General features: G+C 36.7%; 1 pseudogene; it reads right to left on the reverse strand.

Moving 5' to 3' along the window:
* Window positions 1–35,725: 35,725 nt before the first annotated feature.
* LOC122739110 lies at window positions 35,726–36,175 on the reverse strand (annotated as a pseudogene).
* Between the last annotated feature and the right edge of the window lie 108,004 nt (window positions 36,176–144,179).

Consider the following 144,179-nt stretch of genomic DNA (forward strand, 5'->3'; position numbering starts at 1 on the left):
AAATTATTTCACCCTGTCTTTTTGTGAGTTCTGGTCCTCTAGGAATAATCTTACGGAATTCGTTGAAGGTATTTTTAAGGATCTTGGGGAGAACTCAGGCAAGTCACTGCCTTTCCTCTACCATCTTTTCTCCACCCCTCTACCTGTGGGTCTTTAGACAAGGCATTTAACTTCTCTTGGACTCCCTTTGCTCCTCTGTAATATGAGAGGATTAGTGATTCTTTTTAGGGCTCCTCTAACTCTATGGCCTTATAAACCTTCCTTAGTAAGGAACTCTGGGCCCCTTGTACAACTTTTAGTTTGGTACCATACCAAAACTCATTCAAGGAATTTTCTGGATATGAGGAACAAGATGAGTAACTAGACATTTCCTATAATTATTGGGAACCTTCATAACTTCACCAAGAAAGAATTTAGTATAGAAGTCAAGTCAATTGCAACTGTCTCTATAGGCCAAGACTCTAAGGATTCTAATGAGACAACAACGTGATGATTTAATAGTGTACAAAACTAGTCCTTGACACCATCATTCAGTATCCTTTCACCACAAGCTCCTATATTATTTCCTACAAGCTTTGGGAGGGCAACACGAGTAAACCCATGGCTTGTATTCAATATCTCTATGCACATATCCTGCCGCTTGCCTCACCCCACCATTCTGTGGCAACAATCAGCAGATCTCAATTTTGCCTATCCCAGTCTCACTTGTTGCAGGCAGGGGTGTAGGAAAACAGAAGCATTCTCCCACCATGGTGGCAGCTGAGCTACAGTAGCACTCAAACAGAGAACTGTCTAACAGAGGAAACTGGGGTAGGGCTATATACTCAGGTCTGAAAGAAAGGTTTCAACTTAGGCCAGTTCTGTCCCCCCTCCCACACATATCCTAAAGAAGTCAATTGGGGAAGGGACTGAGGCTGGTGAAAATTAATACCCCAACAGCGGAGAAAGTGAAGCAGTTTTAAGGTCCATTCATAGGGGATTTCACTCTTTCCCCTTCAAAGAGAAAGGAGTCATAAAGTGAGCCCAACTAAGGGGAGGGGGTTGAAATTAACATTTATGTATCTCAAAATTAAGAAAAGTCAGTTAAAGCCATGGGTACAATAATGGATAAACTAACAGGGAAATATTGATACAAAGGAACACAAAGGGAAAAAATAAATGAGTCCAAATATTTATGAATAAATAGTTTAAGAGATAAGAAATAACAGCTGATGAGACAGAGGACTCTGAATTCCCAAGAGAAGATGGAACCACAGCAGGGCATTTATAAATGGTTCAAAAGATAAATTAGAATTACAAAAGTACAATCAATGTTTTCTAAAGGAAAAATAGTTGGTAGAATAGAAAAACTTTGATCTACAGTGATGTCTCTCTGAATAAACAAAAAAAATTTTGTTGGAAATACAAATATACAAAAGAACAACATGAAAAAGAGAAGTAGGTAGATAGGTAGACTGATAGAGAAATGATCAATAGATAGATAGACAGATAGAATTTAAAACACATGATCTCTATTAAAGTAAAATATTTCTCTCAAAGATAGGATACTTAGAGACAAAATAGTCATCATAGTTCTCACAAAAGACTTTAGCAAACCACAAAATCAAAACACTAAAATGCAAGAAAACTGTCCCAGAAGAAGTGGTAAGAGAAAAAATTCATATATTTTATCCGAATTAACAAATAGGCAAATGAATGCAAGAATAAATAAAAGAATGAAATGAAATGAAATCTATACTGCAAACTCCAGGACACATACAGCTCAAATTCAATAATTCTAGTAATAAATTCTGTAGGAGATCAGGAGGAAAAGACCTTTAAATATAAGGGAAAGTAAATTTGAATAATACATGACTATCCTGTACCCACTATAAACTATAGGAAGGGATGAAATAATTCATTTTGGAGACTCTAAAGCATTTCAAGTTGCAACCCAAAGTGACTTGTTCTGCCAACCTGAGCTTAAATATCAAGAAAAAAAATGTGGATGTTCATTAAAAGAGACATTTGAAGTATTCCTATAAGAAACAAACACACAAAACAGATCCTAGCAGATCATTTGCTTTGAAAATACCCAAGACAACAGAAACACCAGAAAGTTTAATAAGTATATACAGCTACCAAGGAGAGTGAAAACAATTTATGGCCAAACAAGAGAGAATACGATGAAATGTAATATGGATGACTTTGATTGCATTAAATTAAAAAGGTTTTGTAGAAACAGAAGCAATGCAGCCAAAATTAGAAGGGAAGCAGAAAGCTGGGAAACATTTTTTTTTTTTTGGTGAGGCAATTGAGGTTAAGTGACATGCCCAGGGTCACACAGCTAGTAAGTGTTAAGTGTCTGGGGCCCAATTTGAACTCAGGTACTCCTGACTCCAGGGCCGGTACTCTATCCACTGTGCCATCTAGCTGCCCCTGGGAAACAATTTTTATAGCCAGTATTTCTGATAAAGGCTTCATTTCTAAAATATATAGGGAACTAAATAAATTCATAAGGCTGCAAGTCATTCCCCAGCTGAGAAATGGTCAAAGGATATGAACAGTTTTCAGATGAAGAAATCAAAGCTAACTATTGCCATTAGAAAAAATGCTATAAATCTCTATGATTAGAGAAATGCAAATTAAAACAACTCTGAGCTACCACTTCACACCTATCAGATTGGCTAATATCACAAAAAAAGAAAATAATAAATGTTGGAAAAGCTGTGGAAAAATTGGAACACTAATGCATTGTTGGCGGAGCTGTGAACTGATTCAACCATTCTGGAGAGCAATCTGTTGTTGGTTTCTTTCCTTCTTTTTCGAGGTTTTCCCCTTATGCTCTGATTCCTCTTTCACAATGTGACTAATGAAGAAATATGTTTCATGTGATTGTACATAAATATAACCTATATCAAGTTGCTTTCCATCATGGGGAGGGGGGAGAGAAGAGAGGGTGGAAGAAAAATTTGTAACTAAAAATCCTGTAGAAACAAATGTTGACAATTATCTCCTTACATGTAACTGGAAAATAATAAAATACTTTTATAAAATCAAAAAAGAGAGGGGGTGTCTTTTAAGGAATACTCCCAAATATGGGTAAGATGGCAAGGGGAAGGCATTGGTAAAGGAAAGGATACATGGAGAAATCAGTAATGGTAGGGGAACCTTTCTGAAGAACATTCCCATGAAGGGAGTGACATAATCCACAGTAAGAGATGAAGATGTTACAATCAGTATAAGCTATAGAGATATGGTGGTCAAAGAGACTACTTTCTTTGAAAGGTGACCTCTTAATGCAATCACACAGAGGTGGGAGAGGGAATATTGGGTACAGGAAATAATTACTAGACCAAAATACAGAGTATGTAGGGGAAAATGGGGCTGAAATAGTATATTTTGGGGAATCATACTATTTAGTAATTGCTAAATGGGATTAGTCCCATTTTGAAACAGGATTTGAAAGATACATAAGAGCTAGATTGTAAAGAGCTTTAAGTGAAAAACTGATTAGTTGTATTTTATCTTATGGCCAATAGGTAGCCACTGAAGACTTTTGAGTTAGGGAATAATATTGTCTTCCCTGTGCTTTAGGAAAATCAAGATAAATGAGCAGCAATAATACCGAAGAGAAGAGATACTGGTAGCACCACCCCATTGGACACTATCATGGATGAGAGAGCAGTGATCTCAGTGCTCTCCAATCAAAGGCACAGAGTCAATGTTTACTCAGGCCCAGTTTACATAGGGTTTTTTGAAAAAAGTTCTGCTGTTTCAGGTTTCCTACCTTTGCTAGGGTTACAAGTTCAAGGAACCCAGATGGCCAAGCAGCAAAAGGGAGATTTCTAACAATTTAACCAGGAGGCCCTAAGTCAGATTAAAGAAGGTAAAATCATAACTATACCCTATAAAAAACTTTTCTGATAAGTTTCAGCTGCCTATTCTAACTGGAAATGTTAAACCTTAATTGTGTCAGAATTATATAGCATACACAGCTATCAGGGAAATCACAAATAAAGAAATTATTTTAAGAAAAAAAGCAAGGAAAAACCCCTCAGAAATAAATAGATAGATAAACAAACAAACAAATAAATAAATGATTTAATGAATAAAAGAATGGAAACATATATAAATAAAAAGATAAGTATATATAAATGAATGAATGAATAAATAAAGGAAGAAAAGAGGGAATAAAAATAATAAATAGATAGGTAGATAAATAAATATGTGAATGAATGAATGAATGAATGAATGAATGAATAACAAATAAAAACAGAGCTACCATTAAAAGACTTTTTGGTAAAATTGCACAAGGATATCAAGCTGAAAGTTGAATTTCAATAGAAGTGAAAGTGGAGGAAAGGGCTGGAAACAGCATGGACTAAACCACAACACTTCCAGGATAGTGGGCACCATAGTCTCCTCTAGCTAGTCAGAAACTTTTTGACTGTCTAAGGGAGCCCTGAAATTGGAATCAGAAAACCTGGGCTCTAGTCCCAGCTCTCCTAGACCTGGGATGGGAGAGCACTTGATAGCCCTCAAAGCATTACATAAATTGGACTTATTTATATTATCAGCATATTTCCTAAAACCTTAAAAAATATGAAGGGGCGAGATAAAAACTCGAGCTATGAGAGAAAGTGGTGTGAATGATGAAGGATTAGAAACTGTTCATTTTTTAACAGAAAAGGTAGTTGCCACTTGTAACCCCCATGATTCTGATCTCAATTTTGGCTTTATCAGTGTGAATTCTTTCATGCTATTGACTTGCATCTCCTTCAATTTTCTTCTTGTAAAACAGGGAGGCTTTAAGTGCGTACTCTACACAGTTTCTCCAGAAGCTTTCAAAAGGGAGGCTGGTGATAATTAGCAAGCCTCTTTTCTTTTTCAGTCAAAAAAGCCCCACCAATTTGTACACATTTGCAGCCTACACATCTGAAGCATTTAACACCTTGTGGAAATACCTGCAAACATCCACCTCTGCTTTGACACAGGATACCCCATCTTTCTACAAGAAAGAATTTCCATTGATTCAGCCATTCAGTGAATGACAGAACTGTACAAAGCATGTAAAATTTAAGGTTTGAGATAATTAGCTCAAGCTGAAACATCTTCTTAAGTGATATTGGAGTTGGGCTTCAAACCCTTCCTAATGTGTTTGCAAACACTTTCACAAAAACTACACAGCTAAAAAAGAGTAATAAGGAAATTGAATCATGGGTCACAATGGCAGATCTAAGGTTATTAACAGTGATTTTGGGGGCTCTTGGTGGGAAGTTCTGTGAGAGTTCCATTGCTCCTGAAAGCTGTGAAAGGGATTAGAGAATTCATGATTCTCAGACATCAAAATACAGGCGTTTCAATAAAATTTTGTAGAGGATAAAACAAACAACCAAGAAAAAAAAACATTGAAAATACCTTTTCTTGGAGAGTGAATGGACTCAGATTGGAGGGATTAATGAATTGTTTTTTAAATGGCTGAATTGTGCATCTCTTCCAGAGATGATATCATTTATCTTGGTTGCCAGACCTTCTAACCAGTCAATATGGCTCTCCTGATGACCTCTTCTATTCCCCTTGATCCCTGATTTCAAGAGAAAATTAGGGGCAGCTAGGTGGTGCAGTGGATAGAGCACCAGCCCTGGAATCAGGAGTACTTGAGTTCAAATCTGGCCTCAGACACTTGACACTAGCTGTGTGACCCTGGGCAAGTCACTTAATCCCAAATGCCTCACTAAAAAAAAAAATAATTAAAAACAAAGAGAAAATTAACAGTTCAACTAGCTACTTCTAAAAGAAGATTTTATTATTCACCTCCATTTTGACTAATACAATAGTGGTGGTGTGTGGGGGGGGGAAGGTTGGAGCATGTTTAAACACCAAAATGGTGTCATCTATATGGAAGACTTTGGGGACCATTCCTGCACCACCCTAGTACTCGGGAGAAAGTCAGGGAAAAGGTTCATGGTTTAGCTCAGTTTCTACATAGCATTAATTTCACCAAGTCCCAAACCAAAGTCAGCAGTGTCTATTTCTCCTGGGCTGACATCCTCTATACATGCTCCTCAAGGTCTCTTCAACAACCACCCTGGATTCCTGGACCCCTGCATCTCCATTGTTTGCTCTCCACCCTGAGCCAGTTCAGAGAAGTGGTCTAAGCCTCTACTAAAGTTCATTAAAGATCTTGCCCTCTAAAATGGAGAATTCCAGTTTAATGAATAAGGCAGCATTTATGTAACTTAAAGAAATCCTGGACCTAGAGTTAGAACAGCTGGGCTCCAGGTCCGGCTCTGCCATTTAATACTTGTATCACCTTGTATGAGTCTCAGTTTCTCCATCTGAAGAATGAAAGTTTTAGAAAAGATGATCTCTACAGTCCCTTCTCTTGTTTTTAGTCTGGGAGCAGGGACACTTCTGCTTCCTTGATGCTTAAATTCAGGCTCTGTCCTGCTAAAGAAACTAAGAGATCCTCAAATTTCTCATTGATATCCATGTACCCTTTGCTCACAGAGCTCTTCTACCAGCCCACAAAACACACATATTTTATTATCTTTCTTGGGTGAGGACTGAAAGCCAGAGAAAGAGAGAAAGATGGAGGGGTACCATAAACAAACAATAGCCCAGAGCACTTGGGTTGGGAGATGAGACTGTCAAGTGAAAAATAGGACACATAAAAAAAATCATCTTAGTGTCAGTATATAAGTGTTTGTGGGGAGCTTATACTGGGTATGGCCAGTATTTATATGAAAGTGTATAATGATGGTGAAAGTGCTTTTGGCATTAAATAATACCTTGGCATTCTCATTCAGCTTTTTCTGAATTCTGGACAAGTTGCTTGAATCTTGCTCTACTATTTGTATTACTTTATTCATCCTATTAGCTAAAAACAAAGAAACAAAAAAAATAGATTATAAGGCAAGCATACCTTCCTATAAGCTATTAAAAATAACCAATATTCAGAGATTTGACTGACCATCATTTTTATGATAATATCCATTCCAAAAGCAAAGTACACCTGAACTATATTATCATAACAGGGGTCATTCATTATGCATGTATAGTGACAACACGTGACAGTAAGAAACAGGATGAGAAAAGTCACTGTATCTTCAGGTTGTGTTTTGAGGTTACACTGACTTTAAATATTACATCATTTGCTTCTTAAAACCACCTTTGCTTCATACTGTCCATAGGAAAGTTCATTACCTAGAATCGAACTTTATAGATAGATACAGTGCATGCCAATTATTTCTACAGATATTCAGATCCCCTTAGTTGTATATTTGAGTATATATACTACACCCATCATTTTACTGGACTATTGTACAGATCCCAGTTAAAGCACTTTCCACAGCTAATTTATTTCTCCATTCAGAATAATTGCCTTTAGTGTGTTTTTGTCTCCCCCTGCTGTGGCCCAACTCAACTTGTTTACCACTAATAAGCCCTTTACAAAGTAGTTGGAAACGGTGATCTGAACTCATAGGAGAGCATCATCCTACTGCTATATAGAATGTAAGCAAGAGGTTTTAATGGAAACTAAATTACTTTGTAGGTGACCTACTTCATTAAGCCGTTTGGAGATTTTCCCCTTTTAATTGTAAGGGATTTGATTTTTTAAGTTTTGGGCGGTCGTGGGGTGGTCTGGACCTATGATTTAAGTTGTGTGTGAAATACCCATGAGGAAACTACCTCTACTAATGCAGATCAGTAGAGTCTCTGTAAATGACCAAACTTCTTAATGCTTCAGGCAATTCTCTGAAGAGTTTGATACCTTGCAAATTGTTTAAGCTTCTGTTAACAATATTTTATCAAATGCACCATTTTTTAAATTTAATTATAAGCATTTCTCACTTTTCTAGGCATTTATTGCTATAACTGAATACTGTATTTCATTTCTCAATGTTCATTTAGTAGCTATTGAATTTATAGCCTGATGGAACATTAACCATCATTCTAGACCAACAACTTCATTTTACAAATAAGGAAACTAAGTCTGAGAGGGGCAAGTTGTTTGCTGAAGGTCATATAGGCTAATTAATAAGCAGAGATGAGATTCAAATCAGGTCTTCTTACTCCAAATCCTCTTTATTCACTGCCCCATGCTGCTGATTGCCTCCTAATATTTCCAATACTCCACTTTTTGCACTCTTTTCCCAACTAATTCAGTTGTGCTTCTGAATACACAGATAAAGGTGACAGAGTTTAAGTAATGAGAATATAGCAAGATAGGTAGTCAGGATTTAAATTTTCCATGATACCTTTTAAGAGGCAATGTATGACTCTAGGCAAGTCAATCTCTAATTCTCAGTTCCAGAGTCTCCATTACTTGACATGTATAATGAAAGGGGTAGTATTTGATGACCTTTAAGGTCCCTTCCAACTCTAAATCTATGCTCCTATGTCTAGAAATACATATCTAATATAAGAAATTACATGTATTGGTTTTGAAATTGTGTGTGTGTGTGTGTGTGTGTGTTTGTTTAGTTGTTTGTTTGCTTGTTTTTTGGCAGGGCAACGAGGGTTGAGTGACTTGCCCAGGGTCACACAGCTAGTAAGTGTCAAGTGTCTGAAGCCAGAGTTGAACTCAGGTCCTCCTAAATCCAGGGCTGGTGCTTTGTCCATTCAGATTTGAAATTGTTGACTATACTTATTCATACACCACCAATAGAATATTGGCATTGAAATGATGTCTTTTTTCTTTTTTTTTTTTTTGGCGAGGCAATTGGGGTTAATGACTTGCCCAGGGTCACACAGCTAGTAAGTGTCAAGTGTCTGAGGCTGGATTTGAACTCAGGTCTTCCTAATTCCAGGGCAGGTGCTCTATCCACTGTACCAAATAGCTGCCCCATGATGTCTTTTTTTTTCAAGAAGAAGATTAGTGTTATCCCAGTATCATAGAAATTTCAATATTCCCCAAGGATAAATCAATTTATTATTCTCTCCTTTTTTAATCCTGGACCAAACTCATTGTCTAAATGAAGAGTTTTCCCAATCCACATGAATGAATGAAAAAAAATAATGTATTTTCACTATGTGTCATGCATTTGGTAAATATTTAACAAAATACATAAAAAGACACAAAATAGATATTAACTTGTGGCTTTAAAAATAATTTTACAGCCTGCAGGGATTCATTTCTATTTGAGTTTGACACAACACCCTTTCCAGAAGCAAAAATAGCATTTATTTGATTCTGTGAGAAATAATTATTAATGACCAATATCATGGGGAACTGATTTCCCCATTTTTATTAAATGTTGTAATTCAGACTTGCTGTCCCTCTCAAGACCACACCCAGATAAAAGCAAGCATGTTGGCTCAGTCTGGGTGGGATTTGAATTCTTCAAATTTATTACCTTATATAGAAATACTATCCCAAATAAAAAGGATTTTCAGTCCTTTAACCTGATGTAATCCACCTTTAATTTTGTGAACCAATTAGATTTAATTGATTTATAAATGTATAAAGGATTATAATATATAAAGGGTTCAAAACCTGAAAAAGTAGCCACGTGGTCTCTTCAGACTATAAGAGGATAAAGAGCCACTTTGTCAACCCCTTACTGTTAGTGACTGATAAATTGATAATAGCTTGCCCAAAATCATGCCTCATGATTATTTTCATTGTCACAATTCCTATAACCCAAAAGGAGAACTGGAGAGAGAGATGAAGTGTGTATGTGTGTGCGTGTTGGGGGGGGGTAGGTAAGGGAACCCACAGGGCCAATGGAAAGATAGCTATTGAAGATTACTGTATTGTACATAAAGCATGGACTGACTGGACAGAGTTAGCTAAGTATATACAATACTCTCCAATATTTATAACTCAGTTCCAAGGTGTGAATTCTGAAGTTGAGTGAATAACGGCCATAGAGAATGAGGGTCATAGTTTCTAGTGATCCAACATGGAAACAGTGTATTCTGCTTAACTTTCAGTAAATTGCATGATGTTAAAGATATAAACTATTTTAGAAAACATCTTATTAAAGTTTTCCCAATCCCTCATCACCGATGTCCTATATTTGTATGCATACTATTTTCATAATAACTGTATGAAAAAGAAAGTAAGTTTCTTGGTTGGAAGTTGTTAATAAACACAGGTAATAATCACTTCTGATTAGGGAAAGAATCATTCACTGCTTTTAGGTGGCACAGTGGATAAACCAATGGATTTGAAGTCAGGAAAAATCTATACCAAATCCTATATCAGATGACTTCTAACAGTATGACTCTGTACATATCATTTAATGTCTCTCTCAGGTTTTGTGATTTTTTCATTTAAAAAATGCAGATAATAATAGCACCTACTTCACAGGGTTGTTCTGAGGCTCAAAGGACACATATATAAAGCACTTTGCAAACCTTGAAACATTACAGAAATGCTAGCTATTTAGGCAGATTCCCTATTCAAGAGGAAAAGATCATTTACTCTTTCCATTGACAAATACCAAAGAATAGTTAAATTTCTATAAAATTTGGTCTTGCTCTAGGTTAACTTTAAATAAATAGTTTATTCCCACCCTCACTTTTTTAAGGACAAAAAATTCAGGCCACAAATGTAAGAATGACTAAAAGAAATCCAAAAATAGGGATAACCTAGGATCTAGCCCCAGATAAATATGCATTAGCCATAAATTTCACATGGATCAAAAATGTTTCCTTCCCCTACTCTCATTCACTGAGGCAGAAAATTGGTCACCTGTCTTGCCAAGCTACATTATGTCTTTCCTCTATAATTCATCAACAATCTTAATTGATGCAACAAAGCCTATCTCTGTTATTGGCCCACAAGCACAAGTCAACTTCTACAAAGTGTTTTCTCTTTAAGTGAAAAAGAGTAAAAACACTACAGATGTTTCACTCAGGAAAATGTATTTTTCTTTATGATTTCCCCATTCACCCTAGCCTGTTTAGTAGTTCGTAAGCTCATATGAAGTCCATTTCTTCAAAAAATATTCCTTAATTGTTTTTTAAGTACAACTCATTGCCAATGGTCCTGGGATAAATAAGAGCAATTTCTTGTCTCCACTGAGCTTACAATTTAGTAAAGATCTCAGGTTAATAGAATCATAAATAGAACTGTACCTTAAATGCCATTGATTTACACACATACATATGTGTGTTTCTACAAAATATATTGTATATTATTGTGTATATTATATACTTACAAATGAGGACACAGACTTCTCTAAAGCCAGAGCCAATGCTCTTTGTATAGACATATATATATATATATATATATATATATATATATATATATATATATATATATATATATATATATATATATACGTGTGTGTGTATAAATGTATATGTAGCTTTGTGTGTATATATACATACACACACACACATATATATGTATAAACTACAATACAAGGAACAAAAGAAAGGTTCAAAACTCTAAATGATCAAAGAAGAAATCAGGAATTCAACTTAATTCAGCAATTATTAACTAAGCATTTATGTTGTATTAGATATAAGAAGGTTTCAAGGAAAAGGTGGCATGAAAGCTATGCCTTGAAGAATGAGCAGGATTTCAAAAGGAATATAACACTGCCTATCACTGAATCCCTCTAGTGATCATAGTGATCAGGAATTGAAGAGAACTTGAAATAACATGGTTTTATATGCAATTGCTCACTTCCCTATTCTGGCAATTATAAAATGGAGGAAGAAAGGAAGGGAGGAAGGAAGGAAGGAAGGAAGGAAGGAAGGAAGGAAGGAAGGAAGGAAGGAACTAATAACTATGTCTTCTGAAGTTAGGAGACTTGGAAATAACGGGGTGACAAAATGCCCTGTCTGTCAGAGGTTTCTTCCCTCTAGCTCTGACATGTCTCCATCTGTATCTTTCTGACTCTCTCAGTACCTGGAATCCCCTCTTGAAGAGAGTCATATCTGATATTAATCACCCAAGTTAGATTACATGAACTGTCTAAGAGAAGAAAATGACTTGTGATAATAGTATATTGCAGCTGCACTAAATTTTTCTAAGGTGTGGAGGAAAAGAGGATTTGCAGAAATATTTTTAAAAGCATTTTAACCTGGAACTGAATATTGCCTAGGGAGATTTCTCACCTTATACTTATGAATACCAAAAAAAAGGTTATCTTCCTTCTGGTTTTTATTTTCTTAATATTCACCATGATTTCTTCTCTCATCTGGAAAACAGTGGGGCAGGAGTTAATTTCTAAGGGCTCTTCCAGCTCTGAAGTTCTGATTCTTTTTGTTAACTATGAGACCTTGGAGAGGTCACTGAAGTAGGATGTTATCCTCTGTCTCACAGAATACTAGAGTTAGAGAGGTAATTCAAGATCACTTAATTCAGCCCCATCATCTTAGAGTAGAAGCAGTTCAGTGATGCCATGTAATTTGCATGAAGTCATGCAGTGAGTTACTTAGAGGAAGGATTGGAAGTAGAACCCAGTTTGTTGTTATTATTGTTATTGTTTTTGTTCATTTGTTTTTACTCTAAGACTATGCCTCTTTCCATTATACTAGGTTCCTACCATCTATAATATTTGTTTTCTAAATTACTGAAATGTTGGTTTGTATCATGACCCCTTGTCACAACTACATTTTAGCCAGACAAATATCTAGGAAGTGACTGAGTTTGCTTCTCTGATGTGAACTCATGCTACATAACATTTCCAAATTCCTTTTTTACTTCTGGGGAAAGTATTCTAGATCACACCTGGAGACATTTTTTTTCTCAAAGACACTAACAAGTTTTAGTATGATAGGAAGCTTCTTTCATAGCAAAGTGATGTTGCCAGCTATAAGGTTTTGGTAAAAAGAAAGGAAAAAATAAACATTTATTTAACATCTACTATGTTCCAGACATTGTGCTAAATGCTTTTCAAATATCTCATTTGATAGTCACAACAACCACCTAGGAAGTAGGTGATATTATTTTCCCCATTTTATAGAGAGGAAACTGAGAAAGAGGTTAAAGTAACTTGTCTGGGGTCAGAAAGCTAGTAAATGTCTGAGGTCAAATTTGAACTCTGATCTTTCTGAATCTAGTCCCAGTGCTATGATCACTATAGTGACACTTAGTGCCTCTAACTGGTATGAGGGTCAGCAGCCTATAGATTCTTAGATGTAAAGAAGATATCTAAGGATGTCCCCCTGCCACATGTCAACTTCCTAATTAACTTCAAAGGGAGCAATATTCCTGGAAAAGGAGCTAGTCTGGTTACTTGGGATTCTATTCTATTACTATACTAAGAATGGGTTCATAGGATCTTGAATTGGAAAGAACCTTAGATGTGTAGTTCATTTCCTTTATTGTACAGATGAAGCCACTAAATAAGGCTGAAAGTAGGGAAACAATTCACACAGAAGCAGGTAAGTGGTAGCTATGGAGTCTAGAAGACATGAATTTAAATTGGGCTTCAGACACTAATATGGAATATGCTTTAATAATTGCTTAATGCCCAAAACTGGTGCTATAGCCTCTTATTTATAAATAGCAATAAATTAGATAACCCAGTTAATTTTCCCTAAAACTTGGGACATAGATAGGCACCCCATATAATTTTAAATACCACATGACTTAGAAACAAAGGGTGATACCATAGGCAAATTAGGAGAGGAAGTAATAGTTTACCTCTCAGATGTATGGATAAGAAAAGCATTTATGACCAAACAAGTGATAGAGAATATTATGAAATGCAAAATGGATAATTTTGATTACATTAAATCAAAAATGGTTTGTACAGATATATTGCAACCAAGATTAGAAGGAAAGCAGAAAGCTGGGAAATAATTTTTATAGACAGTCTTTCTGATAAAGGCTTCATTTCTAAAATATATAGAGAACTGAATCAAACTTATAATAACACACATCATTCCCCAATTGAGAAATAGTCAAAGAGCATGAACAGGCAATTTCAGTTGAAGCAATCAAAGTATTGCCATATGAAAAAAATTCTAAATCACTATTGATTAGAGAAATGTTAATTCAAATAACTCTGAGGTACCACCACACACCTAGCAGATTGGTTAATATGACAAAAAAGGAAAATAATAAATGTTGGAAAAACTGTGGAAAAATTGGAACACTAATGCATTGTTGGTGGATTTGTGAACTGATCCAACCATTCTGGAGAACATTTTGGAACTATGCCCAAAGACCTATGGGGCTGTGCATAATCTTTGACCTAGTAATACCACTACTAGCTCTGTATCCCAAAGAGATTATAAAAAATGGAAAAGAATCCACATGTACAAAAATATTTATAGCAGCTCTCTTTATGGTGGCAAAGAAGTGGAAATTGAGGGGATGCCCATAAATTGAGGAATAAGGAATGGTGGCATATGAATGTAATAGAATACTATTGTGCTGTAAGAAATGATGAGCAGGCCTGTTGTCTTGGGGAGGGGGGAGGGAAGGAGAAAAATTTGGAATTCAAAATCTATAAAAATTAATGTTGAAAACTATCCTTTCATATAACTAGAAAAAAATAAAATACTATTAAGGAAAAAAAATAAATCAATCCCTACTTATATACTTGTTATTGTATACTCCTTAATGGATCATACTCATTTTGATCATTCACTTCTGTGGGCTAGTTCCTCAGAAGACTTTGATTTAGGCACTCCATGCTGGGCAGTCCTGTGCCCATGTCTCCCATGTCTCACCACCATTTCCAGAGTTATTTAGAGAGATCTTGAGAGGGCTTAATGCAGTAGGAAATATAGGTGATGTAAAACATCCTATTTCAATTAAAATTATTTTTTAAAAGATTATTATACTACCTACCTTAAAAGGTTTGTAGAAAGCTACATATGTAAGGGACTTGTGACCATGACCATCAGTCAGTCAGTAAATCAATAAGCATTTATTAAGCATATTTTATATGTCAGGTGGTGTTCTGATCCTAGGGATATAAAAAATGGCAAAAGACAATCTCTTCCCTCAAAGGTCTCACAATCTAATTGGGGAAAGAACAGATTCACAAATATGTACCAACAAACTATACACAAGAAGAATAAGAACTAATTAAAAGAGGGAAGACAGTAGAAGTAAGAGGGGTGCAGAAAGGCTGCCTATGGAAGATGGGATTTTAATTGGGACTTAAAAGAAGCCAGTAGGCTTCACATATGTGAAAGGCTGACTCATTTGATGCAGCAGGGCTACTGATGCCTTCTTGTGAGTATGCTATGGGATGTTACTATTGCTTCTCTCACAGGATTACTTTAAGGTTTAGACAAAATAATGCATAAATATACACCATTCTATTATAGACACAGTGAGTAAGAATCATCCTTTCTGAGCAGAACTCAAATAAAGAATGTAGTGAGATCATTTTCTAACCAAAGATGGCTTAGAACAGCAGCAGGCAAGGTCTGTTGTACTCTGGTGGGAGTGGAGTCCAACCCAGTGGTCACACTGACACAGATGCAGCCCCAGGCTATGACAAAGAAAGAGACTTCCGGAGTCTCTGAATCAGCTATAGCTACAGCTAACTCAGCTCACAGTCTGGTGAGAGGGTCAAGCCATTGGCTGGGGGGAGATTACAGGGGTCTTTGCTGTCACTGAGGTGGAACTTTGATGTTTTGCCCAGGCTTATATACAGGACACAGTCATGGGTGGTGGTCCCAGGTAGGAAAGGGGTGCAGGCATGCCTGTGCTTGCAACCAAAGTGAACCAGATTTGTTTCCAAGTTAAAGAGTAAGCAGCCTGTGATTACTTACAGACCAGAACATGGGACAGATGACCTGAGAATGTGCCTCTCTTTAAATATTACCACCTGGCACCCCCTGAAGCTTGAGATAGTGCTTCCTGGAGGCAGCACCCCAATTTAAGAAGGAATCATACCACCTTGGACCCCCTGAAGCTCAGGATAGTGCATCCAGAAAGTAGAGCTCCACTTTAAGAAGGAGTTGAAAGTCAAGAAATAGGCTGGCAGAATGAGCAGGCAGAAAAAGATACCAAACATAGAAAGTTTATTTGGTGACAAGGAAGATTGTGTTATACCATCAGATAAGGATAGCAACATGAGAGCTCCTATATCCAAAGCTTCCAAGAAAAATATGAATTGGTCTCAGGCCAAAGAAACATTCAAAAAGGAATTTGAAGATAAAGAAGGAGAGGTAGAGGGAAAAAATGGAAAGAGAAATGAGAATGATGCAGAAAAGTCATGAAAAAAATAGTTAGCAGTTTGAAAAGCCAAATGGAAAAGCTCTCTGAAGAAAATGATTGTCTAAGAAAATGGAAGCTAGTGACTTTATGAGAAACCAAGACACAATAAAGCAAATCCAAATGAACAAAAAAATAAATAGAGGGCAATGTGAAATATCTTCTTGGAAAAACAGCTGAGCTGGAAAATAGAGCCAGGAGAGGTAACTTGAAAATTAGTGGACTACCTGAAAATCATGATCAAAATAAGAGATTAGACATCATCTTCCAAGATACTGTCAGAGAAAATTGCCCTGATATTCTAGAAGCTGAAGGTAAAATAGAAATTGAAAGAATCCACTGATCACCTCTTGAAAGAGATCCTAAAATGAAAGGTACCAGGAATATTTTGGCCAAATTCCAGAGCTCCCAGGTCAAGGGGAAAATATTGCAAGCAGCCAGAAAGAAATAATTCACATACTGTGGAGCCATGGTTAGGATAGCATAAGATCTATCAGCTTCTACATTAAAGGAATATGATATTCTGGAGGGCAAAGGAATTGAGATTACAACCAAGAATCACCTACCCAGAAAAACTGCATAATCTTTCAGGGGAAAAATGGGACTTCAATGAAAAAGAGGACTTTTAGTCATTCATGATGAAAAGATCTGAACTGAATAGAAAATTTGACTTTCAAATACAAGACCTTAGGGAAGCATAAAAAGGTAAACAGGAAAAAAAAATCATGAAGGATACTATAAGATTAAAATATTTACATTCCTACATGGGAAGATGATATGTCTTACTCACAAGAACTCTCTCAGTATCAGGGCAGATGATAGGAATAAATTTAGACAGAGGTTACAGGTGGGAATTGATTACAAAGGGATTCTATCTGTAAAGAATTTTTTTTATTTTTTTTTTTTGTGGGGCAGTCAGAGGTGGGTGGTATGCTTAGGGTCATGTAGCTCCAGAGTGTTTAATGTCTGAAGCCAGATTTGGGCTCCATTCCTCCTGGGTCCAGGGTGGGTGTTTTGTCCACTGTGTTAGCTAGCTGCCCCATGATGACATCTTTAAAATAAAATTAAGGGATTAAATGATTGCACAGGGAGAAAGGGAAAGGGAGAGGTGAAATGGGGTGAAATATCTCACATAAAGGAAGGAAGTAAAAGCTTGTGGAGTGGAGGAAAAGTTTGGGGAGAAGTGGGGGAATGAACGAGCCTCACACTCATCAGAATTGTCTCAAAGAGGGAATAACATACACACTCAAGTGGGTATAGCAATGCATCTTGCCCTGTAGGAAAGTAGGAGGGGAAGGGAACGAGAGGGGAAGGGATGAAGGAAGGTAGGGCAGATTGGGGGAGGGGCAATCAGAAGCAAATCACCTTTGAGGAGGGATAGGGTAAAAGAAGATAGAAAATGGAGTGAATGTCATGTGGAGTGAATAGGATGGATGGAAACTCAGTTAGCAATAGTAACTGGGGAAAAAATTTGAAGCATATGCAAGAACAATATAAGAGGAAGAGGAAGAGTATGGTACTCTGCTGGGCTATTGTGAAGAAAATTCTTTGTCAGGTATAAGGTAATATATAGATGTTGGCTATTATTATTGTCTCAATAATCAACTTCATCGGTGTTTTGTAAGGAAATCTCCCATTAAAGTACTACATAAATGTAGTTTACTATTTAAAAAATTAATAGGATGTTATTACAAAAACCTGGAAAGACTTACATGAGCTGAAGCAAAGTGAAATGTAGTGTATACAAAATAACAGCAATATTATAGGATGATCTACAAATGGCATGGTTATTTTAGATGGTGCAGTGATCCAAGACAACTCTGAAGGACTTATGAAAAAAATGCAATTCATCTACAAAGATCTAATAGTATCTGAATACAAATGGAAGTATATTTTCTTGTTGTTTTTAGTTACTATTTCTTTTCTTTCTTTCTTTCTTTCTTTCTTTCTTTCTTTCTTTCTTTCTTTCTTTCTTTTTTTAGTGAGGCAATTGGGGTTAAGTGACTTGCCCAGGGTCACACAGCTAGTAAGTGTCTGAGGCCGGATTTGAACTCAGGTACTCCTGACTCCAGGGCTGGTGTTTTATCCACTTTATCCAATGCACCACCTAGCTGCCCCTAGTTACTATTTCTAAAGGGGTATTTTTGTCTGATATGTTTTACATGACTGTACATGTATAGCTTATGTCGAATTGCTTAAGTTATTAGGGGGGGTAGGAAGAGAGGAAGAGAATTTGGAACATGAAGTTATAAAAATTGATGTTACAACTTGTTTTTACATATAAGATGGGGAAAATATTTTAAATAAATAAATATACAATTAATAACAAAGATTAACTCAAAAAACAAAAAAAAGAATCATCCTTTCATTGGATGCCATGTTTTGTACTCCAATGTTATTTGCTTGCTTAAAGTTTTCATTCTTTGGCCTCCTCTCATCTCTTAACAATGCAAGTTTGTTTAATAACTCAGCTAAAATGTGGGAAAGGACAAAGTATTAAGCACCTATGGCATGCTAATAACTTTATGAATGCTATCTAATTTAATCTTTACAACACTGGGAGGCATGTACTATTATTGTCCTCATTTTACTGTTGAGGAAACCGAGGCAGACAAAGGTAAAGTGACTTGCTTAGAGTCACATGGTTTATAAGTGTTTGAGGCCATATTTGAACTCCTGTCTTCTTAACTACAGGCCACTTAGCTGCCCTATTGTCTGCACTTGGATGATATCATACTGATAGTAATGTAATATTAAAAGAACCAGAAGAATGTCTCTAGCATGCTAGGTAGATCTTTTATGGAAAATTTATTAAAACATATAGATAAGAATGATACACAAAGAAAGACAAAGATGATTTGTTGATTTGCACCTTTGGAGAAAACTCATAGCAATAACAACATGGGTTAAACATTGAAATAGTCTTCAAGCTCAGACAAAAATTCCATCATGCTAAATCCAGAACTTCATTAATGACATCAATAGTGTCTGGTGGACTTACATAACTATAACATATCAGAACTAAGAAAGGATCATTCATTCATTCATCCATCCATTCACGCTTTCTTGAGGCCTTCTTTTATGTTAGGCACTGGAGATACAAAGAAGAAAAGAAAAATAATTCCTATCATAAAGGATCTTATATTATAGTGTGTAATTTAAAATTCTAAATGCGGGTTCTAATCATTTCCCCCAGTTTTGAGGGAAACTGACTAAAATCACTGATAAAACAAGTTTAGATTTTTAAGGCTTTATTGAAATATAGAAAGAGAAAGATTGAGAACAGAATTCCTACAACCTCACAATCCTATCTTTCCTCAGCTCCTCTCCATCGTTCTCTGCTGTCACCACAAAGTCAGGAACCAAAAAGACAGCGCTCTTCGCACAGGCTCTCCTTTCCTCCTTCTTGTCCCCTCCCAGAATGGGGAGGTTCTTCAAGCTGGTTGGTTGATTGGACGGGAAGTTCAAAGTTTTTTTAAGATTCTGAGAACCATGCTTTCTTAAGTACTCTCAAGTACCAGGCAGATGTGCTTAGAATCTAGTCAACCACTAATCCAGTCAAATCAGCCAATAATCCACTCAGGTCGGCTCCTGAGTATCTGCCAAATCTCATCTATCACATTCCATTATCTTGACAATGAAAGCTCCTACTCTATCCTCCTCATGTTACCAATGAGGAAAACATTTCCAGAGAATTTACTCAAAGCAACATAACTACTGAGTGACAGAATCAAGACTAGAACTCAGGTACCCCCATTTCTTGTCTAATTCTAATTCCATTACACGACACTCTGGCAAACTTTTCATGAGAATAAAAAAAAAAGTTTCATATCTTGTCCTCCTTCTACCCCCTCATTGAAATTCATTTCTACTAGTGGCTTTTTTTTTAATACAAATTTTCAGGATTTTATGTAAACTTCTTCATATTCAGAAAGCCCATCACAATTAACTCAAAGGAAAAAAAAAATCAAGGCAAAGGGTTTTGGTTTTGGTTTTGGTTTTTTAAGCAATTGGGGTTAAGTGACTTGCCCAGGTTCACAAAGCTAGTAAGTGTTAAGTATCTGAGGTCGGATTTGAACTCAAGTTCTCCTGACTCCAGGGCGTGTGCTCTATCTGCTGCACCACCTAGCTGCCACGAAGGCAAAGTGTTGATTGTCTTCAGAAGAATATGTTTTTAAGTAGTTTTTAGTATACAGCAACTGTAAATTCCAAATACTACACTTATTTATAAAAAGAATATGCAAGAATGAGAAAGTGTGAAGAGATGGAAGGTGGGTGTTTTTAAAACACATCTGGCAAATGAGCTTACAAAAACTGGCTCTGCATAAAAGATTTAGGAGGGATCCATTCTACTTGAGGCTTGTATTCTTAATACAACACCATTTTACCCTATTTCCCTAGAAAAAAGATAATAGAAATTTGATTCTATGAATACATGGTAGCTTTCTTTAAGGGACACAAAGACACTGAGTTTTAGAAGAAAAATCAAGTACTTAAAAATAATTCTAAGTTGTGGTGGAAAATCCTGACCCCTTAAAGTGAAAATCAAACTTGAATTCCATTGCTAAAATAGTACCATTAAAAATTTACTCCCTGAGACACACAAAGAAGTCTTTTACTTCAACTTAGAACACTGGGTGTTGCATGTTTAATAAGGTTTGTGCATATTTGGATAAGTGAGAAAATTATAAAATGTTATCCTACGCTGCCTTGCTTTTTCCTATTTAAATATGTATTAATAAATTATTGTATTCAGTTAAATTTAACACCAGTTTATGAAGTCCCAATTATCAGAGTAATTGTTTTGCAATAATCCCTTGATGTTTGGTAGTCTCAATGCCACTACACTTGTTGGGAAAGTCAGATGTATTCATTCCAGTGGAGTATTTTTTAATACCTAGATTTAATGAGAAATCATTATAAGATCATTTCTCTGTGTATCACTGCAGTGTCCTTTGGAGGAATTATTTTCATTTGGACCATTCTTGTTGACAGCCTTCTCCTAATTCAAAATACAAAGCATAATTTCTTCAGAAGCTCCATGTTTTCCATTCTATTATGGTTGGAAGTGGGTTTTGCTCTGCTAGAAATTAACTGGGCATCTCAGCACACAAAATCATGAGTCCATGGAGATTCAGAAGGGGCATGAGCTAAGTTTGAAAAATGAAGGATTTACTATATCTAGTATGACCCCTGCCAAAAGTTTCATTGAAAAAGCATGAGTTGCATTTTAAAAAACTAGAAGGGGAATGTTGATTATTCAGGGTTTGCTTTCTGACTTTGCTTCCACATCTCTTCCAGTGAAGGTATTTTTGTGGTCATTATCAGCTCACCAAAGGGCTGAGAGGAATAAAAGATGAATCTGAAACTATTCACTTATGCTATTTGTTAGTCACTTAGGAAAAGATGGAAACCATTAACTAAAGTGAGGCTTTTGAATTTGCTGTGAATTTCCATTATGTACAAACTTTGTGTCACCCCCCACACCAATTTCCTGAAATCAATGAAGAATAGTTTTTAAGCATTCTTAGATTTTCATTGAATAAAAACTGTATGTTGTAAGCCTCAGATCTCATATATAGTTTGACATTACTGGCAGGATTGAACCTAAGCATTCAAAGAACTTGAAACAACTCTGGAAGTGATTCTTTATCAAAAGAAATCTGGGTTTTTCAAAGTCTAATAAACTCTAGCATCTCTTTTCTTCAGCTGAAATCTGCTCAAGCACTTTTCAAATTCCTTTAGATGAAAATGGGTCCTTTCCAATAACTCATTCATCATTTAAAAGGATTTTCACAAAGATGATCAATCAATAATGTTCTAATGATCCAATGATCCTGAAAGTAGGGGATATCCTGAAAAGTGATCACTGATATATAATTTCACTTTTGTGAAACAGAAAACCTAGAGGGGAAAAAATGCCAAGAAGCAAAGGTCTCTGAACTGCCTGAGATAGAGAAAAACACTTTAGATTGCTCCACGCCATAACAAGCAGCCGAGTTTATTGTTTTGTTTGCAGACTGGAGTCTGCAGAAAATAAATATCTGGGGCTGAGGGCATCTGGAGATAATGAACATCCAGAGCTGAGAAGGCACCCCAAGGTATTTTGGGAATCATCTTACTGACAGAGGAAAAAGTAGATAAAGTAGGAGAGAAGAAAATTTTAGCAGTAGAGAAACAATGAAAGGGAGCTTTGGACCAGGGACAGGATTTGGGCTGGAAAAAAATAGAATTCTAGTCTATTCTATAACAAGCCATGTACAATCAGTGCTGGCTGAAGAATGGCATTTGCTTTAACAATACTCTCTGGCTTTGGGGCATTTTGTCTCCTAATCAACTAGAGGATCCATTACAACTCCATAAAGTTGAGATTCATCTTCTTTCTTATTCTATCCCAACAAGTACTTGCTGATTCCCTTTGAATGTGCCAAACTAAAGTCATCTCCAAAAGGGTTTATATTAAATTTAAGAATGGGTTTCAGTTCACTGATTTAAAAAAAAATGATGCTAGGAACACACAAGGAATCTCCTGCTATTTTAAAGCTAATTTTTGACAAATGTTGGCAAATGGTATGGTGGAACTATAGAAATTGATTAGAACATTTTTCTCCATTGTTTGGATATGATAATATCATCCTTTTTAAGGCTAGTTTATCTATGATAGTCTATCATATAGAAATCTCTACTCTCTAGCACTTTTTTCATGTATAAAACACATTAAAAATTTATGGTCATAATTATGAAACAGAGACATTGTGAGATCCTGATAACTCTTCTGTTTATATATTCTTTGATAGTTTAGTGTTGAGCATTTTTTTCTAATTCTCAAATAATTGACAAGCTAAGTATATCATTAGTGATAATTTTGTTACCCAGAATATTGGGTTAAAAAGAAGATCCCAGATCAATCAATTGACAGGAATTTATTAAGCATTTACTATAAGCTAGGTATGGTTCTAGGTGATACAGACACAAGAGCAGGGACACAATTCCTGTTCAGAAAGGTCTTATAATTCAATGGGGGAGACAACAAGTACATACTCAAATATATACTTCAGATAGTGAATAAATATAAATACATATGTATGTATGTATATATACATATATAAATACTTATACCTGTACCTATATCTATCTCTATATCCATATCCATATCCATATCCATATCCATATCCATATCCATATCCACATCTATATCTATGCCTATGTCTATGTCTCTCTCTCTCTCTCTCTCTCTCTCTCTCTCTCTCTCTCTCTATATATATATATATATATATATATATATATATATATATATTCAAAGTTGTTATGAACAAGATTATTTGGGTAGGAAGGCACTAGCAATTTAAGGGAGCCAATAAACACTTCATGCCAAAGATATTACTTGAAATATGTTTTTCAAAGAGAGAGGAAGGTAAGATAGAGATAAGGAAGAATGTATTCCAGTATGGCAAATGCAAAGTCATAGAGACAAGAGAAAGAATTCTGTATATAAAAAAGAGGAAGTCAGTTTGCTTAGACCACAGGGTTTGGAAGGAGAAATGGCCATTGAGATTCAAAAGATAGGTTGGGATCAGATCAGATAGAATTTTGAAAGGTAAACAAAGCAATTTATATTTTATCCTAGAGGTAAAAAGAACACAAAGAACTTGATTAAGGGAGTCACATAATGAGGTCTCTATTTAAGGAAAATTGCACTGGTAGCCATTTATTGAATGGACTTAAGTAATGAGATACTTGAAGCAGGGAGACAAATTAGAAAGTTTTTGCAGCAAAGGTGATTAAAGCCCAAAATAAAATGTTGGCTGTATGAATTAAGAGAAATGGTTGAATGTGAAAATTGTGAAGGTGGAAATGGCAAAAATTTGGCAACTGTTTGGATATGTAGGGTAAGAGAAAGTGAAGCGTACAGGATAAAGCTAACATTATGAACTTGACAGTCTGGAAGGATGGTGGTGAAAACTGGGTGGAACCAAGATCGTGGAGAGAAGCCAGGAAGTTCCCTGAGCTTTCCCATGTTTCCCTCAAAAAAAACATTGAATCAAACCTCTAAACAGATTCTGAAACTACAGAACCAACAAAAAGACAAAAAGACATGATCCTCCTACTTGAGACAATTTAGAAGACTTCAAGAAAGGTATGTCTCATCTGGGTGAAAGGTAAGGGCAGCTCATCACAGCTCTGCTTGGTTCATCTCAGCACTTCTCGGCTCAGCTCAGCACTGTTTGGCTCACTTGGCAGCTCAACAAAGCTGCAGCCCAACACAGCTGACAGTGGGGCAGCTCAGAGCTGTAAGAAGCAAGCAACAGTGACCCCTGTGCCTCAGGAAGAGACTGCAACTTTATAAGTTTAAAAATAGGCTACAATATGAGTAAGAAATTTTTAAAAAGGACCCTTACCATTAACAGCTTCTATGGTGAAAGGGAAGACCAAAACTCAAACTCAGATGAGTTTGTCAAAATGCCTACAAGTGAAGACTCAGGTAGGAAGAGGATCTTGTCTCAAAACCAAGGAGCTTTCTTTGAAGAGCTCAAAATGGCTTTTAAAAACCAAATGAGAGAAGTAGAAGAAAAAATGGAAAAAGAAACGAGAGAAAAATTAGAGTTATTCTGGAAAAAGCAGCACAAAAATTGACTGAGAAAAACGATTCCTTAAAAAATACAATTGACCAAATGAGAGAAAAAATTGGCCAAATAGGAGAAAAGAATGGCCAAATGGGAATAAAATTTGGTCAAATGGAAAAAGAGGTACAGAAGTTTACTGAAGAAAATAATGCCTTAAAAATTAAAATTGGGCAGATGGAAACTATTATTTCCATGAGACACCAAGAATCTGTAAAGGAGAATCAAAAGACTGAAACAATAGAAGAAAATGTGAAATACCTCATTGGAAAAACAACTGACCTGAAAATAGATCCAGAAGAGATAATCTAAGAATTATTGAACTACCTAAAACCATGATCAAGAAAAGAGTCTAGACACCATATTCCAGGAAAATATCAAGGAGAACTGCCCTGAAAGTATGGAATCAGAGGATAAAATCATCATTGAAAGAATGTACTGCACACCTCCTGAAAGAGACCCTAAAAGGAAAACTTCAAGGAATATTGTAGACAAACTCCAGAATTATTAGGTGAACAAGAAAATACTCCAAGCAGCCAGAAAGAAACAATTCAAATATCATGGAGCCACACTCAGGATTGGACAGGACCTGGAAGCTTCAACATTAATGGACTGCAGGGCTTAGGATATGATATTCTGGAAGGCAAAGGAGCTTGGATTACAACCAATAATCAACTACCCAGCAAAACTGGAAGAGTAGTGGGGACTTTGAAAGAAGTGGGTAAAATTGGAAGAAGGAAGGGTATAAGGAAATCATGAGTTCTATTTTGGACATGTTGAATGTAAGAGCTAGGATTTGGTAAAAATGACATTTTTTTTCTTGCCAGGTGGTAGGATTAACTATAAGTAATAATTTTTTCTTGGAAAACATATACAAAAACATTGGTTTTATACCACCAAAATTTTATCTTGGTTAGCACTGACATAGAAAATAAAGTGGAAAGTTGTTTTTTCTGAATTTAAGAGATTTAGAATTAAGGGTAGACTGTCCCTAAAATCTATAAAAACCTGAATCCTATGACTCTCCTCAACCTGTTAAAAAAACAGTAAGCAAATTTCTTTGTTTATCTAATCCCTATCAAGAACTTTTGAATCCTCTTGTGTTTTCCCCCTTTATGGTGTTATAGTGCTCTGTAGTCAGAGGCTAAATGAATTCTGTTGACACTCAGATCTCAATTACCTTTATGTGGAACTGTTAAAGTAGGGTGCTTTTTATTTTTTAATCCCAGCATGTCTATCCTACCAATCAATATATAGCTAGAATATTTTATACTTCGCACATAGTAGGCACTTAATGTGCACTGAATAGAATTGAATCTTCTCCAATTGCCAGCTGATAAACACTTAGGAAATATAAGATCTTTGCAGTATAAAGCTAAGTGAGATATAATTAGGCTGCATGTTACAAATATCTTTTCAAAAGCATAACTTTAAAATATGTTTTAAAGACAAGGCTAATTTATTGGGACATTAACTTAGTTTAGAGTCCTCTACATAATCCTTGATCAGAGAGAATTGACTTTATTTTATATAGCTTTTGTATACATTTCATTCTATTAGAAATAGATGGGTGAATAAAGAATCCCTTTTCTAACATCTTGTCCTACATTTCCATGCAAGGAAGATAATTTAGGAGATAATTTGCATATGTAGGAGAAAAATAGCTGTGACCATGATACTGATGAGGCTGACTTGACATTCTCACCTTTCTTTGCAGATTATAATGGGAAATCATGTCACCCCTGACTTCTATTCCTCTCAGTCTCTTCCTCATGGGAAATATCAGAATGAGAGAAAGAATCATACTGCACTGACAAATAGCTTGTTCATAGGTTAATCAGAAGTAGTCTTACCCATTCCAAGATTCTAATTGGCACTTTTAAGATAGCCTGGTATTGGAGAAATCATTAAGTTGGCCTCACTCCTCTCCCCCATCTTTCCACCAAGGGAGCTATGGTCCTTTACTCCACCAGTGGAATCCCTTACTTAGTAAACATTTGGGGGTTATGGGAGATGTAGAAAGCCTGAGTGTGCTCAGTAAGTTTTAGAAACAACTAAATCTTCCCTCTCATAAAGTCCAAATTAAATTTATTTTGCAACCTTTGCAAAATAGAGAATTAGCTAAAAATTATGGAGTGGCAGGAAGATAATGAGATAAATGCCAGAGAAAGAAAGTAGCTCAAAATCCCTAGGATTCTATGGGGATTTCTGTTGATTATCTAGAAGTTGATGCTTAATTTTGTTTACTTTTGTAATTTGTTTACCCAGAAAGAGGTTATCTCAAATTCAGTGTTGGTTTGTTGATGACATACTTGTTTTTATCAAAATTATTAATGGGATTGAATGAAGCATTATAAGGTCAATGACTATGAGTTAGTGACTCTGGCCCCTTTGGAAGCTAGGCTATACCTGCTCTTCAATGCCATCTGCTGTTCCACTAAGTGATATGAATATTTGTATGGCTTTATGGTAGGAAGGCTTAGAGTTAAGATATATCCGGCGCAGCTAGGTGGCCCAGTGGATAAAGCACTAGCCTTGCATTCAAGAGGACCTGAGTTCAAATCTGGCCTTAAACACTTGACAGCAGCTATGCGACCCTGGGCAAGTCACTTAACTCTCACTGCCTCACCAAAAAAAAAAAAAAAAGATGTATCCAATACCTATTTCATAGAGTTGTTATGAGGATCCAATAAGATATAGAATGTAAAAACTTTGTAAGTCTGGAAATAACAGGAATGTCAGTTGCAATTAGTAGCAATAATAATAAAGGTCTTTCTTGATATAGACATGTAAATGCAGAAGTATGCAGGTATTTTTTATTGTAATTTCAAATTTATTGTAAATTTTAAAAACCAAGTTGTACATAATGAGAATTCACGGTTTTATACATAACCTCCTTTTTTTGTTTTTCTTTGTATGCAAAAATGTTCACGGTTTTTGGTGTTTGTCAAGTTCAGAAAACTGATGTTTTTAAATACTGCTCTTATAGTATCGACTGGCCTCATAGTCTTGTCTAAAGTCATCAATTGATATGTGACTACATTAGATTTTAAGAGTCATACATGAGGGGGCAGAGCCAAGATGGCGGAGAGGAAGCAGCAAGCTGCCTGAGCTCTCCTTCTGTTCCCTCAATACAAACATTAAATCAAGCCTCTGGATGGATTCTGAAACTACAGAACCTGCAAAGAGACAGCGAGACACAGTCCTCCAACCAGAGATAATTTAGAAGACTTCAGGAAAAGGTCGGTCTGACTTGGGCAAAAGGGAGGCCCAGCGCAGGGCAGCAACCCAACGCCGAGGGGGTCGGGACAAGTCAGCAGGAGCTGCAAGCCACAGCTGAACAACTGAGGCCCCTGGAATCTGGTTCAAAAATCTGGTGGCCAAGAATGACAGTGGAAAAAGCTACCTTCACCGGCCGAGAGGGCCACGAATGGGTCAGGCAGGACGCCTGGCTGGCTGAGCACAATCAGACAGGAAGTGCAGGGCGGGGGATCTCCACACACCATAAAGGCCTCAGAGTAAAAACCCGGTCACACAGCACCTATACCCCTGCACAAAAAGCCTAAAACAGGGACCCTGGTGCCCCCAGAGCAGACCTCAACTTAAAAAATAAATAAATAAGCTGCAATGAGTAAGAAGCAAAAAAGAGCCCTCTCCATTGAGAGCTTCTGTATCAATAGGGAAGAAGGCAATGAAAACTCAGATGAGGACAATACCCTCAAACTGCCTACATCTGAAGCCTCAGGAGGGAAGGTGAATTGGTCTCAAGAACAAAAAGCCTTCCTGGAAGAGCTCAAAAAGGATTTTAAAAATCAATTGCAAGAGGTAGAAGAAAAAATGGGGAGAGAAATGAAAGCAACACAAAAAAACTATGAAAAAAGAATCAGCAGCTTAGGAAAAGGAAGCATAATTCTGAAGAAAACAAAGCCTTAAAAAATTCATTTGGCCAAATGGAAAAAAAGGTGCATAATCTCATTGAAGAAAACACTGCCTTAAAAAATTCACTTGGCCAAATGGAAAAAAAGGTGCATAATCTCACTGAAGAAAACAATGCCTTAAAAATTAAAGTGGGACAGTTGGAAGATAAGGAATCCATGAGACACCAGGAATCAGTCAAGCAGAATAAAAAAAATGAAAAAATAGAAGAAAATGTGAAATACCTCATTGGAAAGACAACTGATCTGGAAAACAGATCCAGGAGAGACAATTTGAGAATCATTGGACTGCCTGAAAGCCATGACCAGAAAAAGAATCTAGACACCATATTCCAGGAAATTATTAAGGAGAACTGCCCTGATATCATAGAATCAGAGGATAAAATCATCATTGAAAGAATCCACCGATCACCTCCAGAAAGAGACCCCAAAAGGAAAACTCCAAGGAATATTGTAGCCAAATTCCAGAATTATCAGGTGAAGGAGAAAATACTCCAAGCAGCCAGAAAGAAGCAATTTAAATATCATGGAGCCACAGTCAGGATTGCTCAGGACCTGGCAGCTTCAACATTAAAGGACCGCAAGGCTTGGAATATGATATTCTGGAAGGCAAAGGAGCTTGGATTGCAGCCAAGAATCTATTACCCAGCAAAAATTTGCATTTTCTTTCAGGGGAAAAGATGGACATTTAATGACATTGGGGAATTTCAATCTTTCCTGGTGAAAAGATCAGAACTGAATAGAAAATTCTATCTCAACATACAAGAATCAAGAGAAGTTTAAAAAGGTAAACAGAGGGGGAAAAAAAAAGGTTACCCTATTAGGTTAAACTGTTTATATCCCTAAACAGGAAGATAATACTCATAACTCTTAAGAACTGTAAATGTATTTGGGCAGAGAGAAGGACTTTACACAGAGGGTATAAATATAAATTGTCTTTGATGTGATGATACAAAAGAATTAAGGGGTTAAAAAGGGAGTCTATGGGGAGGAGAAGAAAGGGGGGGGTGGAATGGGATGAATTATATCACATAAAGAGGTGAAAAAAAAACTATTACAATAGAGGGAAAGAAAGGAGGGGGAAAATTGTTTCAACCCTATTCTCATTAGATTTGAATCAAAGAGGGAATAACATATACGTTCATTGGGATAAAGAAACTTAACTCATTCTTTAGGGAAGCAAAAGGGGAAGGGAAAGGGGGGGACTGATAGAAGGGAGGACAAAAGCAAGGGAGAAAAGGGTAAAGAAAAGAGAGGGGGTGATAAAAAGGGAGGGCAGATCGGGGGAGGCAGGGGTAAGAAGTAAAATGTCGGTGAGGAGGAATAGGGTGAAAGAAGGGGGAAAAGTACAAAGGGGGTAAATAGAATGGAGGGGAATAGACAGTCAGTAATAATAACTGTGAATGTGAATGGGATGAACTCTGCTATAAAACGGAAGCGAATTGCAGAGTGGATTAAAAACCAGAACCCTACAATATGCTGTTTACAAGAAACACATTTGAAGCAGAGAGATACACACAGAGTAAAGGTAAAAGGCTGGAGTAGAATATATTATGCCTCAGCTAAAGTAAAAAAGGCAGGGGTAGCAATCCTTATCTCAGACAAAGTGCAGGCAAAAATAGATCTCATTAAAAGAGATAAGGAAGGAAATTACATCTTACTTAAAGGTACTATAGATAATGAAGTAATATCAATATTAAATATGTATGCGCCAAGTGGTATAGCATCCAAGTTCTTAGAGGAGAAGTTAAATGAGTTACAAGAGGAATTAGATAGTAATACCATACTAGTGGGGGATCTGAATCTCCCCCTCTCAGAATTAGATAAATCTAGCCAAAAAATAAATAAGAAAGAAGTGAAAGAGGTGAATAGATTACTAGAAAAGTTAGACATGATAGATGTCTGGAGAAAATTGAATGGGGATATAAAGGAATATACCTTTTTCTTAGCAGTGCATGGCACATTTTCAAAAATTGACCATGTATTAGGGCACAAAAACATCATAGTTAAATGTAGAAAGGCAGAAATAATAAATGCATCCTTTTCAGATCATGATGCAATAAAAATTACATGTAATAAAGAGCCAGGGAAAAGTAGAATGAAAATCAATTGGAAACTAAATAATTTCATTCTAAAGAATGAATGGGCCAAACAAGAAATCATAGAAACAATCAATAACTCTATCCAAGAGAATGACAATAATGAGACAACATACCAAAATCTATGGGATGCAGCCAAAGCAGTGCTTAGGGGAAAATTTATAGCTATAGATGCTTACATGAATAAAAAAGAGAAAGAGGAGATTAATGAATTAGGCATGCAACTTAAAAAGCTAGAAAAAGAACAAATTAGAAATCCCCAATTAGACATTAAATTAGAGATCCTGAAAATTAAAAGAGAAATTAATAAGATTGAAAGCAAAAAAACTATAGAATTAATCAATAAAACTAAGAGCTGGTTTTATGAAAAAACCAATAAAATAGATAAATTATTGGTTAATTTGATTAAAAAAAAGAAAGAAGAAAACCAAATTACCTGTATCAAAAATGAAAAGGGTGATGTTTCCACCAATGAAGTAGAAATTAAATCAATAATTAGGAATTATTTTGCCCAACTGTATGCCAATAAATTTGACAATCTAAATGAAATGGATGCATATTTACAAAAATACAAACTGCCCAGGTTAACAGAAGAAGAAATAAAATCCTTAAATAAACCCATATTAGAAAAAGAAATTGAACAAGCCATTAATGAACTCCCTAAGAAAAAATCCCCAGGGCCAGATGGGTTTATGGGTGAATTTTACCAAACATTTAAAGAACAATTAATTCCAATATTATACAAATTATTTGGAAAAATAGGTGAAGAAGGAGTTCTACCAAATTCGTTTTATGACACAAATATGGTGGTGATACCAAAACCAGGCAAAGCAAAAACAGAGAAAGAAAATTATAGACCAATTTCCCTAATGAATATTGATGCTAAAATCTTAAATAAGATATTAGCAAGGAGGTTACAGCAAGTGATCACCAGGATAATACACTATGACCAGGTGGGATTTATACCAGGAATGCAGGGCTGGTTCAACATTAGAAAAACTATTAACATAATCAACCACATCAATAAGAAAACCAACCAAAATCATATGATTATCTCAATAGATGCAGAGAAAGCTTTTGACAAAGTACAACACCCATTCCTAATAAAAACACTTGAGAGTTTAGGAATAGGTGGAGCTTTCCTTAGAATAATAAACAGTATTTACCTAAAGCCATCAGCAAGTATTATATGCAATGGAGATAAATTAGAGGCCTTCCCAATAAGATCAGGGGTGAAACAGGGATGTCCATTATCACCCCTATTATTTAATATTGTCCTAGAAATGTTAGCTTTAGCAATCAGAGACAAGAAAGGAATGAAAGGAATTAGAATAGGCAAGGAGGAAACAAAACTATCACTCTTTGCAGATGATATGATGGTATACTCAAAGAATCCTAGAGAATCAACTCAAAAATTACTTGAAACAATTAACAACTTTAACAAAGTAGCAGGATATAAAATAAATCCACATAAATCATCAGCATTTCTATACATGACCAACAAAGTCCAGAAGCAAGAGATAGAAAGAGAAATTCCATTTAAAGTAATGGTAGATAATATAAAATACTTGGGAGTCTACTTGCCAAGACAAACCCACGAACTCTATGAACACAACTACCAAACACTCTTCACACAAATCAAATCAGATCTAAATAATTGGAAAGATATCAATTGCTCATGGATAGGCAGAGCTAATATAGTAAAAATGACAATACTGCCTAAATTAATTTATTTATTCAGTGCCATACCAATCAGACTACCTAAAAATTATTTTATACAGCTAGAAAAAATAATAACAAAATTCATCTGGAAAAACAAAGAATCAAGAATATCCAGGGAAATAATGAAAAAAAATTCACAGGAAGGTGGTTTAGCGGTACCAAACCAGGAGCTTTACTATAAAGCGGCAGTCATCAAAACTATCTGGTACTGGCTAAAAAATAGAGTGGTAGATCAATGGAATAGGCTAGGCTCAGGAAATGCAGTAGTAAATGACACTAGTAATGTAGTGTTTGATAAACCCAAAGACTCCAGCTTCTGGGATAGGAACTCAGTATTTGACAAAAACTGCTGGGAAAACTGGCAGATAGTATGGCAGAAATTAGGCATAGACCAACATCTTACACCTTATACTAAAATAAGGTCAAAATGGATACATGATTTAGACATAAGAGGTGATACCATAGGTAAATTAGGAGAGAAAGGAATAGTGTACCTATCAGATCTTTGGAAAGGAGAACAGTTTTTGACCAAACATGAGATAGAGTATATTATAAAATGCAAAGTGGATGATTTTGATTATATTAAATTAAAAAATTTTTGTACAAACAGAAGCAATGTATCCAAAATTGGAAGGGAGGCAGAAAGCTGGGAAACAATTTTTGAGGCCAGTGCTTCTGATAAAGGCCTCATCTCTAAAATATATAGGGAATTAAATCAAATTTATAAGAATCCAAGTCATTCCCCAATTGAGAAATGGTCAAAGGATATGAACAGGCAGTTTTCTGATGAAGAAACCAAAGCTAACTATTCCCATATGAAAAAATGCTCTAAATCTCTAATGATTAGAGAGATGCAAATTAAAACAACTCTGTGGTACCACCTGACACCTATCAGTTTGGCTAAATTGGTGAAAAAGGAAAATAATAAATGTTGGAGAAGCTGTGGGAAAATTGGAACACTAATGCATTGTTGGTTGAGCTGTGAACTGATCCAACTATTCTGGAGAGCAATTTGGAATTATGCCCAAAGGGCGATAAAGCTGTGCATACCCTTTGACCCAGCAATCCCACTTTTAGGTCTTTTGCCCAAAGAAATCATGGAAGGGGGAAAGGGACCCACATGTACAAAAATATTTATAGCTGCTCTTTACGTGGTAGCAAGGAATTGGAAGTTGAGGGGGTGCCCATCAATTGGGGAATGGCTGGACAAGTTGTGTTATATGAATACAATGGAATACTATTGTGCTGTAAGAAATGATGAGCAGGAAGAGTTCAGAGAAACCAGGAGGGTCTTATGTGAGCTGATGATGAGTGAGATGAGCAGAACCAGAAGAACATTGTCCACAGTGTCATCAACATTGAGTGTTGACCTACTGTGATGGACTATATTCTTCTCACCAATGCAATGGTACAGAAGAGTTCCAGGGAACTCATGATAGAAGAGGATCTCCAAATCCAAGAAAAAAAAAGAAAGAAAGAACTGTGGAGTATAGATGCTGATTGAACCATATTATTTCTTTTGTTTTGGGTGCTGTTGTTTTTTTTTTCTATTTTGAGGTTTTGCATCACTGCTCTGATTCTTTCTCTTGTAACAGGATTAATGCAGAAATAGGATTAATGTTATTATGTGTACATATATATATGTATATGTATAGAGATATATAGATATAACCTATATCAGATTACCTGCTGTCTAGGGGAGGGGGGGAGGGGAGGGAGGGAGAAAAATCTGAAATTGTAAAGCATGTATAAACAAAAGTTGAGAACTATCTTTACATGTAATGGAAAAAATAAAATATCTCATAAAAAAAATTTTAAAAAAAATTAAAAAAAAAAGACCCAAAGCTTTTTTGTTTTGTTTTTGTCAGTTCTCTGAATTTCAAATGTTTTCAAATCCATGGAACAAAAGGTTTTGCATGGTATCACTTGAAAACAGAATGATACAAACATGTTCCCTTTTTGAAAACATCAATAGATTTGAAATTTCAGTTCCTAGAAATGAATATGGCTTCTTTGCCTTCTCTATTACATGAAGTTTAAATTTAGAAAAACTATTCATTGACATAACAAGAGTAATTCAAGTTTTCCTGTGACTAGAAAATTTTAGAGGTAGAAGGGAACTTATAAATTTGGTCCTACCCTCTCATTTTATAAATAAAGAAAGATAACAGTGAGATTAAATGACAGCCTAAGAAGTAATTTAGTGGCATAATGGAAATTAGCATTCAGGTCTCTCAACTTTCCATGCACACACATTCCTGGCATATGGACCATGATAGTGTAGTCTAGTGGAAAGGAACCTGGACCCAGGTTCAAATTTTGACTCTCTCACTTACTATCAATGACTTTTTTTTTTTTAATCAATGACTCAGTATCAGTGACTGTGCAAATCACAAACTCTCTAGGCCTCAAATGGGGGGTGGAACTAGTTGACCTAAAAAGTTCCTTCCATTTTAAAATCTGTATTTTTATCATTAAGGCATACAGAAATATTTATGAACATTTTGAACACAAATATGCTTGCTCAGCAACACTTCCAAAACAATACTATTTTATCAACACTATATATTTTACTTAACTATGAAATCTTGCATAGATACTTCCTGAAATTTGCTAGAAAATTCACTGGCAGTTATTTCTGTTTAACTTCCCAACGCCATATCTTTTCTCAAATCACATTAGTCAGTAAGATAATGCATTAAAATATTTTTCTATTTCCAAGTAAAAGAAGAATTTAGCATGCTTTGCATTGATTGATCTGGATAGAGGAGTCCATCTTCTCTTTGCTTGTGCCAATATCCAAGGATAGCTCTGTCCAATATCTAATATGTTGATAGCTTCATGGATTTATATTTTGATCAAGCTACTTTTTGAAACTGAACTTCTCAAATGAGTTATTTTTTTCTACTCTCTCCTATATCATCAACTGTTTCACTAATCCTAAAAATTACTGCCTGTCCTTTTAGCTACCTTATTTAAGCTCCTTTGTTTTGTCAAGCTTATTTGTAATTGTCAATACAACACTTATTTAGATGATATGAAATTCTGGAACAGTCTAACACATGAATAAAGACTAAAATAATAGTACTATGAAAATGACAAAGGAATTATATCTTCATTTTACAAATAGCATTTAATCCTTATGTAATTGTATTTACATCAAATGACACACATTATCTTACAAAGGTTATAGAGACCTGGCAACAAAGCATGCAGTTCTTACACAGTTTCAATAACAACAGCCATTTCGTTGAACTGCTTGAAGAAATACTGAAATTGTGGAATTGTCATTTCAAAAGACTTGTTCATTTTCTGTCCTGACTGATCTGCCACTTTTAGTGTCACTGTAATGTAAGAAAATTCAAGATATCTGCAACTGTCTGAGCTCACCACCATACCCATTTTCCACTGAAGATCTACAAGCTGGTTAGTAACCTTGGATTTGGCCTCCTATAGAAGCTGACACAACCCTTCCTTAGCTAGCTCAAGAGGGCTCTGACAACCCTGTTGATAAATGTTCAATAAATGACTGAAAAAGATGTTTATACTTTTAGGTTTAATCTGCATTTTTAACATTTTCAACATCAATTTCTTACATCTAGATAATCGACAGAATGGTAGTTCTGGTTTGTAACTTCTGCCAATTTCCAAGGTGGAAATGTTCACCATGAAAATTTAATCAGCTTTCACAATCCCAGTATGAGCTAGCTCCAGCACTCCCCTGAATGTATATATCTTTGTACACTTTGAAATATCTGTGATATTGCTTACCTGGGCATTTTCTTCACCAGTACAGATGCAACTTCTCCATGCCTTAAAAAAATGTGTTTTTTTTTTTTAATTAATTGCTATGGCCAGAATATTCGACAGCTTCCCTCAAAACAGAACAAGATTTATTTTAACAAGAATGAACTTAAAAAAACACACAAATAGGATCAGTAGGATCAATGGAAAGGAAATAAAATGGGGAAAGGGAAATTATAATACCTGAAAAAATACCACCTCCCAGGAATCAGCTGAAAATACACAGCAGAACGCCTGTCACTTTCTAGCTTCCACCTAGAATGCCCAATTCTCCTCCCCCAAACCTAGAAATAACCCACACAGCCCCAGACAATGGGATGGTCGCTCTGACAGTCACGTGACTGCCCTCACTAGTCTTCCAATCATTATAATTTTGCCAGGCCCATGTAGGCGTCAGCAAGTGGTGATGAGGTGATGTGCCAGAGCCCTGGCAATGGCTACAACTAGTGGGTGGAGCACCATGCGCTTTGCGGAGCCCCAGGCCAGTGCGTGGAGGCATAAAAACCTCAAATAACAATTAATTCTTTACAATGTATTGGCTTATGCAGTTAAGCTTAAAAATAGTATTACTCTTTTGGGGATACTGTGTGTGTATACATGCATACATACATATTTGTGTATGCATGTATACATGTACATTGTTTTTATGTGTATGCATATGTGTATATGTTTATGTATATGTGCTTTGATGTATGTATTGACAGATTGACAGCATGGCACAGTTGAGGGAGGCAGCCTTGAAAAGCAGGAAGACCTGTATTCACGTCTTGTCCCTGATACATACTGTGTTCTTCTGAGCAAGTCATTTAACTTCTCAAGTACTTTAGGTGACTATAAGATCCTGAGATACAAAGAAGGTGCCAACAGTGGCACCTTCATCTATGGAGGGAGCTTTGTATACCAATGAAATCATATGTCCTGTCCCTAGTCTTATGTATATATTTGCAAAATTATTTCTAATACATGAAAAACAAAGGCCCTTGATTGAGATTATAATTAGATGTGTAAATACAAGGAATATTAGGGACACTATCATTCTAATATTACAAAGGCTTTATATAATACATACATATGTATATATGTAACACACATAAATAAATGTTTATAGATAGATAGAAATGTGTTCCATATCCATATAGATCTCTTTACATGTATAAGGGAAATAGAAAAATAATGAATATAGATGGAAAAGTAACGAATATAGATGCACATACACTAAACAGAACAATAGAACTGTACTGCAATAGGAATTGCATCCTAATTGCCTGAGAGACTACCTCATCAAGGGAACATAGAAATACCACTTCTTCAAAGCTTGAGTTACTAAGCCCAAAGGCTTAAAAATACTAAGTTTTCTACACTACATGGAGTTTAGTTCTCCTCTGAAAAAAAGATCTATTTTTTTATAAAGATGAAATAAAATGAGCTGCTTCCTCTTGGTCACCCAGGGAAAGGCTGCCTACTGAGAGGCAAGTGCACTGCCTAGCAAGAGAAATGGATGGTAACATCTGGAAGCAAAACTCTCTTAGGTGATGTTTCAAGATTAGAGGGGGAATCACAAATAAGAGAATGGTCAAATTGTGCACCTCAAAAATCTGGAATCAACCACCAGTTTTCAATCAATCTCAAATTTTAGGAGTCTTCTGATGCTCCAAGTCAAGAAGCAGGCAGGACATAGTTAAGGATGTTTAGGATGAGAAATTATAAAGATTAAATATTCAGAGTTCTCTCAAAGCAAATTAATCATGGGAGAATAGAAAATGCAATTAGCATTTCTCAATTTAAGGTTTGTTATGAATTATAGCATTACCTAAATTAAGAGAAAAAATGTTTTGTCTAATGAGTAATGGTATAGAAAGATTAAGCCTTTTGAGACTGAATCTGTGTCTACACAAGCAAACTGAAGTGGAAAATTGAGCAGTTTATCTAGTAAAGCCATTAACTGTAGACTTCTGATATGGATCTTTCAGGCTATAAACTTTCCTTTTATTTCTGTAACTTCCTTTGACTGAATTATCTAGAAAATTGCCCTATTTCTCTGCTTCCTTTTACCTCATATTTGTGTATGTATGATGAATTAAAGAAAAAAATTAATAGAGATAAATATAAAGTTTTCCACTTGGATTCAAAGCATCAGCCACAGCACTATATGGTATGAGAAGTATACTGAGATGCTAATTCATCTGAAAAAGATCCAATGATTTTAGTGGATGACCAGTCCAAAGGGAATCAATAATATAAAAGAGCAGCCCAAAATACTCATTTAAACTTGGGGTACATAGGGAAAGGCATAGCACCCAAAATTAGGGCAGTTGTCCTCCTGTTCTACAAGACCTTGATCAGAACATATGGAGAGTAGTTTATAAAGAGCATTTGTTAATGCCAGGAGTCTACAAACTATTAACCCAATTGAGGGCTAAATCTAAACCCACACCCATATTTTTAAGTCTTTGAGGTAAGAATGGTGTTTGTTTTTTACATTTTAAATAAAGTATTATAGTTATAAGTAAAAAATATATTTTTAGATTACAGACACTGTAGTTCATGTAATATGAAGTTCAGTAGAAGGAACTGAAGAAACAATCTTAATGGTAAATTAAAAGAAACACAAAAACAATGGAGGGAAAAAGAATATTTTCATAGTGTATACAGAAAGTGTTCATATTTTCACCAGTCCTTCTCTAGAATAAGATCACTCTACTGTATTAATTCTGAGGGCAGCGCCTCCTGAAAAAAAGTAGAAAGAAAACCTTTAGAATGATTCCATGAGCCACATAGTACTGCAAGAAAGGACATTAACATTGGAGAGATTTGACAGCTTTTGGAGACTAAGGAGACAGTATAAGGGGAAGAGCGATGGATTTAGAATCAGAAGACCTAGATTTCAATCCCAGTTTCGTTACTACTATCATAAGTGAGTTTCTTCTCTGTGCCTCAGTTTCTTCTCATGTACCGATGAGCGGTGTTGGATTAGGAGGTCCCTGAGGCCCTTCCAGTTCTAAATACTATTAGTTGTAATATGTCTGAAGTGCGTTATAGACCATTAAATACTACTAACAGTCCTGGAGGTTGTTCTTGTTGTTTGTTCTTCATTCCGGAAGAGGACCAATGACATAACAAGGGTGATGTCTTTACTAGCATGTGAATTAAAGCTCTACTATTAACTAGCTAGTAACCCTGGGGCTTATGGGGTGTTGAGGGAGAACCAGCACTTCTGGTTCAAGTGCTCATCAAGAACCCTTTTCAGGGTTTGGTGTCTACCTTTCACCAACTCTCACCTCTGGTTCCAAGAAGCTGTAGCATGCACAACAGATCCACACCAGTAAAACAATCTTAACAGATGGGCTAAATGAGGTTGGGGGTAAATAGCAGGCCTCAAACACATGAAGACATCCCCTGGTGGAATGGGCAGACAAGAACAATTTGTTCCAACAGACCTGAAGGAGGCTGAAGCAGGCATTGTAGAGCACATAGAGCTTTGTTAGACATCAAAGACAACAAGGTCATTCAATGCATCCAGGGACATCCATCCTGACTTTTGTCTTCATGCTGAACTTGGATGACTCACGAAGAGAGAGTGAGGCTGATAAATTTGTGCAAGCCTGCCTCATTTAGACCTAATTCATGTGCAAGTCAAGATATCACCCCCATGACCCTGGGTAAATCACTTAACAACTTTTCAATATTCTAGGCAACTAACACAATATAAGTTACAGAGAAGGTTGCTAGGGGATGCAGTGAATGACTTACTGGATCTGGAATCAGAAAGAACTATGTTTAAATGCTACCTCTGTATTTGTGATGATGAACAAGTCACATGATCTGTGTCTGCCTCGATTTCCTCATCTGTAAGATAGGGATAATTATAGTACCTACCTCTGACAGTTGCTGTGAAGATAAAAGGAGATCCTATTTTTAAACACTGCAAACCTTAAAGCACAATATAAATGCTAACTTTTATTATTATTTACAACAACAATAGAGGAACTTCCTTTACTCTGAGTATAAAATCATAGGTCCAGTCCCTATCTCTATCTTTAAAGTGCTTTATGAAGCCTAAAGTGCCATTTAAATGTCATACAATATTTTATTGTTTTCATTCAAAGCAAATGATGTTTTTTAAAATCTCACCCAGTCTTGTTATCACACCATTCTAAAGATAGCAAGGCAGCATCTCTCATTTCCATTGTTTCTCCTTCTCTCAACATATTCTAGGTCAAATGATCTCTGTCTTTAGCATACTGTAAACAATTTTTCCTTTTTAATTGCGATATTACCAAATTAGTATATTCTCCTGATCTTTTCAGAAAAGAAACAAGGAAGAAGTGAGGGGTAGCTGATTTTCTTTATAAAAAATCAAAGAAATACATCTGATAAAAAAACCAGGTAGCCAGTACCTTTGATGATGCTATTGAATGATAATGATGATATATTTTGTATCCTCTACAGATTTTACTCATCTCCAGATTGTGCTTTGAATGATTTTTCAAAAATATCAGAGCAGCATTCGAGATACATCACAGTCTTACAGATGTATAATGACATGAAATAATTCCCAATTGCAAATACTTTCATGGGTGTTGGTGACATTTAAGTTGTAGCTCTCTTAAGCACAAAATTAAACACATTCTGTTACTAAAGCTTATCATCTAAAAATAATCTTAAGAATCAAATTAGCAGGGGCAGCTAGGCAGCAGTGGATAAAGCTCCAGCCCTGGATTTAGGAGGACCTGAATTCAAATCCAGCCTTAGACACTTGATGCTTACTAGCTGTGTGACCCTGGGCAAATCACTTAATCCCCATTGCCCCACAAAAACAAAAAAACAAAGAATCAAGTTAGCAAATTATATAACTTAATATGCTCATACAGTTGTTTTATGAAGAATTTTCTAATGAGACTAGATCCTTAATTTGAATTATAGACATAGAGAGGATAGTAAGAGCTAACTATGTCAATTTGTCTATTCTTCAATAATAAAGACAATTCAGTCCATATCTAAATAAAACTAATATAACTGGTAGGATGATTAAAAATTCAGTTTAACTAAGTGATGTCCCTAAATAGTACGATTCTGTTTCCTATAACTTAGGATAATGACATCATTGCTTTGGAGTAAGAAGGTATTTTAGAGGTCATCCAGGCCTTCCCCTAACTTTGCAAATGAGGAGACTGAAACAGAACTGAAATGACTTAGCCTGGGTCACATAGCTAATAACAATATAAGAATAGCAAGCATTTTTGTAGCACTAAAGGTTTTCAAATTTCCTAACAAATGTCTAATTTTGTCCTTCAAATAACCCTGGAAGTTTGGTGTTATTATAGTCCCCATTTAAAACATGAAGGAGGTAAAGAAAATTTAGTGACTTGTCCAGGGTCATAAAGTTAATAAACTGCTTAGGATTTAAGGTTAAGTCTTCCTTACTCCATGTCTAGCACATTATCCACTGTACTACCTAGTTTACACCACAGCTGGTAAGTTTCTGAATCAGGATCAACCTCAGGTTTTCTTAACTTCAATCCCAGCACTAATTGAACGGATTTTTTTTTTAATCAGGTGGGCATAGATTTAATGTCTAAATACTTTTGTATTATAAGGATCCCTAACTCCATTTGTATGGTCACTCATGACTTAGTAAGTAGTTGTGGCAATTAGTGTAGCTGAAAAAGAAAATCAATAGCTGGCTAAACTTCCGACAATAAGATTTTCTGAATTTAGCTTGGATGACAGACATACAGATTTCATCAACAGACTGTAAGATATAATGGCCTTTTTGTCAATGCCCAAAGGCCCCAACCAGAGATCAATCTTGACTGATTGAATTAAGTGAGACTGAGAGTGATTGACTTTGCTGATTAACCTAAAGTTGATTAAACTGAAACCATATCTCGTCAGCGCTCAATAGGATATTGTTCTCAGAAGCTAAGGACTTTGAACTCAACAATGAGACCACCCTCAAGTCCAATGAACCAATCTTACCAATCAGCTTGAAAAATGGCTTCTTCCAGGAGAGGAAGGCAGGAAGTAGGAAGTACGGCTGGCTTGCTGGCTCTGTCTCTTTTTTGTGGCTGGAACCTCAAGGCGGCAGAAGGGAAGGAGAAGAAGGAGACCAGACTGAACTCTTATATCTCCTTCAGGGTAGATAGGCTGCTTCTTAACTTTATGAACTAACATGTATTCTCTCTTTACTATGCTTTAATAAATGCTTAATGACCAAAGACTGGGGCTAAAAGCTTCTAATTTAAGGTGACCACACATTTAGTTTTTATTGTCATAAGACCGATATCTAAAGGATTTCTTGTTTAGTAATAGCTATTGTATTCTACTACCATTGACTTTAAGGACCCAGAACAAACTCCATTTTATTAGGAAATATTGGAAGAACCAACTCCATTAGGAGCCATAGGATTTTTTTTTGTTGTTGTTGTTTTTGGTGAGGCAATTGGGGTTAAGTGACTTGCCCAGGGTCACACAGCTGGTAAGTGTCAAGGATCTGAGGCCAGATTTCAACTCAGGTCCTCCTGAATCCAGGCCCAGTGCTCTATCCACTGTGCCACCTAGCTGCCCACAGGAGCCATAGGATTTTAATGAGCAATGGGCAAATACTGTAATTAATATAACAAAAAGTTCAATGCAATGAAATACAAGGATGGGGGTGGATGGACTCAGCTCTTACCCTTACACTACTTCAGATTTTATTTTAAATATCTTTCCACAAATTTCCTTAGTTTTCAAGTATGATTCTGTGAGCTTAGGTATGAGATATAGATAGAGGTGATAGATAGATAGAAAATAGTTAACATTTTTCCCAAAATATATCCAAAAATATATCAAATGTCATAGGGTTATATCCTCATAACACCAACAAAATTGGGTGAAAAAAATAATTTGGCAAGTCATTTAGTTATTTGGTCTATGCAATATCCAACAAAAGTCTGATTCGTTTTCTTCCACTAAATCGAATATATTTAATTAACTGTTTCAATGTGTTGTTTTGAGTTTATACAGACAGTGAAGTAATTCCTGCTGGTTGCCTGAACTGTCTCAAAGCTTATTACTGGACCTCACAAAAATAAATCAGTATTATGATAGTCATTTGATCAAAGGAGATAGTTAAAATGAATAATCCTAACACCTTATTCACTCTAGAACAGACATGTCAAACACTCAGCCTGCAGCTACTTGGGGTCTTGCAAAACTCCTTAGTTCCTACTGACCCATATTAAAATGTAAATAGTCAATGTCTAAGAAAGTAAATAAAAATAAAATACTATATCAATAATGTATTTTGAGGTTTTCTAAGTCAAACATGGGGTCCTTTTGATCTTTTTCTATTTGATTTTAACAATATTGCTCTAGAACATAATTTTTTAAACCAAATAGCCTATGTATATTTTTTTACTTAATTACATAATGGTATAACATTCCTTTGTATTATCCTAGAACTGCAGCTTAGGATGAGGGGGTTGTTGCTGTTAAGTCATTTCAGTCCCCTTTGACCTTTCATGACTCCATTTGAGGTTTTCTTGGCAAAGATATTAGAGTGGTTTGCCATTTCCTTCTCCAGGTAATTTTACAGATGAGGAAACTGAGGCAAATTGGGTTAAATGACTTGCTCAGGCTCCCACAGCTAGTGTCTGGAGCCAGATTTGAATTCAGGTCTTTGTGATTCAAAGCCCCAGCTCTATTGCACCACCTAGCTGCCCCCAGGATAAGGAGAAAAGATATATAAACCAAGAAGATCGCAACCAGGAATCTGGTTGGGGGCATAAACAAAAGCTAAAGTAAAGTGGCATGGAGATAACCAAGTCAGGGCCTGAAATACAAGCCAGGATTCAATAGCTTAAGTGTGGTTAAAAGGCAAGAACAAGATGTAATAGTTTTCAGCCAGTCATCTCATCCAATAGTCTGCTCCCAGCTCCAATGGAGGGCACAGTTTCTGACAGTGAGCTTTTCAAATAAGTTCTCCAGGGAAGAGAGTACCAAATAGCTTTCAAAACAGCTCATTTCACTTTAAGATACCACCAATCATCAGGAAGGTTTCCCTTCCATAAAATCTAAATCTTCCATTTTGCCACTCCCATGAATTCTAATTTTTCCCACTGTGGTGAAGCAGAGCAAGTCTAATTTATCATCTCCAAGAGAATACTTCAAATACTTTAAGATGACTATTATATCCCTGCTGAACCCCTAAATCTTTACTTCTCGAGGCTAAATAGCCCCAGTTCCTTTATCCAGTCTTCATATAGCATTATCCCAAGCCCTTCACCAATCTGATCTCCTTCTCTGAATCCTTTTCATGTTAGGACGATTTAATTTATTTATCAAGTCTTAATGACAAATATTTATCAAGCATTCATCATGAGTAAACAGGCAGCAAGCATTTTAAGTCTTACTGTGTTCCAGGAATTGTACTAGGCAATAAGTAAGTATTATACTAACAGTTATAGATACAAACATGCACACACACACACACACACACACCAAAAACTATGAAAGTATTTCCTATAATTTCTCTTGTCATTCATGGCTCATTGTTATGGGTCACAGCAACCTATTTCCCATGTGACACTCATCGTTCATTTTTGTTGTTAAATCATTTCAGTTGTGTCCAACTTTTTCTGACTCTCATTTATGGTTTTCTTGGCAGAGATATTATACTGTTTTGCCATTTCCTTCCCCAGCTCATTTTACAGATGAGGAACTGAGGCCAACAGGACTAAGGGACTTGCCCAGGGTTTTACAGTTACCAGATTTCTGATGCCAAATCTTCAGGAAAGTGAATCTTTCTGACTCTGAACCAAGCAGTCAATCCATTGCACCACCTAGCTGCCCTTATTGTTCATAAATGTATCCAAAATCTTTCTGAATCTATTTTAAGTTCTGAATCATTTTGTAATTCTTGCTTTTACTGTAAAATGTCCATGCCCGGGAGGAGAGGAAATAAGAATTTGCTGATGATTAAGAGCAATCAACAGAGTCCAAGACAAGGATGTTTCAGGAGGAAGTGAGAATGGTACAAAAAGCAAAAATGTATTTAGGGCAAGCCAGACTTTTCCAGTATTTTTATTTCAAAGGGCAAGATGGGATTAGAAAGTTAATTTGAAGCCACATAGAAGAATGGTAGATGCTGGAAAAATGACACTTTGTCCCATGTAATATTCTTGTCCCAAGATAACATCCTTTCATAGTTGGGCCAAGTGTACTATGTCCCATTCTCACCCCACTGTTATGGTCTTTCCTCAAGCCCAAATATATCCCCATATATTTGGGATAATGAGGCCCTTATATGTACTACTAGCTATGTAAATTGGCCCTTTCTCTAAATTTTACTTAACTTGTAGAATTATTTACCATATCACTGAATCTCAGAAATGGAAAAGACCTCAAATGTCATCCAGTCTAACTTCTTTTCTGGACAGAAAATGCCTCAAAAATATTCCCAACAAATAGTCATACTCAAATTTCAATGAGGCAGCTAGGTGGTGCAGTGGATAAAGCACTGGCCCTGGATTCAGGAGTACCTGAGTTCAAATATGAACTCAGACACTTGATACTTACTTGCTGTGTGACCCTGGGCAAGTCACTTAACCCTCATTTCCCCACCAAAAAAAAAAAAAAGGGAAATTTCAATGAGACCTCCTCACTGACTGGTGAGTCTCTACCTAGGATGGCCATTTCTTCAAGGGTCCTAGACATGACCATCAAAGTACCCAACCCTCACTTTTCTGTTCCCCTTTATGTTTTGCCATCCCTATTTGAAATAGTAACTATGAAGATAGTACAGTTATCCTTTCCACATTGCAAGTTTAAGGGTATAGTGCCATCATGATCTGGAAAATTTATGTAAAATTGTTTTGGCCCTCCCTTCATGCCAGAAAAGAAGTCTGATTTTTTTTTTCTTTTATGGGATGTTTACAGTACCTTATTGTAAAATTTGAGTTGATATACAATATTATAGATATATTTTATGTATTTCAGAGTTTCTAAACCTTTTCTACATCATCTGCTGTCATTTGTGTGTCACCTGTGGCTTCTGCAAAATTTCCAAAAAATTGCCATTTATAGTAATTTCTTATGCTAACCTATGATATATTGAAACCATGATGGGGAGAGTTGTGATGTGGAAGGGATAGCTATAGTTGTGTCTCTATTGCTTAGTACAGTGCCTGGCATATGGTAAGTGCTTTATAAGTTATCTATTTATCTATTAATAGAAACATGCTTATTCCAATATTTTGGAATTGGGCTAACAAGCTTGGGTTCATTGTAACCAGATATTTTTAAAGATTCTAAAGGTTTGTTTTTTGTTTTGTTTTGCAGGGCAATGAGGGTTAAGTGATTTGCCCAGGGTCACACAGCTAATAAGTGTCAGGTGTCTGAGGCTGGATTTGAACTCAGGTCCTTCTGAATCCAAGACCAGTGCTTTATCGACTGCACCACCTCCTGCCCACAAGATTGTATTGGTTTTAATAATACATTTTTTTCATTCTTTGCCTTTTGCAGATTAGAGGTTTCATCTTTTCATTATTCTGCAAACTGTAACATTTCCTTTTCCTCAGGAAGTTTATTTGTCCTTCTTTGAACCTTCTTATGTCCCATAACAAGTAGTGCCAGCAGTCCATGAATTGAACAACTTCACAAAATGGTTTTCCCTTTCTCTTCTTGCAATGACTGAGGCTCTTGGATATAGTTGGATTAGTAGAATAGGGACCAGTTAGGGATTTATACCCATTATATGAGGTGAGGACAAGGAAGCATAGTGAAATGAGAAACACTGATAATAAGTCATTTTGCCTATTCAGATAAAGGACAAGTATCAACATTTGCTCTCAAGCTATCCAAAAGTAAAACCACAGAAATCATCTTAGACTAGAAGGACCTACCAAAAAAAAAAATAATGTTAAGGCATGTAACGACAATGATAGAGATGAATATTTTTATGATGGTAATGGAGGAAACAGACATTTATAAAGCATATTATGTTTTATAAATGAGGAGCCCAATATGCCACTATATCTCTAGGTATAGACTGCCCACACTCTATGCATGCCAATGACTGGAAATGATTTAAATGTTGTTTTATTCATGTTGAGAGAAAAAGGTGAGTAGATCTTTGATTCCATTGGTTTAGTGGAGTAGGAAAGATCAGCAATTGTTCTGAATATTTCTAAGAGAGTTACCTAGGATTCTGTAACTACCATATGTCAAAGGCAGAATTTGATTCCCAGACTCCCATCCTCTTCTTGAAACTGTCCCTTGTGCCAAACAACATACTTAATATTATATTTTCCATTATTATTCTAAAATCCTGATACAAGGTCCTTTGAGCATTATAATTTGTAATTTAGTGGCTTTACTCTTCAGAATATTCCCTGATGAATATGAAATGTTTGGTATATAAGATAAGGTTGTCTGGACAGAACCAATAATAATCCTTCAAGATATATCCTCTGGAAGTATTTCATTTGCCTTATCTCCCTCGAATGAGCTATTTGTTTGTTCTTCCAATATTGCTTTAAAACTAAATTCATTCCCCTGGTTTAGTCTACTGGCAGAGTTGAATATGTATCATGAATGTGAGGCTTCTTCTGCCTACACATAATATAAATATTAATACAATGTCCCTTGTAACCAATTTCTGCCATTTAATATTCATCTGTTTACAATTATTTAATCATGAGTGCCTTCTAAAAGGCTTGCTCTTATGTGGGAAATCATAAAAAAGAATAATTTTAATGGATCAAACCACAAATGAATAATAAGGATCATAGAATGATTCAATTTCTACCGGGAAAAAATGAAACACTATCTTATTAAGACCTAAGCATTATATTTTTCGATTTTTTCTCCTTTTAAGTAACAAACTTTTCTTGGGAGGGGACCAAGCCTGTGATTTTATTGGCCTAGGGAACTCCAAGTGAGGATACTATCTTTACTCAATGCATATAGGCACCTTCTCTTCAATTTGTTATTCTTAGAGAGGTGCATATAACAACAAGAGGTTAAGTGCATAGCCCACATAGAAACATTATATATCAGGGGCAGGAAATGAATGCTGATCTTCTAGCTCCAAAGTTAGTGCTTTCTCTATTACATTATACTCCCTCTCAATTTTTCTGGATAAACTGAAGTTACCCCTTCACCAAAATCCACATTGAAATAGGAGATAACCCTAGATTTTGAAGCTTAGCCAGCATAGCACAAGCAAACTCCAAGTCCTACCAAGTGTAGGTCTGACAATGGACTGACTTTGTATGTCTTGTATCTTTATATCACTTTTCCAAAGGTCACCTAGCTAAGTATAGAAAGGCTTATCATCAGGGTGTTGGCCACCAGAGGATGAGGCTGTGGTCTGCATTAGTGAAAGGTCTACTCAGACAAATGAAATCACAGATCTTTGAAAGACTTAAAGAAGAAAAATGTCTAGATGCCTCAGGCTGTCTAAACAGCTAAGACTCAGTCTCCTCCTAAAAATTAAGGACAGATATAGACAAATACATCTAGCAGGCCAACTGCCAAGAGAATACACCTTAATTGATTTTCCAACGGAATGTGTTGCAGAGATAACAATAAAGGATAAGAGAGCATGACCGATCTGTATGCAAAGACCAAAAAGACTATAAAAGTTTTCCTGGAAAAGATAAAACAAGAGTACAACTTGATGTGTACATTTTCCTACTAGACTTTAAGCAGGGCCCATCTCTTATATGTCTTCTTATTCTCCATACTACCTAGTAGAGGGCCTTGCACATAATTGATGGACACTAAATGTTTGCTGAATTGCATTTGATTGAGTCGGTTATGAAAAGCATGTTGATCAGTGTGATGAGAGGCAACAGGACAAAGTAAACACTGGGCTGGATTTGGACTTGAAGCCTAAGGGTCCTTAGTATTGGGTCTTTAGTTGCTATTTGACCAGCATGGCATAGGGCAAAATGTCTTAGCTCTGATTCAAATCTTACCTCTGTCAGTTAATATCTATGTGATCTTGGTTATCATTTAACTTAAGCCTTGGTATCCTCCTTTATAAAATGAGGAGTTTGAACTAGATGGCCTCTGTGGTCCCTTATAGCTCTAGTTTTAGGATTCTATGATGAAGTAAGTGACTTAAGCTCTCTGAGCCTCAGCTTTCTCACCTATAAAATAAGAATGGCATACATCTAACAACCCCACAGGGTTAACATGAAGAAAGTACAAAGCACAATGTAATTGTGATTTTAGATAACCTACTCTAGATTTGTTTCTACTGAATATAGGAAAAATTATATCTGTCAACTATAGCATAATGCACTTAGGATAAAATAAAACCTTCGAGACATTTCTAGCAGAAAAAAAGATACCAATGTTTGAGCATTGTTAAATATGAACATAATTTATTAGGGAGAACTTTCTTTGTTTATTTGGAATTCTATAGATAAGTACTTGGGGATAGCCTTATGTGACCCTGGTGAAATTGTTTTCTTTTGAGTCACATGAAGATCCTAAAGCGAGTCAGCTACAATAAACACCCTCCTACTAAGCTTCAAGAGGCCAGGGGTGACATGGGGCTTAGGAAAAATCAGAATTTTCTCCTGTAAGAGGCAAAACCAAAGATGACCATATAACAGGACAGACATATGGAGGAATCAAGGGACTATTAAAGTTTAGATTGGCCAACTAGATATCAGGACAGACACACCTAAGAAGTAATGGGAGATAAAATTCTATAGCAGAAAAGTCAATTAGGTGTGGCTACTAAATTGGCTTTAGTCAATTAGACTGGAGCTAGGAGACAGAGATAAACTCCAGAGGTCAGGAACATCATCATTCCCCCCCAAAAATTAACCTCCTGACTCTCAGGAATATAACAAGCATCCAGGCTTTCCCCACTCCACCCCGAAAAGGAATTTTCTTTTTTCTGTTAGTCACGCCCATCTATCCCCTATAAAAGCTTTTGCCTTCTTTCTGTTCTGGGAGGATGATGTCTCTAAACCACTTTCTTTGGAGGTGGTGGTGAAATCTTTGATTTCCCACTGGGTCACTTTCTCTAGCACCAAATAAAAGACCATTTTAATCCTAATTGGACTATGTGAGAGACTGTAATTCTTTACTGAGGAATACCTAAGGACCCCCACCTTTCTTCCCATGACAGGTTAAAGGACTCATCCATTGTTTTGTGTGTTTGCTTGTTTGTTTTGGTTTCCTTTGTGTTTTTTCCAGGTTAGGAACAAGTAACAGAAGGAGAAAGAAGACGCAAAATCTTTTCTTGCCCATATTTATTAAACTGTGAAAACATATGGAGTCGGAAGTAGAGTTGTTTCTTAACTGACATAAGCTATAAAGTCATTTTACATTTGCAGGAACACAATAGCAATGTTCACTACCACCAAGGAAAAAATTCTCACAGCAAGCAAATTTACAATTTTGGGGGGTAGGGGAATAAAAAAGGAGGTAGTAAGACTAGGGGAGAGGGCCAAGCAGTGAAAAAGGTATGCTGTAGCTAAAAGAGTTGATAGAATAATTTTGAAACAAGATATTTGTTTATGGGTCTTGAAAGATGTATTGGAAACACTATGCATTATTTATTTTTTAAATGGTATATTTTTTTATTGTGTCAGCTAAAAGGCATGTTTTTCATATTGCTGATAAAAAAACAACCACCCCAAAACCTGCTAAGAAGCAGACACAAAACAAATGGAGAAGTCTCATGATCATGTACTTTTTTCACACCCCTCTGGAGAATTGTTCTCTGAGGTCCATTTGCCCTATATAAAGTTTAATGAATTAAACAGAAAGAAGAAATTCAGACAGTTCAAAGACCTGAGTTCGAGTTCCATGCCTATTATGATAGCCTAAGACCTGGTCACTTTCCAGGGTTTAATTATTAAAGCCTAGGTGATTTTATGTTAAAATCCATGAGGGTGACACAGAACAAAAGGGGAAAGTCCACTGTGAGCCCAAAGGAGCAACAAAGAGGGATGGCAGATGTGCTGGTAATTCTATACCTTGATTAATTTCATACACACACACACAGACACACACCCCAAACCAGTGTGTACAATTCATATCTGCCCTTGAAGGTCCACTCAGATCAAAGGCCTTCTCTTCCAATGAAGTCTTCCCTGATCCTCCCTCCTTTGAACTTCTTAAGCATCTTCTGTTATGCTGTCATACTCTTCTATGCATGATAGTTACTTTGTTTATTGTTATAAGTATTTAGGGAAGGGGAAGAAAGAGAATATTCACCTGTTAAGCCACTGTTTGACAAATATTACCTCATTTGGTTCAGCCAAGGTCACCAGCTGTCTCTCCCCCTCCCTTTTGGGGTTTTCATGTGGCCAAGCTGCGACCTGGGTAGGACACCAGACCCCTTTCCTGCCTCTGGCTGGTTTGTTAGGGCTGTGGGGGAAGAGGGTGGCTGAGGGTTTGGGCATCCCTGTCTGTCCTAGACCAACCTCACTGACACAACTCTTCTCTGTCTCGCCTCCTTAGAATCGTGAAGATAGAGGTTAAGTGACTTACTCAAAGTCACACAGCTAGTAAGTATCTGAGGCCTGATTTAAACTTAGTTTTTCATGACTCCAGGTGCATTATTCTACCCACTTCACCATCTCGCTATTATGAGAGGTGAGTGGCTTAATAGACAGCTGTCCTTGAAATCAGACTGAACAGAGTTCCTTCTCTGACCATACACTGGCTATGCAACCTGGGGAAGTCACATAATGGCTCAGTGCAACTTTCTAAGACTATAAATTGTAGAAAGGGTGCCAATGCATTAGAAAAGTGCATTTCCTCAAGTGGGCATTTTACATAGCAGTGAAATCACAGATCTGATCCCTAACCCCATTATAAACTTAACAAATACGAAATTTCAAAATTCAAAGAAAGAGTATATTTTGCGGGGCAATGAGGGTTAAGTGACTTGCCCAGGGTCACACAGCTAGTAAGTGTCAAGTGTCTGAGGCTGGATTTGAACTCAGGTACTCCTGAATCCAGGGCTGGTGCTTTAACCACTCCGCCATCTAGCTGCCCCCTAGAAAGAGTATTCTTTATGCAATTGTGCAAACATCTGCTACATACAGTTTGGTTTTTAAGAGTATGTTAAGTTATGATAGTTATCTGTAAACCTGCCTTAACTCTTGTAAGATTGTAAAGACCATGAGGAGAGGAGACCTCACACTGAACCTTGAATTTTGTAGGTATTCAATATATATTTATTTAAAGATCATAAAAAGTCCCAGTTATTTGTACTGATTTAACAAACAATTAAAGCAATGTGGAGAAATATCCATTTAAATTAGAAATCTTAGTGTATATTTAGCCAAGTTCATTTCAGTGAATCTAGTTCTTCTCATAATAGTAGTTTTTAATGATGCAGTTTGCCAACCATTTCATATTTTTTCTATATAAAATCTGCTTTCTGATGCCTTTTTTTCTTGGTAAAATGTTTTATCAGTGGACCACTAAAATTAAACAATAGGATTTTATTTATGGAATCTATTTTCAGGGTAGACAAATGTTAGCTTGTGAACTGAAATATTTACCTCCTGTATGAAAGTTGCATGAAAATTCATCTTTTTAAATATAGCTTCTAATCTGTCTTCATTAAGAATGAAAGTCACTCTCTAACTTACATACCAATTCATCTATTTTAATAGAAATCAAGATGGGAAGACAACTGTATGGTTACTGCTGTGAAAACATGCAAGCCACATTTATATGCCCATCCTAAATATAACAGTAGATGACTAAATATAGGCAAAGAAATAGAACCTGAATTGTAAAAATTCTGAAACTTCTTGGTTGTAAGGATAGGGATCGAAGGGATTCACTGAGTCTTCTCAAGGACACAAGGGAAGAAATAGCAAAAAGATTTTTGTGTAATCAGATTGAAAGTCTGAACATTTAAAGTTTTAGGTATTTTTTTCCATCTTCAAATATCTTATCAGTTCAGTGATAAAGTTCCCTTAACCTCACCATGCTTTTGTTTATTTTGTTTTTTAATGTTAGTAACTATAATTAGTTTGCAGGCAAATGTCTAAACTGTAAGTTTTGTGAGGGTTGGGATATGATATCAAAATGTTGGCTCTTTCCAACATAAGCACAATAGTCTGTATGTAGTAGACTGTTAAATATTTGTCAAATGTCAATAAATAAACCTATCATTTTAGAGATGAAGAAACTGAGTCTTGTAGAATTTTTCTTGCCAAGAAAGCAAAGAAGGAAGGAAACCTCTATTAAGTATTTATTATATGCTAGGCACCATACTCAATACTTTACAAATATTACCTTATTTGATGCTTACCATAACCTTTGCAGGTGGTTGCTATTATTATCCCCATTTTTTAAAAGTGAAGAAATTGAAGCAGATAGAGGATAAGTGACTTTCATTAGATCACATAGTTATAAAATGTCTAAGGTTTGATATGAACTCAGGTCTTTCTGACCCTGGGCTCAGTGTTTGAGTCATAGGCACAGTTGTCTATACAGTGGCTTAGCCCCAAAGTGAAGAAAACAATTTAGGGACACTCCAAACCTCCAGCATTTTATCTCTGAATTCAGATAAACACCCACATCAATGGGAACAAGTTTCAATTTAGCTCAATTCAACAATCTTTTAAGTGCCCTACATGTGTCAGATTTTGTGCCAGGCTTTGGAGACATAAAAATAAAAAATGAAACTGTTCTTGCCCTCAAACGGCTTACATTCATCTGGAAGGGTAGGGAGAAGAGACAATCAATATGTGTTGTGGTTGGTGATGCTGGTGGTGATTGTTGGTGGTTGTAGTTCAGATACTTTGGTCATGTCCAACTCTCAGTGACCCCATTATGGGTTTTCTTGGCAAAGACACTGGAGTGGTTTGTGTGAGGAAAAGGGTAGTGATCTCCTCCCAGTAGAATATAACTGCCACCATTCAAATTACATTCCTCTGGACCTGTCTGAGGATAAAGGTCTCAGTTCCCCTTCTCTCCAGCAGACAGATCATATGGTTCTGAGCTGGTCTGAACTAGATCCTCTCCCAGGATGATTGAAGGAATATCTCTGTGTCCCCTCCCCATTACCTAAGAACTCAAAGAATAATTATGGAAATTAGGGTTAAGAATACTGCATTTCAGTTAGCTAGCTTTTGTGCTTAGATGTAACCCTTATATAATCGACCAATGATGAACAAGGGGAGGGTCCATTTCACTTTAGGGACTAGGGATTAAAATGTGGCCTGCAGCCCTATGCTTTACACTTGTTTGCTGTAGCACTTATTTGCAAGTGTCCATTCTCATGAGAATGAAAATAAATGAGCCTTTGACACATCACCGCTGAGTTCCAGAGAATTATTGATCAGGGGTAGTTTTCCTCTCAGTTTGCCGTTTCCTTCTCCAGCTCAAGTTATAGATGAGGAAACTGAGACAAACAAGGTTAAATGACTTGCTCAGGATCGCACAGGAAGTGTCTACTGCAGAATTTGAACTCATGAAGATTAGTGTATTTATAGTAAGTATATAAATATATTATAAATATAAATATTAAATCAAATATATAACATCATAAACATAAAAATACAGAAATATAAATATATATACTTACTATATACCCAATCATTTTCATGAGTTATATATCTATGTGTGTATATACTTACACATCTATAAATGCAGAATATACACAAAACAAATATAAAGTAATTGGGGAGGGGGGTTGCACCACTAATTTTAGGAAATTTGGAATGGTTTCTTGTAATAGGTGCAATTCAGCAGAGTGTGAAACCACCCTTCCTTTGTCTTTCATATGAGGTTCTTTGGACCCTCTTTTTGTTCTCTAAATAGTAATCCAAGGAAGTTTGGGCACTGAAAATGCTGTTATGCTGTGCCTATGTGAACTGCTGTCGACAATGGAAATATGAGAAACCAAACTAGTCACCTTAAAATCGAAGCTGGCCAATCACCCAACCATTTTGAGCATCTCACTTTGGAACTCTGAAATAGTGAGGTATAACTGGCACTCCAATACCTAGCATTACCAGAAAGTTGGGAAACACTTCAGTGATGTCCACTCTAAATTCATATTATATAAGGATCTTTATATTCAGTGAATTTCATAATAAGAACCAAGACCAACTATCAAAAGAAGTTTCTGAAAAGACAGACCATTCATTTCATTTAGAAAAGGAAAGAAAGGAAAAGAAAAGAAAGTTAAGAAAAGAAAAGAAAATCCTAGCATCTCTACATAATATATGTTGGGGGGAAGAAAACATACCCATTAAACTACAGCCTTTTAGGACATGATGTCACAAGTCGTATCCTGTTAAATGAAGCCGAAGATAAATGCCAGCTATAGACAGCTGGAAGGAGACAAAAAGAATATATACTGTAAATCTTCCCATGGCAGGCCTAAATTGTAAAGAATGACTTTCAGACTTTTTCCAATGAATAAAGCTCTTCTTAACAAAAATTCCAAGCAGTTGGTAAATATGAAGCATGGGTTGACTGATTAAAAAGGGAAACCTCACATGCAATGCTGTTTATTCCCTCAATTTATATTGGACTGGATTTTAAACGGTGAGATACTGGACATCTAGTGAATAGGATTAAAGTAATATACACATAAAGTAGTGAAATAGAGACAAAGATTTATCTGGATAATTTAAGCAACATAAACATCAAATATTAATTCTGCTTTCACCTCAAGAGTAAGATTGCTTCATTAAACCCTGGTGCCCTTTCCAAATTAGATAATTACCTCAGCCCTCCACTTTTTCTTTTCTTGATTTCTTAGTTTTGTCTTCAATAAATATAACTAATGAAATTTTATTCTGATTATAGACCTCGAAATCAAGAAAAGCTAGACTAAAATCTTACCTCTAACATTTATTATCTATATGACTATCAGCACGTCCCTTGATGTGTGTGTATATGTGTGTGTGTGTGTGTGTGTGTGTGTGTGTATACCTATATATATTATATATATAAAGTTCTTTTTAATCATACGAGAAACAGAAATCAAAACAAAACAACAAATCTGGAGTTTTTACCCCATACACAGCAAATTGTCACAAATGAAGAAAGATGGGAATAGTTATTGTTGAAAGAGTTGTAGAAAAATAGATACACTAATACATTATTGATAGAGCTATAAACTGATTCACCCATTCCAGAAAGCAGTTTGGAATTATTCAAAGAATGTGGTTAAAATGTCCATGCCCTTTGATCCAAAGATTACACTGTTAGTCATCCCCCAAAGAAATTCAAAGAAAGAAAGGTCTAATATACACAAAATATTTAGAGCAGTATCTTTTGTTAGTAGAGAAATGGTTATTGTCCATTCTCAAAAGAGACCAAAATCACTATGTTGGTGTCAGGGTACAGTGTGTCTGACTGTGACTGATCAGACAGACCAATATGAGCATAAAGGCCCTATCATAGGTTGGGCACAAATAGTCTATAGGAATATTTTGGTGCATATGTCTCTAAATTTGCATATTCCACATATTTTTAAGCTACTGCAATTGTGCTTTGCACAGTATTTTCTTTGATATGGGCACACGATGCTGGGTGGTCCTGTGCCAGTGTCTCCCCTATCACATAATCAATTCCAAAGTTCTTCAGAGAGACCTTAAGAATGTCTGTGTAGGGGCGGAGCCAAGATGGTGGAGAGGAAGCAGCAAGCTGCCTGAGCTCTCCTTCTGTTCCCTCAAAACGAACATTAAATCAAGCCTCTGGACGGATTCTGAAACTACAGAACCTGCAAAGAGACAGAGAGACACAGTCCTCCAACCAGAGATAATTTAGAAGACTTCAGGAAAAGGTCGGTCTGACTCGGGCAAAAGGGAGGCCCAGCGCAGGGCAGCAACCCAGCGCCGAGGGGGTCGGGGCAAATCAGCAGGAGCTGCGGGTCACAGCCGAACAACTGAGGCTCCCGGAACCTGGTTCAAAAATCTGGTGGCCAAGAAGGACAGTGGAAAAACTTACCTGTACCGGCCGAGAGGGCCACGAACGGCGGGATCAGACGCCGGGGTCTGGCGCCTGGCTGGCCGAGCACAATCAGACAGGAAGTGCAGGAGAGGGGATCTCCACACACCATAAAGGCCTCAGAGTAAAAGCCCGGTCACACAGCACCTATACACCTGCACAAGAAGCCCAAAACAGGGACCCTGGTGCCCCCAGAGCAGACCTCAACTTAAAGAATAAATAAATAAGCTGCAATAATGAGTAAGAAGCAAAAAAGAGCCCTCTCCATTGAGAGCTTCTGTATCAATAGGGAAGAAGCCAACACAAACTCAGATGAGGACAATACCCTCAAACTGCCTACATCTGAAGCCTCAGGAGGGAAGGTGAATTGGTCTCAAGAACAAAAAGCCTTCCTGGAAGAGCTCAAAAAGGATTTTAAAAATCAATTGCAAGAGGTAGAAGAAAAAATGGGGAGAGAAATGAAAGCAACACAAAAAAACTATGAAAAAAGAATCAGCAGCTTAGAAAAGGAAGCTGAAGAAAACAAAGCCTTAAAAAATTCATTTGGCCAAATGGAAAAAAAGCTGCATAATCTCACTGAAGAAAACAATACCTTAAAAAATTCACTTAGCCAAACAGAAAAAAAGGTACATAATCTCACTGAAGAAAACAATACCTTAAAAAATTCACTTAGCCAAATGGAAAAAAAGGTGCATAATCTCACTGAAGAAAACAATGCCTTAAAAATTAAAGTGGGACAGTTGGAAGAAAAGGAATCCATGAGACACCAAGAATCGGTCAAGCAGAATAAAAAAAATGAAAAAATAGAAGAAAATGTGAAATACCTCATTGGAAAGACAACTGATCTGGAAAACAGATCGAGGAGAGACAATTTGAGAATCATTGGACTGCCTGAAAGCCATGACCAGAAAAAGAATCTAGATACCATATTCCAGGAAATTATTAAGGAGAACTGCCCTGATATCATAGAATCAGAGGATAAAATCATCATTGAACGAATCCATCGATCACCTCCTGAAAGAGACCCCAAAAGGAAAACTCCAAGGAATATTGTAGCCAAATTCCAGAATTATCAGGTGAAGGAGAAAATACTCCAAGCAGCCAGAAAGAAGCAATTTAAATATCATGGAGCCACAGTCAGGATTGCTCAGGACCTGGCAGCTTCAACATTAAAGGACCGCAAGGCTTGGAATATGATATTCCGGAAGGCAAAGGAGATTGGATTGCAGCCGAGAATCTATTACCCAGCAAAAATGTGCATTTTCTTTCAGGGGAAAAGATGGACATTTAATGACATTGGGGACTTTCAATCTTTCCTGGTGAAAAGACCAGAACTGAATAGAAAATTTGATCTCAACATACAAGACTCAAGAGAAGTTTAAAAAGGTAAACAGAGGGGGAAAAAAAAGTTACCCTATTAGGTTAAACTGTTTATATCCCTACACAGGAAGATAATACTCATAACTCTTAAGAACTGTAAATGTATTTGGGCAGAGAGAAGGACTTTATATAGAGGGGATAAATATAAATTGTCTTTGATGTGATGATACAAAAGAATTAAGGGGATAAAAAGGGAGTCTATGGGGAGGAGAGGAAAGGGGAGGTGGAATGGGATGAATTATATCATATGAAGAGGTGGAAAAAAAACCTATTATAATAGAGGGAAAGAAAGGAGGGGGGAACATGGTTTCAACCCTATTCTCATTAGATTTGACTCAAAGAGGGAATAACATATACGTTCATTGGGATAAAGAAACTTAACTCACTCTTTAGGGAAACAAAAGGGGAAGGGAAAGGGGGGGACTGAGAAGGGAGGACAAAAGCAAGGGAGAAAAGGGTAAAGAAAAGAGAGGGGGGTGATAAAAAGGGAGGGCAGATTGGGGGAGGCAGGGGTAAGAAGTAAAACGTCGGTGAGGAGGAATAGGGTGGAAGAAGGGGGGAAAAGTACAAAGGGGGTAAATAGAATGGAGGGGAATAGACAGTCAGTAATAATAACTGTGAATGTGAATGGGATGAACTCTGCTATAAAACGGAAGCGAATTGCAGAGTGGATTAAAAACCAGAACCCTACAATATGCTGTTTACAAGAAACACATTTGAAGCAGAGAGATACACACAGAGTAAAGGTAAAAGGCTGGAGCAGAATATATTATGCCTCAGCTAAAGTAAAAAAGGCAGGGGTAGCAATCCTTATCTCAGACAAAGTGCAGGCAAAAATAGATCTCATTAAAAGAGATAAGGAAGGAAATTACATCTTACTTAAAGGTACTATAGATAATGAAGTAATATCAATATTGAATATGTATGCGCCAAGTGGTATAGCATCCAAGTTCTTAGAGGAGAAGTTAAATGAGTTACAAGAGGAATTAGATAGTAATACTATACTAGTGGGGGATCTGAATCTCCCCCTCTCAGAATTAGATAAATCTAGCCAAAAAATAAATAAGAAAGAAGTGAAAGAGGTGAATAGATTACTAGAAAAGTTAGACATGATAGATGTCTGGAGAAAATTGAATGGGGATAGAAAGGAATATACCTTTTTCTCAGCAGTACATGGCACATTTTTAAAATTGACCATGTATTAGGGCACAAAAACATCATAGTCAAATGTAGAAAGGCAGAAATAGTAAATGCATCCTTCTCAGATCATGATGCAATAAAAATTACATGTAAGAAAGAGCCAGGGAAAAGTAGAAAGAAAATCAATTGGAAACTAAATAATTTCATTCTAAAGAATGAATGGGCCAAACAAGAAATCATAGAAACAATCAATAGCTTTATCCAAGAGAATGACAATAATGAGACAACATACCAAAATCTATGGGATGCAGCCAAAGCAGTGCTTAGGGGAAAATTTATAGCTCTAAATGCTTACATGAATAAAAAAGAGAAAGAGGAGATTAATGAATTGGGCATGCAACTTAAAAAGCTAGAAAAAGAACAAATTAGAAATCCCCAATTAGACACTAAATTAGAGATCCTGAAAATTAAAGGAGAAATCAATAAGATTGAAAGCAAAAAAACTATAGAACTAATCAATAAAACTAAGAGCTGGTTTTATGAAAAAACCAATAAAATAGATAAAATACTGGTTAATTTGATCAAAAAAAAGAAAGAAGAAAACCAAATTACCAGTATCAAAAATGAAAAGGGTGATGTTACCACCAATGAAGTGGAAATTAAAGCAATAATTAGGAAATATTTTGCCCAACTGTATGCCAATAAATTTGACAATCTAAATGAAATGGATGAATATTTACAAAAATACAAACTGCCCAGGTTAACTGAAGAGGAAATAAAATCCTTAAATAAACCCATATTAGAAAAAGAAATTGAACAAGCTATTAATGAACTCCCTAAGAAAAAATCCCCAGGGCCAGATGGGTTTACGGGTGAATTTTACCAAACATTTAAAGAACAATTAATTCCAATATTATACAAATTATTTGGAAAAATAGGTGAAGAAGGAGTTCTACCAAATTCGTTTTATGACACAAATATGGTGGTGATACCAAAACCAGGCAAAGCAAAAACAGAGAAAGAAAATTATAGACCAATCTCCCTAATGAATATTGATGCTAAAATCTTAAATAAGATATTAGCAAGGAGATTACAGCAAGTGATCACCAGGATAATACACTATGACCAGGTGGGATTTATACCAGGAATGCAGGGCTGGTTCAACATTAGGAAAACTATTAACATAATCAACCACATCAATAAGAAAACCAACCAAAATCATATGATTATCTCAATAGATGCAGAGAAAGCTTTTGACAAAGTACAGCACCCATTCCTAATAAAAACACTAGAGAGTTTAGGAATAGGGGGAGCTTTCCTTAGAATAATAAACAGTATATACCTAAAGCCATCAGCAAGTATTATATGCAATGGAGATAAATTAGAGGCCTTCCCAATAAGATCAGGGGTGAAACAGGGATGTCCATTATCACCCCTATTATTTAATATTGTCCTAGAAATGTTAGCTTTAGCAATCAGAGAAGAGAAAGGAATTAAAGGAATTAGAATAGGCAAGGAGGAAACAAAACTATCACTCTTTGCAGATGATATGATGGTATACTTAAGGAATCCTCGAGAATCAAGTCAAAAATTACTTGAAACAATTAACAACTTTAGCAAAGTACCAGGATATAAAATAAATCCACATAAATCATCAGCATTTCTATACATGACCAACAAAGTCCAGCAGCAAGAGATAGAAAGAGAAATTCCATTTAAAGTAACGGTAGGTAATATAAAATACTTGGGAGTCTACTTGCCAAGACAAACCCAGGAACTCTATGAACACAACTACCAAACACTCTTCACATAAATCAAATCAGATCTAAATAATTGGAAACATATCAATTGCTCATGGATAGGCAGAGCTAATATAGTAAAAATGACAATACTGCCTAAATTAATTTACTTATTCAGTGCCATACCAATCAGGCTACCTAAAAATTATTTTATACAGCTAGAAAAAATAATAACAAAATTCATCTGGAAAAACAAAAAATCAAGAATATCCAGGGAAATAATGAAAAAAAATTCACAGGAGGTGGGTTAGCGGTACCAAACCTGGAGCTTTACTATAAAGCGGCAGTCATCAAAACTATCTGGTACTGGCTAAAAAATAGAGTGGTAGATCAATGGAATAGGCTAGGCTCAGGAAATGCAGTAGTAAATGACACTAGTAATGTAGTGTTTGATAAACCCAAAGACTCCAGCTTATGGGATAGGAACTCAGTATTTGACAAAAACTGCTGGGAAAACTGGAAGATAGTATGGCAGAAATTAGGCTTGGACCAACATCTTACACCTTATACTAAAATAAGGTCAAAATGGATACATGATTTAGACATAAGAGGTGATACCATAGGTAAATTAGGAGAGAAAGGAATAGTGTACCTATCAGATCTTTGGAAAGGAGAACAGTTTTTGACCAAACATGAGATAGAGTATATTATAAAATGCAAAGTGGATGATTTTGATTATATTAAATTAAAAAATTTTTGTACAAACAGAAGCAATGCATCCAAAATTAGAAGGGAGGCAGAAACCTGGGAAACAATTTTTGAGGCCAGTGCTTCTGATAAAGGCCTCATCTCTAAAATATATAGGGAATTAAATCAAATTTATAAGAATCCAAGTCATTCCCCAATTGAGAAATGGTCAAAGGATATGAACAGGCAGTTTTCTGATGAAGAAACCAAAGCTATCTATTCCCATATGAAAAAATGCTCTAAATCTCTAATGATTAGAGAGATGCAAATTAAAACAACTCTGAGGTACCACCTGACACCTATCAGATTGGCTAAAATGACAAAAAAGGAAGATAATAAATGTTGGAGAGGCTGTGGGAAAATTGGAACACTAATGCATTGTTGGTGGAGCTGTGAGCTGATCCAACCATTCTGGAGAGCAATTTGGAATTATGCCCAAAGGGCGATAAAGCTGTGCATACCCTTTGACCCAGCAATCCCACTTTTAGGTCTTTTGCCCAAAGAAATCATGGAAGGGGGAAAGGGACCCACATGTACAAAAATATTTATAGCTGCTCTTTACGTGGTAGCAAGGAATTGGAAGTTGAGGGGGTGCCCATCAATTGGGGAATGGCTGGACAAGTTGTGGTATATGAATACAATGGAATACTATTGTGCTGTAAGAAATGATGAGCAGGAAGAGTTCAGAGAAACCTGGAGGGTCTTACGTGAGCTGATGATGAGTGAGATGAGCAGAACCAGAAGAACATTGTACACAGTATCATCAACATTGAGTGTTGACCTACTGTGATGGACTATATTCTTCTCACCAATGCAATGGTACAGAAGAGTTCCAGGGAACTCATGATAGAAGAGGATCTCCAAATCCAAGAAAAAAAAAGAAAGAAAGAACTGTGGAGTATAGATGCTGATTGAACCATATTATTTCTTTTGTTTTGGGTGCTGTTGTTTTTTTTTTTTCTATTTTGAGGTTTTGCATCACTGCTCTGATTCTTTCTCTTGTAACAGGATTAATGCAGAAATAGGATTAATGTGATTATGTGTATATATATGTGTGTATATATATATATCTATATGTATATGTATAGATATATATAGATATAACCTATATCAGATTACCTGCTGTCTAGGGGAGGGGGGAGGGAGGGGAGGGAGGGAGGGAGAAAAATCTGAAAGTGTAAAGCATGTATAAACAAAAGTTGAGAACTATCTTTACATGTAACGGAAAAAATAAAATATCTCAAAAAAAAAATTTGACCTATATCTAATAAATCCTGAATTTAAAAAAAAAAAAAAGAATGTCTGTGTATAGCTTCTTCTGACCTCCATGTGAGTGCTTGCCTTGCATAAGTTCTCTGTAAAATATTCTTTTAGGCAAATGTACTTCTGCCATTTGAACAATATGATCAGCCCATTGGAGCTGCACTCTCTGTAGTAGAATTTGAATGCTTGGCAGTTAAACTCAAGAAAGGACCTTACTGTCTGTACCTTATCTTGCCAAGTGATATCCCTAAGACAATTCAAATGGAAACAATTTAGTTTCTGGCATGGCACTGATATACAGTCCAGGTTTCATAGACATACAACAATGAGGCTAGCATGAAAGTTCTGTAGACCTCCAGCTTAGTAGGAAGTGTAATACATCTCTCCCACACTTTCCTTCAGAGCCTCCCAAACACTGAGCTAGCTCTGGCAATATATGTGTCAACCTCATCCTTTATGTGGACATCTCTGGAAAGTATACTGCCAAGGTAAGTGAACTTATCCACAGCATTCACAATTCCTCCATTTGCTTTAACAAATGGTTCCACATATGGATGGTATGGTGCTGGCTGGTAGAGAACCTCTGTTTTTTTGGTGCTAATTGTTAGGCCAAAATTAGCACGAGCAGCAGAGGATCAATCCATACTCTCTTGCATCTCAGTCTCAGAGGCTACAAAGTAAAAGAAGTAGAAACATAGTAAATGTCTATGATGTAAGAAGATATTAGAAATTATCCTAATATCAAAAGCATAAATATAAAAATACAAGGAGTCATGGGAATATTTATGAGAACTCATGCACAGTAGAACTAGTACAGTTAGGAAAATAATATACACAATAACATCACTAAAAATCAAAACTTATTATTACATTCTTATGATGACCAACTCAGTCCCAAAGATGAAATATGAGATTTATGCTCCCTCTGTTCTTTGTGTATGTGAAAGACAATGGATGTGGTACAGAGCATACAATATTGGTTAAGGTGTTGGGAGGTTTTGAAGAAATTCTTCTCTCTCTCTCTCTCTCTCTCTCTCTCTCTCTCTCTCTCTTGGTTATCATGATAACTCTTTGGATGGAAAAGAGAAGTGGGATATATGGGGAAATTTAAATGACATAAAACCAAAAGATATCAATAAAAATTTAAAACAAAACAAAATAAAATGCTTTATAAACTTGAAAGCAATCTATTTTCAGTTATGTACCAGTACCTAGCACCTGACATATAAATCATAGGGACATTCTTAAAAGAAAGCTACTATTTCATCGCATTCATTATTAGTCAGTCATTGCTGAGCAGAATTAAAACACAGGATCTACAAGTTATCAGAATTGAATCTTGTGCTCATCATTTCCATTTTTGTCCATCCCAGTAAGTTTTCAACCTCCCAGGCAGCCTTCATGTAAATGCTTATTCAATTCAATAAATGTTTGTTAAATGCTAGTAAGTACAAATCCCTAGAGATACCAAGATGGAATAAGACATAATCATTGCCTTAAAGGAGTTTACAGTCTCATAGGCAGAATCTGACTAGACACAACTGAGTCTGATACAAAGGGGAACATTATACAGACAAAGGAGAGATACAGAAATAATGTTCAAAGAAATTTGGAAGAGATACTCTACTCAAAATGATTCAAAAAGCATTAAATGTCCACTGTATTCCAGGCAATAGACTAGGCATTATATTTAGTAAGGTAAAAAATGAAAAATATTTTTCCTCAAAAGAATTTTCCTTCATTCTACTGGAGAGTAACTATAACTGCAACTATAAATATAACTATACACACAGCAATAAGTAGATACAACATAAAGACTGAGAGTACTAATACCAGTGGTGTTAGTGAAGTCCATAGAAAAGGTAGCACCTGACAAGTTCTTTAAAGGAAGAGAAGCATCATAACAGGTGAAATGAGGAGTCAGTGGGTCCTGGGAACTAAGTATCATCTTTATGGATGCCTACAGGCAGGAAAGAGTGGGATCAGAATATTTCTAAATGTATAGAATATAGCCAGAGTACAGCAGATAGCCTTGGAGTCAGGAAGTTCTGGGTCAGTTTTTGCCTCTGACACATATTGGCTATCTGACTTAGTCAAGATTTTTAACTTCTCAGTGTTCTAGGCAACTATCTATGGTTATTTGGCTCATGCTGATCTGCATTGGAAATAGGATATTTCCTTTTCTAAGTGTTCCCTGCACCAATGAAATAACAATTCTAGTTTTTAAAAAATGTACATATAATCAAAACTCCATTGATCTTATAATTATAACCCCAGATCAGCACTGTATGTCTGTGTGTGCATGTGTGTGTGTTTAAAGTCCAGATCAACCTTGACATATTATTCCCTTTATAAATCTTTTTGTTGAACCTTTAAAACCTGCTTTTAAAAAAATTCTCATTCAAAATCTACCGTCTCTTGATAGAGGTAAGAGAATATGGGTATGAAAACTGAATACAGTATCAGACAGCATCTTTATGTGTTTTGGTTTTGCTAAACTGCTTTCTCTCCTTTCTTACAAGGGATAACTCATTGGATGGGGAAGGGAAGGGATGTATGTAGAAATGAAAGGCATCAGATCTTAGATCTCAAGCTGGAAGTGACCTCAGAGGCCATCTAGTATAACTTCTTCATTTTATTGATGAAGAAACTGATACAAGTATATTAAGTGATTAGTCTATGTTTTCAGGCTGTACTCAGTCTAGATCTTGCATTTAATTATCGGTGTGTATAAATATACATATTATAGGCGTACACATACATAGATATATATAGTTATATAATATAGGTTTATATAGAGACATGCATCTATATATGCATGCATGCATATATGTATGTATATAGTTATATATAGTCATATAGTTATAGTTCCATGGCAGCTAGAAGGCACAGTAGATAGAGTACCTGGCCTAGGGTAAGAAAGACTCATCTTCCTGAATTCAAATCTGACCTCAGACACTTACTAGCTATGGGACCTTGGACATGTCACTTAACCCAATTTGTCTCAATTTTCCCATCTGTAAAATGAGCTGGAGAAGGAAATGGCAAATGAATCTAATATCTCTGGCCAAAAAATTCCAAATGGGGTCACAAAGAGTAAGATACTACTAAAAAATGACTGAACAAAAAAAAAAGTTATAGTTATAGTTATAGCTGTTTCCTGGCTAATCAGAGAGATCATTTGAACCAAAGTCATCTGACTCCAGCTCCAATGTTCTTTCCATTGTAAAAATTGAAAGTATTTATCATATTAAAGGAAAAAGGAATAAAGAAGTAACAAAGAGGAAGGGAGGGAGGGAGGGAGGGAGGAAGGAAGGAAGGAAGGAAGGCAGGAAGGAAGGAAAGAAGGAAGGAAGGAAGGAAGGAAGGAAGGAAGGAAGGAAGGAAGGAAGGAAGGAAGGAAGGAAGGAAGGAAGGAAGGAAGGAAGGAAGGAAGGAAGGAAGGAAGGAAGGAAAGAAGGAAGGAAGGAAGGAAGAAAGAAAGAAAGAAAGAAAGAAAGAAAGAAAGAAAGAAAGAAAGAAAGAAAGAAAGAAAGAAAGAAAGAAAGAGAGAGAGAAAAAGGAAGGAAGAAAGGTGAGCTAAGTGTTTACTAGTAGTTTGTAAGACTAAGGCAAGGGTAATCCATTGGTAACTAAAATTTAATTTTCAAGGTTAAAAAACACAAACCGAAGAGCACCTCATTGGTGGCAGATTCTCCCATACCTGTAATGTTCTCCCATTGTCCCTTAGAATTCCTAGTTTCCTTCAAGGCTCTACTGAAGTGTCACCTCCTACAACAGGCTGTTTGTTGGGCCTTCTCTGAACCCTTGAGTTGTTAGTGCCTTGTCCCTGCTCCCAAATTATTTTATGTTCATATTACTTATTCCTTGTATTTACCTAACTGGATACTTGTTATATATTATTTCTTATGTGATGTATTATGCCTGTTAGTACATCCTTCCCACTCCCAATTATAATATTAAACACCATAAGGGCAGAAATATTTCTTTTTATCTTTGAATCTCAGCATCTAGCATAGTCCCTGGCACATAAAAGGGCAGTAATAAATGCTTGCTGAATGGAATTGAATGCTGAAGATTTATTTTCTGCAGACTAAGAAAGAGAAAGGATATGAAGAATCAGAGGAACAGTTTTGGGAAACCATGTTTAAGAAAAGGAGATGCCTTACAGCACATCATATAAAACTACCACCTCAGACAGCTGCAAATCCCACAGAAAGCAGCAAGCCCTCCCATAGTTGTAAGTTAGGAGGAGAGATTTAATATATTCACTCCAGAAGCATGAGGCTGTCTATTTTAGATCCACATAAGTTTAAAAAAAACATTTAAAAGACAATAACCTAAAGTTGTTGTGACCTGAACCCAATATAAGAAACCCTGTCAGGAGTTAGATATTAAAATTGATTTTCCACCAAAAAAAGTTAAAGAATTGCTTTCTACCCATGCTTTTCAACAAACTCATCTTCATCAATTAATATTATCGAGCAGCCTCCTAGACATTTTGCTGGCTTAATCATTTTACATAACAGTAGAAGAATCTACCCTGTATTCATGCCCATCTATAGTTTCTTGTTGTGGCCTCTTTTAGAATCTGGCCTAAGAAGTTATCATGGAAGTGAGTTTTTCTGCATTAGGACACAGTAGCCCAAAAATAAATGAAAAAATTATCCCTAGCTACTTAATATAGCCTGTTATCAATAGAACAGAGTGGTTATCAAGAAGGGAAAAATGCAGATAGGCACAGGCACACACACACACACAAACATATATATCTCTTCATTAGGAATACTATAACAACTAGTGGCTGTAGAGTTCATTTGAAAGTACTTGGGGCAGCTAGGTGGTGCAGTAGATAAAGCACTGGCCTTGGATTCAGGAGGACCTGAGTTCAAATTCAGCTTCAGACACTTGACACTAGCTGTGTGACCCTGGGCAAGTCACTTAACCCTCATTACCCTGCAAAAAAAAATGAAGAAAGAAAGAAGGAAGGAAGGAAGGAAGGAAGGAAGGAAGGAAGGAAGGAAGGAAGGAAGGAAGGAAGGAAGGAAAGAAAGAAAAGAAAGTACATAGGATTAGTATGGCCCCTATGGTTGCTACACTGTATTTCTTACATTTTGGACTCAGCCTTAGAAACCCATCAAATGATGCCAATGACTCCTATAGATGATCACACCAAGGCTTCTCTAGGGTCTGTCTGGGTGAGGTCAGAACAAGAAAGGATATTGAGCTTGGTCTCCTCATACTAGCAGTCATATTTCACAAAAACCCACAGCACACAGTTGAAAAATGAAAAAAAATGATTTAGTAATCTGTAAACTGGGTAAAGTCTAATAATATTCCTCTGTCAAGTAATGGCAAGGCCAATGCAAACAACATTATTCTCACTATGTTAGACCTTCCTGCTTCCAGGTCAATTCATTTGTCTAAGGAAAGGTACTCATGTGAACACTATTCCTTCCCCAATCTAAATGCTATTTCTCACTGGGGAAAAATCACTCCAATAAGACAACAATTCTTAGTTTCTTGAGAGAAAGATATTGTGTCTCTAGCAGGGATTGTGATTTTTTTTTCCCTTTCCTGGAATGTAGCAGCAATAATGAAGTTCTTTCTGTCCCCTCTTTTTTAACTCTGGATTGTTCTGAGAAGCAATTTAATGTAATTTAAATGGCCCCTTTCAGTTATCCACAGAAGAAACCAAAGAACTCATGGGAAATTCATTTTTTTTTACTTTTAAGCCCAGAGAAATTGCTGTCATGATGTTAAATATACTGCTCAGTATATGATTTCATTCTAAACTAATCCAATGTGTCTAATGACCGAGATCAATTCAAAGATTAAAAGGATGTGGTCTGGTCCTGACTACTAGGCTAACTTAAGGAGAGAGAAGTCCACAAAAAATTGTGAAGGAGAGAAGTTTCTGAAAAGAAATAGCCTGCTCTGGATTGCTATTTCAATTACTGTGATTCCATAACAGGGATGTGAGACATCTCTCTATTTTGCTGAAACATACAATAATGGTTAGGAGTCACAGACTTGAAGAAAAGGACAATTTCCTCCATTTGCTTGAGCACAACACATTCTTGGACTGACAGGCAGAAGTTTTAGATTGTGGCAGAGAAAGGATGATGGGATCCACCTGCTGGGAAATCTAGAAGGCTATAGTAGATAACTCTCTTGAACTATGAGAGAGAATGATGAAGAGAGAACACAGAACTATAAACTATCTCTGAAGAACTATGAGAGTGGACTTGCAGAAAGTCCTGCCTAGTTACACATGTAGAGGTTACCAAGGCTTTCTAGGTTTCTGAAGAAAGGCTGGCCATTAATAGATGGGTGATCATTTTCAGGAGTTTTGACTAAATGTGTTACTTGTTTTCAACACTTAAATAAAATTTTTGTGTGTTTGTTTCCTCTTCTTGGAATTATGTAAACTGTGACCTTACAAAGGGTGTTAGAGACAATGTACTGGGTGGTGTGAAATTTAAAAGTTCCCATATTTTCTAGGTAGGACAACAAGCCAGAGATTGGGGAAATCACCCAAAATGTACCCAGGACCTTTTCTATAAAAGGGATGGAGAGAAGAGTTCAGAAGTAAATTGTGGGACTTATTGGTGGTCCCACATGGAGGACTAGACATTTTCCAATCCTAACAACCTCTCAAACTTTTCCAAAATAGGAATTATGATCAAGGGCAAAAGCAAGTTCCGCTTTCTCTAAGGTCTAGAATATCAAGAACCTTAATGAAGTAATAATGCAATGAACCAACAATAGATAAAACTAATCCCTAAGTCCTAAAGTGCTAATTCAGTATTTCATCACCCATGGCTTACCATGGGGTAAAACTGCACAAACTGACTGAAAGGCTTGCAACAGAATTCAATTCTACTTACCTCTCTTCCTTCCCAGTGGCAGGGAAAACCTAAAGACAGAAAACGATTCAGGTTGGGATGGCAGAGTGACATTCTTCTGGTTGCAACAGAGCTCAATCAGAGAACTGAGGGGCACAAGGAAATGGGGCAGGATGCATGTGTATACATGCTGAGGAAAAGAACTCAGCATGCATATAGGGCCAATTCTGTCCTCCTAGAAGTCACTTTGGACAGAGTCTGAGCCTAGTGAATGTGGATTTTCCAGCATGGGAAAATCTTGAGACTGCTTTGAGATTGCACCCAGCCTTTCCCCATAGGAAACTGCTATCAAAGAGGAGAGTCACAAAATGAGCAATAGGGATATTTAAATGGAAAGAAAAAGGACTGATATTACTAAAGATCTCAAAGGTAGATTTATTCATAGACTCTCCCTATATAAGATATTCTATTCTATGTTTGCTGGATTGGAAAGAGTCAGAAAAGAGGAGACCTGGGCTGGAATTCAGGTTCTGACACAAACAAGCACAGGTATTTCTATATAGAAGATTCTGAAGAGATGTTTGTTGAACAGAATTGAATCTATGCTTTGGAGCTAGTCATAGCATATGTTCATTCTATTAAAAGATGGAAGAGACTAATTTAATACCCTTATTCTAAAGAAGAGGAAACTGAATTCCTGCGTGGTTAAATAACTTGCCCATTAAAACAAAAATAGTCAAATAATTCAAACCAGGTCCTTTAACTATCATTCTGCCATGCTTTCTATATTTATCTCCTCTCTCTAAACCTTGAGTTGCTTAGCTGTCCAATGAATGTAGTCTACTACCTGCCTCACAGTATCATTATAATGTAAGTCCTTTGTAAAACAAAAACTGTCATCTGAAAATAACCAAAGTAAATTGTTTCTAAATTAAATGTATTTAGAGACATACCTACCTGGGACTCAGTCAGTGAACAGGCACTTATTCTGCACCTTCTGTGTGTTGAGGCCTATAGTAAAGCACTTTTTAAAATACAGTAAAAAGGAGAATATATGGACTTCAGTCTGGTTGAGGAGAGAAAACATGGAAAATGACTAGAAAATGATGAAAAATTATATTACAGAATATACATAATAGGAATCATGGTCACATAAGTAGAAGGCAACTGAGAGATCATGTATCGTAACCTGTACTCAAACAAGAATCCCCATCCCCCCCCCAGCATTATTGTCTAGCCATCATCCAGCCTCCAACTTGAAGATCTCAACTCATGGGGAATTCTCAAACCTCTTGAGGAAGCTAGTTTGCTTTTAAGCAACTATCATTATTAGGGAATTTTCCCTGTAACAAGCCAATTTTTTTTGCTAGTTCTGCCTAATGAAACCAAGAATGCATCTTCTTTCTTTTCACATGAAATTCCTTTGAATATATAAAGACAATTATCATGACCTCTTAGAAGTTTTTATTTCTCCTTGCTAGTTCCTTCATTACTTCAATCATTTCTCATATTATATGATCTGTATTTTTCTCATTGTAATTTCAATTCACTTCAACAAATATGTAATTGCATATTATGTATAAGGCAATAAGATATAAAGATAAAGTTGGGGCCGCTAGGTGACACAGTGGATAAAGCACTGGCCCTGGATTCAGGAGTTCCTGAGTTCAAATCCGGCCTCAGACACTTGACACTACCTGTGTGACCCTGGGCAAGTCACTTAACCCTCATTGCCCCACCAAAAAAAAAAGAAAAGATAAAGTTGAAAACAGTCCCTTATTTTAAGGAGCTTACATTCCACAATAATCATTACTAGGAATTCCAATATCTGAGAGAAATACATTGGAAGATGCATTTTAGATATAGACATACTTATGTATATTTAAGGTAGATCAGTTAGAGGCCATGGGAGCTGTGATTGAAGAACTGTGAGAGTCATACTAGTTTCTTTAAAGGGTCCCTCAGAATGTTAAAGCTGTGATAATCCAATTTGACTGGAACAAAGAGTTAGTGGAGAAGCAATATAAAATGAGGTTGAATAGGTCAGCTAGTATTATATTACTGAGGGCCTTCTATGTCAGATGGAAGCATATCAACTGTATTCAGTAGTAATAAAGTAGAATTAAATGTGTTTTATCAAAGGTGTATTGTGTATTGTTAGGGCCAAATTCAGCATGAGGAGCTAACTGGGACATTTGCCATAATATTGGGGTTCAGAAAATAATGGGGGACCTCTAGGTCCAGAGTTTCCCCTTCTCCAAACTGCCTCTTTTTCAGTTATGTCTCCCATACTAATAAGAAAGGAGATTAATAGCCTCTTTTCCACAAACAAATCAGATTTTATTAATGGTAACAAAATTTACAACAAAAGTGAAGTGAATAAAGTCAGGTAAAATGAGAAAGAGGATAGAGATAGTTAGACTCTAAATCACCAGGGTAAAATGGCCCCCAGGTACCTCGAAGAAGCTCTACTTCCTCAGCAAAAATGGATCTGGCAAAAACTAACTCAATCTCTAAACTTGTTTCCAGCTCAACTGGCTTAATGAGCCAGCCTCATTTCAACAACACAAGCTCACCACCACCTGCGACCTGTAGTTCTAATAAGGATCAGCTTTGCAGTGTCTCCTGGTTAGGTCTGAAGATCAAAAACACCACCAGCTCCTCCCCCTCCCCCTCCTCCTGCAGCTAGGTCGTGAAGTGGATAGAACACTGACCCTGGATTCAGGAGGACCTGAGTTCAAATCTGCCCTCAGACACTTGACACTTACTAGCTGTGTGACCCTAGGCAAGTAACTTAACCCTCATTGCCCTAAAAAAAAAATTCTGGTTTCAAACTAAATCTGATCTCCAAGGACTATCTTATACAACTATCAGAGAGGCTCATTAATAGCAGGCTAGCCACCTATTGGTGAATTCTCTCGGGTTGGCATAAAACTAAGAAAACTGCAAAATAACTCTCATTTTTTTTCCAGGGGTAACAATTGTAGAGTAACAGAAAAGGGGACAGAAAGTGCAAAGAAGCATTATTTTTCATATGGTCTACAAACATAATCAATACTGGTAAAGTGTTGGTGAGGAGCTTTTCTAGTGACTGAGAGCATACTACTGGAAACATTGATTCACATGGATCTTACTCTAAATTAAATAAAAAGGGAAAAGGAAGATTGGCTCATAGGTTTTCCTTGGAGAGGAAAATAAAAGACTTGATGGAGGTAATTTTACTGTGCATACAAAGGCTAAAAGAAACATCATTTTATTTGATGATTGTCAGCCTCCAATTGCTATGATCAGTGTAAGATGTATACACACTTAAAATATGCATGTCCACATGCATGTGAATGGCAGTTTGGGGTAGATAGCTATGGAATCTTGCCCACATCTCTTCAGAGAAGACTATAGTTTGTTTTGTTTGTTTTGTTTGTAAGGGGAACCGGGAAAGAAAACTGGCAGGGCATTCTTATACACCATCTCTAAAAGGGTTATTGGAATAGAATGATATCTACTGCTCCAAATATTTCTAATCAAGAGGTATAGTTATTTGTAAGGATTTAAATGTTTGCTCTTCAAAAGGATGGGTAGCACTAAGATTAAGTTTACTAGCTTGGCCCCTTTCCCACCAAAACCTGGTTATACAAAAAAACATCACAAATAGCAAATAACAAGAAAACACATCCATGTAAAACAACAAAAATAAATTGGAGAAGTAGTATATATTAGAATGTACCAAAAATAAACAAATGTAGGGGCAGCTAGGTGGTGCAGTAGATGAAGCACTGGTCCTGGATTCAGGAAGACCTGAGTTCAAATCTGACCTCAGACACTTGACACTTACTTACTTACTTACTTACTTACTTACTGTGACCCTGGGCAAGTCTCTTAACCCTCATTGCCCTGAAAAAAATAATAATAATTTAAAAATAAACAACTGTGGCCAAGAATGAGATGAGATCTTAGTTCAAACCAAGAGGGAGGCCTCAATCTCACTTAAGGGAATATTTTCCAAAGGCTTTTGGAAAGAAATATGGAAATCAAGGATACTTATTTTGAGGAACCTGGCTTCCCTAACATGTTTTCAGTTTCCAAAGTCTTTCACATTCACTTCTCTAGAGTCTGTTAAAAGTGGTTTGAACCACATGTCTTTCTCCCATGCAGCTCTGGTACCAACTTTGCCCCATGCTGAGTATTGTGTCAGCATTCTCTTCACCAATTAGGAGTAATGCCAGCAGCATACAACATGCTTCGGACTTAGCTGGAATCCCAAGTCACATAACCATTTACAAAAGACTGCCATAAAAATAATTGCAGCTTATACACCAACAGCTGTTGCAAAGTATGGAGAGTTAGAAAGATTTTACAAAGAACTTGGTAAGACTAACAAAATTTAAATCAAGATAATACCATCTACCAGGACTGCTGGTGGTACAGCGGATAGAATGCCATGACTGGAATCAAGAAGACTCATCTTCATGAGTTCAAATATAGCCTCAGACACTTACTTAGCTGTGCGACCCTGGGCAAGTCATTTAACCCTGCTTGTCTCCATTTTCTCATCTGCAAAATGAGCTGGAGAAGAAAATGACAAGCCACTCCAGTATCTTTGCCAAGAAAACTCCAAATGGCATCACAAAGAATCAGACATGACTGAAAATGACTAAATAACAACAAATATATATGTATATATATGCATATGTATGTACATATATATGTATACATTTATAAATATATACACATACAATAATTTTAATTGAAAGGGGAACATTAAAGAAAATAGGAGGGGGATGTGTAAAATATAGTTCAGCAGTAAGAAAAGTGAAAGGCCAAATGTTTTTAGACTAAATAAAAGTCTCATGCATCCATATCATGAATATTTTCTTTGAGAAAAGAGTCGGGATAAGCTAGAAATTGTGAACACCAAATAACGTGACTGGGAAAAAATTAAATTACATTTCAATGAACAGGAAACAACTGTGTACTGATTTAAAAGTCATTTCAGAATCAGTTGCATGCATATAGTCAGACCACCAACTCATTAAGGAAAAGGTCAAAATAAGCCTAAACTTAAAGTGAGAATAAACCTGACATGACAGGTGTACAATTAAAACAATTCCATTTTGACCTATTTAAATGAGATATTTATGTATTTATGTGAAAAAAATTTAATGGGCAAAGAATTAACATCAATGCTGGTGATCACCCTTTCCAAAGGCAGTTTAATTGATGCAACTCAATTACTCCAGAGGAGAACAAAGAGTACAGAAATTATCTCAGCACAGTCAAAATAGCTCACATTTATACTTTGTTTTAAGATTTGTAAAATGCTTTACATACATTATCTTACTTGTTCTTCAAAGCAATTCTGTGAGGTAGGTGCTATTTCTGTCTGTTTTACCGAAGAAACTGTTAGTTTCCTCAAACAACTTACCCACAGTTATATAGCTATTAATTATCTGAGGTAAGATTTGAACTCAAGGTACTATTAACTCCAAATTCAATGGTCCTTTCACTATACCATCGTATTTCATTAAAATATTTTATTTTCTTGCCAAAAGAAAGATATAGATGTCAATAGCAATTTTTTATAATACACAATTAGTTGTAAAATATTACAGAGGAGGCAGGTGGGAACTTATGAGTATTATTTCCTTATCTATCTGTCATATACAATGGAGGAAAAATAGATTTACATGAAACTTGGCAAGAGGATAGCAAACATATTTTTAAAAGAAGATCTGTAAAGATTACATTATTCTTTTTACTGTCAATGACAACTGAGATACCACATATGGGCTCATATCACAATCCCTGCTTTGCTGCATGAGGAGGTGGAAATGGCACTGAAGTAAATAGAGTAAGAAAGAACATTTGGTCTAGGCCAAGACAAAGAGGACATCCTTGAGAAAAACAATAAAGTTTCAGGCAACTGAGGGAGATATTCTCAAGTTATGTATGAAAGGAGGTGATATCAAAGGCTTGGGGAAAGTTTTAGTTGCTATTATAAAAATAAAAGCTACTAATAAGATATAAACAATTACTAAACAATAAGCTTATTTTTCCATGACTGTGTAATTTTCTAAGTATTATCTGCATTTATGGTACTTCAAATGTGTGTACGAGGAGAGAACAAGTGAGTTTTCACAAATTATCTTTTTAAGTACACCACATATTTACAGTCATAAAATTGAATGAAATGTGTAGAGAATAGAGGATTCCACCATGTAGGGCAAGTGTCAGCAGATTTCAATGAGAATAACCAATGAGAATTGTGTAGAAGTGCTATAAAGCATGTCGTGACCCCATATGGAGTTATATAACTGAATGTGGGGGTGGCAGAAAAATTTGGCAATAGTTAAAAGTTATGTATACCTCTTTTATATACTTATATGACTGGGGTCACATAAAAATTTCTCCAGTGAAAAGGGGTTGCAAGTGGAAAAAGTTTAAGAAACCCTATTATAAATAATGCCAAAAAAAAAAAAGAGGGGCCAGTAAATTAATAATTAAAAGCAAATTTCTTTACTTGATTCAATTAATGTTGAAAAACAGATATACAACTATTGCCACAGCATCATGATTCCTATCGAGATTTTTCTTCTCAATTAATATGGAATTATAATAAATATGATAGGCAACAAAATTAGCATCAATCTATCTATATATTTGTCTCTATTCATCTATATCTATAAGTACATGTGTATATATACATATGTGTACATATATGTGTGTACAGATAGACAGAGAGACAGACAAAAAGATCCATTGGTCAAGGGATAGTCCATGTTCCCAAGTGATAGCTACACATCTAAAATATAATGTTTTAGATCTAGAGTAAGCTCCCCAGCACATTGGGTAGAGCTTTGTTGATAACTGACGGAATCCATGGGCAGAATCACACAAAGAATTGGAATTCACGGATAGATTTCATCTACATTGTTATAGAAATCAGAGAAAACGTGGATTCAAGTCTTTATTCTCTTACATGCTAATCACAAAATCTTAGATAAATCAACTCATCACTTTGGATGTCTGCTTCCTCACCTGTAAAATGGGAGTAATTGTTCCATTGTTCATCTCACAATGTTGTTGTGGGACACAAATGAAAACATATAGTATCATTCCTCACAATTTAGTAGCACTTTATAGTCCACAATGGGTTTCCCTGGAATACCTTTAAGAAACAGGAACAGTTGATTAAAATCACCACTTTACTAGTGAGGAAACCAAGGTTCTGAAATGTTAACTGACTTTCTGATTGGTCATATTGCTAGATGGTGGCAGAGCTTTCACTTGAACCCAAGTCTCTTGAGTCCAGGTCCATTGTTCCATGTGCTAGGTCAAACTGAAACCACATCTGCCACTGACCATGTTCACAAGCTACGTTGTTAATTTACTGTTATCAAAAGGAATTAGTGAACATTGTTCCCCCTTTTGGTAGCTCATGATAAATTACTCATTTTTCTCATGAATAGTAGTAGTTTCCATTTCCTCTCCAGGCTCATACAAGACATAAGCAAAATACACTCATTCTGCTTTTGATGCCTAGAGACCAATCCAGGGAATGAATGAGGTATAAAAATGTAAAACAATTCATAAAATGTGTTGGAAAAGATTTCAATTAATGTTTACAATTTGCCTTCTGGACACATATTTGGTGTGAAAGGCAAGTGTAGCATAGAGGAAAAAACACTGAATTTCTAGTCATTAATTTGATTGTGACCTTGGGAAATCTAATCTCTCTAGATTTTAATTTTCTTATCTATAAAATGATGAGCTTAGACTAGATAGTATCTAAGATCCCTCCTGATAATCTATATTATTCTACAAAAATATATGTAGCATAGACTCTGGGCTTTCTCCCCCAACCCCATTAGGAATAGAAAATTAGATATCCAGAGTTTGGCTACTTTCTCCCCTTTGGGCTATTGGGGTAACCCTAAGGGTTTAGGGGAGGAAGTTCTAATATTATCTAATACTATCACTCATGAGTCTCCATTTGGTTTCTTCTCCCCTATTAGCCAGTTAATGGCTTCTCGATATGGATTTAAAATTTACAAAGGAATATTTACCAGAACTTCATGAAGTACAGTGTCCCCCCTAATCACAGAGGTAAAACATTGCTTCTGCATATTCCCTCATCTCTAGAAAAAGTACACTCAAATTTAAAGTGTCTATGACATATTCCTCTCCCCACCCAGCTAGGGGATGAAGGTACTTTCTGACCTTGGGAATTCTTTTCTCCCTTCAAGGAGTCTTTCCCCAGGTTCACTTCTGGTGTGGTATAGTTATTGGATCATTTGTTCCCTTGCTCTGTAGGGCTGGCTTTTTGCTGGACTGAGTCAAGCACATATATTTATATGTATGGGTGTGTGTGTGTGTGTGTGTGTGTGTGTGTGTGTGTGTGTGTGTATGCACATTTGTATCTTTGTGTATAGATTGATGGATAGATATATACACACACTACTGGTATCCATCCTGGCAATAAGCATTGTGGTAAATATATTCAGTTTTTCCAGGAAGGAAAAATAAATTTTATTTATATAGTGCTTTAAGTTTTACAAAAGAATTTCCTCATGAGAATTCTGTGTGATAAGTAGTATGAGTATTCTTTTTGTCATACTACTGATGATGAAATTGAGAGTCAGAGGTCAAGTGATTTTTTTCAAAGTTTACACAGCTACTAATTATCAGAACCATAATTTGAATCTGCATGTCCTGAGGCCAAGTATGTAATGAGATTTCCACTACATCATACCACTGCTTTCTTCTGCACTATGAATAAAGCAAACACATATCCACATATTTCTATTCAGAAATCTTTTCCTCTTATGCTCTATGGATTTTTCACAGAAAAGTTTGACTGCAAGACTGACATTTTCACTCCCCACTCCCCACTCCCACTCCATCTTTATCTCAACATTCACTTCAATCCCTGAAGACATATAAGAACAACCTAATCTCTTATCAGCTATTTTAAATTCAGGAAACATCAACTGATTTTAATATCAACCTTAACTAACTGCAATTAAGAAAGTAAATCCACTGGGGATGGGGGAAGGAAGAAGACACACATACAAAGCAAAAATTCAGTAAGGAAGTAAACAAATATTTATTAAATACTGATGATATTCTAGGCACCATGCTAAACGCTTTATAAATATTATATCATTTGATCCTCACAACCATCCTGGGAAGTAGGTGCTATTATTATTTCTATTTTTAGATATGGGTAAACTGAGGTAGGCAGAAATCATGTGACTTGCCCAGTGTCACACAGCTAGCAAGTGTCTGAGTGCCAATTTGGCACAAAGTTCTATGCACTGTACCACCTAGTTGCCTTTAATTATTCACTAGACATGATCCAGAAGCCTCAATTAACTAGATTTTCTTTTTTTTATTTTGATACCATTGATCTCCCTCATTTTACAATTAAGGAAACTGAGATGTTATGGTTAAGGAAAGTATGATGATAGGATAAAAAGGATTGTAAGGAGGAAAGTGCTTTGTAAAATATAGATTGTGCTATAAATGTAAATAAATAGAAGTTGTATTAATTATAAGGAGATGGACTGAATCTGTAATTTCATTGGTATAGGGAACTTTCAAATGAGGAAACTCTCTACCAATGAAAGTTAGAGCCTACAATGTAAATTTTGAGAGATACCTAGATCTCTGAGATATTAAGGGTCTTTTCTAATATCACAGTATTTGTCAGAAGAAAGACTTGAACCCTGGTAAGGATAAGCTCTCTATTCACTGTTGTATAGTGCCTTCCAGTGGTAACAATGAGAACAGAAAAATGTGAGTATTATTTATTTCTTCCATTTCATCTGGCAGATGGTGAAATAAAGAGAGTTGGATTCATGATCAGAAAACCTCACTTTGAGTCCTGTTCCTGTCATTCTATGAGAGAATAAGAGAGAGAGAAAGAGAGAAGGGGGAGGGGTGGGAAAAAGGGAGAGGAAGTATAAAAAGAATAAAAAGGAAAGAGAGGGCGAAAGGGATAGAGTATAGCTAGCTATTTTCTTCTCCTTAAAAAAACAATAATAATAAAAGGAGAATCTGAAGTAACAATCCCAGTGAATATGCTTGCCATATCAGGAAATGGCATTAAGACATGTCATGTTTTCAGTGAGAGTAAGTATAATTATTTCTCTGTGTGTGTGTGTGTGTGTGTGTGTGTGTGTTGCTTGTTAAAATCAGACAGGTTTGCTTTAAGGGAAAAAAGGAAAATGTGTAAATCTAATAAGACTTCTCAGAAATCAAGATGCTTATTATATGACTGATTTGCACTCTAAGTATCCACCCTAATACTCCTCTTGACCTCCAACCACTAAACCCAAATATGATCTTATAAGTACCTTCCATTAGGCATTCTTTTTTAGTATTGCTAAGTCATTGGAAATACTCCCTAAAAATGTGGAAAATGTCCTTTTCCTTCCACTTGAGAAAAAAAGTGTTCCTCATTAGGAGTCAATGCAGGTAGTAGGGGCTCACAGGAAAGAGAAGGCCAGGTGACACATTGGAGATAGCAATGAAATAAGAGTCAAAAAAGCCCAAGTTCAAATCCAATCTCAGATACTTACCAGTTGTATAACTAGAAATGTGACTAAACCTCTGCCTCAGTTTCCTCATCTATAAAATGGGGAAAAATTATCATCTTTGTTACAGGTTTGTTATGGGGATAAAATGAGGTAATACTTATAAAGGATTTTGTAAACCTTAAAGTATTATATAAATATTATGATTATAACTAAAAAGAATAAAATGTATAGGATTTTCAGAATTGGAAATCATTCAGTTAACTCTCAGAGAGGAGACTGTTAAAAGCAAACAGTTGTTTTATTGAATTCATGCCTAAAGACTATTTGGCAGCTAGGTGCTATAATGAATAGAGTCCTGGCCCAGGAAGTGCCTGAGAAAGGAAGACCTGAGTTCAAATACATCCTCAGATATCTATGAGCTGTGTGACCCTGGGCAAGTCACTTAACCCTGTTTGTCTCAGTTTCCTCATCTATAAAAGGAGCTAGAGAAGAAAATGGCAAACTACTCCAGTATCTTGGCAAAAAACAAAAACAAATGGGGCCACAAAGAGTTGGACATGACTGAATAACAAAGGGAACTAGAACTAAAAAGGATGTTTAATATAGATTTAATCACATAATCATAGAAACACAGAATTTCAGAATTAGAAGGGACCTCGATATCCATTCCCTTAACTGAATAAGAATCTGCTCTACTTCATAGGAGGATTGCATAGTGGTTTGGCTCCAAGCTATACTCTTGGGCTCAAGAAGAACCCTCCTCATACACTTACTAATAGTATGGTCCTGGGCAGAATCATACTCTGGGACTCAGCTCTTCAACTCTAAATCAAGGAGTTTGAACTAGATAATATCTAAAGTCCCTGTAACCTCTAAATCTCTTATTCTCTTCCATACTACTGATCATGTAACCTTTCCTGGAAGATCTCCAGTCTTTTGCAAAGGGAAACCACAACCAACCATTTCACATTCAAGTAGCTCTAACTGCCCAAAAGTGACCCAGGGAAAGTGTCCAATATCTTTATTGGGATTTCCTTTGCCTTCCTACCAGTCCCAAAAAAGTAGAAAGTACTGATTTGGCCTAATAATATGTGAAGGAAGTAAAAGATACATTCTATCCTGTTCCTAGAGCAGCCCCCAAGTAAGAAACCCTTATGAATTAGAAGATACTATATGTAATACAATCTCTACCTCTTCCAACCCTACAAAAAAAAGTAGGAGATATAGATTTATCACAGTCAGAGAAAAAAGAGGTAAAAGTCAAGGAAGAAATTGGGCATGAGTACCTACACTGAAAGACTAGGCCCAGCTCTGATGCCTTCAGAAGTTGCTCAAGGTAAAAACAAAAAAAGGTGGTGAAATACTACTTCCCCCAACAAGGGAGAAACCTGTGGCAGTTTTGCACCCCAGTTTTCACATTATTCCCACCAAAAAAAGAAAGATAAGTTCCAAAAGTGAGTGATCGAGAAGTGAAAAAAAAGCCAAAGCACCAAAAACTTCAAGAAGAATTAAATTCTAAAATTTCAGAGCAAAAGCAAAAAAAAAAAAAAAATCAAGAGAGGTTTTTAAAACTCAAAGCAAAAATGAGTACTAAACACACAAAGAGATTACAGTGCTATCATAACAAATATTGCAAGGCAAAGAAAAATGAGTAAAAGCCTGATAAAACACAAAATCCTATGAAATCCCAAGCAAACGCAGAACAAAACATCCTGAGTCTCTTTTCATACAAAACAGAAATGAAATACATGAGAAATCAAGAATGATTTTATGTGTGTGTATACATATGTGAATTTATAGCTTTCAAAACCAAAGAAACCGTTAAATAGTAGATTTGAAAAAAATTCAATCCAGAGTCAAGAATTTCTCCAAAAAAGCAAAGTTTAATGACTTAAAATAAAATATTCAGAAATAGAGGAAATATGACAAAAGATAAGTAAAAAGTAACAATAATAAAATAACAAATTATCTCTATATAAGACATTAACCTAGAAAAACAAGATTCATTTTATAAAAACCTGAAAAACTGAAAATAGTAATATATTATGATATAGGGAAACTATCTTTGTAAGTGTGTGTTCATATGTTCTTTTCAGAACATATATATGTATATATATATATATACATATATCCTCTGCAAATATGAGCCTAATAATCAATGAAATAAAGTTGTATATTCAAAAAAACAGAAGCATTTGAGGCATTTCCACCAAAAACACAGAAACCAAAATTTATGAGTTATAAGAAAACCATGTTTAGAGGTTATTATACAAAAAAGAAAGAGAGAAAAAAAGACAACCCTATGATGTTAAAAAAAAAGAATATTTAATGTATTTTTAAGGCATGCAAGGAAATAAAAATGGAAGCAGAATGTAAAGAAATAGGGATATTGATGGCAGGATACTAGAACTGAAGCATCATGGACTAAACCCTGCTACCTTCCACAAGCAAACTTTGTTGAACAAAATTACAAAATGGGTGGGAGCAGCTAGGTGGTGCAGTGGATAAAGCACCGGTTCTGGATTCGGGAGGACCTGAGTTCAAATTCAGCCTCAGGCACTTGACACTTACTAGCTATGTGACCTTGGGCAAGTCACTTAACCCTCATTACCCTGCCAGGAAAAAAAAATGGGAGAGGACATAAATGGGGAGACAGAAGGTAAAGGACACAGGAGAGTGAGTGATGTATCTTTGACAAGTTCAAAGATGAACAATGTAATGATTACTCCTATAATCAAATATTAAGAAAAGCTACAGAAGAGTGTGAGCAGCAACAGAAGTGGGGAAGTGAAACTAAAGGAATATTAATGGGTGGCTCTCAACGCAACAGGGAAGTCTATCCAAATGAAGAATGTTATAATGGGGAAATGGTTTAGTCCTTTGATGGAAGATGGAAATTTGGGGAGTTGGTGCTTTGGGTGATCACCCTTTCTGAAATAGAGTTATGCTTCCATGTACAGCATTCTGGCCCAGGAAAAAGTATGTGTGGCTTTCTAGAGACTAGAGGCTAGAAATATTGAGAAGGATGAAATGAACATGAACCCAGAGATGAGATGACACATCCAACTGGAAGAATAATGATCATAGGGAGAGTAGAAGATAGTAATGTACAATTTGGGACACAGGATCATTTCTATTATGTAGCACTGCTTTTATCCACATTACTTACCTCACAAATTGATACTTCAGGGATAATGGGGCCATATATCTATCAACACAATGACAAAAAATAGTTAAAAGAAGGACCTCAAATCTCATAAGTACTTCAGAAACTTAAATTCTACAAAGAGCACAAAGATACTTTTCAGTTATATGCACATACACGCACAAATACACACAAACATACACACACACACATAGAGAAACAATCAGAGAAAAAATTTCAGAATAGACCAGAAAGGAAAATAATGAAGAAAAAAACTAAAGAGTATTCTTAGCAAAAAGTAGAGAGTCAGACAGTCAACAAGTATTTATAAAGTACTTATTATGTGCTAGGTACTGTACTAAATAATAAGGATACAAATAAAAAGAATGAAGAGCCATCAAGATGTTTACATTCAAACAGAGAAGACAACACATAAAAAGGAGCTATAATGTGGAAGAATGTAAACAGTGGCAAAGTCCTGAGAGTCAGAAGCAGAGGTGGGAAAAGAATGCTGAAAATCTGTATGTGGCCTCTCCCCCAAAAGTGAACACTGGGAAAAACTAGGCAGTGACAGAAGAGGGTCACAGATAAATAGAGAATTTATAGGGTGAGAAGGTATCTGAGGCATGATGGAAGAGTCTTGAGGGTAAGAAATAGAAAAGGAAGGGGAATGAAGGAAGTTTGGTGTGGGTCCCTGCCCCAACTGAAAGCTCCTACAGGAATAAAAAATATAACAAACACATATAATTTTGAGGAAAAGAGACAAGGGAGGATTATATACTAATCCCTTTACTAAGAAAGGGAAAATAAAGAGGAAAAATAGGAGAAAAAACAGATAATTAACAATAAAAATAAACAGAAAAAAATAATTTAAGTAAAACTCTCAAACTAGGGAAATGGCTGGTGAAGGGGGAAAGTATATGAGGGGGTGATGAGAACCTTTAGGAATGCAGTCACATCAAAGTAGTTTAAGCAAAACTAACTGTAGGGGCAAAGTATTGCCTTAAAAATGGAAATGGATTTTAAAAGTTTTTTTTTAAGTACCAAAATCTATAGTCATATGAAAAAAAAATGCTCTAAATCACTATTGACCAGAGAAATGAATATTAAAACAACTCTGAGGTATCACCTCAAACCTCTCAGAGCAGCAAATATAACAGAAAAAGGAAAATATTGAATCTTGATGGGGATGTGGGAAAACTTGGATGCTAATTCACTGTTGTGGAGTTGTGAATTAATCTAACCATTCTGCAGAGCAATTTGGAACTATGCCCAAAGAGCTATAAAACTGTCCATACCTTTTGATCCAGCAATACCACTGCTAGGTTTATATCCCAAAGACATCCCAAAAAAGAGAAAAAGACCTATTTGCACAAAAATATTAATAGCAGCCCTTTATGTGGTGACTAAGATTTGGATATCAAAGGAATGCCCATCAATTGGGGAATAGCTAAATAAACTATGGTATATGATTGTGATGGATGGAATATTATTGTGCTATAAGAAATGACAAACAGGAAGATTTCAGAAAGGCCTGGAAAGACTTAAATGAACTGATGTAGTGAAGTGAGCAAAACCAGGAGAATATTGTTTACAGTGATAGAAATATTATTTGATGAAGAACTGTGAATGACAACTGTTCTCATCAATACAATGATCCAAGACAATCCTACAGTACTAGTAATACTACCCACCTCCAAAACATACTATCCCCCTCCAAAGAAAAAATTGGTATTGATTGAACACAGATTGAAGCATTCTCTTTTTATAATTTAATTTTTCTTGTTCAAAATGATTAATATGGTTATGTTTTACATAATTGCTCATGATAACCTATATCTGATTGTTTACCACCTCAAGGAGCAGTGAGGAGAGGGAGGGAAGAAGGGATAAAATTTGAAACTCAAAATTTAAAATAAAAAAGTTTATTTTTTTAAATACCAGAGATGCAAATGAAAGAAAAGCACACCTAAGTCTCATAACTTTAAATGTGAATAGACTAAACATTGTAATAAAATGAGAGTAGCAAAATTGATATGGAAATAAAATACACAATCTATTGCTTACAAGATACAAATCTAAAAAACAAAGATGTTCATGGAATCAAAATGAGAGGCATAAACTAAATTTTCTAGTCATCAAGAAAATCCAAAGTAGCAGCAGGATTTGAAATCATGCTATTGGACAAAGCAAAACCATTGGTGCGAGGAAATCCAGCAGATACCTGGGTGATTGAAGCCCTCATACCTCTGTTCAGGAATGAAATGTTTCTTTTTTTTTTTATCTTGGTGGCCTAGATAGGATAATATAACTTCAATGACAATATCACTTCTATTTTTTGTTTCTTTTTATCTTAATTCACCCAAATACTATCTCTTCTTTTCTCTATTTGATTTCTGGATTTCCTCACATAAGTATTCCTAATAAACAAATGATTCACATTTCTTTAATTGATCATGTTCTAGTCCTCACTCTTATTTCACCCAATCTCAGGGCTAACTGAGGACAAATTTGCCTTCTTATATTAGGCTATTTGCTTGTCCTCATTTGTTACCAATACTTTTGGAAGCTTTTTGAAATCTGAGAGCATGAACTTTGTTGTCATCTTCTTTTTTTGTTGTTTATTTGTTTTGTGGGGCAGTGAAAGTTAAGTGATTTGCCCAAGGTCATACAGCTAATAAGTGTCAAGTGTCTGAGGCTGGATTTGAACTCAGGTCCTCCTGAATTCAGTGCTGGTGCTTTATCCACTGTACCACCTAGCTGTCCTCTATTGTCACCTTCTTTCACAGAAATTTGGGGTGTCACTATTGCTATTTTTCCTAAATTATATGATATATAGCATGGTAGATATATTGTAAACAGTTTCTTGTCTTGGGTTTGTTTTGGGGTTTTTTTTTGTTTTGTTTTGTTTTGTTTTGTCCTTTGACCATGTGAAAGCTCATCTACAACTTTTCTGCCTGCTCAAAATTTCTCAAAGCCTCGGTTCCCTCATCTATAAATTAGGGATAATAATGGCTGTATTACAGAACTCAATGGTTTATCATGAAGATCAAAAGAGTTAATATGTATTAAATGTTCGAACCATAAGGTAGCCAGGCATAGTAGCACATGTCTATAATCCCCACTATCACGAGAAACTGAAATTGGTAGTTTGCTTGAGTTTTGGAGTTCAGAGGTATAGTAGGGCTAATACCAATCTAGTTTGCAGTGCCAATATAGTTAGTAACAGAAAGCCATGAGGATGCCCCAAGGAGGGGCAAACTGGTAAAGGAACTTTCCTCATTGGGATTCTTTATAGTGATGATATCATAGTTTTAGTTCCCACCAAAAGTACACTTCTATTGTACATTCTGAATCAATATTATGTATCATAATTGTGGCACCTTTGACAGGGCATGGGAGACAAGACAGTGAAGTAAAAGCATGGATTCACCTGCATTCTTCCAAAGTCATCTCCAAACACCATTAAAATAGTGCCTTAAAAAATTTCTAAAGTAGCAGAACCAACAAAAGAATGGGGTGAAATGATTTTCTAGTCCAAGACAAACTGGAATGTCAGCAGGAAATGTGTCTCACTAAGGTGAGAGTAAAACACAGTCTAGCACAGACCCCGCCAGAACAGACCACACAGGACGAGCATAGAGAGCAAGGCTGTGTTTTGACAAAGTCCATTAGGAATACATAGAAAGAGAAATTCCATTTAAAATAACTGTAGATAACATAAAATACTTGGGAGTATACCTGCCAAGATAAATCATGAACTATCTAAACATAAATATAAAATGCTTCACACATCAGTCAGATCTAAATAATTGAAAAAATGTTAATTGTTCATGGAAAGGCAGATCCAATATAATAATTATACCTAAATTAATTTACAAGTTCAGTGCCATACCAAACTACCAAAATTATTTCATACAACTAGAAAAAAAATTAACAAAATTCATCTAAAAAAAAGTGTCAAGAATATCAAGGGAATTAGTGGGTAAAAAATATTCAGGAAGGGGACCTAGCTGTTGCAGATTTCAAACTGTATTATAAAGTGGCATCCATCAAAACAATCTGTTGCTGGCTAAGAGATAGAGTAGTGAATGTGTGGAATAGATTTTGTGCATGATACATAGTAGGTAATGGCTATAGTAATCTAGTATTTGACAAACCCAGAAATCCTAGATTTGGGGATGAGAACTCACTATTAAAAAAAAATCTTCTGGAAAAAGTAGAAAGCAGTTTGACAGAAACTATGTACAGAACACTGTCTCACACAATATACCAAGATAAGGTCAAAATGGATATGTGATTTAGACATAAAGGGTGATACCATAAGCAACTTAGGGGAGCATTGAATAGTTATCAGATCTATGCATAAGGGAAGAATTTATGACCAACTAAGAACTAGAAATAGATAATTCAGATTACATTAAATTTTAAATGTTTTTGCAAAAAACAAAACCAATGCAGCCAAAACTTAGAGGGAATAATAATACTTGAATGAAAAAAAATATGACAAGTTTTTCTGGTAAAGGACTTATTTCTCAAAATTGTAGAGAGAACTGAGTCAAATTTATAAGAATACAAATTATTCCCTAATTGATAAATGGTCAAAGGATACAAACAGGCAGTTTTCAGATGAATAAATAAAAGCTATTTATAGTCAGATGAAAAATTTTCTAAATCACTAATGATTAGAGAAATGAAAATTAAAAGAAGTGTGAGGTACCACCTCACACCTATCAGATTGGCTAATATGACAGAAAACGAAAATGACAAATATTGAAGAGTACGTGGGAAAATTGGGACACTAATATACTGTTGGTGAAGTTGTAAACTGTTCCAACCATTCTGGAGAGCAATTTGGAATTATACCCAAAGTGTTATACAACTGTGCATACCCTTTTACCCAGCAATACTACTTCTAGGCCTGTATCCCAAAGAGATTTTTTAAAAAGAAAAGAAAAAGGATTTCTACATACAAATATATAGATTATATATACACACACACATATATATATACACATATATACACATAAATATACACACATGCATATATATATACACATAAATATACACACATGCATATACATATATATACACATATATATGCACACATATATACATATATATGCATATGTATTTATATTTATATAAGCTCATTTTCTGGTGGCAGAGAATTAGAAATTAAGGGATGTCCATTGGAGAATGGTTGAACAAGTTGTAGCATATGATTGTGATAGAATACTATTGTGCCATAAATGATTAAGAGCATGCTTTCTGAAAAATTTGGAAATATTTACATGAACTGATACAAAGTGAAGTGAGCAGAACTGGGAATTGTACACAGTACAATATTGTGCAATGATCAACTGTGAATGAATTAGCTATTCTTAGTAATATATTAATCTAAGATAATTTCAAAGGACTCACAATGAAAAAATGTTATTCACTTGCAGAGAAAGTTCTGATGAAGTTTGGGTGCAGATAGAAGTATAGTATTTTTGCTTTATTTGTTCATTTTTTGCCTGTGTCCTCTCATACAACATGACTAATATGGAAATATGTTTTGCATCAGTGTACATATATAACTCATATCAAAATTTTTGTTGTCTCATAGAGGAGGGGAAGGGAGAAAGAGAGAGAATTGATTTAAAACTCAACTTTTAAAAATAAATGTTAAAAATCATTTTTATATGTAATTAGAAAAATCAAATAGTAAAATGTGGCACCCTCTCTGGGTTATTCCCCAAGTCAAAATCATATGTTTAGAGGTTGAGTTCTAGGGGAGAAAGGCAATTATTTGTTTTTGAGATTCCAAAAGTATCCTTATACAGTTATATTTCTAACATTTTAAGTTCCAAAGTCTTTACCAATGTTTCCAATTAAGAATCAACAGTAGACACAATTAGCATTTAATAAAAGTATATACTAAAATGATCTAATGAGGACATTTGGTACAAAATATCCTCCAAAAGCCAGGAGCTCACATTCTCGTCAAAATACACATGACCAAACTTAGAGAACAGTAGGCACTCATACAGGGAGCATTTGTGGTAAAGGGGTAATTCATAATTGCTGGCATCGTAAATCCCTTCTCTCTTCATAGCCCTCAATTAACTCCCTTTGGATATAACTAGACTGGACAGGCTATATACACATGGGCTTACAGCATCTACTCCTTTCTCAAGTCCTAGTTAGCAGGTCTTTTCACCAAGAAGGGTCATACTCCCTATTTTCTTTCATCCTTTAATGATTATCTCTTCCAATCCATCTGCTCTTAATATGTCTCTCCACTTCCTGTGCAGATATTTCCCTTCTTGTCACCTAGTACCACTCTGAGGGACACCACAGTAACCACCCTATGGGCTTTGCAGGACCTTCAGAGTCCTATTAGAACTCATCAGATTTCTCCCAGTCCTAGATGCATACACCATGGGATATTTGTTTGCCAAAAACAAAGAAAGAACCAATAGAAAGAAACAATTGGATATGAGCTCAGGGCCAGATAAAGGCCAAGTAGGAGAAAGAACAGATGGTTCCTCTTTCCCTGACTCTTGGGAAGAGCTCAAAATAATCTCTATGATCTACAGCTAGAAAGAAAAAAGCATCTCAATATCCTAGTAGATTATTTTTGCATAACCCCTGAGTCATCAGTTTATTCTTTGTGATCATATAGGTAAAGTCCCTCAACCATGCATAACTGGAAGTTAATAGTAACTAGCATTTATATAGTGCCAATTATATGTCAGGTTTTTACAAATACCTCATTTGATCCTCACAACAACCCTGTGATTAGGCCCTATTTTTGTCACCATGTAACAGTTGAAACTGAGACACAGAGATTAAGTGACTTATTGGGGGTTACATAGCTAGTAAGTGTCTGAAACCGGGCTTCTCCAGTCTTCCATGTGGTTGACTTGAACCAGCTAGGGAATATCTACAAATGTTTATTATATTCCTGCAAGAAGGCAAAATTTGAATATACTCTATGACTCTTTTATACCATATCAACTCCTTCTAGATTGTCATTTTTATGGGGTGAGAAAGTGAACCTTGTTTGATCTAAATTTCATGTCTTTCACAGGACCAGGCACAGTGCTCTGTGCACTTATGAAATTTTTGAATGAAAGACTGAATTAATGCTCTGCTTTGTTCTAAGCTTTCATTTCTCCTCAGAAAACTGGCTGGGTATCACCATTAATGGTTTGGAGATAGTCCTGTGCAAATAAAATAACGGGCCATTTAACATTTTATTATGGATAAAAGTGTACTAATGCCTCATGAAACCTGCCACCACAGAATTAAATGGCTGTGGAGAGTTAAATGCCTTAACCAGGACAGCTAGCGTTCATCTGGCTTATGGAGGCTGTGTGAAATCTTGAACTCATTAAACATTACCTGGAGGTAAGAGTGATGACCCAGGCACTGATACATTCAGTCTCCAAAGCATCTTCCCAGATCCTTGAGCCCTGCCAACCTTCTGGCACCCTCATGAATGGTCATTGCTCTTCCATAACTTTCTTTTCTCTGTTTCCACCATATTCTCTGTGAGCCATTGCTCATAAGTCAGCCCCAGGTCTCTGGCTCCTGCCTGCTCTCTCCCTCAGTTCTCTCCTCCCATTACCTCAGACAGCTGACAAACAACCACATAGACTCTCTCCCTGCAAAGTTTATTCCATCCTGATGGCCCAATTGTGTTTTTATTATGCAACAAGCTAAAATTACCAACACAAACATAGCCCAGGTTTTCCTGAATGACATTTTATTCTTTGGCTCTTCTCCCTGATAACTGTCTTTGTTATCCTATTAGCCAGATGTAGACATTGCCTCCAAACACATTTCATCTACTCTTCTCATCTCACATTTTCTTTTATGAACACAGTTTCTTGCTTTGTGGGAGAAAAAAATGTTAATATTTCAGTCACCTTTGTAATAAAAATGCTAAGATGCTTCAATTAAAGTTTAGTCGAAGGTAGCAATGTATTCTGGGGGCCAGCAATAGAAAGCAACACGTGGTTTTATGTCTGGAACACTGGAATTGTTGTGATCTTCTCAAAGTTGCTTCCTCAGGAGATTGGAATAGCAGGAGCCAGAGAAAAACCCCAGCTCCATCTCGCCTCTGGTTGTGGCATTCTTTTTGCCTTTATTCCAAGCTGTCAGTTATGCAGTTGTGATGATAACAAAAGCTTTGCAATTTAAAAGCAATAAAATTCTTGCATGATAAGGACTGGCAAGCAGCAACCTGTGAAGCTGTTTCTGATACAAATAAGTTCTTACCCAAGAAATAGCAGCAGGGAAGGCAGAGCCAGACCCACCCGCAGCCCACAAGCCAACCCAACAAGTCACTAAGCTTCACATCTGCAAAGATAATTAAACTGTAATTAAATGCTCTGTTCCACTCAGAGCCATGGATCATGCAGTTGAAAGCACTTTTCTGCTAGAGGTTGAGACAGTCACATGGGCCTGAGAAAAAACTACTTTGGATTGATTTTATTTCACCATGTAAACAAGTAAATTGAATAATCCATTGGAAAAGCAAATGGTATAAATAACGGATCTTCTCCTACCCATATAGAGCCCAAATGAAATTTATGTTATATATTGCCCCCTTAAGGTGGCCTCCATGTCCAATCGATCTTTATTATTCTACTGTAAAAGGTCAGGAAAGGTCTGTTATATAAAGTAGAGATGAGCTGGCTTCTGCTTCAGTAAAAAATAAGCATAGAAGGGATGGAGAGAGAGAGAAAGAAAAGAGGAAGGGGGGAAGGAAAGGGGGAAAGGAGGAAGGGAGGAAGGGAGGAAGGGAGGAAGGGAGGAAGGAAGGAACTTGCATAGTGCCTAAGGGCACCTAAGTGGTATAGTAGAGTACCAGGCCTGAAATCAGGAAGACATGTTCCTGAGTTCAAATCTGGCATCAAACACTAGCTGTGTGAACCTAGGCAAGTCACTTAACTCTGTTTGCCTCAGTTCCTCAAGTGTTAAGTGAGCTGGAGAAGGAAATAGCAAACCACTCCAGTTTTCTTGCCAAGAAAACCCCAAATAGGATCACAAAGAGTCAGATACAACTGAACAAAAACTGTTCTAGGCAACCAACTAAATACTTTCCAAATGTTATCTCATTTGATCCTCACAACAACCCTATGAGGAAAGTATTGTTATTATTCCCATTCTATAGCTGAGGGAACTGAGAAAGAAGTTAAGTGATTTGTCAAAGTTCACATAGCTTCTAAGTTTTTGAGGCCATATTTGAACTAAGGTCATTCTGACTCCAGACCCAGTCCTCTATCAACTATGTCCCACAAAACATGGAGTAGGTAGAGTGAAAGGAGCTTGCTCAGCAAAGAAATGTTTACAAAAAACAAAAACACCGAACAATCTCTTCACTTATGATTAAAATGTCATTTGGCACCCTGCCTCCTCCATGCAGCTCCCAGACTTGATCAGAACTAATGACTTCCTTAAGTTTCTCTCAGTCTCTGAATGGCCCTCTCCTTATTCTTCAGTCCTTGACCCTTATGGGCTACAGCTCCCTTCCATACTGTTTCTATTCTGTTGCCTGTACGCCTTAAATACTTTGGTCTCCCTCCCTATTGAGCATTTCAGATCACGAACTCTTACCATATGGGCACCTCAGCTATAGAATTCCCTGTTGGCAGCTCTTATCACAACCCCATGTGCCATTAGTCATCTAATAAATGCTTTTTGCAAGTGATAGAGACAAAGTGGTCAAGGGACTGGGATCCATGCTGCCTGGGTTCCAGTTATGGATGGTGTTTCTTGCTCAATTGTTACTTTTCAAACCTCTACTGTATAGCCTAAGTGAATATAATTAACATGTAGAAGAATCCTAAGCTGTAGGGCTAGAAGCAATTGGACCAACCTTCTGTTTCTACACAGGCCTTTTCCAGTTTAGCAGGAATTTATTATGGAAAAATCCACACAAACCGTTGTCTAATGGGATTAATATTGGAGGTTGTGGGGGGGCAGCTAGGTGTCACAGTGGATAGAGCACTGGCCCTGGAGTCAGGAGGACCTGAGTTCAAATCTGTCCTCAGACACTTAGCTGTGTGACCCTGGACAAGTCACTTAACCCCACAAAAACAACAACAACAAAAATATTAGAGGTTGTAGTAACGTTTTTAGTTCCTCCATGTGACAAGAAAGGCACAGGAATGAAACTGTCAGCTAAGCCATCATATCCCTTTGAGGAATGTATAAGATTTCAATCATTGGAGAAGATATCAGTAGCAAATAGGGAGGCCGGTAGACTACTGGGTGGAGTGAAGTGGAGTCAGAGAAATGAGTTTGAAAACTGCCTCAGAAACTTCCTGGCTGTATAAGAAAGTACAAGTCACTTAATTTCTCTTAGCCCCAGTTTCCTCCACTATAAAATGAAGATGAAATGATCAGCTACCATGGGGCAGAGCCAAGATGGCAGAGGAAAGGCAGTGACTTGCCCGAGCTCTCCCCAAGACCCCTCCAAATACCATTAAAGAATGCCATAAGAAAATTCCTTGAGCAGTGGAACCCACAAAAAGATGTGGTGAAATCATTTTCTAGTCAAAGACAACTTAGAAGATCAGCAGGAAAGGTCTGTTGTACCTGGGTAAGAATTAAGCACAGACCAGCATAGGCTGCAACAGTGCAGATCCAGCCCCAGCACAGCCCCAGTCCCAGAAAAACTGTCCTCAGGAGCCTGTGAGTCAGCTGAAGAAGCAGCTTCTTCTGGAACTCGGCCCATGGATGGTGAGGGGGTCAAATGATTGGCCTGGGGGTGATTATAGGGGACTCTTTGCTGGCATTGAGGCAGGACTCTGTTGTTTTGCCCACGTTCACACAGTCTCGGGTGGTGGTCAAAGGCAGGGTTGGAACACAAGCACACCAGATCTTGCAGTCACAGTGGATCAGGATTCTGTTTCAGGTTCCAAGGTAGAGAATCAGGCCTGTGGTTGCTTGAAGACCAGAGAATAGGCTAGGAGAGTGGTGAACATACCTCTCCTTAAATCATACCACCTTGGAAGAACTAAGGACTTACAAATTCTTAGAAGTATCTCTGAAAACAGCTGCTCAAACCCCCTGAAGGTTGGTACAGTGTGTCCTCCATGCTGGAAGCAGTGCCTCACTTTAATAAAGAGTTAAAATTCAAGAAATAGGCTTGGAAAATGAGCAGATAGAAAAAAATGCTGACCCTAGAAAGCTACTATGGTGCCAAAGAAGATCAAAATACAAGAAGAATATAATGAAGTCAAAGCTCCTACATCCAAAGCTTCTAAGAAAAATATGAATTGGTCTCAGGCCATAGAAATGCTGAAAAAGGACTTTGAAAATAAAGTAAGAGAGGTAGAGAAAAATGGAAAGAGAAAGGAGAGAAAGGAGAAATGTAAGAAAATCATGAAAAATAAGTCAACAGCTTGAAAAACTGAATTGGCCAAATGGACAACGAGGTACAAAAGCTCCCTGAAGAAAATAACTCCTTAAAAATTGGGATTGAGCAAATGGAAGCTAGTGACTTTATGAGGAATCAAGACACAATAAAGCAAAACCAAAGAGTGAAAAAATAGAAAGTAATGTGAAATATCTCATTGGAAAAACAACTGACCTGGGAAATAGATTCAAGAGAGATAATTTGAAAATAATTGGTCTGCCTGAAAGCCACATTCAAGAAAAGATCTTAGACATTATCTTCCAAGAAATAGTCAGGGAAAATTGTCCTGGTGTTCTAGAACCAGAAGTTAAAATAGAAATTGAAAGAATCCATTGATCACCTCCTGAAAGAGATCCCAAAATGAAAACTTCTAGGAATATTATAGCCAAATTCCAGAACTCCCAGGTCAAGGAGAAAATATTGAAAGTAGCCAGAAAGAAACAATTCAAGTATTGTGAAACCACAGTCAGTATAACACAACATCTTGCAGTTTCTAATTAAAGGATCAGGGGGTCTTGGAATATGATATTTCAGAGAGCAAAGGAACTGGGATTACAACCAAGAATCACCTACCCAGCAAAACTGAGTATAATCATTCAGGGGGAAAAATGGGAATTCAATGTAAGAGAGGACTTTCAGACATTCTTGATGAAAAGACCTGAGCTAAATAGAAAATTTGACTTTCAAATATGGGACCCTAGAGAAGTATACAAAGATAAACAGGAAAAATAAATCATAAGGGATATTAAACTGTTAAATTCTTACATTCCTACATGGGAAGATGATACTTGTAACTCATAAGAACTTTCTTATAATTAGGGCAGCTGGATGGAGTATATTTAGGCAAAGGACACAGGTGTGAGTTGAATATAAAGGGATGATCTCTTAAAAAAATAAAATTAAGGGATGAGAGGAATACACTGGGAGAAAGGGAAAGGGAAAGGTGGGATGGGGTTAAGTATCTCATATAAAAGAAACAAGGAAAAGTTTATAGTAGAGGGAAAGCTAGAGCAGGGGCTGGTGAGTGAGTGACCCTTACTCTCATAAGAATTGGTTCAAAGAGGGAATAACAGATACACTCAATTGGGTATCTTACCCTGCAGGAAAGTAAGAGAAGAAGGGGATGGGGCAGGGGGGGGCATTGATAGAAGATTGGAGGAGGGGGCAGGCAGAAGCAAAACACTTTTGAAGAAGGACAGAATGAAAAAAAGAGAAAATAGAGTAAATGTCATGGGGAGGTAATAGGATGGAGGGAAATACATTTAGCATTGGTAACTGTGAAAAAATTTGAAGCAAGTTTGACAGGCCTCCTTTCTCAAACACATAGAGAACTAAGTCAAATTTGTTAAAATAAACCATTCGGAGGCAGCTAGGTGGTACAGTAGATAAAGCACTGGCCCTGGATTCAGGATGAACTGAGTTCAAATCCGGCCTCAGACATTTGACACTTGACACTTGACACTTATTAGCTGTGTGACCCTAGGCAAGTCACTTAACCCTCATTTCCCCACCCCCCAAAAAATAAATAAATAAGAGCCATTCCCCAATTGATAGATAATCAAAAGATATGTTTTCAGATGAAATAATCAAAGATACCTATAGCCATAAAAAAAGCTCTAACTCAAACATTCTATAGAGTGATTTGGAACTATGGCCAAAGGGCTATAAAACCATGCATACTCTTTGACCTAGTAATACCACTACTAGGTTGGTATCCAAAGAGAGATAAAAAACAAAAAGTTGAATTCAAAATTGAAGAGATGCCCATCAATTGGAGAATGGCTGAACAAACTGTGGGATGAGATTATGATGGAACACTACTGTGCTATAAGAAATGATGAACAGGATGCTATCAGAAAAACCTAGAAACACTTACATGAGCTGATTCAAAGTGAAATGTACTGTATATAAAGTAACAGCAATATTGTAAGATGATCAGCTATGAATGACTTAGCTATTTTCAATGATACAATGATCCAAGACTACATTGAAAGAATTTATGAAAAATGCAGTCCATCTCCAGAGAAAGAACTGAAGGTGTCTGAATATAGGTTGAAGCATAATTTTTTAATTCTTTTTTCTAAAGTTTTTTTTGTCTGTTTTCTTTTACAACCTGACTAATGTGGAAATGTTTTACATGACTACATATGTATAACTTAGACTGAATTATATTGAATTGCTTGCACTCTTAAAGGGGGTGGGGAGGAAGGGAGGAAGGGAATTTGGAACATAAAGTTTTAAAAATCAATGTTAAAAATTGTTTTACATGTAATTTGGGACAAATTATTTTCAAAAAATTATCAGCTACCTCTCAGGGTTGTGAAAATCAAAGATGATATATGTAAAATGTTTTTCAAACCATAAAGCACAACAAAATTTATATCTACTACTTGATTTCAGATTCACCAAGATTGTCTTTCAAGTAGCAGCCACAGGGTAGACAGTGGTGCCAGATTACTGCTGTAGAGTCCAAGAGTTAAGCTTTCCTTGGAGGGAAATAAAGAAAAAAAGAAAAAATTCAGTATACGATTTACTCAATTTTGTCTTTAACTCAAAAATATAGTCATCTAGAAAAATAGAATATTAATCATGCATCTTCTAATTTTTACCTATGATGTATTATGGTATTTGAGGTCCTTGAGACAGGGGCCAATTTATTTTTTGTCTTCTATTCTCAACACATAGCACAATGCCTGGCATAATACTTAATAAATATTTTTTGAATGATATTTGAGCCAAGATTATAAGAAATATGAATATTACTGGGGATAAAACTAGTGAATATAGCTATCTCTAATCCATATTATTATTTTTAAAACTACCTATTTTTATTGATACCTCTTGTTTTTACATCACATTCATTTCTGACTATATCTCTCCCCAGTGACCAAGCCTTTAAAGTTGTTGTTCAGTTGTTTGTCAGTCATGTCTGACACTTTGTGACCCATTTGAGGTTTTCTTGGCAAGATACTGGGGTTATTTGCCATTTTCTTCTCCAGCTCATTGTACAGATAAGAAAACTGAGGAAAACAGAGTTAAGTGACTTGTCCAGGATCACACAGCTAGTAAGCATATGAGGTCAGATTTGAACTCAAAGACAGGAATTTTTCTGACTCCAGACCCAGCATGGTGCTCTATCCACTATGCCATCTACCCTTTAAAACAAAGATATCAAAAGCAATAATGAATATAAAAAAGAGGTCAATGGAACTATTTGCTACATTTGACAGTTATAAGGGAACCACTGGTAGGAGAGAGGACAAGAGAGACAAAGAGACAGAGACAGAGACAGAAGACAAAGATGGAGACACACAGAAAGCCAGAGACAGAAACAGAAAGAGACAGAGATTATTAAACTCTTCCTACATTCCAAACATTGGTAAACACTTGAGACCCAAATCCAAGTAAACAATATGGTTTCTGGGGCAGCTAGGTGGTACAGTGGATAAAGTACCAGCCCTGGATTCAGGAGGAACTGAGTTCAAATCTGGCCTCAGACACTTGTCACTTACTAGCTGTGTGACTCAGGGCAAGTCACTTAACCTTCATTGCCCCGCAAAAAAAAAAAAATCTAACAATACGGTTCCTTCCCTTAAGGAACTTACACTCCAATGGAGAAGACAACAACATAGAAAAGGGAAGTAGAATGCCAGGAAATGTGAGGGACATGAACATGGCAGCAGGATGAGGTGGAGATGACTGGAAACTAGTATTGAAGCCTGGTCTCAGGTAACATGAATCAAAAGCTTACCTATTCCAGGGGCAGAGTTTAAGGTTGTTTTGTGAGAGAGGGTAAGTAAGATGGATGGAGTATGAAAAGCATACTAAAAAAATTGGAAGTATTGAAGTCTATTCAGAGGAAGATAAAGCAAAAGCCCATGGTGGGTTCATGGTTCAAGGGTGGCATTGCCTCCAGTTTTCTCTAGGTCTAAGCTAGGTCTTTATAATTACAAAATTTTTCAGTTATCTTTCTTCTATTGTTTAGTTATTCTGTATGTTGTCTTCCTGATTCTGCTTACTTCATTCTGCATCAATTTATGTTTTTCAATGATGCTCAGGATTCCTAATATTCATCCTTTTTGAATCCTGATTTACTAAACAGTGCTAAACTCCACATCTCTCACTGCTTTAGAGTTGGTCTGAGACTTATTCATATCTCCTAGACAGATCAGCAATGGGCTCCATCATGATGCCTCCCATAAAGTAGACACTCAACAAACATTTGGTGCATTTCCTCCTAGACATTTATTTCCCAACTGACAAAGATCCAAGCCCCACCCCACCCCTGAACAAACATGCAGGTATGAGATGGATTGCCTGTAAGGGCACTCTGACCTCATTTACTTAGTTCAGAAAACCTTGCATCAGGCAGCACAGAAGTGGGTAGATTTCTTCAATGGTAATAGGATGTCAGAAATAGGTTTCTGCCAGAAGTTTACTCACAGGCCTCCACAGAGGTAGTTGTGTTGCAGTTGAAGGCTTTGTCCACAAAGCGGCTATTTAGTAGAATCATTTCTGCAGGTAGGGCACCCAGGCTTTGTCCCAAGGTGCTAAGATGTCAGGGACAAGGGAACTGCAGATAGTGATTTATATATATATATATATATATATATATATATATATATATATATATATTTTTTTTTAAATGTGTCACATATACATTTTGTTGGTTCTTTCACTCTCCCATGTAGTAGCACCTGATTACTAAGAGATTACAAAACCTAAGAGGTGACTAGATATCATATTCTCTCTGATCCAAAATGGACACACATTGAGTAAGCATCTCCCTAGTCCTAACCTGTTCCTCTTTCTGGCAGGTTTCTTAGATCTAGGGTTCCAGTTCCATAGTAACCCAGGAATCTGTCTACACCCCTGGAGTGATATCCTAAGCTGTCCCCCTACAGCTCTGATTTTGGGGTCTATGCTTCCCCTGAGTCCTCCCCTGCCCCCACATCCATACATTCAAAACCACTAGTGATCTGAGGGTGGATTTTGTGTCATTTCCTCAGTCACCAAAATTGGTGGTTATAGCAGAGCCCTGTTATTCAATTCTTGCCATGGGAGGATTATGGGATGAGCATCCATGATAGAATGCTTACAGGCCAACTACTTATAGTCCTACTCATTTCTGACTCGTCCCAGCATAGGTTCAAGGACTTTGAAACTTTTATTAATGTGTGCCAAAGAAAAGGAGTGTGGTTAAATGGAAACTTAGACTGGACTTAGATTCAGATCCTGAAACCAACTTTTTCTTGTTAGGTGACCTGAACATGGGTATGATACAATTGCCCTGAGCCACAGTTTGCTCATTTGTAAAATAGGTTCATGATATTTAAATTTCTTGCCTCCTAGGATCATAGTAAGGAAAATATTATAGAACTCTTAATATGGTATAAAAATGTGATTTTTATTATTCTCTCTGACTAGTAAAATGTCATAACTTGAAGGGACCTAAGACACCATCTGGTCCAATCTCCTCATTTTAATGGAGACTCAAAGAACAAACGTGACTTGGTGCAGATGACACACCTCATTAGAAGGAAGGTTATCACTGTACAAAAAATTAATTATTAATAACTATAACTAACCAGGAAAAATTATATATAATTGGATTTATGAAAAATTGTGATTATATGAAAAATGATAAGTTTAGAAAAATTATCATTGGGCCATAAGTCCCTTCGTGGTCGCCATTCAAATGTGGAATATTTTTGATGACTAGCCTAATTTTGGGGGCACTGATCTATGGATGACTAATTTCGGGACTTTTGACTATTTGGCTATCTGACTTCGTTAATTTAATATGGGCCATTTATAAAGTTCTACCACACTGCTCCCAAACTGATAGACTAAAGATTAAGGAGGCTCTTAACTAAATAATCAAAGCAGAGTTTATTTATGAGGTACTATTTCAAATTAGGAACACAGGGAAATAAAGTACAACCTGACTGTTTTCCTGTGGTCTCTTTCCACTGTGTCTCTTTTGCACCTGTTGCACTTGGAACTTCTTGAATACAATAAGGGCCTTAGCCGCCTCCGGCCTCAGGGCACATTACACTTTCCCCGGTTTGTATTAAGGCCTGTAACCTTCTGTCTGTCTGCTCTGTCAGTTTGCCCTTTGGCCTCTCTTTTGCCTGCTTCTAGTCCTTCTTGTCTTCTCCTGTGTCCTTGTAGCCCCATCTCTAGTCTCCAATCTTTGCCGTCTCCTCAGCCGCCTCTTGACCTCTTTTTGTCCGTCTGAACCCCTGAGTCTTGTCTATCTAGTCCATCCTCAGCCCGTCCTCTAGTCTGTTCTTTTTTATCTAGTTTGTCTCCTTCCCCGTCTCCTTCCTTTTTCTAGTCCATCTCCCTCTAGTCTCCTTCCTTAGTCCGTCCTTTAGTCAGCCTCTCTCCTCTCTCCTAGCTAACTCCCAGGTCTCTATATACATTTTCTTCTCTCCACTCAAATCTCGGGGCTTCCTTCACCCCCACAGACCAAGCTAATCCGTCAGCCAGAGCTGCGGCTGGGGGGGGGGGGTGCGCTCCAAGTTTCACGTGCTGTAGCACAGGCTATCCGGGATCTGCTCAGGTCAGAGGGAGCTGGGGGCTTTTTGTTTTTTCCCCCAGCTGTCTGACCTGGGGTCTTGTATAGCCCACGGGGCTTTTTTGCTCAGCTGAAGCTGAGGAGGAGGGGGAGAGACCCTGAGGGCCTAAGGCTTTCTAATCTCAGCCTAAATGTAGGGTCCCCAAATCAAAATAAATTTCCACATCACCAAATACCGGGTTTCGTATCTCTTGGTCCAGTTCTCACTCCTGAGGTTTGGAAAAGGGGAGAAAGATTTGGAAAGTTTTTCAGTCACAGAACACAGAATTCATAGGAGACAAGTGGTGTAAAAGGCCACAGTCCCTATAAACTCTGATTCATCACATCAACCCCAGAAATCATTGTAGCATCTACCCTAATTTTTTCAGAATATTGACTGAGGTGCCCCAAACAAACAATGCCTTTACCTCCCATGAAATGCAGAGTGTGTCTTATCAAGTGATGAAGTATGGGTCTGGCAAAAAAGGGCAAGCCCTTTCAAGAATAGATTACTACTATCTTTGAGTACTTCATTTTAATGTTTCTCTGTTTTATTTTGTTTCTACTAAATAATAGCTAAAATTTATGTCACACTTTAACATTTGCAAAGTGTTTGCCAAATAACACGCTTTATCCACACAATAACCCTGGAAGGTAGGTGTAGTTATTATCTGCACTTGGTGGTGGTGGCTATTGCAGTTGTTATTGGTGGTGGTGGTGGTGGTAGTTTTCCAGTCAAACCAGTAAGGTCTGACTCTTCATGTTCTCATTTGGTAATTTTCTTGACAAAGATACTGAAGTAGTTTACCAGTTCCTTCTCCAGCTCATGTTACAGATGAGGAAACCAAAGCCAAAAAGGTTAAGTGACTTCCCCAGGGTCACACAGCAAGTAACTGAGGGAAATTTTGACCTCATAAAGATGTCTTCCTGATTCCAAGGTCAATAACTATCCACTGTGTCATATAGCTTCCCTATCCCTACTTTACAGATGAGAAAAATAAGTCAGAGAAAGGTTAATTGACATGCCCAGGGTCACCCAGCTCATAAATATTTGAGACCAAATTTGAACTCCGGTCTTCCCGATTCCAGATCTAGCACTCTATCCATTGCCCCATCTTGTTGCTACAAAATTAAAATAAAAAACCTTTCTTCAAATTGGAGTAAAAAGAGCATTTCCCTGATAGGTTTATGATATATTGTTAATTCACATCTCATGGCTAATAAATTAGACAGGTGTCCCTTCATGTAAATGCTGCTTTTAAAGTAAATCAGAAAAGAAAAGAAAATAAATTAAATCAGAATCCCAGAGAATAAAGGGACACTGGAATATATCAAAGAGGAGCAAAAGTTCATAGAGAGGTAAAGCCTACTTTTGGTTTCTGCCTGTTCCTTTATTTTAAAAAAGTCATAATAGATAAATCAAATAGTGCAATTAAGTTGTATTCCTCTTTTTAAGATGAATCATTAAAATACCTTTGGCAATGATATCCTCTAGGTTTTCTGCTAGAGCCTAGAAATTTTTACTGAAGATAGCAGAAAAGAATGCTGACAAGTTAAATACTCTGAGGCATCTTGATTTGATATGAACTTCCATCAATAAGCATTAATTGAGCACCCAATATTTGCAAGGTCATGTTCCACTTACTGGGGATTCAAAGACAGCTATTATAGAGTCCCTTTCTCAAAGAAATAAAAAACAATCTAATTGGTATGGGGGAAGAGGTTGAGAGGAGAAAGGATAAGTATATAAATAGCTAAAATGTGACATTTACAAAGCACTTTTCAAAAGTACTACGTAAATCTAGCTACTGTTACTATTAGTACTACTACTACCACTATTATTACTATTAAATAATAGACAAGGCAGAGTAAAATAATTATAAAGGAGAAGCCAAGGAAAAGATTTAGGAGAATTTAGAGTACTGCGTGAACTTTTTCACATGGGAGGGTAAGCAAGGCTTCATGGAAGAGTTGGGCCCTGAAGGAAGGAAATGTTGATATAAAAGTGATGATGTGGAAAGAGAAATCATTTCAGGCATGGGGGCTAACACAAGCAAACATGCAGAAGTAGGAAAGAGTATGGGAGGGATAAGAGCCAGAAAATAAATAGTACAGTTCGGCTAGGAATTTTAATATATGGAAGTGAAGTATAAGAGATAACAATGGACAAGTAGATTGGAGCCAGACTGCAGAAGCTCTTCAAGTGGTACAATGAAATGAGATTGAAATTTGAGTAGCTAATGTGAGTTCAAATCTCAGCTCTGATACTTATTAATTGTGTGACCCTGGAAAAGTCACAAACGCTCTCTGCCTCCAGTTTCCTCAATTTAAAATAGATATAATAATAGCACCTACCTCCTCAAGCTGTTGGGAGAATCAAATAAGATAATAGTAGATAGTACCTAACACAATGCCTGTCACACAGTAGGTGCTAAGAATGCTTATCCCCTCCCTTTTCCCTTTTATTAGCTGTGTGCCTTTGGGTACCACTTCTCTCTGTGATGTGGTTTCATCTATAAAATGAACATGTATATGTATGTGTGGGTGGTACTCTTTGATGGTTCTTCCAGCTTTACAACTATGATCCTGTGATCCTATCTGCAACACAGTCATACAAAAGATGGATTGGATCTGCCCTGCTTGACATAAGAGATCAAAAGTAGAATTAATGATGCAGAAAGGCATATTCAAGCTCAATGAAAAGAAAAACTTCCTATTCGAATTGGTGCGGGAAAGGGCACAGTGAGTTTCTCTTCACTTAAGGACTTCAAACAAATGCTCGATACCCCCCACTCCCGATTCTGGGAGAATGGTGTAGTAGAAGGTATATGGATTGAGATATGAATTGGACTAAATGATCTTTGAGATCCCTACCCACTCTGATTCAAGAGGATCTTGAGCAACATGGACAGCAGTATCTACATGCCTTATTTGGTAGGTGATAGAAGGTTTTTAATTATGAAAACCAATTATTCAGGAACAATGTAGAAAATGTATCAGAGGCAGATAGAACAGATAGAAAGCTTTGTCAAAAGGTGCATGATAGCCCATAGGCAGACCTAAACATGAAATCAGGAACCATTTGGGTTTGAATGCCCACTCTGACACTTCTTAATTGGGTAACCTTGGCTGTTCTCCAACTCTCCATTTCCTTAACAATAAATCCAGGATAGCCATGCCATACACCTAGCAGAATTGCTTTAAAAGGTTATTTATATGTGTGTTATAAGAGTACAGTGAAGAAGATATAAGGGTCAGAACTTAAGTAATTAGAGTTAAAATAGAGAGACTGCATATAAGAAATATTTAAGGCCCTAAGCCTATGATTTCATTAGTGTACGAAAACTCTGCATCAAGAACCTCTCTCTTCCAATGTAGACTGTGAACCACTCTGTCATTTATAATAATTATGTCATAAATTTATTTGTAGGACATTAAGAATTTAGGTGACTTGCCCAGGATTATACTGCCAGTTAATGTCAGAGAAAGAATTTGAACCCAGCTCTTCTGTCCACCGTGTCCTACTATTCCTCGTAAACATATTATAGAGACAAATGACTTTGAGTCTTTCAGCTGTAAATATGCAGGCATTTCGATATTAGGCCAATGCTTCTTTGATATGAAGGCTCCATGTGAGACATAATATGCAAGTAAATTCCATTTTCTGGCCTGACTGTAAATCACCTCAAATTCTCTTGAATAATTCTAAAAATACATGGCCTGCTTCATTAATACCAGATGGCTTTCTTGTGAGTCATTACACATTTGTAGAGAAACAAGCATTTTATGCAATTATGAACAGTAGCTTTACACAATATATTATTGCAACAGCGTGCATTTATCAAGGGCATCTTATAAATCATTGTGCCTTCCTTAGGTTCCATGTCCTCTCCCCAACCTCCTTTCCTTGCCACATATAAAATTCTTTACATTCCCACCTGCTCCTCAGTAAAACTGGAGAATGAATCCTCTCACCTTTAAGGAACCTCTCCAATCCTAAAGGGAGCTGTCATCAGAAGGTGCCCAGGGGCTTGTTTCATCCTGTATCTTCTCTCCCATCAGTGGTTAAATTAATTTCCTCAGTGACAGTCTCTGCAGAACCACAGAATTTAAGAGGTAGACAGGACATTAGAGGCCATGTAGCTTGAGAATCATCTCCTATACAAAATATACCAGTTTTTGTTTGATTGAGCATCTTGAGTATGGGACAATTTGTAACCTCCTGAGCCCACCTATTCCACTTTGGGAGAGCAGCAAAGTGTTTTGTTTTTGTTTTTCCTGACATAAAACCTAAATTTCTCTATCTGTAGCTTTCATTCATTGCTCCCATTTCTGTCCTTGGGTGACAAGCAGAAGCCCTCTTCCATGCGGCATCCCTTCAAATATTCTTTGTATGCCAAGCTGTCTCTACCATTCTTTGCCCACAGAATGAACTAGGTAGTCAAAAGTCATTTATCAAGAACCTACCATGTGCTAGTCACTGTGAGGTACCAGAAATACAAATAGATCCTGCCCTCAAAGAGCTTACATTCTATTGGTAGAAACAGCATGCACACATATGAGTAAATTAAAAAAAAAACATTTAAGGTAATTTCAGTTAGGGTCTGGGAGAGGTATTAGCAGCTGACAGAAGTCAGGAAAGATGTCATGTAAAGACTCTCATTACACCATGCTACACACAAGATAGAAATAAGGCAAAGGAAGCTGACACCAAAATTCCCAATACACAGAGTGAGAAACAAAGAAAGTGGCTTGCTCAACATCATAAACTTGTTTATAATGCCCAGATCCTTTAGCACTCCCAATGGATTAGATCTGCCTCTATGAAAAAAATTGTAGGCCAGAGGGAATTTTAAAATTTCATTTCATCCATCCCTCTGCTGCAGGGCAAAAAAAAATTGCATTACAGAAGAGTGAAAAATTAATCCTACTTTTGAAAGACCCAAGAACTCTCCCAAGACTCAAAATTAAAGGAGGCAGCTCAGAAATGACCATTTATAAGTGATTTATAATCAGCACACTTGCCTAAGGGTGTTGACAATATCACTCTTATTCTAAGTAAGCAACAGAGATTCTCAAAATTATTCAAGTTGTGACTCTTGGATATAATGCTTCTTACTGCCTTGCTGAAAGGGGACTCAACTTAAAATTGTGTCAAGGAAGAAATATTGAATATCAGTGAAAGCAACAAACTCCTGCTCCAAAAATGTGGTCCAAAAGTTCTTGTGCCAGCTCAACCACTTACTGGTTATGGGGTCTTAGACAAGTTAACTCCTTAAATTCTAGTTCACTTGTTATTAAAATGGGTGGGAGGGAGGGACAGCTGGATTAAATGGTGTATGAAGACCTTTCCAACTCCAATACTCTTAGATTCTGTAGTTCAGGCTCCGCTTCTCCCTTGTTCTGTAAGCTAAAGCAAAGAGTCCTAAGGAAGGCAAAAATGAACTACCTGATAGGCAACAGGAAGCTGAAAGCCCTGGTACTCTCACATTTAAGAAATTGTTCCTAATGTGGCCAAGGCAGAATAACCCAAAGATCACCACCCATATGGTAGTTTTTCACTGGGGTCAGAGAACACCAAGGAGGCTTCCTCCTTAACTTCATCTTCTCTTCTAATGGGTTCCTGTGTGGAGAGGCCTGATTATAGAACCAGGCTCTATTTTATTTTCTTTTTTTTGGTGAGGCAATTGGGGTTAAGTGACTTGCCCAGGGTCACACAGCTAGTAAGTGTTAAGTGTCTGAGGCCGGATTTGAACTCAGGTACTCCTGAATCCAGGGCCGGTGCTCTTTCTACTGTGCCACCTAGCTGTCCCCGAACCAAGCTTTATTAAGCCTCATAGAAGAAGGGATCCACCAGGCCCCCTCTCCTCATTCACTCACAGAGCCAAGGGCACTACTTGCCCTTTAGACATATTTATTTATCTCCCTTCTCAGAAAAGAGCCAGCAGGAAAACAAACAAACAGAAAAACCAGCTACATGTGCATTCTATTTTCTCAGAAAAGAAAGCAAGACAGATTGGAAGGAAGTAAACATATAACTATTTATCCTTTAATTGTATACTAAAGGAGAGAACAGTAGCAATGGGTAAATGCAGAACCATTGAAAAAGAATAGTGATTCTGCTTTGTCAATAGCTTTTTTTTTTCCAAATAGGGCAAGAAATAAAAGGGAAATCCTTTATTCACTTCCTAGCCCCTACAGGTGCAGAAAGGCAGTGAGATACAGGAGCAACATCTTTGGAATGAATGTGGAAAGGACAAAGGTCTTATCCCTGTTCTTCCTCTAAATGCAATAGAGGTCTTCCCTAAAAATGAGGACTTGGAACATTCTCTAAGTCTCTCCCAGGCTCATTATTATTCTATTATTCTACTTCATAAGTTCTGAGGCACATTTTAGCTCTGTTAATCTATGTTCTCAGGGCCCTTCCAGCTCCAAGAATGTGGAGATCTGATGGAGCCTCTCCCTTGGTCTTTTTTGTGGTTTAAAAAAAAAAAAAAGGAAAGGATAGAAGAGTTTCGGTGAGGGAGACACATAGTCCAAATTCATTAGAGCAGGAAAAAGTAACACCACTGGAAGTAAGATAAAGGGAAGACAGTTACAATCTTAAGAGGGTCAGGAGGTAGATATTTTTTTCTTAATCCAAAACTTAGAGCAGAGACACTCCTTTTCATTTGTGACAACTCCTAGTTTCTATGAGTACAGTGAAAAGAGGCTCAGGTTTTCTTCCTTTAATTCCCCCCATACCCTAGATTATTAAAAAGAGAGAACAGCTTTCTTACTGCTCAACTGAATGACCAAAGGGTTATTTTCCTTCTCTGCCTAGAGAATAAATCCCCTCCTCTTTAAAATGGGGATAATACCAGCTAAAATGTATACAGTACTTTGAGATTTAAAAAACACTTTTCAAATGTTATCTAATCTGATCGTAAGGTAAATGCTGATACATTTTACAGATAAGGAAGTTGAGGTTGTGAAATTAACTTCCCATTTTCACATAGCTGGCAAGTGTCTGAAGCAGAATTTGAACAGTCATTCCTGGCAAATTCAGCTATCTCCCACGCCACCTAGCTGCTTCTAATAATACCTATAGTACCCACCTCACAAGATGATTTAGGTCCAAATGATAAAATGTATGTAAAACATTTTGCAAAATGTGAAGCATAATATAAATGCCTATGGTTATTATTGTTATTTTGTTGTTGTTATTTATTAGAAGTTTGCAATCCAGATGGGGAGACTACCCAGGAAATATACCCACTATGGAGATGGTTATAGCTGGAGAGGAATTTAAGATATTGAGCAAGGATGGTCCTTCACACACATATAACTTTTTCAGATAGAAATCTCATATGCCAAAATAATAATAATAATAATAACAACAACAATAATAGCAATAATAATAATTTGAATGAAAACCATATCTTTTCTTTTGACTTGCTGCTTCCTTCCCCCCCTTCTCCCCCTCCCCCCCCATACACCTTTTAGCTTCCATACTTCCTCTATGGCCTTTTGATCTCTGAAGGCCCACCGGATTTCCCAGGGCAACTGTTTCTCTATGTGAGGCTGCCTGCCTTCCTAGGCACAAACACCAACTCCATCAGAGAAACAAGCTAGAAAAAATGGGAGAGGACACTGTCTCTCATGCATTACAATCAGGCATTTTCAATTTCAACCCAGTCTCAGAGCTTAGGGTGGCAAGACAAGGATGATGTGGCTAATTCATACTATTCTTCCTCTCCCAAAAGAGAATTCCCTTACTGAATGCTAACACTTGTGGATGATTCCTTCCCCTTGTGCAGAGCGCTTCCAAAATAACACAGATGTTTCCCATGTATCCTGTTTACATAGCATGCCCATCAGAGATAAATATTATGGATTTGGTGTGGCAGGAATTGTTGTAACTGCCATAAGACAGATAAAGAAGGAAAAGTGTAAGCTATTTTTGCTTTATTAGCTATAAAGCTTGGTTTCAGCAGCGATCAGAGAACAGAGCAGATACTGATAAAAATGAACAATTGCTCACTTTGGTGAGAGTGCTTTTCCTATGAGAATAGTGCCACCTGGTGGTCAATTCCATTAACAGTCATTTTACCAATTTACTGTTCAGATGTGCCAGGCATTCACATGTGGAAGGCTTTGACTTCTCTCATATTTTTTCAGCACCATAACGCAGACTTTAAGAGCAGGAAGGCACCTTGTTTAATCCAAATTCCTCACTTTACAGAGGAAAAAATTGAGTCTCAAAGGAGAAAAAGTGACTTGCCCAGCATCACAGGACTAGTAAGTAGCCACTTCTGTGGACTCGAGTTCGTTTTTCTAAATTGGGCTATTAATATTGTCATCATTCAAATTAAATAACATCAAGCTATTGTAAAAAGTTAGTACATTTTAGGCATAGGAACAGGGGCTGGACCTGTGATCTCATGGATGTAAGGAACTCCCAGAAACGGAAATACTTTGCAACCAAGGTAGGTTGGCACCTGATCAGCAACTTCTAGTTTTCGAGATCTATCTCAGTGAGAGTTGAGGGAATTTTCTCAGGGTCACAAGGCAGTATGTGTCAGGGGTAGGTCTCAAACCCAGGTCTTCTTGGGTTCAAGGCTACCTCTTTATCTATAACACTGTGACTAACTCAAATGAGCATTTCTAAAGTGACAGGGAACATTTTATAGTAGATAAAGTCAGGAAGACCTGAGTTCAACTATCGTTCTAGAAGATGGATAATATAGCAGAGACCTACAGAGTTTTCCCCTATACCTCCTAAGAGAGAAGATTTGGATTCAGACTACAAAATGAGTTTTTAAAAATTTTGGACACAACCAATGTGAGAATCTCTTTTGCTTGACTATGCATTTTTGTTAACAAAGGTTTTCTTTTTTGTTTTTTCACCCAATGGTGGGATAAGGTAGAGAGAAGAAATATATTTTTGACCATTAAAGAAAATAAAATTAAATGTAAAAGAAAAAATCTTGGATTCAAGTCTCATGTCTAACATTTATTAATTATATGATCCTGGAAAAGACAGTCTTTCTTAGGGCCCTACACAACTAAATAGACTGTTGTTGATATCAGTGGGTGTTTCTTTACTGGAAAGTTCCCCCAAAACAATTTGATTATAAGGTTAGACTCTCCAAAACATACACAGACACAAAAATTATATGATTTACCAAGTGTTTTTCCTCCAACTTAACTCTATTATAGGCAGTGCAAATATATATCCCCATGTTGTAAAAGAAGTAACTGAGACCAAGAAAAGTGAAGTGACTTTTCTAAGTCATACAGTTAATGACAATGAAAGAAAACCAGACTTGTGCATAGGTGTACTAAACATGAGTCCATAGCCAATGTTCTTTTGAGCCCTTACTCATATCTTTCCCTCTCTCTTTATAGGGTAAAAGAGATTTTAAGAATCTTGTGTCCCAATTACACAGTTTTTCAATGTAGGTATCAACCTTGATTTCTCCTTCTAACTTCTCTATATCCAATCTGTTGTCAAGATGTTTTGATTTTGCCTGTCAGTCAGTCATTAAGTATTTATTAAGGGCCAGGCACTGTGCTAAGTGCTAGGGATGCAAAAAATGGGAAAAGGTAGTCCATGCCTTAAAAGAGCTCATAATATTATAGGACAAATAACAAATACACACACAAATGTTCATATGTATTTATGTACATGTTTGTAGATATGTATGTACACACATATTTATACACATATATACACAAGCTATATATAGGATAAATAAGAAATAATTAAAAGAGTAAAGGGGCTGGAATTAAGAGAAACTTGGAAAGGCTTCCTATAGAAGATAGGATTTTAGATGGGACTTGAAGGAAGCCAGGAAACAGACAGAGATGAGGAAGAAGAGCATTCCAAGTATCGGGTATCCCCAAGCAAGAGAAAATGCTAAATTATGTCTTCTAGAGGACTTTTCCTAACTCCTTTTAATTCTGAAAGATGGAGTATCTTGTTTATTGAACAGCAAGGAAAATATTGACCCAGAAATGAAGAGAATAAGGAAAGGGAAAAGGTGTAAGAAGACTAGAAAGGTGTGTGGGGGTAAGTTATGATGGCCTTTGAATGTCAAACAGAGAATGTTGGCAATCTCATGAGCTCCTATGGATTTAATTACCATCTCTTCACTGATTATTCAAGTCTAAATATCCTGCCCCTAACTCTCTTTTGACCTCCAACCTGACATTTCCAACTGCTTTTCATTAATCTTAAAATCAATTTGTCCCAAACAGAACTCATTATCTTTCCTCCAAATCTAGCCTCCTTTCTATTTCTCAAACAAGACATTCTATCTTATGACTGTGTGTTTTCACTGTCTGTCTCCCTATGCTTGGAACCTTCTCTCTCCTCATCTGACTCCTAAATTCCCTGACTCCCTTCATGTCTCAACTAAAATCCCACCTTCTTTAAAAAGTCTTCCATATGCCCCCTTAAGGCTAGTTTATTCCCTTTTAGATCATCTCCCATTTATTCTGTCTATAAATTGTTTGTACGTGGTTGCTTACATATCGTCTCTCCAATTTGATTGTGTCTTGAGGGCAGGGTCAGTTTTTAATTTTTCTTCATCTCTGCAGAACTTAACATAATTTCTGACACTTGGTTGGTGCTTAATAAATTAGTTTCTACTTGACATGGGATGAGTTTTACTTGCTATAGACCACATTTTTAATGTAACCACCAATAGCAAGATCTTTACACACAAGATCATAGGCCACCAAGAACCAACCTAGTCATGGAATTAGGATTCACACTTATCAGATAACCTTTGAATAAATGACTGCTTCCTTGGGCCTCAGTTTCCTCATCTCTAAATTGGGGATACCTGCCACTTATATTGCAGTGTTATTTCAAAAAAAGCTTTTTAGAAACCTTAACTTGTTGCATTAATAGGAGTTATTTAAAGATCAGTTATCATCATTATCATGGCATCATACTTCATCATAAGAAACAAAAAGGGGGGAGTGGATCTGAAGACCTTTAATGTCCCTTATAATTCTGAATCTATGATCCAATTATATTACCAACAATTGCTTCCTGGCTTCCTGGCCTTTTCTTCCCATTATCTAGGAAAAAGAAAGAGAGAGAGAGACACAAAGAGAGAGATAGAGATAGACAGAGACAGAGACAGACAGACAGAGAAGAAAACAAAAAGTCTTTACAGGATTCAACTTCCTGGCTCCAAGTCTATGAAGAAAAAAAAATTAATTCCCTTCTCCCCCAAACCCTGCCCTCAGTGAGTGGCCCACCACTGAGTGCCTCAGCTGGGACAGTCAGTTTATTCTGGTTTAATTCAGCTGAAATGGAACTGACTGTCCTTTACACAGTGGGCTTGGCATGACACTCGACCTGGAGAATGTTCAGAGGAAGATGCAATAGAAAAGCTATAGAAAATGTCATGAGATGCTCACAGCACCCAAATAAATGAACACTTTTAGATAGATCAGGTGAGGGCATTGCTGATGCAAAAATCCCTCTTACACTTGGCTGGCTACAGCTGAGAAGAAAAGCACCTTTGGATAATAAGCCTTCAGTACTCAAGTTGAGCTTTTCAAAAGAAATTCACTAAGTATTTTCCTGAGGTTTCTTAAGCCCTTTCTGCATCCCCATAAAGGTATGGTGACATTTTACAGGTAAGATAAGAGGCCAGAAGAGCTTAAGGATCTTTGTTCATAGCCAGAGTTAGATCAAGAATATATCCTGGATATTGGGAGACCCAAGACATAGCCTTTTTTTTAAGGTTAATCACCATTCTTTATCCTCCTGCCACCAATTCCCTCTTCTACAATATTTTACAGCTTTTAAAAAAATGTTTTCCTCATTAACAACTCTGTGGGGGAAAGGGCACATAAATAGCATCATCCTCATTTAAAAATAAGAAAATTGAAGTCCAGAGAAGGTGACACATGCCCAAGGTCACAGCTTTTGTTGTTCAGTCATTTTCAATAGTGTATGACTTTTTTGTGACCCCTTCTTGGGGTTTTCTTGGCAGAGATACAGGAGTGGTTTGCCATTTCTTCCTCCAACTCATTTTATAGGCGAGCAAACTGAGGAAACAGAGTTAAGTAAGTTGCCCAGAATCCAAAGATAGCAAGTGTCTGAGGCTGGATTAGAACTTATGAAAGTCAGGTCTCCCTGACTCCACGTCTGGCACTCTATCCACTGTACTCATAACTGCCCTTAGAAATAAGGAAACTGAATTCCAGGGATGATACTTACCCAAAGTCATAGAAATCCCCTGTTCAAATGCAAAAAGGAAGGGCAATTCATTCCTATCTGGCTTTATTTCCTTAGGCCTCAGTTTCTCCATCTATAAAATGAAGGGAGTGTGGGTTAAATGACCTATAAAGTATCATCTACATGAACTGACCTGAGAAGAGAAAAACTTTTCCAGATTAGCTAGGAGAGAGCATGGAGACAAGTACAGCATCATGGAAAGTAAAGCTAGAAAAGACCTTAGAACCCATTTAGAACCCACGTCTTCAGACTGCCAGGCCTGTTTATTTGTTTTTACCCTTGTATCCCCAGGGCTTAGCATGGTGCTTAATGTATAGTAAGCCTTTAATAAATGCCACTTGGTCAATTGACTCACCTATGCCATCTTTTGAGGGATAATGGCTTCAGAGATTTAGATCTAGAGGAGGACATAAAGGCCATCTAGTTTAACCTGATTATTTTAGCAATGAAAAAAATCAGGCCAGAGAAATTATATAACTAGTCCAAGGTCATTTGGCATCAGAGGAAGACTTTGAACCCAGGACCTCATGTGGCTTAAACCAGATATATTTTATAGGGAGGGAATAAAGCAAGAGAGGGAGAGGGAGAGCAAGGGGGGAGAGTGGGAGGGGAGAGGAAAAGGAGGAGAATGGGAGATGGGGAGGGGGAGGGGAAGAGTGAATATTAATATGGAGGAAAAGGAGAATCAATAGGGAACTCTGAACAGGAGGAAAGGGACAGCAAAAGCAAATGTTTTCTCCTTTCCAGAATGATCTACTGCTTTTGCTGCCTAACAAACATGCCACTCTGCAGGGAATAGGCACAGCAGGAGCAGGCAATCACACACACACACACACACACACACACACACACACACACACACACACACACACACTTCTAGATGCCTGGCCCTTAGAGCCAAACATCTGCATTCAGCTGTGCACAGTCACTGGGGACTCTTGCTCCAGACTTAATAATTGTGAATCAACCAATGTGGAAGCTCTCTCCAAAGTGTAGATTTTGGTTCTTTTGTGTTCACTGCAAGAGATCCATCTGTCCTTATGAAAGTTCATGAGAACAAGGCAATCTCAGACAGCGACCTGGGCTCCTGGTGCCTAAAGTGCTCCTCGCATAATCATGCACTGCTCCAAACTCTTCAGAAAACTGTGCTGGCACTTGCTTCATTACTTTGCATCCAATTTGAGTGCTTACCTCCAACCACTACAGTCTCTCCAGGCTTCATCTAGGAGTGGAGGTGACCATGGATTCTCAATGGTTGTGTCAGGGGAGCAGAAGTTCTGCCAGCCCACACTAAGTGAGAAAACCTTCAGGTCAGCACTGTATATCTATTATTTTAAGAGCAGCCTAGGTCAGTGTGCAGAGGCTTATCACCAAGGCATTGGTGTTAAAGCAGGTATGGGGGTGGGGGTGGGGGGAGGGCTGCTCAGAGAGCCACTCAATAAGACAATCTGTGGAATGGACACAAGCCCTAGTCAGAGCTGGACTTCCTGACCTGGAATCAGGAAGAAAAGATCTAATCCAGTTTCAGACAACTTAATACCTGTGTGACCCTGGGCAAATCACTTAACTTCTCAATCTCAATTTCTTCATCTGCAAAATGGGTAAAATAATAGCACCTACCTCCCAGGGTGGTGGGGAAGATCAAATGAGATAATATTTATAAATTATTTTTCAAACTTTCAAGTGCTATATAAATGCTAGCTATTATTAATATAAATGGCAGGCTTAATATTCACTGGCCATATGACCTTGAGCAAGTCTTAGAAGTATGTATAGGGAACCTTAGTCAGAAAATCCTGGGTTCAAATCCTGCCTCTTAACAATGTCTAGCTATGTGACCCTAGGCAAGTCAATTAAATTCTTTGAGGCTCAGTTTTCTCAGCCACAAAATGAGGGGATTGAACTTTATATCTTCTAAGGTCCCTTCTAGATCTAAATCCATGACCTATGTCTTCTCTCAGACTCAGTTTATTTATAAAATGGGGATGCTGGCAATTCAATTTTTAAAAGTATTCTTAAACAAGTACTTATAAGTACTTCCTACATTCTAGACACTATTCCAAACACAAGGAATATTATAACAGAAAAGTACCTGAATTCAAAAAGTTTATTCAACAGAAACACAGAAAAGCAAATACAAAATATGAATAATGTTAGGATTTCAATGAATGAAAAAACCCAAGAGACAAAGTCTTTGTGTAATTAGTAATTAATTTATTGATCATGCTAGCTAATAATCAACAAATTGATGGTCAATGATTTTTCTTGGTAGCCAAAGACAAAATCATGGAGACACTCACTGAATGATTTAAATACCTTTGGAAAAGTGGGATACCCCTGACAGGTAAAAATTATCCCTTGTTGTTGAACAATTAATGAGGAGATGGGCAAAAAACTTCAGCTCTTCCTGCTGATAATGGGACTTATTCATGAGACTCAACTGCCTCCAGCAGTCTGGACAAAGGAATCCATCTCTACAGAGAACACTCTGATTGGTTTTCTTCTTCATAAATTGGGTTGCCCTAAACTCCAATGTGGGGGGGGGACAATGGCATATGATCATTGTTTGGAGGGCAAAAATTCACCTAGGTTAGATTCTGTTTACACTCTAATTAGAAGTAAACTCTTCTGGTTGGGTGGGGTCCTGTCCCAGATTAAGGATCATGTATTCCCATGGATTAGGGTCATTTTATCTATCAGTCTTGTCCTTCAGATACTGGCTGAATGACTACAGGGGCTGGTCCCTAAATGAGAAAAGAAAAAAAGAAAAGTCTGGATCTCAAATTAATAGCTGGTTATTAATATAATAGAAAAATAATTTCTCTCAAGGTAATCAATTTAGAAAGACTAAGCAACTCTGATCAACACAACGACCAACCACAATTCCAAAGGACTCACTATGACACCTGCTACCCATCTCATGGTAGAGTTCACAAATTCAAAGCAGATGGAAGAATTTCCTCTCTCTTCTTCCTCTTCCTCCTCTTCTTCTTCTCCCTCTCCCTTCCCCTCTCAGCTATTGTGAGGGTTTGCTTTGTTTGACTACATATTTGTTGATTTCCTTGCCTTCTCAATGGTTGGAGGAGAGAGAAGTCAAGGAGAGAGAATTTAGAACTGAATTTGTTAATGAATTTTTAAAAGAGAAAAACAAAAATAAAAACATACCAAAATATTTCAAAGCCTGAGACTATACTAGCAACTGGGGTGAGGGAAAGAGGAAGGAAGGGGAGATCTGGATAGGTTTCCTAGAGGATTTATCACTTGAACTGTGCTTGAAGAAAGCTAAGAATTCAATGATTCTGGGGTAAGAAAAGAGTACATTTCAATCATGACAAAAGATCCATACAAAGTCATGAAGGCAGAACAAGGGGTGTTGTATGTATGGGGAACAGCAAACAGGCCAGTTTAGCTGAAGCAGAGAGTTCCTTAAGGAAAATAATGTGCAATGAGTTTAGAAAGGGAGGCTGAAGCCAGATTGTGAAGGGCTTTAAAAGTCAAATAAAAACGGGGCAGCTAGATGGCACAGCGGATAGAGCACCAGCCCTGGTTTCAGGAGGACCTGAGTTCAAATCCAGCCTTGGACACTTAGCAATTACTAGCTGTGTGACCCTAGGCAAGTCACTTAACCCCAATTGCCTCACCAAAAAAAAAAAAAAGAAGAAGCTAAAAAAAAAAGTCAAATAAAGGAGTTTGCATTTTATCCTAGAGGCAGGAATGAGCCATACAGTAGCTTCTTTAGCAAGGGAATAACATAATAAAAACTATGCTTTAGAAATATCATTCCAGTAGCTTTCTTTGGGATTCTAGAAACAAGGAGCTCAATTGGGGATGTACTACATTGGTCCAGGATAGAGGGGGTAAAAGTCTAAGTTAGAGTAGTATTTATAGGAGTGGAGAGGAGGAGACAGATGGGTGATACATTGTGGAGGTAGAATTGACAAGACACGACAACTAATTTAATGTGAAACTTGAAAGAAAAGGAAGAGTCCAGAATGGCTAGAAAAATGGTAGTTCTTCTCTCAGTAGAAATACAAAAGTGAGGGGGAAAATAGAGAGTCTGAGAAGAAAGATCATGAGTTCTGTCTTGGACATGAAGAATTTGAGATACAGACATTCAGTTGACTGTATTACCTTCCTCACAGATGTGTTGTAAAAGATACATTTTGCAAATCTTAAAATGGTAAATAAAAATGAGACATGATTAATACTTTTCTACTAGGTATGTAAAGAGGTTGCAATCTGAGTTGATGGAAGGACTAGCCACAATGTCGAAATCTGTTTTTCTGAAGCACATAGTCTTTTTTTTTTTAATGGGAATCATCATCATAATAGGGAGTCATAAACTTAGTGAATTGCTCTTTTGTTTAACTCTTTTACTAAAGTTACAGAGAAAAGGCCTAAGAAGAACTTTGTCTGGGTATTAAAAACAACCTGTATTCCAGGCCCACTAGATTTAAAGTCAGAAGGGACAATATAAGTCATCTTGTCTTAGCTCCTCAGTTTAAATATAAGGAAAATGAAACCCAGCCAGGCCACACCAGTAGCAAATAGGAAAGCCTGGATTTGAATAGGGGCCCTTAGATCTACTGAAGCTGGTTGTAGATCACTGAAGCCCTTCTTTCTCAGCCCACCCTGTAGCCCCATACCAACTGAATTTAGGGGAAGAAAGTGAATATTTACAAAATTTCCCTGAACCCATTTAAAAGAGTCCTCCTTCTCTAAAACTTTATTCTGTCTCCCATTCATTGGTCATGCTAAAGAGATTAATTTTGTTACCAAGCCATCCCTTGGCCTCTTCTGTCTCCCAACTAAATTAAGTTCCCGGAACTCTTACTGCTTTTCCACTCTGCACCATACTGCTGAGTACACCTCATATTGGTCTCAAATGTCTATTAGTCTTGTTTCCTCAACTATGCTAAGCTCCAAAGGCAGCGACTTCTTATGTCTCCCATACATCTACCTTGTAGTTAGATAGTAAGTGCTTGTTGATCGATGTCTAGAAGATCAAAGAACATTCAGTATGCATGATTTTAAAGAGTCATTTAGTATGGGACAAGAGCCAACTATGAGTTCTGGGAATGGAAAATATGAGGTCCAAGGGGATCCTTTTTACCCCAACTCCTTTATTTTTTTACCCTTTAAGCGGGGCAGGGTTGCAGTAGAGAAGTAAAGAAGGAAATGGCAGTAGGGAAACTACTAGATTAACATCTCTTCTTGCAAAGATGAGTATAAATTGACTCCTGTTTAAATTCCTTTGACTTATATTATTATATTACAGAGGAGTTGGAGATACTCAGCTAACTCCTCTGGGCTTTTTAGTGGGGAGGTCATAGGAAATAAGTCCATAACAGTTCCCTACTTCAAAGTTTACACAAACTCTCTATATAGAAGCATCTACTGAACTTAACCAGGCTACTCATTAAAAGACCATCAGTATCCACAGCAACCTGAATTCTCCTCAGTTGGCTCCACAGGTCTGATCTTAGCTGCATAGTCCAGTAGGACTCTTTTGAAAAGGTCAATTAGTCTTAGTTCAGGTCACTTCCTTTGTTTGATAGGGTTGGAGTAGGTGTCCTAACAAATTCTGGTAGTCCTTTAGTCTCAACCTCAACTCTGCTAGATAGTATAATGGAAAGCATTGGATTCTGCAAGCAAGGAACTTGGGTATAAAACACAGCTCTGTTACTTGCTACCTGTGTGATCTGAAGCAAATTGCTTTCCTTCTTCAGGCTTTACCTTCCTTATCTATAAAATGATGGGGTAAGTTAACTCTAAATTCCATAATCTTATGGGTATTATCTATAGCAGAAGCCCAATAGTGATCCCTCCCACTCCCATCCCAATATTACAATTAACAAACCTGATAAAAGGCTGTATTTTTTATTGAAAAGTGTGAGAGTACAGACCCTCTACATATCCTATTGTTCTTTTAGTCAGTCCCTTCAGTTTGGCTTGGCAGCCCTTCTTTGGAAAGTAACAAATTTCTTTTGTCTATAGCACAATGGACACAAAATGAAAGTGTGGAAGAAAAATTAGCATAAAAATGGGCATATTCCCTTTATGTTCATGGATCCATGCTGGAAATACCATTTTCCTACTCATTGTGCTCATAGAAATAGCCTCGGTGAGAAATGGATTTAACTATTTTCCCCCATTGATGGAACAGTAACTTAAAATAATGAAGCATTTATTCATTCATAAAATGGAGTGCTGTTCAACAACAATTTCAATTAAAAGTATCAATTAGTAGACAGGGTACTGTGCTAGAGATACAAAGGAAAAGAATGTCAAGGCCCCATCCATAAGGCACATATGTTATTTAATTGAGGAGAGTAAAATGTACACAGATAAGTAATTCAAAGTAACTCCATTATAAAGCAAGCACCAACAAGGTAGGATAAAAAAAATGTGTGGAGATGGTGAACAGGGCTTTGAAAAAATTGGGATCTCTTATTTATAGGTGAAACTATATTGCAGAAATAAGGGCTACCTAAGGAATAAAACAGAGGAGGAAGATTGAATTCTGCATATCAAGACAGTTCAAAAGAAATGGATTGTTCATGAAAAGGAGCAGTGTGCAGTAAGACTGGAAAGGGAGGTGAGAGCTACATGTGAAGGGCTTTAAATGCTAGAAAGAAAAAAATTAGTATCTTATTCTTGAAAAATAGGGAGCTACTGAATATTTTTGCATAAGGGAATGTCATCTTTATTTTTCAATTTAATTTAATTTAATTTAAATTTTTTCCAATTACATGTAAAGATATTTTTTGAGTTCCAAATTTTTCTCCCACCCTCTCTTCCCTCTCCTCTTCTGAAGCCAGCAAGTACTTCCAATCATGATAAACACATTTCCACATTGGCCATGTTGTAAGAGAAGAATCAGAACAAAAGGGGGAAAAACACAAGAAAGAATAAACAACAATAACAAAAGCAACAACAAAAGTTAAAATAGTATGCTTCAATCTGCATTCACTCTCCATAGTTCATTTTCTGAATGTGGAGAGCATTTTCCAGCATGAGTCTTTTAGCACTGTCCTGGATCATTGTATTGCTGAGAAAAGTTAAGTCCATCACAGTTGATCATCACACAATGTTGTTGATACTGTGTACAGTGTTCTCTACATTCTGCTCATTTCACTCAGCATCAATTTATGTAAGTCTTTCAAGGTTTTTCTGAAATCCATCTGCTTATTATTTCTTGCATCACAATAGTATTCCACTATATTCATATACCACAATTTGGTTAGCCAATTCCCAGTTGATGGACATCCCCTCAATTTCTAATTCTTTGCTGGGTTAAAGGGTATGCACAGTTTTATAGCCTTTTGAGCAGGGTTCCAAATTGCTTTCCAGAAGGGTTGGATCAGGTCACAGCTTCATCAACAATGCATTAGTGTCCCAATTTTCCCACATCTTCTCCAACATTTATCTTTTCCTTTTTTGATGTATTTGCCAATTGGATAGATGTGAGATGGTACCTCAGATTAGTTTTAATTTACATTTCTCTAATCAGTAGTGACTGAGAACATTTTTTCATATGGCTATAGATAGCTTTTATTTCTTCCTCTGAAAACTGCCTGTTCATATCCTTTGACCATTTCTCAATTGGGGAATGACTTGTAATGTTTATATATTTGATTCAGTTCTCTATATATTTTAGATATGAGGCCTTTATCAGAAACACTGGCTGTAACATTTATTTCCCAGAATTCTGCTTTCTTTGTAATCTTTTTTTTTGCATTGGTTTTGTTGGTGCAAAAACCTTTTAATTTAATGTAGTCAAAATGATCCACTCTGCCTTACATAACGTTCTCTATCTCATCTTTGGTCATAAATTCTTCCTCTCTCCATAGATCTGATGAGTAAACTACCCCTTCCTTTTCTAATTTACCTATAGTATCACCCTTTAATGTCTAGATCATATACACATTTTGACTTTACTTTGGTGTACTGTGTAAGATGTTGGTCTATGCCTAGTTTCTGCCATACTATTTTCCAGTTTTCCTAGCAGTTTTTGTCAAATAGTGAGTTTTTATCCTGGAGGCTAGTGTCTTTGGGTTTATCAAACAAGAGATTTCTAGCTTCTTTTACTGCTGTGTTTTGTGTGCCTAAGCTATTTCATTGATCCACCTCTCTATTTTTTAGCCAGTATCAAATAGTTTTGATGGTTGCTGCTTTATAATATAGTTTTAGATATGGTACAGCTATGCCATCTTCCTTTGCAATTTTTTCATTAATCCCCTTGATGTCCTTGACCTTTTGTTCTTCCATATGAATTTTGTTCTTATTTTTTCCAGCTCTATGAAATAATTTTTGATAGTTTTATTGGCATGGTGGGAAGGACATCTTTAGATTTAAGGTTTAGGAATATCAATTTGGCAGCTTTGTTGAAGATGGATTGTTTGCCAGAAGATGGATAGAAAAATGGTGAGAGTGGAAAGGGTGGGGAAGATAATTAGAATATTGCAATACTCTAGACAAAAAAAAAAAAAAGATAAGAGCTTTAACCAGGCAAGAGGCTTTGTGACTAGAGAATCAGTCAACTCACATTTGATAAGCACGTAATCTACACATATGTAGAGTCACATATTCAGATCTCTATTTTAGAAACATCAATTTGACAGCCGAGTGGAGGATGAGTTAGAGTTAAGAGAAACTTAAGGTGGGGAAACCAACCAGAGGGCTATTGCAATAGTCTAGGCATGAGGTGATAAGGGCCTTCATCAGGGTGTTTGACAGTGTCAGAATAGAGAAGAGGACTATATAAGAGATGGTAGGAAGGTAGAAATGATAATAATTAATTATTGATTGGCTCTAGGGGTGCAGTTTGAAAGTGAGTGAGGAGTTTAATACAGCACCTAAGTTGAGAGCATGGGTGACTGGGAGAATAAAGGTAACATCAATAGTAATAGGGAAATGGGGAAGAGATCTTGAGGATGTAGAAATGGAAAGACTTGACAACTGACTGGATACAGGGCAGAGGAAAAAGTTAAGGAGAATTCCAAGGTTGCAAAGCTGAGTGAAATTTCAACCAAAATCACAATATTACATTAAATTTAAGAATTTAAGATGTTGATATAGGCAAGGCATTAAGATTGGTTCTGAGAACAAATAGATAGAACACACATAACTGCTATCCAGGAGCTTATAAATTAACATAATAAACTTGTGCATCTAACACATATTTTGTGGTATTGCCCATTCTAAGGGAGTTGTTACTAAAGCCCCTTTATCCCTTATATAGTCATTACCTATGACACTATTATTTCTAATTTCAATACAAGAGAAAATGTGCTTCTTTTCCTTCTCTCTTCTTTTATTCATGATGTTTCTCATGCATGGAATGATCTTCCTCCTCCTCTTCATTTGTTAAAATCTCATCCATCCTTAAAATCCATTTTATTTTGATCTTTCTGAAAACTCCTCTGGGTATCCTAGTTATATACCTTTATCCCTACCAATAAGTACTATTACAATAATAGTTTTATTGTAAATCAGGAGACATTACTAGGAGAGGTATCAGGACCAGTCAGGGCAAAATAATCAATAAGGTATTTTCAGAAGCATATGAAACACAGTCAAATTTGATTGCAAGACCACCACGAATTAGAAATTGGAATATATCATATAAATAGGGATCATGCATATGCACTGATTTGCTGAAAGTAGCTTGTTTGCCAGAGAATTAGGCCCTCAGGCCACTATAAATAGAATTGCCTCTAGATGGGAATGAAATGGAACACAGGAAGAAAAGGAATATGACTACAATGGCAGTCCAAAGGAAAAGACTATTGACCACCAAAACAAATGTGAGTGCTAATGGTCTTTACTAGGGCCTCATGATGAACAATGCAAGACAAAAAGGCTAAGTGTCTAATAAAATATTTCTTACTTTTTTTATTTGCTTTTCCAAAGACAATCTATGAGCTATCTTTTCACCAAGCTATAACTTACATGTTTTGGTTTTGTTTACAGTAAAAATGTCAATATTAACATAATTCAGGTCTTCTTTTAATCTATCAGGTCACAGATTATTGGACAAAACTCACATTTAAAGTACTAATGGCTAAATTTACATTTATAGTCAGTGTAAAAACTGTGATTCTTAGCAACTTCTACTCTTTTTTAAGTTAGTCTATTACAATCACTATGAAAGCTCAAGGGAGCCATGTCAGTCTGAGGGTTATTCTGCACTATTTTTCTTATGTTGAATAGTCATGGTCAAAGAATTTAGAACTTTTTAGAAAACTTAATTATGAGCTTCTTCATACATAGATAGAACTATCCTCATACACCAAGTATGGCTGCTAGAATTATCTCTAATTATGCTTGAATAGCAATGAAAGCATAGGTAACTTCCACACCATGATGAGGCATTGAAGTAGGAGTTTCATGAGTTGATTTTGCATCATTTTTATGTATGCTTGTGTCTTGTCTGCTAATAGAACACAAACTCTATTTGAAGCAAATTAACTTAGAGATCAGTGTTAACTTTGGATTCAGGAAGATCTAGGTTAAAATTTAGCCTCAGGATCTTACTAATTGTGTTATCTTGGACAAATCACTTGGAAATGCTTTTCCTTATTTGTAAAATTGTATTAGTGGATTATTATATGAATTAAATAAAACATATACATGTGTGTGTAATTCATACAATAAGCCTAGAGAGAGGTTGAGAGAGAAGGAGAGAGAGAGAGAGAGAGAGAGAGAGAGAGAGAGAGAGAGAGAGAGAGGGAGAGAGAGAGAGAGGGAGAGGGAGAGGGAGAGGGAGAGGGAGAGGGAGAGGGAGAGGGAGAGGGAGAGGGAGAGGGAGAGGGAGAGGGAGAGAGAGAGGGAGAGAGAGAGAGAGGGAGAGGGAGAGGGAGAGGGAGAGGGAGAGGGAGAGGGAGAGGGAGAGGGAGAGGGAGAGGGAGAGGGAGAGGGAGAGGGAGAGGGAGAGGGAGAGGGAGAGGGAGAGGGAGAGGGAGAGGGAGAGGGAGAGGGGGAGGGAGAGGGAGAGGGGGAGGGAGAGGGGGAGGGGGAGGGAGAGGGAGAGGGAGAGGGAGAGGGAGAGGAAGCCCAAAGTTAAGAAGGATCAGAGAAGTCTGGATTTCTTTTAGGAATTTACAAGACTCTTCTATTTTCCCTAACTTCCCACCAAAAAAAATAGGTACATGCTTTCCAATACTACTTTTACCTTTACCAGTGTGGCTATATGGAAGAGTCATGGAACACCACTGCCTGAAAAGAATTAAAGATGAGTATTATAATACAAGGTCCATGGTAGGTGAGTAGGCTGTACCACACAACCAATAAGGAATAAAAATGCATGAAGAAAAGAATGTAAGAAAGACTAAGAGAAAGAATGAATGAAATAAAGAACACCAAAAGGTGTCTTCAATTGCATGATAGAAGATTAATTGGTCACATGGCAAGAGTAAGGAGTGACAAGTATATACCCAGAGTTCTCTAGTGATATACATGTCAGGAGAAATGGATGAAGGACTCCAGAATGTTGGACATACAGCATTACCATAGGGTTCACTTTCATTTGGGAGATCATGGACAAGAACTGAATAGATGAACAGCATGGTCTTTGATTTGTGTCACTGGTGCAGCTCCAGAATCAGTGAGATCACAAATACATTTGAGCATTTGAAAATTAGACTAACCTTGCTCTTACCATGAAGATAAAAATGGGTACCTTGGTTAATAACTAATTACCCAGACATAGAAGAATGATGAAAAAACAGAGGTTTATTAGGTTGTAGATGAAGGACATGATGAGGCTACCACTATGCTTGTAGATAACATCACATATTCCCCAACAATTCTATATACTAGTCCAAACAATGACTTCAACGAATAATTACTTGTGTTACTAGCAGCAAGGAATGAGAAGTAGAATTGCTTCAGGTATATGTGTCATAAAGTGTCCAAGTTACTCTGAATTATGGTGAGGCAAAGTAAAAGAAGAAATGGCTATTTGAAGGGGACTAGAAGAATAGAAGCATTGCAAAAACACTGTTTTGAAATTGAATCCTTCCCCCACTTAACTTCTATTATTGTACTAGAAATGTGTCATCTTTATTTCTGATTGATCTGATTGATCAAGTGGAAATGGCTCCCAACACAGTCTCTCCCTTCTCCTCACTGTCAAATATGAGTGATGTGTAGACACTTAAATGAGAGTGGAGAAAGTGGAGAAAGCTATTTGAAAGAATGTTGCAATGAATCTTTTTTTACAAAGTGAGCCATCCTTTTATCATTTAAATACTCACCCTCCACTTTATTTGATTACTTCAGAATTTTTATCTGTTAGGTTTTCTTAAAGCAACCAGTCTATAAACTTCTAAGTATATTCAATAAAGACATATTGAATATCTAAAGAAGGAAATTGATTCTCTAAATTATAGATGGCAGTCAACATGGCAAAGTGGAGAGGGCAGCATGAAGTCAACTGGGTTCAAGTCTTGTCCCTTACACACACACACACACACACACACACACAATGTGGTTATCATGAAGTCATTGAGCCTCTCATTTCCTCATACAACTTAGACAATCATTTATAGATGAGTGTAGTCAATCAACCAACATTTATTAAGCACCTACTGCTATAAGTGCTAGGCATTGAGAAAACTAAGACAAAAGAAATTATACCATGGAACTTATTCTATTGAGGAAAAATATACACACGGAGTATATGAAATAGATGTGATGTAAATACAAGGTAACTATAGCGACTTGGGGATATCAGAAAAGGCTAATTTAGGAGGTGGTGTGTTGTTGAATATTCTAAACCAGAGGTTCTAGACACCAGTGAAACCACAAGCCTAGATAACCCACATATTCCCAGCATGGTGTGAGGGTTGTGATAAAATACAGTTTCAAAACCAAAAGCATTGTAAATAGAAATAAGAGTACTGAACTAGGAGTCAGAAGACTTGTTTTTGAGTCCCATCCCTGATGTTTACTGGCTGTGTGACCATGGCTAAATCTCTTGTCCTATCTGAAGCACAATTTTCTCATCTCTAGAATGGAAACATTTTTGTATTACCCAATTCACAGGATTGTTATGAAAAAAATGTGGTGTTAATCTGAAAACACTATAGAAATGTAAGTTCTTATTTATTATATCTATAAATCTTCCCAGGGTGCACTGTACTTCCATTTAGGCTATGTCTGCAAAGCAGATCATGATCAGGACTATCTATTTAATTTGATCCCTGTTCTGCTACTATCTGGGAGACCCTCTGTCAGTTACTTAACCTCTCTGGGCTTCAGTTACTTTACCTATAAAATGAGGTGGTTGGACAGGATGAACTCTAAAGTCCCTCCCAGCCCTAAATTTGTGAACATATTATTCAGTCTTCAGAGTCAAATGTTTTTACATAAATTTTCTCTACTTCATGTTAGGCCTCCTCTGCGCATAACATTAACAGGTTGAAAATATGGACATTGTATAGAGCAGTAAATTATCCCTGGGAGAACTCAGAGGAGGACCAACATTTTCTCATGTAGAATCTGAATAAGTCAATACAGTGAAGTGTTTCCCTGCAGGAGGCATGAGGTGGGGCAGTTCCCTATCACAGCATGACCTGTTTTGTGGCTTGACTCACTCTCTTGGTAAGTTTTCCTGCATGCAAAAGGAAAATAAAAGACTCTTTGCATGAGAATATTAAGATCCCAATTATACAAGGCACCTTTGAAACATATTTACAGGACTTTAGCTCCCTCTGATGTTGCCCACTATACTTCTATAATGTGGCACCCATATTGTCTAAGTGCTTCCTCCCTGCTCTACCATCAGAGAGTTGTGTAAGGAAATTCAGATGTAGCATAAAGCTCTCCTCACAATCAGGGATGTGATGAGGTATAGTGGGCAGTGAAGTAGCTTCAGCATCAGAGGTCCTGGGTTCAAATCTTTGTTTTACTACTTAGCCCCTCCAGGAGCTTGAGTGCATTGCTTTAGATCTCTGGGTTTTATTATGGCCCTCCATGAAAGGAGTTGAACAAATAAGAGGATTTTTAAGGTCTGACACCTCTCAATTCTACCAAGTATGATCCTCATGGACTTTTCAATTGGAGTTGATAAAATGAATCTCTGAAGTACCTCATCCCTTGTTGCTGTACTTGACTGGGAAAAAATAGACACACTGAAATAAATCATAATTGTAGAAGAGAAATGGGGGAGGTTACATTGTATAATAAATAAAAAAGAACATATGGCTCTGGAGTTAGTCATCCCTGGTTCAAATCCTACCACTGACACTCAACCACTTGGGAGACCTTGGATGAATTGTTTAAACTCTCTGGGCTTCTGTTTGCTCATATGTAAAACTGAGGGTGAGTTTCTTCTAGCTCTATAACTACCAACATTCCATATTGTGTGTCCTCCATAATAACATAGAAATAACCTAGAAAACAGTGACATAATAAATAGAGTTCCCCATACTGTCAGGGAGATCTAGGGTTGAAGTCTGTCTCAGGAGCTTAAGTGCTGTGGGATGCCATACAAGTCACTCAACTTTTCTGATCCATAGGTTCCATATTTGTAAAATAAGAGTAATATTTATAAAAATTCCCATACATGGGTGCTTTTAGAGAACAAAAAAGATAATATATCATGTAAAAGGACTCTATAAATAATAAAATATCACATAAAGTTCAGAACTCTTTATTTAAGAACTGTGATTTCATTGGAAGTCATAGGAAATTTTCTGCCAAAACAAATAGGTATCTACTCTTTGACTCGTGTTTTTAGAGACCTGCCTAAGAGACTGATTGGTGAAGTGGCTGCCTGACCATTACACAGTCAGTATATTTCAGAGACTGGACTTGAACCCAACCCTGACAGATTCTAAGGCTGGCTCTCTATTCCCTCAAGTACGTTGCCTCTTATTATTATTACTATTTTTTTCTTAAAAGAGTGGGACTCAGAAGTGAAAGAAGCCACTTGCCCCAAACTTTCAGTCTGACCTAGCAGGAAATAAGGAAAAGGGTTAGATCCAGGTACCATATTGAATGCAATTTTTCCACTACTAATTTTAGATAATATTTAATACTGGAAAATTTTACATGGTCAACTGATAGGGTATAAATGATCTCTTTGGTTCATATGCTGCCTTTTATGCTTTTAAGGGTATGGAAATTAGCCCTGGAGTCAGGAGAATGTGATTTCAAATCTGATTTCAGACACTTAACACTTACTAGGTGTATGGTCCTGAGCAAGTCACTTAACACCAATTGCCTCAAATATTTTGGCTATATTCAATCATCCTGACCACTGGACCCAAATGGTTCTGAAGGAGAAAGTGAGGCTGATGACCTTGCATAGCCCTCCCTCACTTAAAAAAAATCCAATTCAATGCAAGTCATGACATCACCTCCTGATGTCATGGACCTCTTTGAAAATAAAAGACAAACAACAACAACCCACTTCCAGGTCATGGTTCAAGGGTGAAGGGGAACATTATTGGTTCATATGGAGAAGAAATCCTGAGGAAGAGTACTGTTTCAAGTCCCAGGAGATCAGGAACCCTAAGGAACAATATTATTTCAAGTCCCAAGAGAAGAAGGGATCTGAGGGGCAATATAAATAGCAATTTCAAGGAGTCACGGGTGATTACAGTGTAAGGACCAGAGTAAAGACCAGTGACCACACCTCTCCCCAGGTCACACCATTTTGAAAGCACGGAAAACTTCCAAACCCCCAGAATGATCTCTGAAGACAGCAGTGTATAAAAATTTGAAGTTAGAAACTGAACCGCAGATATGCACACATGCACACACAAGCACACACACACACACCTTGGAAACAGGGCACATAATTAACATAAAGTTCCAAATGAAGAAATAGGGTGAAAATTGAACAAATAAACAAAAAAATCACCTGGGAATAAAAAGCTACTGTGGTGACAGGGAAAATCAAGACATAAACTCAGAAGACAATGAAGTCAAAAAAGCCACAGGTATAACCTCCTAGGGAGAAAAAAAAGTGAATTTGACAAAAGAACAAAAATAATTCTAGAAAGAGTTTTAAAATGTTTTTTTGAAAATCAAATGAGAGTGGTAGAGAATTTAGGGAAAGAAAGTAAAGCAAAGGAAGAAAATTATTAAAAGATGAATAATAGAATGGTAAAGAGAGGCACAGTGGCAGCTAGGTGGCACAATGGATAAAGCACTGGGTTTGAAGTCAGAAAAACTGTTTAAATCTGGTCTCAGAAATCTATCTACTGGCTGTGTGACTCTGGACAATTTGCTTAACCCTGTTTGCCTCAGTTTGCTCATCTGTAAAATGAAGTAGAGAAGAGAATGGCAAACCACTCTACTGTCTTTGCCAAGAAAACCCCCAATGGGGGCTGCAAAAAGTGAGGCACCAATGAAGTGAGCAGAAGAAGGAGAACATTGTACATAGTAATAGCAAGATTGTGCAATAATCAACTATATAGATCTAGCTCTGCTTACCACTACAATGATCCAAGACAATTCCAAAAGACACATAATAGAAAATGCTCTCCACATCCAGAGAAAGAATTATGGAGTCTGTATGCAGACTGAAGCATACTATTATCACTTTAAATTTTTTCTCTTCATGGTTTTTCTCCTGTTATTTTGTTTCTTCTTTCACAACATGCCTAATGTGGAAATAGGTTTAACATTATTCTATATGTAAAAAATATCTAAGATTACTTGCCATCTTGGGGAGGGAGAAGATGAGGGGAAAAAAAAAAGATGGAAGGGAGAAAAATTTGGAACTCAATATCTTAAAAAAATAAATGTTGAGGGGGCAGCTAGCTGGAGCAGTGGATAAAGCACCAGCCCTGGATTCAGGAGGACCTGAGTTCAAATCCAGCCTCAGGCACTTGATACTTACTAGCTATGTGACCCTGGGCAAGTCACCTAACCCTTATTGCCCTGCAAAAAAAAAAAAAAAAAGACCAAAAAAACATGTTGAAAACTATATTTGCATAAAATTGGAAAAACAAAATTATATTAAAAAAGAAGTGATAATAATAGAAAAGTCAGACAACTAAAATGACTGATCAACAACAACAAAAGAGACAAAAAATACTGGAAAAAATAACACTTTAAAAAGCAGAATTTGCCTAAATGAAAAAGATATATAAAAATTTACTAATTAAAGCTCACTAAAGAAAAACAATACCTTAAAAATTAGCTGCATAAGTAAAAGCGAATGACTCCATGAGATATCAGAGATATAAAAAGCATTAAAACAAATTCAAAAGAATGAAAAAAGATGGAAGAAAATGTGAAATATCTCACTGGAAAAATGAATGATCTGGAAAATAAATCAAGAAGAGCTAATTTAGGAATTTTTTAATTAGCTGAAAGTCATGATCAAAGAAAGAGTATAAACATCAAATTTCAAGGAATTGTAAAAGAAAATTGTTTCAATAGCCTAGAGCAAGAAGGAAAAATATAAATAGAAAGAATCCACAAATGAAAAAGATCTCAAAATGAAAACTCCCAAGAACATTACAGTCAGATTTCAGAGCTGCCAGATTGAAGAGAAAATGCTTCAAAAAGCAAGAAAGGTATAAATCAAATAGCATGGAGCCACAGTCATGATCACACAGGATTTAGCATCTACTACTTGGAATATGATATTCCAGAAGGCAAAATAGTTGGGATTACAACCAAAAATAACATACCTAGAAAAATTGAGTGTAATCCTTCAAGGGGAGGAAATTTATATTCAATAAAACAGAGGACTTTCAAGCATTCCTGATGGGAAAAAACAGAATTGAATAGAAAAGCTGATTGTTAAATATGAGACTCAAGAGAAGCATAAAAAAGTAAACATGAAAGAAAAATGAGTTACTGAATAAAGCTAAACTCTATACCTTTCCATATGGGAAGATGATACTTGTATCATCCAGGAGCTTTATCATTATTAGGACAGTTAGAAGAATTTCACATAGAAAGATTGTGTGTGAGTGAATTGCTTATGCTGGTATGATGTTTTTTAAAATGGGGAACAAAAGAATACCCTGGGAGAAAGAGAAAGTCAGATGAAGAATAGGGACAATTACCTCACATAAAAGGGACACATAAGAAAGAACTTTTATAGAAGAGGGGAAATTGGTGGGGGATAAGGGTAGGGGCAGGCAATGCTTGAAACTCTCTCACATCTAAACTGGTTCAAAATAAATCCAAAGATCTAGGATTTGGGGATAAAAACTTAACATTTAACAAAAATTGTTGGGACAACTAGAAAGTCATTTGGCAAAAACTGAGATTAGACCAACATCTCACACGATACTGTAAGTTAAGGTTAAAGGAATAAATGACAGGCATAAAGGGTGATATAAGTAAATCAGGGGAGCATGGAAAAATGTACCTGTCACTTCAATAGATAAGGGAAGAGTTTATGTCCAAACAAAACAGAAAGGAGATTACTTGAAGTAAAATACATAATTTTGATTACATGAAATTAAAAAGCTTTTATGAAACAAAATCAATGTAGCCAATATTAGAATGAAAATAAGAACCTAAAAATATTTGCTGCCAAATTTATAAAAAAAATAAGAGTAATTTCTCAGTTTATAAATAGTCAAAGGATTTGAACAGGCACTTTTTCAGAAAAGGAAACCAAAGATATTTATAGTAATAGGAAAAAGTGCTATAAATCACTACTGATTAGAAAAATGCAAATTAAAACAACTCTAAGATACTTCTTCATACCTATTGTATAGGCTAATATGGCAAAAAAAAAAAAAGGAAAAAGACAAATGCTGGAAGGGATGTGGAAAAATTGGGACACTAATGCACTATTAGTGGAGTTGTTTACTAGTCCAAGCAATCTGAAGAACAACTATAAAATTGCATACCCTTTGTATCCCAAGGAGGGGACTATTTGTACAAAGATATTTATAGCAGCTATTTTTGTGGTGGCAAAGAATTGGAAATAGGAAATCATCAACTAGGGAATGGCCGAAAAAGTTGTGGTATATGATTGTAATGGAATACTATTGTGAAATAAGAAATTATGAACAAGATGGTTTTGAAAGACTTATATAAACTCAGAAAAAGTGAAGGGAGTACAACCAGAGAATATTGTACATATTAAAGCAATATGGTGAGGATAATCAACTGGGAAAGACTTAGCTACTCTGATCAAGACAATGATCCAAGACAATTCTGAATGCTTCATGATGAAAAGTTCTCTTTATTCCCAGAGAGAGAATGGATAAACTCAATCCAAATTAAAACCTCCCTTTTTTACCTTATTATTATTTTTCCTTTTTGCAACATTGTTAATATGGAAATATTCTTTGCATGACCTCAAATGTATAATCAATATCAAATTGCTTGCTATTTCAGGGAAGGAGGAGAGTAGGGAGGGAGAGAGAGAACTGAGAACCCAAAATTTTACAATATGATTGTTAAAATTTTCTTTACATATAATTGGGAAATAGTTACTAAAACAAATAAAACTAATATTTAAAAATATTTTCAGATTTTTTATTCTATTTTCTGACCTTATATGTCTACCCTTAAATGCCTTGAAGATAACTTTGCTTAGTATTATCTCTCACCAAGTTTTCTTTGAAATGGTTTTACTATCTACTTTGTGAAAAGTTATTGCTCATAATCTTTTATTATCCCTTTCTATAACATCTTATAGAAGATTTAATATCCTAAATAGATGTTGTCCTTAACTTCTATATCCAACTATTTTGCAAATGAATTCAGTGTGTGTTTCTTGTCTAAGCCACATTTTTAGGGGTTTTTGGTTTCCTTCTTAATGCAATTAATTTATAGGAGTTCAACTACTATATGAAATATTCATTTTCTATGTCCTTCCTCCATACATGTCATATTTTGTCATTAATAATTTTGGGGTTTTTTTTGTTTGTTTGGAGTTTTTTGGGGGGTTGGGGTTTTTTTTGCAGGGCAATGGGGGTTAAGTGACATGCCCAGGATCACAGAGCTAGTAACTGTCAAGTGTCTGAGGCTGGATTTGAACTCAGGTCCTCCTGAATCCAGGGTCAGTGCTTTATCCACTGCACCACCTAGCTGGCCCCCATTAATAACTTGTTTAAATAGATCAAAGCTGACTTGTTTTTAATTAAATATTAAATTTTTTCTCCTCTGTATTCATTTCTCTAGCTTTGTACTAATTTTAATCTTGGCTGTAAAAAAGTCAGTAATCTGACTGTATACATACAGATGATTCAGAAATTATTCCCATGTTGGTGAAAAATAATCTCCTGCCTGTTAAAATGTAATGATTTTCATATTTTTGTGATATTATTCAGTGTTTACCAGATTCTGTGCAGTACAAAAACAAACAACAACAACTGGGAGACAAGCAGGTGTTTCCTCATAGCCACACTCAAAATTTTCTCTTAATTCTGCTCACTTATTGAACTATCAAGAATGTGGAACCTTCATGAAATGTTTTCAGTCTACAAAACTTGAAACTTTGATACCAATTTTTAGTAGTTTGTACCTGAAAATATGAGATCCAAGATCCTCCTAAAATAATATCACAATTTTTCTTTTCTTTTCTTATGTTTTCTTTTTTTTTTCTTTTCTTTTTTTTTGCAAGGCAATGAAGATTAAGTGACTTGCCCAGGGTCACACAGCTAGTAAGTGTCAAGTGTCTGAGGTCAAATTTGAACTCAGGTCCTCCTGAATCCAGGGCTGGTGCTTTATCCATTGTGCCACCTAGCTGCCCCCAATAACATCACAATTTAATAAGATAATTGACAGCATGAAGAGTGTCCAGAAGAATGTTACCATAATGTGACATGAGGAATGATTGCAGGACCTGGGGATTTTGAGTGAGAAGATTTGGCGCAATGTGGCTGCTATCTTTAAGTCAATTTAACAAGTGTTCATTGAGTGGTGTGTGTAAGACTTTGTGGTAGACACTGGGGATGCACAAAGACAAAAAGAAAAAGAAAATAGCCCCTACTATGAAAGATCTTGCATTCTACTGGTGAGATATAACAGTAAATGATTACAGGAAAATTTGAGGAAGTAATTGAGGAAGTTATTCCAGAAGGAAGAGCAAAGTAACAAGTAGGTAGAAGAACAATCTAACTGTGGGTGACGGACAGTCAGTCCATCAACAAGTATTTGTGTGTGTGTGTGGACAATGAGGGTTAAGTGACTTGCCCAGGGTAACACGGCTAGTAAATGTCAAGTGTCTGAGTCTGGATTTGAAGTCAGGTCCTTCTGAATCCAGGACCCATGCTCTATCCACTGGGCCACCTAGCTGCCCCCAGCAAGCATTTATTAAGTGCTTACTAAATTTGTTAGGTAATGTGATAACTGATAGAAATATATAAAAAAAAACAGATCTTCTTAAACATCAGAGATACAAAAACCAGAATGAGATGCCTTGGGAGATTCTATTTCTGGAGTTCTTCAACTGGATACAAGATAATAACTTGCCAAGGATATAGTTAGAAAGATTTCTCCTTCAAATAGATGTTTTACTAGGTCCAAGCTTCTTAAACTGTGCATCACAACCCCATATGGGGTCATATAACAAAATGTGGGGGTCACAAATAATTTGGCAAAAGTAAAAGTTTATGTATACCTATTTTATATACCTATGTACCCAGGGTCACATAAAAACTTCTTGGGCTAAAAGGAATGGCAAGTGGAAAAAGTTTAAGAAACCCTGGACTAGATGCACTCTGAAGGACCTCCACACTTAGAGATACTCTGGTTCTGCCTTACAATTAATATGTAACAAAGAACTTGAGCTGTCTGTAAGAACTTCCATTTCACCAAAAAATAAAGCATTTTCATTAGAGGAAAAGCATTTACTCTCCCTTTCAGTTATCTTGTCAAAAATTTGCCCAAAAGGAATGAGAAAATCTAGGACTTCTCCATAAACCAAGAGATCGTCAGAATCCATTGAAACACTTTTAGGTTCCATGAAAAACAATGACTCAAAAGATTTTCAGAATTTATTTTTCCTCTTCCAACTTGGAACACCTTGACTTATAGCTCCAACCAATCGTTATTAAGGATGCCTGAGATGGGGGTGGGGGGTAGTTAATCAGGATCTGTGAACTTGTTTGATTTTATTTTACATTTTGATAATTATATTTCCTTATAATGAATTTCTATAAAATGCTATTTTTTTGCATTTAAAAACATTCTGAGAAGGGCCATACAGATATCAATAGACCACTGAAGGAAGAAGTCCATGAAACAGAAAAGGCCTAAGAACCTATATCTTAAGACAAGACCATGAATAGTAAATACAGGATTAAATGACAGCTATAGAATGCAGCATTTCGATGATTACAGTATGCAATCTAGATTAGGAAAAAAAATTGTGTTGAAATGCTGGGTGACCTTGGGCTAGCCATGTATCTCTCTGTATCTCTTTCCTCTGAGAAATTCCAACTGTATAGTTCTATTTTTTTTTTTTGATTTTTTTTTTTGAGATATTTTATTTTTTCCGTTACATGTAAAGATAGTTCTCAACTTTTGTTTATACATGCTTTACAATTTCAGATTTTTCTCCCTCCCTCCCTCCCCTCCCTCCCCCCTCCCCTAGACAGCAGGTAATCTGATATAGGTTATATCTATATATATCTATACATATACATATAGATATATATATACACACACATATATATACACATAATAACATTAATCCTATTTCTGCATTAATCCTGTTACAAGAGAAAGAATCAGAGCAGTGATGCAAAACCTCAAAATAGAAAAAAAAAACAACAGCACCCAAAACAAAAGAAATAATATGGTTCAATCAGCATCTATACTCCACAGTTCTTTCTTTCTTTTTTTTTCTTGGATTTGGAGATCCTCTTCTATCATGAGTTCCCTGGAACTCTTCTGTACCATTGCATTGGTGAGAAGAATATAGTCCATCACAGTAGGTCAACACTCAATGTTGATGATACTGTGTACAATGTTCTTCTGGTTCTGCTCATCTCACTCATCATCAGCTCACGTAAGACCCTCCAGGTTTCTCTGAACTCTTCCTGCTCATCATTTCCTACAGCACAACAGTATTCCATTGTATTCATATACCACAACTTGTCCAGCCATTCCCCAATTGATGGGCACCCCCTCAACTTCCAATTCCTTGCTACCACGTAAAGAGCAGCTATAAATATTTTTGTACATGTGGGTCCCTTTCCCCCTTCCATGATTTCTTTGGGCAAAAGACCTAAAAGTGGGATTGCTGGGTCAAAGGGTATGCACAGCTTTATCGCCCTTTGGGCATAATTCCAAATTGCTCTCCAGAATGGTTGGATCAGCTCACAGCTCCACCAACAATGCATTAGTGTTCCAATTTTCCCACAGCCTCTCCAACATTTATTATCTTCCTTTTTTGTCATTTTAGCCAATCTGATAGGTGTCAGGTGGTACCTCAGAGTTGTTTTAATTTGCATCTCTCTAATCATTAGAGATTTAGAGCATTTTTTCATATGGGAATAGATAGCTTTGGTTTCTTCATCAGAAAACTGCCTGTTCATATCCTTTGACCATTTCTCAATTGGGGAATGACTTGGATTCTTATAAATTTGATTTAATTCCCTATATATTTTAGAGATGAGGCCTTTATCAGAAGCACTGGCCTCAAAAATTGTTTCCCAGCTTTCTGCCTCCCTTCTAATTTTGGATGCATTGCTTCTGTTTGTACAAAAATTTTTTAATTTAATATAATCAAAATCATCCACTTTGCATTTTATAATATACTCTATCTCATGTTTGGTCAAAAACTGTTCTCCTTTCCAAAGATCTGATAGGTACACTATTCCTTTCTCTCCTAATTTACCTATGGTATCACCTCTTATGTCTAAATCGTGTATCCATTTTGACCTTATTTTAGTATAAGGTGTAAGATGTTGGTCTAAGCCTAATTTCTGCCATACTATCTTCCAGTTTTCCCAGCAGTTTTTGTCAAATACTGAGTTCCTATCCCAGAAGCTGGAGTCTTTGGGTTTATCAAACACTACATTACTAGTGTCATTTACTACTGCATTTCCTGAGCCTAGCCTATTCCATTGATCTACCACTCTATTTTTTAGCCAGTACCAGATAGTTTTGATGACTGCCGCTTTATAGTAAAGCTCCAGGTTTGGTACCGCTAACCCACCTTCCTGTGAATTTTTTTTCATTATTTCCCTGGATATTCTTGATTTTTTGTTTTTCCAGATGAATTTTGTTATTATTTTTTCTAGCTGTATAAAATAATTTTTAGGTAGCCTGATTGGTATGGCACTGAATAAGTAAATTAATTTAGGCAGTATTGTCATTTTTACTATATTAGCTCTGCCTATCCATGAGCAATTGATATCTTTCCAATTATTTAGATCTGATTTGATTTGTGTGAAGAGTGTTTGGTAGTTGTGTTCATAGAGTTCCTGGGTTTGTCTTGGCAAGTAGACTCCCAAGTATTTTATATTACCTACCGTTACTTTAAATGGAATTTCTCTTTCTATCTCTTGCTGCTGGACTTTGTTGGTCATGTATAGAAATGCTGATGATTTATGTGGATTTATTTTATATCCTGCTACTTTGCTAAAGTTGTTAATTGTTTCAAGTAATTTTTGACTTGATTCTCGAGGATTCCTTAAGTATACCATCATATCATCTGCAAAGAGTGATAGTTTTGTTTCCTCCTTGCCTATTCTAATTCCTTTAATTCCTTTCTCTTCTCTGATTGCTAAAGCTAACATTTCTAGGACAATATTAAATAATAGGGGTGATAATGGACATCCCTGTTTCACCCCTGATCTTATTGGGAAGGCCTCTAATTTATCTCCATTGCATATAATACTTGCTGATGGCTTTAGGTAGATACTGTTTATTATTCTAAGGAAAGCTCCCCCTATTCCTAAACTCTCTAGTGTTTTTATTAGGAATGGGTGCTGTACTTTGTCAAAAGCTTTCTCTGCATCTATTGAGATAATCATATGATTTTGGTTGGTTTTCTTATTGATGTGGTTGATTATGTTAATAGTTTTCCTAATGTTGAACCAGCCCTGCATTCCTGGTATAAATACCACCTGGTCATAGTGTATTATCCTGGTGATCACTTGCTGTAATCTCCTTGCTAATATCTTATTTAAGATTTTAGCATCAATATTCATTAGGGAGATTGGTCTATAATTTTCTTTCTCTGTTTTTGCTTTGCCTGGTTTTGGTATCACCACCATATTTGTGTCATAAAACGAATTTGGTAGAACTCCTTCTTCACCTATTTTTCCAAATAATTTGTATAATATTGGAATTAATTGTTCTTTAAATGTTTGGTAAAATTCACCCATAAACCCATCTGGCCCTGGGGATTTTTTCTTAGGGAGTTCATTAATAGCTTGTTCAATTTCTTTTTCTAATATGGGTTTATTTAAGGATTTTATTTCCTCTTCAGTTAACCTGGGCAGTTTGTATTTTTGTAAATATTCATCCATTTCATTTAGATTGTCAAATTTATTGGCATACAGTTGGGCAAAATATTTCCTAATTATTGCTTTAATTTCCACTTCATTGGTGGTAACATCACCCTTTTCATTTTTGATACTGGTAATTTGGTTTTCTTCTTTCTTTTTTTTAATCAAATTAACCAGTATTTTATCTATTTTATTGGTTTTTTCATAAAACCAGCTCTTAGTTTTATTGATTAGTTCTATAGTTTTTTTGCTTTCAATCTTATTGATTTCTCCTTTAATTTTCAGGATCTCTAATTTAGTGTCTAATTGGGGATTTCTAATTTGTTCTTTTTCTAGCTTTTTAAGTTGCATGCCCAATTCATTAATCTCCTCTTTCTCTTTTTTATTCATGTAAGCATTTAGAGCTATAAATTTTCCCCTAAGCACTGCTTTGGCTGCATCCCATAGATTTTGGTATGTTGTCTCATTATTGTCATTCTCTTGGATAAAGTTATTGATTGTTTCTATGATTTCTTGTTTGGCCCATTCATTCTTTAGAATGAAATTATTTAGTTTCCAATTGATTTTCATTCTACTTTTCCCTGGCTCTTTCTTACATGTAATTTTTATTGCATCATGATCTGAGAAGGATGCATTTACTATTTCTGCCTTTCTACATTTGACTATGATGTTTTTGTGCCCTAATACATGGTCAATTTTTGAAAATGTGCCATGTACTGCTGAGAAAAAGGTATATTCCTTTCTATCCCCATTCAATTTTCTCCAGACATCTATCATGTCTAACTTTTCTAGTAATCTATTCACCTCTTTCACTTCTTTCTTATTTATTTTTTGGCTAGATTTATCTAATTCTGAGAGGGGGAGATTCAGATCCCCCACTAGTATAGTATTACTATCTAATTCCTCTTGTAACTCATTTAACTTCTCCTCTAAGAACTTGGATGCTATACCACTTGGCGCATACATATTCAATATTGATATTACTTCATTATCTATAGTACCTTTAAGTAAGATGTAATTTCCTTCCTTATCTCTTTTAATGAGATCTATTTTTGCCTGCACTTTGTCTGAGATAAGGATTGCTACCCCTGCCTTTTTTACTTTAGCTGAGGCATAATATATTCTGCTCCAGCCTTTTACCTTTACTCTGTGTGTATCTCTCTGCTTCAAATGTGTTTCTTGTAAACAGCATATTGTAGGGTTCTGGTTTTTAATCCACTCTGCAATTCGCTTCCGTTTTATAGCAGAGTTCATCCCATTCACATTCACAGTTATTATTACTGACTGTCTATTCCCCTCCATTCTATTTACCCCCTTTGTACTTTTCCCCCCTTCTTTCACCCTATTCCTCCTCACCGATGTTTTACTTCTTACCCCTGCCTCCCCCAATCTGCCCTCCCTTTTTATCACCCCCCTCTCTTTTCTTTACCCTTTTCTCCCTTGCTTTTGTCCTCCCTTCTCAGTCCCCCCCTTTCCCTTCCCCTTTTGTTTCCCTAAAGAGTGAGTTAAGTTTCTTTATCCCAATGAACGTATATGTTATTCCCTCTTTGAGTCAAATCTAATGAGAATAGGGTTGAAACCATGTTCCCCCCTCCTTTCTTTCCCTCTATTATAATAGGTTTTTTTCCACCTCTTCATATGATATAATTCATCCCATTCCACCTCCCCTTTCCTCTCCTCCCCATAGACTCCCTTTTTATCTCCTTAATTCTTTTGTATCATCACATCAAAGACAATTTATATTTATACCCTCTATATAAAGTCCTTCTCTCTGCCCAAATACATTTACAGTTCTTAAGAGTTATGAGTATTATCTTCCTGTGTAGGGATATAAACAGTTTAACCTAATAGGGTAACTTTTTTTTTCCCCCTCTGTTTACCTTTTTAAACTTCTCTTGAGTCTTGTATGTTGAGATCAAATTTTCTATTCAGTTCTGGTCTTTTCACCAGGAAAGATTGAAAGTCCCCAATGTCATTAAATGTCCATCTTTTCCCCTGAAAGAAAATGCACATTTTTGCTGGGTAATAGATTCTCGGCTGCAATCCAATCTCCTTTGCCTTCCGGAATATCATATTCCAAGCCTTGCGGTCCTTTAATGTTGAAGCTGCCAGGTCCTGAGCAATCCTGACTGTGGCTCCATGATATTTAAATTGCTTCTTTCTGGCTGCTTGGAGTATTTTCTCCTTCACCTGATAATTCTGGAATTTGGCTACAATATTCCTTGGAGTTTTCCTTTTGGGGTCTCTTTCAGGAGGTGATCGATGGATTCTTTCAATGATGATTTTATCCTCTGATTCTATGATATCAGGGCAGTTCTCCTTAATAATTTCCTGGAATATGGTATCTAGATTCTTTTTCTGGTCATGGCTTTCAGGCAGTCCAATGATTCTCAAATTGTCTCTCCTCGATCTGTTTTCCAGATCAGTTGTCTTTCCAATGAGGTATTTCACATTTTCTTCTATATTTTCATTTTTTTTATTCTGCTTGACCGATTCTTGGTGTCTCATGGATTCCTTTTCTTCCAACTGTCCCACTTTAATTTTTAAGGCATTGTTTTCTTCAGTGAGATTATGCACCTTTTTTTCCATTTGGCTAAGTGAATTTTTTAAGGTATTGTTTTCTTCAGTGAGATTATGTACCTTTTTTTCCGTTTGGCTAAGTGAATTTTTTAAGGTATTGTTTTCTTCAGTGAGATTATGCAGCTTTTTTTCCATTTGGCCAAGTGAATTTTTTAAGGCTTTGTTTTCTTCAGCTTCCTTTTCTAAGCTGCTGATTCTTTTTTCATAGTTTTTTTGTGTTGCTTTCATTTCTCTCCCCATTTTTTCTTCTACCTCTTGCAATTGATTTTTAAAATCCTTTTTGAGCTCTTCCAGGAAGGCTTTTTGTTCTTGTGACCAATTCACCTTCCCTTGTGAGGCTTCAGATGTAGACAATTTGAGGCTATTGTCCTCATCTGAGTTTGTGTTGGCTTCTTCCCTATTGATACAGAAGCTCTCAATGGAGAGGGCTCTTTTTTGCTTCTTACTCATTATTGCAGCTTATTTATTTATTCTTTAAGTTGAGGTCTGCTCTGGGGGCACCAGGGTCCCTGTTTTGGGCTTCTTGTGCAGGTGTATAGGTGCTGTGTGACCGGGCTTTTACTCTGAGGCCTTTATGGTGTGTGGAGATCCCCTGTCCTGCACTTCCTGTCTGATTGTGCTCGGCCAGCCAGGCGCCAGACCCCGGCGTCTGATCCCGCCGTTCGTGGCCCTCTCGGCCCGTGCAGGTAAGTTTTTCCACTGTCCTTCCTGGCCACCAGATTTTTGAACCAGGTTCCGGGAGCCTCAGTTGTTCGGCTGTGACCCGCAGCTCCTGCTGATTTGCCCCGACCCCCTCGGCGCTGGGTTGCTGCCCTGCGCTGGGCCTCCCTTTTGCCCGAGTCAGACCGACCTTTTCCTGAAGTCTTCTAAATTATCTCTGGTTGGAGGACTGTGTCTCTCTGTCTCTTTGCAGGTTCTGTAGTTTCAGAATCCGTCCAGAGGCTTGATTTAATGTTCCTTTTGAGGGAACAGAAGGAGAGCTCAGGCAGCTTGCTGCTTCCTCTCCGCCATCTTGGCTCCGCCCCTGTATAGTTCTATTTATGAAATGGGGATAATGCTGACTGCCTCACAGGGTTCTTGTAAGTATAAAATGAGTTAGCATTTGTAAAGTGTTTTGAATACCTCAAAGTGTTGTATAAATGCTCACTATTATTATTTAAAAGAAATAAGGTATTTTCTTACTAATACTCTTTTTTTTTTTTTGGTGAGGCAATTGGGGTTAAGTGACTTGCCCAGGGTCACACAGCTAGTAAGTGTCAAGTATCTGAGGTTGGATTTGAACTCAGGTCCTCCTGCATCCAGGGCTGGTGCTCTATCCACTGCGCCACCTAGCTGCCCCAAGGTATTTTCTTGTTTCTTCCTATGCATCATAGGATCATGGAATTTAAACCTAGCAGGAATCTTAATGATCATCAAATCGAATACCGTCATTTTATAGATAAGGAAACTGAGGCCATGAGAAGGAAAGGAAATTGACAACAGGCACACAAGTAGTTAGTAGCAGATTCAAACCCATATCATCTGACTCCAAACCCACAGTTTGTTCAAAGATAGCCTTCCAGCTCCTCATCAGATTCACTTGGTACTGATGGCTATTTGTTAGTTCAAAAGCCTCTGGTGGCCTGCTCTAAAAACAGAGAGGCCTTTTCTTCTCCTGCAGGTTCCCTCTTCTAATCAGCTTACTCTGCATTTCATTTGCATGTTTCCTATAGGCTTATGTGCACATGCAGGTGAGGGTGAAGATTTGTCCCTGTGTCTGAGTGCACTCCACTCTTCAGCCTTCACAGGGAAGACAGTACATTGAGACATATGTTAGCCCTTTCATGTCAAGCCCTGCAACAACACTAAGGCAATTTCCTATCTGTTTGGCTTCTTGGGAGAAAGGAGATGAATATCAAATGAAACTGATTTAGGGAGCCTT

This window comes from Dromiciops gliroides, chromosome 2 (assembly GCF_019393635.1).
Source record: "Dromiciops gliroides isolate mDroGli1 chromosome 2, mDroGli1.pri, whole genome shotgun sequence".
Lineage (NCBI taxonomy): Eukaryota > Metazoa > Chordata > Mammalia > Microbiotheria > Microbiotheriidae > Dromiciops > Dromiciops gliroides.